This window comes from Melanotaenia boesemani, chromosome 19 (genome assembly GCF_017639745.1).
Source record: "Melanotaenia boesemani isolate fMelBoe1 chromosome 19, fMelBoe1.pri, whole genome shotgun sequence".
Lineage (NCBI taxonomy): Eukaryota > Metazoa > Chordata > Actinopteri > Atheriniformes > Melanotaeniidae > Melanotaenia > Melanotaenia boesemani.
Window position 1 is genome coordinate 9,840,440 of NC_055700.1, and position 120,691 is coordinate 9,961,130.

The window sequence follows — 120,691 nt, forward strand, 5'->3', positions numbered from 1 at the left end:
TCTCTTGAAGCCACATTAATTAAACATTTTACCCCATAAAGAAGGCTGATTTTAAGTTTGAGTGTCCCTGCTCTTTGAAAGCCATGATATCCATGACATAATGCCAAATATAAGATCATAAATCCAACCACAGACATCAAATATGTGAGGCCTGAAGTATCTGGGACAGTATTACAATTTTAAAAAAGTTAAAGTAAAGATAAGCAGCAGGGCAGCTAACTGCATAAATTATGAATTATTTATAAATAAAAATAGTTTTTCTAAAAAATTACTTTCATCCCAGTAATACTGGTAAAAGCCATAACACATAAAAAAAATACTGTTTTTTCACTTTTCTTTAAATCAGTTTTATATATATATATATATATATATATATATATATACATATATTTTTTTTTTTTTTTTTTTTTTTTTTTTTTTTGGCATTTTATATGGCATACAACTCCTGGCAAAAAATCATTTCAATTTTCACTCTTGGAGGATGTTTATTCAACATTTTTAGTTTTAGATTTTTTTTTCTTTTTTTCATTACAGAAAAATAACTCTGTTTTCACAGAAATTAACATTATAGCGTCATCAATATGCTTAAAAAGATCTTAAATATGTTCACTTTTATCCCTAAAAATGACCACAGTTCCAAGAAACCTACTTCATAATGGAATGAGAAAAGTGTCCAAAATTTCAAAACACGCTAATACGTTTACCTCACTTACTTCTTTCCCCGATAAACAATCCCAGATCAATCAGTGTGGTGATTCATTACAAAACATTACAATCATCCACTCATCTACAGCTCATGACTGCTGCTCTGTTATCTTGTTTTCTTCCGTTTAGCTTTTAGTGATGGTTTACGTTTGGCTTTTCTGGATGTAAATCCCACTTCCTTCAGTCATGCAGTTCACTTTTAAACATTAACTTCTGTTTCTGCTCCTTTACATTTCATCTCCTTTATTGAGCATTTCTTGTTTTTAAGACACACTGCTTTGAATTATTTTTCTTTTTGATACAGTAACATCTTCCTTGGTCAACCTTATATTTCTCTTTTATAACCTTCCCATTTTTAGTTGTACACAGCTGACTGTGTTCAGTTACTTTCATGACTGAAGTTTAGAATAATTTCCATTGTTGATGCTCTGTTGTTAGGGGCATGTTTCCTGCCAATCAATCAGGTTTAACAGCTCAGATCTGCAAGCACTCTCTTTTAAACTGCAGAATAATTTACCCATTCAAATGTATACAGCTATTTGTTGTAGAAATTAAAATTAAAAAGTGATCTTCAATTTCATTTCATTTCATTAAATGAAACAGCTGGCATCTTTCAAAAGTGATATTTCCATCATTTTTGCCAGGTGTTTTCTGGAAATGAGATTCTTTGTTGTAGGAAACCCTATAGTCCATAAAACTGGGTCACTGAAACCAATGCTCACTTATTCCAACGTCCACTCTTTTATATTTATTAAGCAAACTCTTTGTCACAAGTCTAAAGCTATAATCGTATCATATTGGAGTTATTGTAGTTGTTCACTTTCATTAGTGTAACAGTTTTCACCCAAACCTGCAAGCTCTAACTACAGCTGGGAATCTTCAGTATCCAAATCAACTAAGGCTTCATATTAGCCAAAAACAGACATTTACTTTGATTAGACTCAAAGACTATTTGAATTCCTAGAAAGAAATTATACAATGTAAATAATTCACACAGTCTGTTATTCATTCCATGGATGAAAATTTGGTAAAACCTTTAGGCATAAACAATATGTGTGTGTGTGCACCATCACCACACCACGTTTGGCTAAAACAAACCTAAAACAATAGTCCTAATACAAGCACTTTTTTTCTCTGTGGCATTGTTTCGTTTATGATGTAAGACTCAGTTCACTGTTCCATGCTTTGCTTGAGGTTATAATAAAAGATATGCTGTCCTGCTTGTGTCTTGGCAACAGGACAAATAATATACCCACAAATAACCCTAATCACATTATTTTCTCAAACTTCCTTGAGAACCACACATAACACTTTTATTTAAGTAGCTGGGAGTAAATTGCACAATTAAGCAAAATAGAGTTTTACTGTCTCTTAAGCTCTACTAGCTCAACAACTGCCCACCCCAGGTGATAACAATTATCTGCAATTATCTCTGGTAGTACAAAAAGACTGCAACATGCTGGGTCCTGATGAAAAAGCAGCAGCTCAGAGTTTTAGTTTCTACATTAAACAGATTTAAACAGTGCTGTATTTCTGTAGATGAAACACGGATTAAGTAAAATCAGCACCGGTAAAGATTAATGTGGAAAGCATCAAGAAACAAGTCTGGCTTCAAATTGGGAGTAGTTGGATGTTAATGCAGGTTTTGAGAGCGCCTCTATGTGGTGGTTTCACAACACAGCAGCCACCACAAACTGCACGAGTTCTCTATTGAACCCAAACCCCCTCATTTGCTGTTCCGCAGCATGAGTCCTTCCAACACTATAACATATCCTGAAAAAGGGAGGGAAATGAAGGAACATCGGGGGGGGGGGTCAGATACTCTGTGTCAGTGTTTATCTCTCTGAATGAGGGCGGGTGACTGGGAGAGCACTGCTTCTCCTGTTTATGTCTCTCCCTTTTTTCCTGCATTTCTGTTGAGCACCCTTGATTTCTACCTCCCCTTGGCATTTTTACTTGTTTTGTTTTTGTATTGGAATCTATATTTCTTGTTTAGATTGTTGCTGAATCTCTATGTGATATCAAAATTTAAAAAAAAAAAACAAACAAAAAAAAAACAAAAAACAAAAAAAACACCAAGTGTCTTAAAATATTGTATCGCCATTGTTTTTAAATGCCAAGTAATACTTGTAAATGTTTGTGTATCAAATGTGGCCTCAAAGGAAACTAAACTATATTATTATTATTATTATTATTATTATTATTATTATTATTATTATTATTGAGCAGTTATTTTAAACAAGTGCTGTAGACCACTGCTGTGAGAGTAGTTGATTCTGTTTATTGATATGTAATAAATATTTATGGAATTATAATTGTGCTGCTTGTTTGTCTGAGTTTAAGTATAGGTCAGTCTTTTATTATGCTTCAAAAGCAGGCTGTTAATAGTGATATTTGTAAAATTATTATATTAATAATTTTCTGTGTGTATGCATAAAATCAGGGGGAAGCAAAGAGGTAGTCTGTTACCATAGCTGTAAAAAATGTAACAGTTACTTATGGAGAATTGCTTACTTTATATTATATATTTGAATAATATATATTTATATTAGTATTCCCATACTACACCTATTTGAAGCCAAGCCTGCTGCAAAAAAACTGAACTCTTTACTCACTCGAGGCTTCTTTCTGTTAGATAAAAAAACAGATTCAAGACTTATGCAACAAATACAGAAGCTGTTCTTTTGCCATGTGTACCTTTAATTTAATTTAGTACTGTGTGGGTATTAACTGTTCTTAGTAAGATGTCTGCAGCTTGTTTAAAATTTTGCTGCCAAAGTTTGAACTAAATAAAAGAAACTTCTCTTCACCAGCTCACCAATAGATTCTAACTAATGAAAAAGTGAATTAATGTAAAGTCTCAAGTGTTTCTGCTTAACAAATTAAATATATCACAGTAAGTATAAATACTACTTTATACATCTTAATTCTTAATTTGAACATGTTGGAACGACCAGTGCTAATGTGGTCAGGTGTTATGTTTAGTAGTCATGTACCACAGTAAGTTATATATCAGGGGGAGTGAACAGATTTGTGATCATAGGTTTAGATTTGAAATTTTCTAGAAGGGCAGTAGTTGGACATTTGTCTGCAAAATCTCAGTGGAAAACTCATTAAACCTTTTTTCCACAGAATTAGTACTCTGGTTTGTCTAATACATAATACTGTTGACATGATTACTGCTGACTCCTATTAGCCTCAGAGTATTTGGATTTTGTATACAATATCTATGTTAACATCCAAACATAGATATTCAGATAATCTGCAAAAGATAGCATAAAATTAACGTAAGTCCCTTAGCGAGAAACTAATTGCTGCATTTGTAGAACAGGAACATTTTTTTCTTTAATAAAAGTAAATTCTTTTAAACCCTTTAAACTAAGTTTGAACTGTTTTTACAAAACAAGCCACATTTGCATCTTTCGAAGTGTTTTTAAAATTACATAACTGGCCAAGCTGTTTTACAAATGAATAGATCTTCACCTTTTTAACCAGGATATTAATATATTGTATAAACTATAATAACAATGTGTCACTTGAAGTGATTATTTATTTTCAAGGATTAGTATGAAAATAGGATTTCAGGAGAAAAAAAAATTCCAAATAAAATTCTGGTTGCCTCTGTAATCATACAAAAACAAACATGGAAATCGGAGGTCTGTGTGGTACCACCTGTGCTGCCACAGAGGCTAATTAGCAGCTCAGCAGCGATTATGGAGGAAGTCTTACAATCTGTTCACTCAGATGGAAAAAATTGGGAACACCTGACTTCATTTTTGCTGTTTGTGTTATGGCCACAAGGTGGGGGTAAACACTGACGTAGCTGCACTAAAATAGGGAGTCAAACTCCGGTTCTTGAGGACCGCTATCCTGTAGGTTTTTGTTGTTTCCCTGCTCCATCACACCTGATTTAAATCAAATCGACCCAACAGCCTTTTGTCAACTTCATTACAATGAACCATTCATTTCAGTCAGGTGTGTTGGAGCAGGAAACAACTAAAACCTGCAGGATAACGGCACACAAGGACTGGAGTTTGACACTTGTGGAACTATCAGAACATAGTTTAACCAATTTTCTCGTGTTAAACTTTCTCATAGTTGAGCCTGCAGGCAGTAAAAATAGACAAACTAGTCCAAGATGAGATCATCTCCTCACACAGAACAGCCGACCAATGAAAACAACACCATTCAGTTTTCACCTTATCTGGTGCCCAAACATTGTGCTCTGTGGAAAATGAGGGATGTTGGAGAGAGGTCATGAGCTTTATTTCCATTTACCTCTTTGAGGCTGAGGCAACCACAAAGCTTACACCTATTCAGCATATAGACACACCCTGCTCCTTGCATGTTTCACCCTGATCATTTGCATTCGTATGTCCTCCCACTCTATTGGTTTTTAATATTTCTTTTGAATAACAAAAAAATAGAAAATCTATGATCACAAAAGATTCCAGCTCTTTTTATGTTTGAGCTTAATCATCTTCACTAACTGGAAAATCACCTAAAGGGAGATTACTTGAATCAGATGGAAAAAAAAAAAGTTGCTTTAAGTTAAAAATAAGCTAGAAACAACTGTGTCAAACACAGATGAGAGATGGAAAGAAAACATTTCAGAATTGTTATACAAACTGTAATTATGTCTAAATGGGTGACTGAGCACTGCAGTGCCTCTGAGTATGTATATGGTTTCCTCATGCCCTCCCAGCCCCTCAGGGTACAACAGTGAACACAACACAGACCAAGGTCTTACGTAATATGTACAGGAATGCTGGAACATTGCCTCGGACTTCTGGATCATCTCACTCTAAAAGACCAAGTGGGGCCCCATCCCATCAAAAGCAGCCTCTGCAGGACCTGACAAATTCAACAATCATCTATTAACACATTTTCAAGCTTAGATCAGGCTTACTTGATTACAAAATGTTTTATTACCTAAAACAATTTTCTGTTGAGTGATAAACATGATTATACATTTTTGCAGAATAACAAATCAGCATTACAAAACTTCAAGACTTAAAATGTAGGTATTTCAGTCCTTTCTTCTTTTAAAATAGTTTGAGAACTGGTTTCAGTCAAAAAGGAAGCACATCAGGTGAAGATGTTAAAGCTTTCAGCACACTATCAGACAGTACATCAGGATCCATTAAGCTTTTATTAAACATAGCACCCAAACACATGTTAACACAACAGATGGAATATCCACACAGGAAACAAAGCCACAATGAGGATATGAAACCACATGAATGGTGGTCTGTGCTGTGTATAAACACAGAGGAGGTTAATGATCAACATACAGTGCAGCTCAGTTGGAAAATATTCCCAAAGTGGCTATAAGTTTACAACGGTCTGTCAGTGAGTTTCAGATTTCAACAGATGTCAAAAACCTTCATTTGCATCTTAAATACAAGAGTACAGTCTATGGTATCAAGCATCACACTTTAAATATATTAAGATTCTAATAATAACAATAAAAATACTGACAGATTTCCACAAAAAAAAAACCTCTGGTGTGCTCACACACCTCATATTGCACTCCCACTGTCTTTCCTGAAGGTCCCTCAGGAAGCCCTCTTGTTTTTGTTTTTTGTTTTTTTTTTTCTTCAAATGACACAAGTCACAAATCAAAGCCATGGCAGCAAACTTTTGCCACTCCATGTTCAACCCTTTAGTCCAGTATTCATGCATATGCTGCGACTGTCATTAGGATCTGCACGGCCATGGAAACACATGGTATCTGTGCAACAGTGTAGGCCACAGAGCGGGTGGGGGCTTGCAGGGCAAACAGGTATGCAATGCTGTGCAGCACACGACCCAAAAAGAAGACAAGAAAATGAAGGCGGGCCGCTGACAGCGAAGGTCCAGTCAGGGAGTACACAGCACCCAGGAAGAGAAAGGGAAAGATGTTTTCCATGTCGTTATTATGAGCCCTGAAAGACAGAAATATAGAATATGAATGAATTTTTGCAGCCAAGTAAATTTAAGGTCTTTATTGTTTCACCATGTCTGTTCTCTCGCTTTTTTGTGTGAGATTTGAGAATGTTTGGATTGGCACTCTTTTCTTTGGGGGGGTATAATGGCTTTAATGTAGCCATTACACCTTCATTGTCCATTTAATAACACAGATTTTACATTCGAAAGCTGCAGTTTACTTAAAGCAAAAAAGAGTAACTGGGTCAAGTTAACACTAGCAGGTTTCTGGGTGCAGCTGCAAACCAATTCCAGTCCCACTGGTTTTCCTGATTAAAAACAGTCTCCCCAGTGGCAGTGAGGGGATTTAACTCAATTGTTTTGTAGCTATTGTTGTTTGCATGTTTAACTGGAGCATTGTGCAGTCTGAAATTACGTTTGCTATCAGCCTTTTTCTTATCAAATGAAAATTAAATACAGGATTTGAAAAATTGTTCAAAAGACAAACAGAAATTGTAATTTCCCTAGACAACACATTAGAAAAAAAATAAATATAAAAAAAACTAAATATGATATGAGAAATGTTTTTGCTCCTATCACTGAAGGTGGACCTTACCCATAAATAAATTAATTAATAAAATTAGCTTAAATTATAAGTGATAAGACAAAAATATGAACTTGTAAACTTGGAGCTATACAGTTATGTAATCCTGAGGACACACTGATTTCAGCAATCTGTGACTCCGCTGTGTAGTAAAATGATGACAGTGTATTTCTTGATCATGTCATGAGTCATCACATTTTTGATTTTTTTTTCTTTCTTTTTATAAAAACAATCTAACCTTGGAAAATCTTTCTTTGAGCAATTCTATACGCTCTTTCATTTCTCCATAGCAACTTGATCCAGACCAATTCATCTCAAATGTTGCATCAAGAAAACAAAAATGCAAAGTTCTCATGTGCCAACCTGTTCAGACTACAATCAAAGCTCTTTCCTGTTTCCTCTCCACCCATTAAGCAAACCTTTTACTGCACTATTCTAGGAAACCTACTATCTTGGCTACTTTTCCAAAAGTGCACAAACAAATTTTAAGACCTGCAGACTTTATGAACCTCGTGAGCTAGCAATCCACAAACATGAGTGAATCTAGATTTACTGATTAAAGATGTTTGTAATTTTCTCCAGCTGCAAAGCTATTTTTCAGCAGAAGTTCACAACAGTTCAGGGAAGGTTTCTGTCCCAAATATGTGTTAGACTAATTAAATCAAAAGCAATTCACTGAAAGCTGAGTCTTGTTGGAAATGAAGGGATCAAAACACATGAATGCATGAAAAAAGTTCCATAAGAATGGGAATATGCCTCCAGAAAACAAATGTAAGGAAAATGGCTATAGAATAAAATTGCAGCAAATATTGAATCTCTGTTTGGTTTCGTTTTTTTAAATTTTTTATTTGAGTTGCATAATTCATGGAATTGCATAATAATTCATCAACGAATGAATGCAACTCCCATAAACCCATTCATGCTTACTGTTGTTTGGTTTGTTTGTCCTTAATTGTTTTGTTTTTTTTGTTGTTGTTTTTTTTAAATATCCCTAAGCTATAAGCATGTCCAAACAGAATCCTGTGCACTATTACCTTCGGCACCTTTCCACATACGGATCTTGTCTGTGAAACTGTAAACCTCCGTGTCTCAACGAGTCCTCAGGATTTGCAAAAGCCTTACGAAAAGGAGCAAATGGAAAGAGAAATGTTACACCAGTGAATATATATATATGTGTGTGTGTGTATATATATACATATATATATATATATATATATATCATGATTTATATCAAATTAAAGATGCTTACTTTGCTTTAAAAAATACAGATTAACGCGTTTAAGACACTCACCTTCTTACGCAGTCTCACTTGCCCCGTTATAATCGCTATAACATACATTTTAATCACCAGAAGAACGGCGTAGAAGACAAAACAGGAGAAAACTTCGTTGCTTATCATGACTGACGTTTTGAAACTCCAGTGAGCCACAGTGAAATCAAAGAGGAACTCCGAAGTTGCTTTCCTGCTGAAAGTGACAGTGAACCCGAACTGGGGGCTTTTTTAGTCTCCAGTCGGTGATGCCTCCTCCCACTAACCAAGATGATGATGACAGGTTGAACAAGCCGGAAATGTTTCATTCATGCGTCCAATGTGGATTTCCAGACTGAACGCAAGAAAGAAAATGCTCCCCGAGGCAACACTTCACGTGCGCAATGAAGGAAAAAACCAAATAGTACAGGATTAATCATTATTGCTGATGTTGTGTTAGCTGCATTTGTAATGTGTTTCCTGACATCCTTCATATTGGATGGAATAGAGTACAAATCGACTTTTTTTTCTACTTCTCTTCTTTTTTAAATCAAAGACTCATCCACAAACAAAAATGCAAAACGAGGTCAAAACTGCATTGCCCATGGCTTAACACAAGAATGTGATGTTTTTGTACTTTTCCGTATAAAAAAGACTGTTATTCTCTGTCCTCTGTACTGTTTAAAGTACACTTTCACCTATAGGACATATTAAATACAGTAGAGCAGAATGTAAAGCTGTTAACATGTGTGTAATGCAATATCCGGTTGCTCACTCTGACACTCTGATGTCTCATGCCAACACATTTACTCTGATGATCATACTGACAAAATGATTTCATGCGAGTCTGCTGGCAAAACATGAGTTGTGAGGTTGGTTACAAAACACAGAAAATTTCCGCTCCAGACTGGATTGTAGTGGATCTGGTAGCATAATTGCTCAACACTGTTGGTTCCACACAGGAAACCAACTGTATTTTAATTGTGAAATATGCAACCATATATTTTTCTGAGATGTAATTCAAGAAATGTAAACATTGCTTTAGTATAAACTACACAAAAATGTTGAAGGCAACTTAAAAAAAGGGAAAGGAAGCACATATTTGACATTTCCCTCAAATACATACATATTACAAAGTAGATGTGGAACTTAAATCTCTGAAAGTAGAAGCTGGAACACTGTAAAATGTAACTAGAAGTATAATCCAACTATTTGCAAATATTGTAAACCAACATTTTATATACAATCTGACATTCATTCATTCATTATCTTGACCGCTTATTCCATTACGGGTCGCGGGTGAGCCGGAGCCTATCCCAGCATTTTTAACAGGTGAGAGACAGGGTACACCCTGGACAGGTCACCAGTCTGTCGCAGGGCCAATACATATAGACAAACAACCATTCACACACACACACACACACTCACTCCAAGGGAGAATTTAGAATAACCACTTAACCTATCATGCATATCTTTGGACAGTGGGAGGAAGCTGGAGAACCCGGAGAGAACCCACGCATACACGGGGAGAACATGCAAACTCCACACAGAAAGGCCACCACCCCCCAGGTTCGAACCTCCCCCCAGCCGAGGCTCGAACCGGCGACCTGCTTGCTGTGAGGCTGCAGTGCTAACCACCACACCAACGTGCAGCCCTCTGACACTGAAAATGTAAAATGTTGAAAATGACAATTACTATTTAATGAAAAAATGTTTCCCAAATTAAATTTCATGCAAATTCAAGCCGGAGGGGCAGTACTGCATTCTACCACTGCACGATTCTGTTATCACAGCAAGGGATCAGGAACACTTCTAGAAATTGTCTGTGAACAGAAATCGTCATGATCCAGAAAAGTTGCAGTCTTTGAAAATGGACTGTGACAAAGTAAAAAAGAGTTCAGTGGTCAGAAGGAAAAGCTTGATATTTAGGAAACCAAAGAGGAGAGGGACCATCTGACTTGTAATTGTTTGCAGGCTCACTTCAAAGCTTGTATTTCTGATGGCAGATGAGAGAGCATCAGGGCAAAAGTCAATGCTGAGAGAGATACAGGTCTCCCTTCTTTTTCAGGCAAAGTGTTGCATATTTCATCAAGACCATGCTAAACCACATGCTGCATCTATTACAACATCATGGCTTTGTAGTAGAAGAGTGGAGGTGCTGATCTGCTAAGATTTGCAAAGAATGACATACCAGCATTCAACCCCTGATGGAAAATAATCCCTATGTGGTTATACACATATAATTATAAGTATGATTATAGCTGTTATTTTCTCTGAGATATTCTACCATTTGAACAGCACTTTAATATTGTAGTTTAATATTGTAGATGGTTATGAGTTTATCTTTGTGTACAGCTGTCTGATCAGTTAGCTTTTGAACACTTTAGCTTGTGCATTCTTGTTTCTTTTGTCTTGGGAAAATAACTTACATCAAATAAAACAGGACCCAAGTTAAAGATAAATAAGCAGCACCACCACATTTACTGTAAATACATGACATTTCCTGCATAAAGCATCGTGTTTACGTTTATGTTTGTATTATAACACCTATAGTCAGCCATCAGTCACTTGTGCTGCCAGTCCAATGTGAGCGAGCTGCTTGAGCTGGTGTCATCGCAGCAGTCCTCAGCATCAGAGAAGGAGGACGTGTAGTGGAGCCCTGTCACTCTGTGGTAGCCTTCCTGGATCATCTGTGGGTAGGTGGTGAGCTCCACAGCCCTGCGGCCTGTCCTTCTTACCCTCACAGTCCACATGTCAACCAGCTGGGAACACATGACACAGCCCATTGTGTGTACTCACAGATTATACAGGTATACAAGGAAAGTGTCAGAACACACTCATTCTCACTCAGGAATGAAGAGTAAGTAAAATTACACTATATTAAATAAGTAAGATCAGTATTACTGATACTTAACTAATCTTGAAAATGTATTAAATGCAACTGGTAATTAAAGTGCAATATTTGTGATACAGGATAAATTGAATATATTCAGTATGTTTTATAAGAGTGACATGCACAATTTTTTATTTTAAATACTTATTAAGAATATAACATGGTATTAATAAAGTTCTAGTGTTAATTATGTTTGAACATGTTCATTTTTGTGTTGAAAATAGAATCTAAAGACACTTAGCACTTGTAGCCCAGTGCCGGCAGGAACATAAATGCCTGAGAGTGAGTGCCTCCCTGGACAAATGTTTGGCAGTGTTTTTCTTATATAAAGGGCAGTAAACAAAAGCAGATGAGAAGAAAAGGGAGGCCAAAAACCAAGTTTCACAGACCAAGAGTTGCAGCAGAAGAATGATCTGTTTTCATTCATCAGAAAACCACTAGTGGTTTTAGACAGGAGAGCAACCATGGGAAGAAAAGGTCAAACAGTCATAAAGAGCCAGTCTCAAGGTGTCCTCTGTTTCAGATAGCTGTCAGACATGGCATGCAAATATTTACAGAGGGTGCTTTTGCAAAAAGGAAAAAAGAAAAACTCAGACAGTGTAGACGAAGTTGTGATTAGTCCAGCAAGTCTGCTTTCAGATGAGTCAACACTACCCCTCTAGGCTTTAAAGCCACAGCAGCAGCGTGTCATACAGCAGTTTCTGAGTGGATTCCTGTGTCATGCCGATCATCTCATAGCTTCACTGCAGTGCTGTTGTCACCAGATATCTAATAAATGTCTGAAAAGAAAGCAAGAAATTAATTAGCATTAGCATTATTTATCTATGAATGAATGAATGAATGAATGATATAGTAAATATTCAGGTATGATAAATATTTTTATACAAATAATTTTCTTTAATTTTAAGAAATCAGGATTGTGCTATAAAGTAAGTAAAATGAGGCTACGGCCTTATGAGTCAGATTATAATTTTAATGATTTCTACATTTTTAGCTGCTCAAAATTATTTTGTTTGCAACGTGCAACAGCTGAAACATTAATGCCAGAGGACCTAAGTGGACGTCCTGCCCTGTACATTGCAAACATGTCATGTGGCAAAGATGTACAGGGATATACAAAAAGGTGGTACCATGAAAATAAATAATAAGGTCCAAGAATCTATTTGAAAATCAAAAGACTGAAATGACACAAAAATCTGTTGTAACACATTTAGGAGAGTCTGACCTCTTTGCTTCAATACATGTTGCAGTTGTAGTACAAGAGTTGGAGACACAGCCAAAAATGGATGAGCACTCAAGTGTTTATAATTTGAAATATTAAAAATGTATATATAAACCAGGCAGAATCTTGTGTGTTTTAACAGCTGTGGCAGGGAAATGATCACCTCCACAGGGCTCATTTAAATTAATTAAAAAAAGAAAAGCCCCATCCCTTGTATCATGAGCCTGTGCACAGTAAATGCTTAGCTTCAGGTCTGTCAACATTTTCAAAGCAGCTACAGTGTTGTGGCAGGATCTGTTTAACAGATTTTTCCCCTTAGGATAGGGTGTTTTATTGAAAGTGCAAATATTCCCATGTACAGATCTCAACTTGTCCTCCTTGTCTGCTATCCAGCTTCATCATTCAAAGCTGATTGGTGAACAGAGAGCTACAGGCAAGGACGGAAATGACTGTGATAATGAAAAAGGGGACAAGTAATGTGCTGCTACATGCCACACCCATCCCATCCTAGAGAATGGACACTGTCCTGAACTGTCACTGTCTGGTCATTTGCTGCTTTAAAATGGGATCTTTAATTATTCATCAGCACATCTGATGACTCATGAAATGCATCCTAGTATCCCAGCTTTAGAGTAACTTCCATCTCACTAATCTTTAATGGTGTCAAAGCTGTGTGTGCTTGAGTGTGCATTCATGCTCAGACTCACACACACTGCAGAAAACATACTAATGTGTTGTGATAATATGACATGACAAATGCTGCAGCTGTGTGTCTGAAAATAATTTTGTTTGTGGCTCTTACCTGAGGACAGTGTGCAGTTTCTCAGCATCCATGCTTTTTATGTGCATCGTATCCTCTGAGCAGCCTGGTGTATATCCTTCTCAGTCTGCCTCCTTCTGTCTGGGCTCGACACAGCTCAGCATATGCGTGGGACTTGAGATGACATCACAGCTCCTCACTTAAAGTGTTGCTGTCTTTCAAAAATGAAGAGACATTCGCTCTCTCTTTCTCTTGCTAGATAAATCTTTGCTGTAATGCTAAAAAATTAAAAGAGATTGAAATGAAGGATTCCAGGGAATTTCTTTTTTAACTGCACCAATTTGAGAGCTCACGAGGGACATCTTTAAAAGTGACAGTGACCACCAGATTTTTGTACAGCCACTAGTCTGATTGTGTTGTATTTTCATACCAATTTGTTTAGGAAAAGTTAAGGTCTGAACTGGAGCTAGAAATCCTCTACAAGAAAAGTGAAGTTTTAGACTAAATAGAGTAGCAAATATGCTTTTACGTATGTTTTAATCATCTTTAGAAAGACCTATCACACTTATTAGTAGGAGTGAATTAAGCTAATGAAAATATGAAATATTGGTCAGATTCATTGAACAAGTAGCCTTATTTTTCAAGCTTTTGAAGCTGGATCCTTGTGAACATAATTATTATTGGACTTTACATCCATGTTGGTTTTATTTTTATCATTTATCCACAGTCTAAATAAACCAGAGCGTCTAGGCGCCAAGAAGATGTAGCCTTCTTTGGAAATCTTTAATCCTTTGTAGTCCCAAGACAGGATGTCTTTACTCACTACTTCTTATGAAGATTGAGATAAAAGTATAGATCCCATTCTCATGCCGTATACATATCAAATGGTTAAAGACTGAAAACAGAGGTTTTACGTGTTTACTTCTGTTCAAATTTAAAACAGACTTTGCTTGTGAGTAGATTTTCTTACTTTTGGACAAAACCACAACCGCCGTTTCTTCAATTCATTTGTCCCACATAAATCCATGATTAGAAGATAAAATATGAGGCTGTGACTGAACTTACCTGACTCAATGAGAATGTACACAACAGTCACGAAAATGTAAAAAAAAATAAATAAATAAATTGCAAACCCATTTATGCTGGTTTAAATGTGTCTGTAACTGTAAAAAAATTTTGCCACAGTATAGTCACTGCCACATTATGCGGCAGACATCTGATAATCCAGGCTATAACATAATGTTTGATCCATGCATACTAAACAATGATGATACCTGCTGAATGGTGGGCTGCAACTGTAAAGAGCACCACTGATTCTAAGCATTACACTGACGTTTTTTTTTTATAAACTTGTCCTGTCCAGTATCATAGCAGCAGAATGATGGTCTGGCTTCTGTGTTGTGCCAAACAAATTTGCTTTGCCAAGGGGAGCTTATTGGGTATAAGGCTCGTCTTGATATTCTACTTTATTTATTTATTTAGAATCAGGGGTGTTTCCTGGCCCTGTTCTTGAGCATTGCATCACCTTGTTTAAAGCCAAATACTGTAATATGTGCTTTGATATGTATTTATTTTCAATCTTAAACATGACAATGTAAACAAGATCTCTAAAATCAGTAGTAAACTTTTACTTTTCCAGACATCTGCTGTTTATCTCCACAACCTGTGCTTTAGTGCACATCTTCTGCAACAAAAGGATGAACGTGAACTGTTTTCAGTCACTTGCAATTTTCAGAATAAAGATCATGCTTTAGTATTTACTACCTCTCTATCATCTCATCTGTCTCTTCCTTCTTTTCCTACAGGCTTCATCACTTGTTTTCCTTCCATCATTTCTCTTCTTTCCTTCTTTCACTTGCTGTTTTCTATCTTTATAATTACTACTTTTTCAGTAGTATAGCTTAGTTTAAACTAGTGGTATACTCTGATTTTTCCTTCCCAGTCTCGAACACCCCTGTCCTGGAGCAAACACACACATTCAAGAACCACCAACCTCATTAATACATAAAGTAAACACCCACACAAAGGTGAAATCATAAAAGACTGGTTTTGTATTCCACATATAAATGTATTGTGAGCAACATAAAACGTAAAATACTCTTTAAAACGTTTTAACTACTGACCACTTTCCATCTACTACAACGCAAACGCGTGCGTGCGCGCGCGCACACACACACACACACACACACACACACACACTCTCTCACAGCAGCGGGTATGGCGAAATACGTAGACTTCACCACTGGATTTAATGCAAATGTGTATAACAGAAAAGGGCAAGGCTAACGGTTTAGTACAGCTAACTTCACCTCCGAAATACCAAGTACTGCCACGAATGATCTGCCTAATGTTCATTTAATTTTAAGACATACAGGGTTTAAATTATCTGTGGTTTACCTGTTTCGTGTGTTGGCCAGAGTCTTTCTGCCCATTGGCAGCGAACACAGCTGAAGAGTTTCTCTCTTCTCTAAATAAAAAACCGTCTGGTGTCCAGTTTTGACCGCTAATAATGACCGCTCGAAATAACACCAGAATTCAGATAAGGGATAAAACACCGGGCTGTCAGCCAACACGGAGGATCCCCGCTTCCATAAAACTCCTCTGTGATTGGTCATATTGTACCTGTGCATTCACTTAAGCAAGGAAATTACAAAACTACCATCTTCTTTAATGTCATAAGGCGGCTGAGAGAATGTAAACTTATTCCTTCTTGGATGAAAACACATTCGGGGCTTGATGTGAAATGTTCGAGCCGGAAATGCCCATGCCTGGACCTGACCGGAGGGGACAGAAAAAAAGGAGAATAATGGGAAGGAAAAAGGAAAGTATTAAAAAGGAAGAGGTAGAAGGCAATGACCCTTCAATCCAACCTAACACCAGACAACCAACCGCTACACCTGTACAGAAACACAACAGAGAATTTCCTACAACTTTTACAGGTAAACTAAGCTCATCAGGAGTTCCTAAAACAAATAACGAAGACAGGAACAACATCATGTATCACAACAACAACCAAAGTACCAGAAACACACGCACACACACACACAAAACTAAACAAACAAGGTAGCTCTTAGTGCAACCACCTCCCTCTGTCCACCCCCGGTAACGCCCAGGAAACGGGTGTGAGGGGACGCCATTGCCCTCACCTTCCCCACTCATGACTGTTTGTGAAGTGTGTGTTTGCAACTAAACTGAGGGGAAGTAACCCCTCAGTTTATGTTAATTAAATTCAACATATTACATTTAGTTTGTTTAGGTTCCATTTACGTTGTTCAGATGTTGCACCAGTGTTGTTTTGATCAACATCACTTCTTGCTGCATTACTATTGGTTAGCAGAAGCGTGTTGTGAGAAGCACACATTGAAAGGTCGTCATTGCCCCAAACTCCTGATGCTGTTAGAAAATGATCACAAGCTTTGGTTGCAAGACCATAACATCGGCCATCTTTGACTTTAGGTACAATTTAAGACAACCTTTTCAAAGCCATCGCCTTCTAATTTTCTACAATCAATGATCATCAGGGAAAAAATAAAAAGCTATTTAAAGCCTACAACATTAAAGAAAAACAGTACTTCTAAGAATACATTTCATTGAATAAAACATGCTTTTAATAAAAAGACAGAAAAAACAGAAAATTTAAAAGTTCAATGAGTTTCATAAAATGTAATAATTTAGAAAACCTCACAAAAGCAACAAATACATTTAACTCATATATTGTATTTCTTTTACACATGTACTTATTCAGAAATGCAATTATTCTTAAATGTTGTCATGCATGAGAATTTTTTTAGGGTTTTTTTTTGTTTGTTTTCTTTTCTGTTGCTATGTTTTGTGAATGGTAAAATGGACTGTACTTGCATAACACTATTTTTGCTTTGAATATTAAAGTCTTTAACACTACAACCCATACTGACCCATTCGCACACACTCAGAGCACTTTATAGAAATTATCTATGTAGTGCTTTTTTACCCCTCACATACATCACACCATTGAACACACCAGAGGCAGTATGAGGTATGTCCCGTTTCCACTGAGTGGTACTGTAGGCTATTTTGTGTGTCTCTATTATAAAAGGGGCCATAGAACCAAATGATTCCTGACAAAGCAATTATTGACTCACCAACCTTCCAACTGGCTGATTACCTTCCTCCTGAGTTACAGCCACCCAATGTTTTCTTTTCTTTTCGTCTATATCGTGATTAAACGTCATGCTGTGTTTTCCCAGGTTGAGCAGTCCCTCAATCAAGGTAGCCAAGCAATTTGTCACTGTCTGTTTTTCTTACAATTCCAATGTTTTCTGCCTCAATACATAAAGACAAATCAAGAGACTCAAATCAAATACCAGGAAATTTTAATTATTAAAACTGGTAATGAGCATTACATCAGTTATACAGACATTAAGACATCCCAGTGAACTGTGGTGACTCACAGTTCAGAGCATCATTTTGTCATGACCACAAAAGCCACACATTGGAAAATATAAGGAAAACATGAGTCATTTAAAACCTGCTGTGTGCCACGGCTTTTGTGAGACTCTTCAACCACAGTAGCACTTGTATTTCAAGTTAAATGAAATCTCACACGCATAGATATGTGCCATAACACAAGCAAACATCTTCACAGGTGGGAATATCTAAGTACCAGTAATTATCACTCAAGGCTTCTTAACACTGCACTATGATAGACTGCACCACCAAAAACTCTCCTGTCAGCTGTTCAGACTCTTACTATTTCATAGCAGTACAATATTTCTTAAAAAACTAAGATTGCACAAAGATTTTCTCTTACTTCATTGCACGTACTCCCCCAAAGTATTTAAACATAGGATGCTATCTCTTGTAGATAAAGACCAGAAATGTGTGAAAAGAGAAACTTACATTATAAAAAAAGTAGACTTGCCAGTTACCTTTCTTTATGAAAACATATAAAGAGATAAAGAAACAACACAGGGAGACACTGATTAATATGGGCCAAAGACCAAAATACATATTATGTCACTAGGCATAAATATTTTGATGTCATTAGTGAATATAATTGTAATTTATAATGGCTGCCAGAACATTGTTTTTTTTTTTACTGTTTTGGCCCTGCACAGATGTTGGTGGCAACCCCATTTTTTTAAAAGAAGTTTGAGTTGTTTCTTGTCAAGTATTTAGTCTGTGCTTCTGAAAAGGATAAAGAAAAGAGGATTTAATTGTCCATTGTTCTTCATGTTTAGAGTAGCCTATTGTACTCCCCATTTTGATATTCTGTTTACAGAAATGAACCACTCTTAAGTGTCAAGTGTCAAAAACCTTTTATGGACTGCTTACTATCTTATTTTTAATTTTACTATTTCAGAGAGAGACTGCTAAATTCTTTGGGGAAAATGACCTAAAGTCAACTTAAAGGTCGCTAATATTAAATTGAATAAATTAGTAGAAGGCTTAAAAATATGGATTTACGGTTGTCTTAAGCCAGTAGTTAGCTTGAGTTAGCATCAAGAAAACAGCTACCCACAAAGTATAGGCATTTAATTTAAATTTCTGTATAAATGATCAATTTTTAAAATATTTAAAGATTTACTATTTAGAATGCATTTTTGGAAGGTTTGGAACAATAGAGCACAAGTACAAGGATTTTGTGGGTAAGCAAGCATGCTAATTGCGCCTCAAGTCAACAAGCTAAATGCTTTAATGTAAAGACATGCAAATGTAGGTCTTTTTTAACTCTCTGCAAGATTACTTTCCAAGATATCAAACCATTCTTTCAGACCTGAGCTTGTATCTATTTACATCGTCTGAGTGGTTTTACCAGTTTTTGGCTGAATATTAATTACAGTCAATTTTCCTGATTAATTTTAATATTAAATTCAGCCGACAGGTTCAGGAATTACACTATATGTTAACGTTAAGGTGAGTGACTGTTTAAATTGCAGACATTCAAACAAAATTATGTCACTGATTATTAAGAGTTGTATGTAAGGACTACATTTAAAATCTTTTTGTTTAAAGACAGCAACAGAAGGGGAAATTGCAGAGTACTGTTTCCCCTGGTGAATGTGATTGCAAAATACATGACCTAGTTTGAGGAAGCCCTGGCTCAGGATGTAAAAGTCATTTTAAGACTTTTTTCATCAGGAAATGTTGACCCATTGCACTGCTATAACAGGGACACACAAGAAAATGTCCCATGTGAAACAGTATAAAAGGCTAAAAACTGTGTGAAAGTTAAACTACAACTCTTATTGTTCTCATTAATAGGCAAAAAAGACTACACACTGTAAGAGAGGCTCTACGTTGAGGTGATGGCTGTTTAAATCAATTCACAAAAGTAGACTTTTGACAGAATTTCTTGACTTTGTCCTTATTTTGTCCTTGACTGGCCTCATCTGCAGGACAAGTAAAAATCAGGATGCATGGATGTTCTAGTGTATAGATACATCTGCAGATCTTAAACAGATTACCGTGACACAAGCTTTTGCTTATATAATCCATGATTTTAAAGATGTATGTAATAAAAGTATCTTAAAAAAAACAAAAAACTGCATTATTTTAAACCACAGGTATCTCAATCAACAACTGATGTATGGACATTTACATTAATGCTCCAGACTAATTGCAAAGTTGCTCTTTAAACTTGAAATAGAAAGTTAGTTATATTTTGTTGCCCCTTATATGTGTACATCTCTCCTGCTCCTTTCTCTGTGAAACATGAAATGTTGACATTCAAATCTACATATGCCTTTATGCCTATTTCATGATAAGGCTTGCATAAACTAAACAGGACTAAAATTATCTGTTTTAACAAAAGAAAAGAAAAAAAGAAAACCTCAGCATCTAATACCATCAGTGAAATGCCCTACTTGCAGCTGCATGCACTGTGTGCCAAGAAGTGGTCTTTTATAACCTATGCGTGCATGTTTTGTAGATACAAACATACCCTTTATGGTTCTACTGAACAAAAAAAAAAGAAAAAAAAACTTCCATTCCTGAAGGCTCAGTTCAATTGAGATTGGAGGTGCAAAAGTTTGATTTATTTGAAATGTCTCACTTCTTTTCTGACCTTTTTGCTATGTAACTAGTAAACAGGCATAAAACAGAAAGTTTGCTAATGTATCTTAGTAGTTATTTCCTATGTAAAAGAAAAGTCCTTGCACTAAACATCAGTCTATAGTTATGTTCTCTGCAGCGTTCTGGACTGTGACACCGGCAGCTGTTCGCCTGCTACAGCCAAGTAAGCAGTACATGACATCTAGTCACTACAGCAGCCACTGAGACACCACAGCTACCAAAAAACAGCTCCAGAGATATTACACGCCTTTTTTTGTTTAGTTTTTTTCTGTTTTAAAACACCTTAACACTGAAGATCAGAGCTAGCCAATGTGTATACTATGTGATAATTCAGTGCTGTTTCCTCCTTTTGTGGCTTGGCATCATAATAATGCTCTGCTACATTTACAAAGTGCTCACGATGCGCCTTTTTCACCAAGGTGCAAATTCCTCAGCGTTCTGCGAGGGGCAGAGTGGAAAGAGAAATCTGAAGACCTGTGGAAAGGTAAAGAGAAAAAAAAAACAATTTGAGAATCAACCGACCCTGAACCCTCTGCATAGATGAGTTTTACAGCTGTTTGCTAGCTGTTTGCTACATTCTTGGCCACACATACAGATATTTTGCTCTCTGGTGGCCAGAAAGAATTTATGAGCTCATGTGAATACAAGAAGAGTGGAAGAGAAGATTTTATGTTTCAAAGCCTTGACTAAAAGATATTTTTTACACAAAGCATATGTGTAGATGAGCTGTTCTAAGAGTTTATTGTGGGTGAACAGTGTGTAAGTAGTAAATACTAAATGAACTAAGTCAGTAAAGTTTCCAACCTATTTATCTCAAAGTGCTCTTGTCTCTGCTTCAATTTTCCTCTCTCCATGAAGGCTGTCAGGGTCCACAGGGGCGACTGTCTGTCTCACTGCAATCTCAGGGCCTCCACCGTATATGCCCAACAAATACTGCCATGTCTCCTCTGAGATTTGTCCATAGTCTGCACCTGAGGTGTAAGAAAAAATAGAAAAGCAAGAAAATCTTGATTTTTTTGTCACTGCAATTCTACATCTTTCACAATCAGTAGGTTTACCTTGCTTCAGCTGTATGTGTCCTCCTTTCATAACACCAATTTTACTGTTGTCAATGGGACCGGGTGGCTCTGAGGGAACAAATAAAATATTTTGTAAAGGGGGAAAAATGAAAAACTAGAATGTATAGCTGTATATTTCTACTTGCAGAGCTATACCATTGTCTTTGCCCTTCACAAAGCTCTCCCACTCTCTGAACCATTGCATGCTGATGCACAGGATCACTGTTGGCGCCTCCTCAGCCTGAAACTCTTTGTTCAACTACAAAGAAGAGAAAAGTGCTCATTTAACATCTAGCACCAAGTGTGATGTAAAACTTACAAAAGATGAACCCATTCAGGATGAAGGAATCTTACCTTGATGAAAGTGTCTATTTCTGTTTTCCTGCGTTTAGCCAGAGCTTCAATCTCCACTTGACAAATGGCACACATGTACAGGTGGTTGACGGCTGGCCCGCCCCCAAAACTGAGAACAGAAATGCCAACTATTATGTTTTGGAAAGTTACTATAATATGCAGTAACAAGCACATGCTTGAAGATTTCTGTCACAGTTGAATGCTCAGTGTTTTTCTTCCTCCATCTTTGAAATCAAACAGTTTCTAGGTGAGCTTACAAACAATAAGCATCTGTCTGTCATCAGACTCAGACTGAGTACAAACAAAAACATTTAACTTGACTGACAGTAACTTCATTTTACCCACCTCTTCTCTGCTCTGCTCCACACATACAGACGTAGGACTGTTTAACGCATATGTGAAACCCAAGGCCCGCGGACCACATCTGGTCCGTGGATGAATTATCTTTGGTTCTGCATGATCATATCTAATCACTGGTAGAGCTGGCCCGCTGATAAGATTACATGCACCACAGGCCGAGCGCATACTTCCCTCATTCACTAGCAGCTTAATGACGCTACTAACTTGTGTCAACTTTCAACCCCGTCCCCAAAAGAAAAGTGGACTTTGAAAACAGAGTATATGTTGGTGAATCTAAATGGCAGCGATGTGTGGAGACAGTGTGGCTCTGATGAAGGAAGACACTTTGAAACAAAGCACCATGACAGATAGTACAAATATCTGGACAGCAAACAAAGGCTCCAATGAGTAGAAGAGTTATTAACCCTTTAGGCGACAGAGTTTTCTAAAGTTTTTAAGGCATAATGAAAATGAGAAAAGATGTTTAACATGAACCAGAACTTATGATGACAGTAAAATTACTCATCTAATTTCATATTGTGTCATATCATCCTGAGACTAGTGGGCAGTTTCATTTGTTGCATTTTTTTTTTTCTCATTCTATTACGGGACGTTACATTTTTCAAATGAGGGAATTATTTTAGCCGTTGTTTGCCTGTGGAAAATGTTTTCAATTGAAATTAGCTTGGAAAAAAAAATGCATGCAGCCGTAAGAAATAAATGTAACAGATTTAATTTATGTATTTATTTAATGATTAATATTGTTTTATAGGCAATAACTTATAGGATGTTATAAGGTTATTTTTATGAGTTTTTAATAAACATTAAACCAGTAAGGCCCTCAACTTTTTCCAAGTAGTTCCATTTTTGCCCAATGTGTATTTGAGTTTGACACCACTGGTATAATGCTTTAATCAACTGGAAGTTTATTTTATGTTTACCTGTTGTAAAGGTATTCCCAGACGTTCTGAGGAACAATCACAACCAGGTCATCTATGTAGTGGTACTTATTGGGAGGGATCCCTGTGCAAAGATCAAATATATAAAGGTTAATGTGGAAATATTTTGTGGCCAGTTAAAAAAAAAAAAAAAAATCTAACATTTTCCTCCTGTATAAAACCCACACCCTCATTTTCGCAGTCCCCTCATACACTGATGGACTACAACTCAAAACACTGTGATGCTTTCTTAACACATGTATGCGCAGAAATTATAGATATAAACTATAGAAACTGAATAAAATACTATCAATAATTATGATTCTGTTATTGTGTAAGAAACAATATGACTGGTACAGTTGCTGAAATTTCTACATAGTCAAATAAACTTGCCAATAATAATCACAAAGAAATGTAGTAAAACTTGTTAGCATAACAGTACCTAAATGCAACCCTAACCAATTTTCTCAGTAAAAAGGTAGTTTATTGTGATTATATTAGTCACTAATGCTAATAAAGTGCATTAACACAACCATTTTATGTTTGAGGAGGATGCTGGCTGTTAGTAAGAGAGGAGAAATACAGCTTTCCGGACTTTAAACTTTGTCTTAAATACATTTAAACTGTTCTTAGCTACCAGTCAGCCACCTGTACTGTAACATTTGATTGGTTAGCCTTTAGCTGAGGGTAGGATTTTTCTATTTAAAAATATAGGGTTTGAATTATTTGCAAATGATTGAATGTAGGCAAAGTGACTTTTATTACTTTTGGTAAATAATTAACCATATAATAAAAATTTTCTAGGTGGCAAATTTAAAAGTTTTGTTTGTAAAACATACATGAAAATTCTTCTTCAGGATCAATACTATAATTTCAATAAGATGAGTGGTAAATGACGGCAAAGACCACTAACCTTGTGAGTTCTCTTTAATCATGACTCAGACCACAGAAAAATCATCACTCACCTCCGTGCTGACAAAGAAAGGTGTGATTGCTGATGGGGCCTGGTTCGGCAAAGGTGTTGAACTTGTTCAGCCATTCTCTGGAGATGTAAAACTGCAGCAGGCTGGGCTCCTTCATACTGGCAAGAGCCACGACCTTCTGCCTCTCTCTCACTGACTCTTCACTACTTTTCCTGCAACAGTGCATGAAAAATCCAGTCAAAACTTCAAATATATCGGTGTGTATGTGATGAAAATTAGGACTTTTTAAACTCACCTATAGAACAACACGTATGCCTCTGCATTTTGCACCACTGTCTCATGGACTTCTGTAACATACTGGTCATCAAACTCATACCATTGGCCGTTAATCACATTCTGACAATAAGCTATGTAGTGTCCACCTGCATTATTAAAGTACGAAAATACAGATGAGAATAAAACATGTTTTAAGGAAAAAGATGATAAAATCAAAGGAACTTGTGCATGCCTTTTCTATATCAGGGATATATATCAAGCAAAAAGGAAAGCAATATCTTAATTGGTCTTATCTGAAGGAAATGAAGCTAGCTCATACTTCCTGCCGTGCCATGATGGCAAATGACTGACAGCAGATCGTAAGTAGTGACTTGAGATGGACTCTCTTTAGCCAGGAAAGGTCTCATGTCAAGGCCTTCCAACGGGAAGGACACATGGCTGCTAATCTTGAACGAGTACATGACCTCGTGCCGGAAACGTTTGAGGTGAATGCACAAAATCTATATGATCGATATGAGACCAGAAACAGAAGAAAAAGAAAACTGAAACCAAACTCTTCATATGAAGGAAGAAAGAGATCAGATAAATAAAATAAAAATACCTCTGGGAGTTTAAGCACTTTGCAGTATTTGACACCATTTCTCAACCTGTTGCAAACAAAAATAGTGCTTCAATTATTTATTTCAAATGTTTGCTTATTAAAGCAACCTGGATTTACTGCATGCACTCACTTTTTACATCTCTCGCAGCTATACATGTTGTCTCCTGGGGAAAAAAAAAGTTTTAAGAAGTGTAAATGCAGACATGTAACACTGTGCTTCGTATCAGTGTAAAGCAGCACACTCAGGACGTGTTTACCTTTGAGTTCATCAGCGGCAAAAAAGGCAGCAAGGCAGTCCTCTAATGTTACCATGGGTCCCCAAAACCAACTAGGGATACACGAGACTACAAACCTGTTCAGAATCACAACACAAACAGATGTAACCATAACAACAATAAACACCCAGGGGCCCTTGTTCACCATTTTAGCCTTACTGACAATGATCATCATGCGTTGATTTAATGACTCCAAATTCACTAATATGTGGAATAATACTGACTAAAGAGTAGACTAGAACTAGAAGTCAGTTCGGAAAAGTAATGTTCAGCCTCGGTGCCCTGTGACCTAAATGGTTTGCTTTCTGGATGTTGAAATCAAACCATCTCAGTACTTATTTCTTTCAGTTAAGACAAGACTGAGTGGTCTGAGGAAAGCAGGATGGGCCTGATGACAAGGAATGACACATCAAAGTCCTCACAGTCACTGTGTCAGCAAGCAGCTACACATTCAGCAGAGTCAGAACAAAATCAATTATACAAGGTTCAACATTTCCTCTCTTGCTGTAGCCCACACTAAATCTGAAAGGACACATGTTGTCGTTGTCGTCTGCCTGTGTGGCCTGTTATGTTTCAGGTGTAACTTGCCTCTTGTCTATTGACAGCTACAGGATCCAAACAACCATGAACAAGATAAAACTGAAATAACGCCTCTGCATCAAGATAATGTGCAGAGTATAAAGGAATCTAAAGTGTAGATTACTGGGGTAAATGACACATAACCTAAAAGGAGAAATGAGTCTACTTTCCTGTTTGAGAAGCAGTGTTCATGGTCCTTCTGTTACACATAAACTGAGGTGTGACAAACTTATAAACACACAATAAAGTGGCAAACACATATTCTCCCCTGTAGTGTCTTTACTTAAAACACAGCTGCACTCAAAATTTTACCTCCCTTTCATTGGAAGTCCTGATGTGGTTGATTTTCTTGGGGAAAAAAAGTGGATTTTCATGAGTGAACAACTCAAGATTCTACTTGCCTGCATTCTTGGTAAAACCTTACCATGAGGTCATACTCCACACTACATCACATCAGCGCTTCTTTCTATTTAATTCATCTGCTTGTGTTCACTTCCTCTTTAATTCTGCTTCAATGGGATTCACTGACCGACGTATGGAGTCCATGATGTAAGAGATCCAACCTTGCGAGCCATACGAGTCAGGACACACTCCGGTCTTAACTGGCAGGTTCTGGTGGATGGAGGAGTGGAGCTTTGCCAAGTCTTCTTTTCCGGGAATGGGGAGGGATAAGTCCTGGAATGTTTCTACTGTGGTGGAAACCTGTTGCCAAACACATTCAGAGAATTAAGTGAGAACAGAACTTTGAACATCTGAATCAAATAAATAAAACTTTTAACTTCAACCATTTTAAGTAATAATAGTAATAAGCAAGAATACTTGAGTGCTCAAATCATATATATCAACTTTTTAATATATTAATAGTACTAGTACATTTTAATTAGATTTGGAACATAAAAGTATTACTTAGCCAGTAAATATACTGAATGTATTTCTGGTATAGTATGCATGTAGCCTCCCCTGGTGTTTGAACATGTTAAGCACATCTCACCCTGTCACAAGTTAGACACTGAACCAGACTTAGGATGGAGCCGTCGAAGATATCAGAGATTACACTGCGATAGTGGGACTGCTTCTTCTTCCTGGAACTGAATAGTAGCTGAGCTGCAAGACACATAATGGCAGGGACAAATGTGGGCCAAATGAAAAAAAGGCAAGTAACACAGAGTCTCAGCTTACTGTTGTAGAAAATTATGATGGCCTTGGACATAACTGCAAAAGATTATGCATAAGAAAAAAAAAACACCCCCTTTTAATTCTACGATTTTACATATCAGAGACTTATTTAAAAAATGATCTAGTCTTTATCAGGGCTTAATACTGGGTAAAAACAACATTCGATGAAAAACAACTCATGGGATATTATGTTGTGTCATTATTCATTTTACAAAAAATAAAACAAAATGCATAAGCAGTTTGTGGAAAAGGTCCACCCTTACTGCCTTCACTGGAATAAGGAGATTAAATGTCAGCCTGGTGCTGCTAATCAAATGTATTTGATTGACTGATCATCATCAATTGTGAGCACTTCAGAAGTTTAGTCAGTTTGCTACAAACATGCTGAGCTTCAAAGACATCAGCAATGATCTTAGAGAAGCAACTGCTGCTGCCAATCAAATAGGAAAGGCTTCTAAGGCCATTCTGGAGTCCATCATTCGAAGGTGAGAAAGACTATTCTCAAGAAGAAAACATTCAAGGACAGTTGACAATCTTCTACAGAAGGGACGTCCTGGCAAGCTCATCACAGGGTCAGACCATGCAATGCTCAGAAATTCATCTCAGACCTTAGTAAGCATGTAAATGTTAAAGTTCATGAAATGGCACCACAGCTTTGGCTTTCAAAGTTGCATCTGGACTAATTAAGACTTATGGAAATATATCCTTAGACAAATGAGATCAAAGTGATGTTCTAAAACAGAGTGAGACAACAGAATGCTATGAGTTGTACATCTCACAAACACACATTTTATTCCCAACGCACATAAACATCAGACATTCAAACACAGACATTTTATCATTTTATGAAAATATTTGCTCGTCTTGACTTTGAAGGTAACAGCACATCTCAAAGAAGTTGGAACAGTTGCAGCAAATGGCTGGAAAAATAATTGGCATAAATCACAAACAGCTGGAGTAGTATTTAACAACTAGTTATGTTAATTGTCAACAGTCGTACTCATGACTGGGCGTAAAAGCTGCATTTCAGAGGTAAAGCTAGGCAGAAGTTCACCAGTCTGTGACAAACTGTGTCGAAACATTAAGGGAAAATTTCAAAACAATGTTCTTCAATGTAAAACTGTGAAGACTTTAAAGTTACCACCAATCTTTGGTGTATAATATTATAAAAGAGTCATAATCAGGAGAAATCTTTGTGTGCAAAAACAAGGCTCCAACTACTCCAACACATCTGATTCGGATTAATGAAGTTCTGTGAAAATGAGCGAGTTGTTTAATTCAGGTTTAATTCAGTCGTTAAATAAGGTTATTTATAATCTACTGGGAATAAAAAATATTTGTTTATGACTTCGGCAAATCAGTGCATTCATTTTTCTTTATATTCTATACAGCATCTGGACTTCATTTTTAAAACTGGGGTTGTAGTTATGAATTATATTACTGAACAAATTGTATTTTGACCTGTTCATTGTACTAAGTTTAAAGTTAAAGTCATGACAATTTATCATGAATGACCAACCAAGTTTCATGACAATCCATTTTACTAACAACCACAATGTCTTATTCATTACATTTAATTCCACCTTCACTTTCCAGTTAATTGGTATTTTAGCATGAACCAAAGATTTGCACAAACCATTTTGCCATCCCTGGTGCCATGTGGATAGGCAGCTTGGCTAATAAGTGAAAGACGGCCAAAAGAAAGGTCTTATTATTTGAACCGTAAACGGACTAAAATATATGTGACCCCATACTGAAAAAAAAATGGAAATATACCATGAATCTACTGAATGAGTGGTCTTAAAGGAGCAGTGAGACATCTTGACCATTTAATTCCAGACAGCGTTACCTTTTTTGAAGGAGTATGCGGGTCCTACAGAGCGAAGCGGGCTGGAGCGGGGTGGGCTGGAGGACAGTTTGGGATGCAGCTCCTGAAGAGTTCGTACAGGGCTGCAGGGGGTGGATTGAGGTTGAACCATTGATGCTTCATTGTCGGGCTCTATAAATAAAATATTATGAACACAAAGTTGACCATTTATAAATAAATTATCACACATAGAACGAATAAATTGACTTTTTATATCTTAATTCCTTGTGGTCATCTACCTGGGGTGTTGTTGCTCTGGACCTCCCCTTGGTCTGCATTAGATGTTTGGCTGTTGTCTAGACTTTGCACCTCAGTGTTTGGGCTTTGTGCTAACTCCTCTTCCTCCCCCCTCTCAGGAGCCCCTTCCTCAGCTGCTGTGTCCACATCTGCATCCTCATCCATTTCTTGTGAGCCTCCACGAAGAGGTGAGCCAGGCACCCTCTTTTCCTTCAATCTCTCCTTTTCTGAGATGATGGCTGCAGAATTAACGGCCATCGTACCCACAATTGGTGACCTCACCCCATCGCACTCATCCTGCAAGAGCAGCTCACTGTCTCCCACACCTCCCCCCTCTCCCCGATCACTGCTGGAGCCAGAGTCACAGGACAGGAATTCATCCTCAGATGGGGAGCGGTCTCCATCCCTTCTTTCCTCATTGTCACTTCCCTCAGCACTCATGCTGCACTCTGTCAGAGGCTCCTTCAGCTCCTCATGTAGCTGGTCCATCAGACAGCGCAGGAACTCTTGGGTGTCCTGGTGAAAGAAAAATGGACATTAACTCAAAACAGTCTTTATGATAAGGCCTTCATTAACAGAAGTAGGATTCTGCCGAGAAGTGAGATAAGCATAAATAAGATGTATATTAACTTGATTTGTTATTAGATTACAGAAAAAAAAACTCAGAAGAAATAATTTTGCATGTGTGCAACTACTTAAGTTTTGCCCAGTGTTGCTACCTACTAGATGCCTACCTGCTGAGCATAACCTCGAAACATGGGGTTTACCAGTTTGATCCCATGGGACAGGCTGGTAGGCACCACATAGCTGGGCCTGGAAGGGTAGAAGTCATGAAAGAGACTGAATATACGATAATCTGAATGATTAGTAATTTGCAGAGTAAGTTTATCCAAATTGTAAAGCTGCCGTTTGCTGTAAGAACTCTTACCGTTTCTTATGCCAGAGTTCTGAGATGAGTTTCTGGTAGCTCTTACACAGCGCAGGCTTCTTATCAGTCCGGACTAAACCACTGCAGTCCAAGAAGAACTGAGTGAGAGGAGGGCTAATGAAACAAAAGGAGAAAGGGAAACATATTAAATAAACAGAAATGATATAAAGGAAGATATAATAATAAAGACAGAATCACATCCCAGGTGTTTGGTCAGGAGTAAAGGGAGAAAGTAAACTCACCAGTTGGACAGGGCTTGAAGAGCAGCATTCATGTAACAGGAGTTTCCAATATTTTTCATTCCTGTCAAGCCTAAATGCAACAAGAACAACACATCATGCTCTTATATAATCTAAATATAAACTCATATCTAAAAGAAGTCAAAGATTAATTAACACTTCTGGTCTTGGTTTTAAAAAAGGCAAGTAAATTACTGTTATAGGTCTCATAAAAGCAGCTATGATGACTTCTTCGGACATGTGTGGACATTATATTTCACCTTATAGACTTTATAGCTGCATTGTTTGTAACAGCTGAATATGTTTTAAATGCTCTTTTTAGTGGTAAAAATGCTTTTTATACCTCTAGGTTTAAGCTCATCCTCTTCTGATTCGGAACCTTCTTCTTCTGCCACAGCAATTGGTACTGCTTTTAGTGGATGACCTGCTGACTGAGGAGCTGCATCCTATGGAAATTATGAACACGTAATATATGAGTTATACTGTATAATATTTCTAAATCATTAAGCAGACAGGCAGTGGAAGAAAATTAAGTTGCCTGATTTGTGCTTCTACCTGCTCTGCGGCTTTGCAGTGGTGAACTGCGACCGGCACAGGCACCAGGGCTGGCCTGTGATCCAGAAATACCTCCCGCTCACACACATAACACCAGATTCTGAAGGTTGTTAGGTTTACTGTCAGGTTGTGCTTCTTAGCCTAAAGAAAAAAAAGGGAAAAAAATCCTTATTTATGATTAATGGCTTGCTTTCAAAAGCCAAAAATGTGGGCTTATGATAAGAACTAGAACCCTTGCAGGTATGTTGAGCATGAGTGGCTTTTACCTGTGCATGCAGGGTGCTGTGATCAGAGAAAGACTCTCCACAGCCAACATATGGACAATCACTCTAAAGAGCACAAAACAAAGTGTGAGATTGATACTAACAAAACTAAATCTTTTCTTTAATCTTCTAAAGACATTTCAAAATCCATCTTTGTTGCAAGCTTTTTTAAGAACTGCTGTATTTATAATTACACTGATGTGCCATATTCATTAATAATTAAGCATTTACCTGACTACTAATCTAAGAGGATGCATAAGAGCAGCAGAAGCATCTAATGCAGTACTCGTCCTTTATGTAAAGTGTACCAAGCTAAACCGTTCAACCATGCGACATTTGACTCATTCAAAGCATTTAAAACAACATCTGAAGTCTGACCCTACCTGTAGACAGGCCCACAAGTTTGGACCCCCAGCTCCACATGACTGACAAGTACCCTGCAAACAAAGGTGCAGAACCAAATAAGAATTAATTATGTGCACACATATATCGACTAATTTACAATAAGCAGTATATCTTCTGAACAGCTTCATGCAAAATTTTTCCAGCACACATTGTTTACAACCTTGATTAAAACGAGTGATTACAGTGGCACGCGCAGCCTAAACAACAGTAAGCCATCAAATAGCTTGGTCATCGATAAAAGCCCACCTTAGATTTCTGGAGAAGTTCCTCCTTGGTCACCTCGCCTATTGAGTCTAGGTGAGGACAAACATCTTGGTCTGCCATAGGTAGTCGCTGTCTTCAGGGGACGTCAGGCCCAATGTTTACCAACGAAAGCTCATAAAAATACCCAGTCTACTAGAATGACAGCGAAATCAGTTGCTATAAACGGCTCGTATATAACATAGAAGGGCAGAAGAAGCCGGGACGTTAACCGTTATTTCTCATCTTCCTGTAAACGACCCATATTAACTGCGAGCAGGTGACAACATGCTAACAAGAGGAGCCGAGCGACGTAATAAAGCGACCCACCATCCTCAACAGCCCCCCCATCCCCATCCGCAGCGCAACCCGGTGAGGCACGGAACGACGCAGCGCTGGAGTAGGAACAACATCGGTCCCCCTTGAGGAACACAACTCACGCTCGAAACCTCGCGGTATTTACGTTACCCACAATCCTCTGGTCTTCCTTTCTGCCTGAACCGACATGGTGGGTACATAGCTTACTTTCCTGAGAAAATGTTGTGGCTGTAATATCGCTTTCCATCCTTGTCTGCATGTATGTAATTACTATCTAGAATGTTAATATGGAATGTTTTAAGCATTATGGTGGAGTCCTTGTCAATATTGATCCTTGATGTGGGGATTTTTTGGAGTAAAAGTGGATTTGAGTGGCTGAAGTGTAGCCGGTACGGTCAGGGCTAAATGCCTTCTAGAAGCTAAAGCTAATACTCATGAACACGTTGGAGTCAGTTCCGTTTCATTGACACGTATTCGGTTGTAACGTAAACTCCTTGTATTATTAACGTAACCATTTCAAATAAACCTGGGGTCATAAAGTAGGTCAGAATAGGAATATGGCTGGTTTTAATAAACAGAGTTGGGTGAATGGGCCTTAGCAATGACCAAGTTGCTAACGCTACATTTGGCAAACGTCAATTAAGCTACGTGTTTGGAGTTTGTTAGGGAATGCTTGTGAGTTATAATTTATCACTAGGACCAGTTGTAAGGGTTTCCGCAGATTAGATGCAGTCGCAGTGTAGTATAGGTTTAAGCCGTCGCTTCATGCGAGTTGCAGCTTTAGATTGATGCAGTGGCTTAGGATCTAATTTTATCTTTTGTTTAACCGTATTTTTTTTGTAATACCATTTTATTTCTCCACAGCCTAAGGGAAAGAAGGCTAAGGGGAAGAAGGTGGCACCTGCCCCTTCTGTGGCCAAAAAACATGAGGCCAAGAAAGTTGTTAACCCCCTCTTCGAGAAGAGGCCAAAGAACTTTGGCATCGGTAAGTACCGTTTAGTGGTATGTTGCATTAGTGGGTATTGTGCAGGTGATGTAAAGAATATTTGCTATCTTAATAACACTGCAGACAATCTTCCACCAAGATCGCTGATGCACTTTGTATAGAGGGGGGAAAGAAATGCATTCTGATGATGTTAGATTTCAAGTATATTTGTTTTATTTTGTTACCCAGGCCAGGATATTCAGCCAAAGCGTGATTTGACACGCTTTGTGAAATGGCCTCGCTATATCCGCCTGCAGAGGCAACGCTCCATCCTTTACAAGCGTCTGAAGGTTCCCCCTGCAATCAACCAGTTCACCCAGGCTCTGGACCGTCAGACTGGTAAGACTTAAAGTTCTGGGATCCTCAGAAATTAATTCTTTTTACATGGTAGTCCAAAGCAAAATTGAGTATTTTAGGGTTGCTTTGTTATCCTAAGTGGTACCACGACTACTTTGCAAATGATGTGAAAGAATATTTGCTATCTGATAAATTTTGCTGACCATTTCCACCAAGATCACTGATGCATTTGTGTAAAAAATTAACTTGCTTCACATTTGGTGGTGGAGTGTGTAATGTACTGTCTTCCTCCTTAGCCACCCAGCTGTTTAAGCTGGCCCACAAGTACAGGCCAGAGTCCAAGCAAGAGAAGAAGCAGAGGCTGCTGGCTCGTGCTGAGCAGAAGGCAGCTGGAAAGGGAGATGTCCCGACCAAGAGACCTCCCGTCCTCCGTGCAGGTGAGGAATGTTGGGAGAGAAAAAAAATGTGATTTTATTTAATGAAGCAGTTGTATTTTGAATGTCACCTGTTCCAAGTTGATGGACATTTGGACATTTCTGATTTGGCCTGGATGCAGTGATGACCTGAATTTCTTCACCTGAACTTTAACTTGATGTTTTATTGAGCTTTTTAACCCTGAGCATTGGCCATAATATGAAGAGATTTTCTGGCCAGTGCATTGTGGATCAGAATTTAATTTTCATTTCTTCTTTGCTTAAGGTGTGAACACTGTCACCTCTCTGGTGGAGAGCAAGAAGGCCCAGCTGGTCATCATTGCCCATGATGTGGATCCAATTGAGGTGAGAAGGGGGCTTGTTTAAGATTTGCAATGAGTCCAGCTTAGTGTAAAAGGTGGTCACTGGCAATGATGTCTGAATTTCTTCACCTGAATCCTCTGTGTGGATCAAAAATACGAGCTTTTTAACCCTGAGCAAAGACCACAAATTTACAAAGCTGTGAAAATGCACACAGCGGTCAGTTGTGCTGGAGTAACTTACAGTTGTAAAAATTAGCAGAACTAATACTTTTCACTTTATGTGCTTCCTTTTTTCTCCTCTAGCTTGTTGTATTCTTGCCTGCTCTGTGCCGCAAGATGGGCGTCCCATACTGTATTGTCAAGGGGAAGGCTAGACTGGGCAGACTGGTGCGCAGAAAGACGTGCACATCAGTTGCCTTCACACAGATTAATCCGTGAGTATTGTTGTAAAGACATCTCTGCTCTGACAGTGAGATTTAACCAGTTTTTTTTTTGTGCTTCATGTTTAACTTGTCAGTTCTGTTTTGTTTTTAACCTACATATACATTACAGTTAATATGTATTTAAACTTGAGTTGTCACAGATAAGTATCCTGTGTCACTGTGATGCACTGGTTTTTGTTGTCTCTGTCAACTACTGATTACTTTTTATTTTCTTTCGTAGTGAGGATAAAGGTGCACTTGCAAAACTTGTGGAAGCCATCAAGACCAACTACAATGACAGATATGAGGAGGTGAGTACTGGTTAACAGTGACATTCGTGTAATACTTGCCTCATAAAGCAAGTTCCAGGTTTTTAAACTGTTCTTGTCTTTTCAGATCCGTCGTCATTGGGGCGGTGGCATCATGGGACCCAAGTCCACAGCACGCATCACTAAGCTGGAGAAGGCTAAGGCCAAGGAACTGGCTACCAAGCTTGGTTAAAATGTTTGGAATAAAAAATGTAATCCCGAAGAATAGAGATTTTGTCTTTTAATTTAAACTAAAATGTTTTTTTTTAGAACCGGATCACAGCTGTTCATTATTTATTCAGTGTATTTAAGTATGTATCCAGAACTAAAACATTAGTTTTCCTTTTATCAAATCAATTTTATGTATGATTTTTGAGTTTCATCATAATGAAACATGTAGTTTAAGGAAGTACTGGGGCAGGAATTTCACTAAAATCAAAAATGGGAAAACAAAATCAAATGTTCTGTAGATTAAAATTAGCTGGTTTGGGCTAATCAAGGAAGTTATGTTGGGAGCAAAACATAGTTTTAAGAAAAACATCCTGTAACTCAGAGTTCATCAACTCTGGACCTCTTATGCTGGTGTTCTGCAGGTCTTAATTTTCTTGCTGCAACTCCTGCCTAAAATAAGTGGGTTCTTGGGAGGCTTCTGCCAAACTTATGCTGTTGGAAAACCATTTTATTTGAATTTGGTGTGTTGGAGCAGGGAAGCGTTGAAAACCTGCAGGACTGCAGCCCTTGTGGGACTGAATTGATGAGCTGTGTTGTAAAGTACTCCACACCCTGTAGATTGTCTGAATCCCAAACATGACTTCATAGGTAGACAAACCCCAGTATGTAATAAAGTAAACTCAGTAGACCAAATTTATTTAAATTTATAGGCTAAATGGTGTTTTAATTCAAGCTTCTGACAAGCAATTCATGAATTGCAGGATTTTGCAAGACAAATACAAGATTTTTAAAATGTATATATTTAGGTCACTGCCTTTAATTTCAAAGAAATTCCAACATTCAGAGAAGCTATTTACACTTGCATATATTAGTGAATATACTGGTGAACATAACACGCTGGTGCTGACAGTTTGAGGTTTGCTTTCCAAAGTCTTTGTGTAACTACAGTTTTAAGTAATCACAGCTTGATTTTCTTGATGAATTTGGCATACCACATGTAGGTTGTAGCTGCACACAAGCCGTACCTAAGAAAGAAATTTTAATGTCATTAATTTCTATAGCACATATAAAACAGGTTGACCAAAGTGCTTTACAAATAGATTTAACAAGATATGGCACAACAGAAGACGGAACAGTAGTTTAAATGACTAAAACAAGTTAGAGACATCACAAAATTATAACCTGATGGCACACTGAACTTGAATTAAAAGACAAGGTAAAAAAAAAAAAAGTTTTGACATTATTTGAAGACAAGGATGAGTGAAGAATTTAGTCTATTCAGGCAACAGTAGTTCATCTATAAGGAAAGTGCCCACCTACCATGTTATCACATATTGCATATGTTCATTCCTCAGTGTGATTCTGGTCTGCCCACCCACTGGTCCGCCAGGAATAGTGCTCCCTAAATCATATAGAACACTTAAACATTCGTATTGGTATAAAGGTTTGAGTTAGCTTTTCTGCCCTTCTTTGGGAATATTATTAGAGTTTATAAAATAGCAGTTTTAATCTGATTTTGACATCTGGGACTTTGAGTATGAGTTTTACCATAGTCAGCATCAATGAAGATGGGTTCAGCTCCAGTGACGCGAGACATCGCCTCAAGATCGCGGTAATGCCAACGGTTTCTCTCTACATCATTGTTTGGAACAAATGGTTTTCGAATCTCTGTCAGCCTAACGACTCCCACTACTTCCACCTCACCTTCCACCTGAATAAAAACAGTATAAATCTTAATATGCTGCAATGTGACTGAGGGATGAATATTGTCCAAATCAAACAAACACAAAGTGCAGTCCTCCCAATCAGATTTTTCACATTATCTGATACACTTACCTGCCCCTTCATTCTGGTCTCTGGTCTTACTTTCTGCTTTGGGACATATCCTCTGTTCACCAGGATTGTGATGCTGTATATGTATAGCATAGAACTCCACTGTATATACTGTAGCATCACTTACAAAATCATGTGATGAATTATCAGGCTTCTTACCCAAGGTCAGTGCAGTGGAATGGGGTGATGACATTAGCACCGATCTCTCCACTTGAAGACAAACTCCCTGCCTCTCTGGCCTCCTTCTCTGGGTCAACAGGTGAGCGGGGCATGATGTACAGCTCCTGTGAGTGGTCATAATGTCCACGTACTTTAACCCTTCTGTACTCCAGGTTATTTAGCTCATTAGGACTGGGATCAAGAGAGAAAAATGACAAGCAAGTTTGCACATTAATGAACTGAATATTTATAGACTCAGAAAACTCAAAAGCCTCGTCAAGAACAGGTGTGGGCTCATTCTTTATTAGTTCTTTGTTAATTAAGCAAGTAAACGGTGAAGTTGATTCTGTTTTCTAGTACTTCTGTGAAATAGCATCATGTGTCATGTATCACTTGTGGGACTGGCTATAGTTACATACAATGTCAGCATGATCTGTTTGATGCTTTGTGCATGTCTACCACTTACTCGAGAGGAAGAGGAATGGGTTCTGCTGTAGTGAGACGTTTCAGTTCATCAATTAGTCCCAATTTCCATTGCCGCCTTTTCACCTTCACAGATATACAGAATAATTTTATTAAACCAAACACGAAACCAAATATATATCTATATATCTATATATATATAGATATATATAAACTTTTTGGAATGCTTTATTAAATGGAACAAGAATAAAAGAAATAAGCTGTACCTGCCATGTACCAAGGCCAAACGTGGTGGCAGGGATAAGCAGCAGGAACCATTTCAGGAAAGAGTCTTCAGTTTTCTCTGCATTGGCTGCTGTAGAGCTGGACAGTCGACCAAATTTGATTAACCTGCCTGAAAATGTACAAATGCAAAGTGAATACTCCATAGAATCTGTATTTTAATATAGCCATGCACAATGCATGAATGAATATCTAATGTTGCTCAGAGGTATGATACAAGTATTATAAGACAATAATTCACAAATGTTATTTATATTTAATATACAATACTTTCTGTATGTAGGTACATATAATCTACATAATGATGTTTTGTTTTATTGTTGTACCATATTTTTGTGTCTGCATCTGTTAAAATTTATAAAGAAGTTGTTAAAAGCAGATGTATATCATCGAGAGAATAATTCATGTACCGTCTGTACGTTTTAAGAGTCTGGGCAGGAAGAAAGTCCTCTTGATGCAAACAACATGAATCTGTAACAACATATAACAAAACTCAGCCCAGATAACTGCAGGTCGTTTTTGTCACAGACGAAAATGACATTCACTCTTTTTCTTCGGAGTGTAAAGACACAATAACTTTAACAACTTGCCTGTTTTTTCAGTGTTGGAAGCAGCCTGTTGGAATACGCCAGCAGTGATTTCAGAGAGGCCATGCTGAATCAGTAGATTAATAAAAAATCGGGGTATTGTGGATGAGACAACCGGCTACATAACAGCTACATAACTGACATGTTTCTGGTCAGACACGGAGGGGGACAGATTTAGGTGTTACCACTTCCGGTTGACTAACGCCCCGCCCCGTTTTTGCCCATGTGCGGTCAAAAGATGCGTTGGAAAGCTTTTATCGGAAGATTTATTAATTCGCATGTTTAATTATTTCATGTAAAGTCAATCTTCGGTGTATTTATCAGCATGGATCTCGCCGCAAAGGATTCGTACATTCAAAAACTTGCAAGTAAAATTTTTTCCCAGCCAGAAAAGGAGCCAAAGAAGAGACCGTTTGGTAATATTGACATGTTGTATCTGCTAATTTGCACCATACTGTGCCATTTTCTTGGTTTTAAACAGAAATTACACTGTGCACTATTTTAACTCCCGTGTCAGTGGTTGAAAAATCATCTACTATTTAAAATGCCATTAATATCCGGTATATTACCTCGGTTCACCACCGTAGGCGCAATTTTAAATAAAATGATCCTGCTTTCATGTTTCTCCATTGAAGTTGGATGGATCATTATATTTCTTTTACTCATGAACTGTATGTTTTATAATTGTAGTTTTTAAAGTATTAAGATTTTGTGCTTCTGTTCTAATTTTCTGTGATTTAAGTGTGAGACTGTCAGATTAGAAGACGTATAAAGACATTGAACATTTTGAAGGGGAACTGTACATTTTTTAAAATTTAAAAGGGCATGTATGGCTAACCAAATACTACAAAGAAACAGCCAGCAAGAGATGCAAACTTACCTGAAAAAAATGAGTAAAAGAGGAACAAAAACAGCAAACTTGTGTAAAACTATCAACAAAAAACTTGTATCAGCATAGTTTGTGGTTGTTTTGTGCTCCTGCCACTAAGAGTCACAGATGTTTATAGGAAAGCTGAGGTTCTGTTAATTTGTTCTCAGGGGCCATTGTTTTGTAGTCCATACATACATACAGTCAGAATATTACATGTTAGACTAAACATCTCATATATTAAATTCATGTAACCTGTGATCAGGGAAAGGAAGGACAAAATGAGCTGATTTTTAAAAAGAAAAAAATAACTGTTAGTTCCACAGATAAATAATAAAGGAGAAAAAAGTGTCCATATCAGTTCCTACAGACAAATTGTGGTTGGCCTACCCTTGGCAACCAACCTTATAGAAAAGCAGAATCATTTCCAATAAGCCAGAGGTTGGAAACTCAGTCACAGCTGTTAGAAAATGAGGAAACAGGGAGGTCACGAGATTTTCCATTTTGCTGACAGTAAATCACCAGATCTGAACCAGCATGTTTCTTTTTACTTTGTTGGTATTTCCTAAGTATAATGTTGTTCCTAGTCTAGTAACTACTATTCACTACCAGGGGATTCCAATAATTATTCTTCATTTTATTTTATTAAAATGCTGCATGTGATTACAAATGTTTTTTTTATGTCTGTCTGTAGTTCATTTCAAGGGTAAAAGAGACACTGATCCACCAAAGAAGAAGAAAAAATGTAAAAAGAAGCATTCTAAAGACAAAAACACTGATGAGAAGATATCAAAACTCCAACAGAGGCCTTCAGCTTCTCCAGCAGCTCAAAAAAGCCTGACTGCAGCCAAACAAAATGGATCCAAAACTACTGAGACCATGAATGGAGCCAAAACGCAGATACTTAAAGGTGTGTTAAAAGAAAATTCAGTCATTTCTGGCATCAGGGTATTGATGCAGGATTTCTGTAACATCACTTAACGTAACTTTATTCTGTGTGTTTGTTTAAGGAGGAACTGTAGACTCCAGTTTATCCACCGTAGATGTGTTGCGCAAGAGGCTGCATGAAAAGATTGAGGAGTCCAGAGGGCAGGTATGTAGATTGTTAAATATCATGCAGAACATGACAAAGAAATCTTTTAACCTTCAAGTAATTACCTATCAAACGCAAGCCCTTTCTTAGTTATTTGTCATTTTTATTTTAGCTAAACCTGTTAGGATTTCCACCCATTAAGATGCTAACTGGGGCCAAACTACAGAACATAGTAGCACATGAACAAACATCAAACACAGGATATGTTTAATGCATAACATTATGTGCAAACCTCCTTCCAGGAGGAAGTTGGGACTGCCAAAAATGAATGAGTAAAACACAAAATGAGTTCTTTCAGCTTTGATACATTGGGCCAGGAGTACTGAAGATCCTAACTGACAGATCTCAGACCAGCTCAGATGAGCTGTACTGATGGAGTTCATTTAAACTGAGCTAAATCCTTAGATGTGAAGATATCAGTTGTTTACATAACAACATATATAAGTGTTAAATTGTGAAACTTATATTTTCATTGTGGGCATGTCCTGCCAAAGATTCAGCCAAAATATCTGTGCCAAATTTAGCATGCTGGAGGGTTAGGAAGGAATATCTGGTGGTCCCAGTAATGGATCGTTGTATCCATTATTCTCAGCTGACTACGATAAAAGTATTTTATTAAGCAATCAAATAGAAATTAGGGCGGGTGTTAGTGGTGATCCTCAACCCTTTTAACTGGATTTATGTTATTTACTCTTTTGAATTACATACCCTCTGCACAAGAAGACATTACTCTTACACAGAGGGGTGGGTAGTCTCCATACATTTATATTCACTAAGGGAAACTTGTGCTTTTAAAAGGGAAAAAAAGTAAACAAAGCACAGTTGATTAGTTTAACATGTGGGGGCTTGAATTCTTGTTGACACATTGTTTGTTAGCCTTTAATAATATTTAAACATCTTTTACCAGGGAGCGCCAAAGGATGCATTATCAGAGGCAGTCCAGGCAAAGCGTGCTAAGCGAAAGCTGGAGAGGGAGCGCAAGAAGAGGAAAAGGAAGGAATTTCTGAAGCAGAAACTGGCTGAAAAGAATGACCAAGAGCAGCCAGCAGAGATCAAAAAGGAAGTACCACAGCCTCCGCCCACAAACAAAAGAGATGAGACTGCTATTGTTTTTAACAAGGTAGAGACAGTGGAAGAGGTCTATGTCGATAAAATGCAGAAAAAGAAGGAAAAGAAACAAAGTGTAAAGGGTCAGATAACTCCACTGAAGGGAAAGAACTACAAGCAGCTGTTAAGTCGTATTGAGGCTCGCAAATCGAAGCTGGAAAAGCTGAGAGAGAAGGATGAGAATAAAGCACGCGAGATGGAGATGAAGATGAAATGGACGAACGTGCTTTATAAGGCAGAGGGCATCAAAATCAAAGATGACGAAGACATGCTGCGTGCCTCTTTAAAGAAGAAGGAGAAGCAGCGTGCACAGAGGAAGAAAAACTGGGAACAACGTAGCCAGAACGTTATAGAAAAGATGCAGCAAAGGCAAGACAAGAGGAAAAAGAACATCCAGAAACGAAAGCAAGTCAAAATAGAGAAGAAGAAGAACAGGGCACGGAAGAAGGGCAGAATTCTGCCAGAGGACTTGAAAAAAGCCGCAGTCTAGAGGAAGAAAATACTTATTTCTACATGAGCTGATAAGCCATTTTTTAACATACTGTATATGAAAGCAAATTGCATGTGCAAATATTGTTCCCTTTCTTCCCCTGCTGGAGTAATATAATGTGTGTCATGATTAATAAAGTATGATCTTTTATTACTCTGAAAATAGGTGCCAACTTCTGTGGTCAAGTTTCTTTAAATTTTACGAAAGGTGTAAGAATTAGCGATTGTTCAACCATATGACAGACTAATGATGCATTCAATGTTCACAAAAAAATAGGATTTCGACGCTCTGTAAATTTTGATTCAATGTCAAAGGCGGACAAAACGTATGAATGTCTGAAATTATGTTGTTGCTTATTGTTGAGAAAAATGTTTTCAGACATGCAATTCCAGTAAATGAAGATATCCAAGTTAGTGTGTGTCAGTTGTGGGTGGTACACATCGTCAGGTGTCGCTGTTTGTAATATCTTGGTCCGCCCAGACAGGAAGTACAGATGAAAACACAAGGAGGTCGAAGGGTAGCTGAGAGAACTTTTAACTCGTCCGTCACCGCTTCTTGTTTACTGTTTATTGATGTGACCTCCGGGTTCCTATAAATCCGAAGATTTATTGACAATTTAAAGTCCGAGGTTCTTATCTGAGATAATGATCGTCCATTGATGGGAATTTTCAGAAACCTGGCTTCTAATTTGACTGTAATTCGTCAGAGTTTAAACAGAAATCATCATAAAGTAAGTCCATTGCTGCACTGAGCCAGAGAGATACTAATGCAGGTGCACGTATGCATGTGGTGTGATTTAAAATTTTGCTTTTACCTCAGACAATCATGTCCAGACGACTTCATGCGAGCAGAACAGACGGCGTGGATAAAAACGTTTGGCAAGTAGAGAACTGAAGTCAGAGCTGCTTTATGCATAAGGACATTTCTGGGCAAATAATTTGGAAAACAAATGCATTGTTTACCTGGGGAGATAATGTTTTTACAAGATCCTATCTTGAGTCAAATATGTCATTTGTTTGGATTAATGGATTCAATCGCCTCCCTGTGTATGGTGCGTTCCAGTTGACCTCGGAATTCCGATAAATTTGTTCGTTAACCGTGTGATTGGTGAAGCAGGGGGTGGAACACACTCCTGAGACCAAAGTCCCTAAAATGACAACATCATATAACAATGTTAAATCGCTGCTATTATAGCAACAAAAAAAGAAACCAGTTTTGAGATTTTGTCATGCAAGTAGTTTTTATATAATTGATCAACCAGGGCGCTACACACAGTTGCAAAGAGTTAAGAATTTTATGGAATAAAGTCTGGAAATATTAGGAGTACATTTTTTTTTTACACCGCAGTTGTTGGAACATTTCATGTTTTAGTGAGAGAGAGAGACTTGGGGCCGGTGTACGGTAACCTTATGAGCTCATTTTTAACCATGTTGTGGAAAAGGAGGGTAATTCTGATCATAATAGGGATAAAGAATCAACTGATGAGGAGGATTCAGATTAATAAAATTAAGAAAATAATCATGAGGCGATAGATCCACCACAGAATAGATCTGACATTTAAATTTTGAAAGGTGTAAATAATAACATTGTAAAATGTAAATAAAACCAGAATGCACTGATTTGCAAATTTCCTAAACACATCTGTAAAAAGTAGTTCAGAGATGATGTTAGCATTTGGATCATTGCCTGGATTCAGGAATATATTTTAAAGGATTCTTTGCTATGAGGAGATAGGGATACATTTTCCTTTAGAGCTTCTAACTTAAATATAATGCCCACAATCATTGGCAAAAAGAAAAAAAGGGGGCTTTGCTCCCTGAGTGCTTCTAGTTACATAAATAGATAATTATCTATCAGTTAGATTTCCTAAACATCCTCTTTTCTGCATTATGTCTTCTAAAAATCCTTTCCTATTTCCAATATTGATATAATTTTATAGTTTTAATATTTGCTTGCTGGTATTATTAGTCTTGCACTAATTAATAATTTATTTAAGAATATGTTTTACTTAAGAGCAGATATAAAAAATAAGGTCACAAAAGAGCTTAAATGTATGATAATTAACTGCGTTGTCTGACCTGATTTGCACCAACAGGGTTGAATTCACGCAGCTAGCTGCAGATTACAAAGCAGTGAACCTCGGACAGGGATTTCCTGACTTCTCTCCTCCCCAGTTTGTCCAGGAAGCTTTTTGCAAAGCTGTGAGTGGAGGACCTTCAATGCACCAGTATACTCGAGCTTTTGTAAGTGGAAATATACACCAGGTCATATATATTTCTTTCTATGAACATGAAAAAAAGTGTATGATTGTAGAATAAACTTTAAACTTCTTCTGTCTCACCCTCTTTTCCCAGGGCCATCCTCGTCTTGTAAAAAGTCTGGCTACGTTTTTCAGCCGGATTGTGGGTCATGAGATTGATCCTCTTGAGGACATCCTGGTGACAGTCGGAGCTTATCAGGCTCTCTTCTGTGCGTTTCAGTCTCTGATTGACAAAGACGACGAGGTACAAAAATCAATAGTGATCTCAGGTTTAGATTAAGGAACAAAGATATTCAGGTTATGAGTGTGCGATTTATCCCAAAATTAAAATCTCTACATGCTGCTTAGCACACATGACCTGAATACTAAGAATTAATTGGATAAACTGCTTCTATTAACTAGTTCTGTATATTTTGAAAATACAAAAATAGATGATTGTTAATCATTTATTTTTCAGGTCATAATTATTGAACCATTTTTTGACTGCTACCAGCCGATGGTGATGATGGCTGGAGGGAAGGCAGTGTATGTTCCCCTGAGACCAGTGAGTCATTGACTCATATAATTTGACATTTTAAGATTTTTTTTTTCCATATTTGGACATTTTTATACAGATTTTGAGTATAAATATCCAAGCTATTTTTCTGTCTTTTGTTATTGGCAGAGGGAGGGCAGCACGGTTCTGTCAAGTGGAGACTGGGTTCTTTCTGCTGAGGAGCTGACCAGTAAAATCACTCCACGCACAAAAGCCATTGTAATTAACACTCCCAACAACCCATTAGGCAAGGTAAGATTTGTTATCCAGTCGTTACTATTTTCAGGATGTGCAAAAACATCAATTTGGAGGGGAACGTCTGTGACATTAATCTTTTGTCTTCTTTTCAAACCTTTGCTTTGATGTTTCACAGAACATAATGAGTGATGTTCATTGCAGGTTTACAAGATTGAAGAGCTCCAAATGATTGCTGATCTGTGCATAAAACATGATCTGCTGTGCTTCAGCGACGAGGTGTATGAGTGGCTCACCTATGATGGAGCCAAGCATGTTAAGATTGGTAAGAGACAGTCAAAGCTGAGCAGATTGTACACAGCAACCCACAGATAGTGGGAATATTTAATAAATGATGTCTTTCAGCCAGCCTTCCTGGCATGTGGGAACGAACTGTCACAGTCGGCAGTGCTGGAAAGACCTTTAGTGCTACTGGCTGGAAGGTAACGTACAGATATGAATATATACCTTTTAATCATACACTATAACTATGATCTAATTGTTGTTATGAATATTGTTTCAGGTCGGCTGGGCCATCAGCTCTGGACATTTAATCAAACACATGAAAATTGTCCACCAGAACTCTGTTTATCACTGTGCAACAGCAGCTCAGGTAATTTAATGACCAAACATCAATCATTGTTGTTTATCAGAGAGTTTCCAGTCACATCAATGTACTTAATGTCCTGAACCGCTTCCCAGATGGTAGCAGTTCAGACAGTAGATGTCCTGGGTGGGTTGTGTGTCTACTGATGCTGTAGGCTTTCATCCTCAGTCTACTGGTGCATATTGAGTGGAGTTATGGAAGTTCTAGCCAAAGAATATGCAGGCCGACCTCGCCATTTGTTGCAGTTAGCATAACACACAGTGGTGAAGCCAGTGAGGATGCTTTCAGTGGTACTTCTGTAAAAGTTTAGCATCAACCTCTGCTGGAGCCGGCCCTTTTCAGCTTCCTGAGGAAGGTGCTTTGGGAATGATGTTTGAGGTGTTGGTAGTCCATGTCAGCTTATTGGACACGTTGACTCCAAGGAAGGTGACATCCTCCACACCCTTCACTGTCTCACCAAGTATGTGGAGGGGCTTGTCATCATTCCTCTTTATTCTTCTGAGGTTAGTTACCACCTACTATGTTTTGGTGGTGTTCAACACCAGATTATTGCTCCCACATCACTCAGTGAGATGTCCCACCTTGTACCTATAAGCTACCTCATCATTGTCAGAGCCCTACAACTGTAGTCTCTGTAGTTTCATTGATGAGCCGCCTGTTTTGTCTGTGTTGTACAGTGGTTAATAAAGAAACAAAAACTAACTTGTGTGGGAATTGCCTGTTCTGTACTAATACAGAAACATAGCAATGCATCATTGCGCACCCCAAAAAAGATAGAACCTGTGTTTCTGTAGATATGACATGTAGATATGAGTGTTTTAATGAGATGTGACTCTATGAGGACAACACAGAAAGTCTTCTGTAAGGATGTAATTGTAAAAGAAATGTGCTCAGCTGTCTACATTTTGTACTTGTTATAAATCTTCTTCTTTATTTACATATGTAAATTGAACGTTTATGTCTTTTATGTCTTTTCGTCCATGCTTCTTGTACTTAGGAGGCAGTTGCTTGTGGATTTGAGAGAGAGTACGACCTTTTCGGGACTCCAGAGAGCTACTTCCAGCAGCTGCCCGCCATGCTTCACCACAAGAGACAGAAGTTGGCCTCATGTCTGCAGAGTGTGGGTCTGCAGCCCATCATGCCAGAGGGAGGGTATTTTATGATCACAGACATCTCCTCTGTCAGTGAGTGAGAAGAAGAAATCTGAAGTGGATGTTTTGAAATTCCATCATCATCTTCATATGTGTTGATTGAAGTTGTAACATTTATGCTCACCTCACCTTCATTTTTGTTTTTTCTTCCTTTTAACAGAGGTGGAACTCAATGATCAGAGCACCAAGGGGGAATCCCATGACTTCAGATTTGTTAAATGGCTAATTAAAGAGAAGGTACATATCAAATAATGATTGCATATATATGTATTTTTTATGTTATGTAAATATATGAAAAAAGCCACTCATTTAATTTCCTTTGTTTATCTTTTTTACTTGTGTACCAACTCTCTGCAGGGTTTAGCAACAATCCCTGTTTCTGCTTTCTTCAGTCCCGAACACAGCAAGGAGTTTGACAAATACATCCGCTTCTGTTTTGTAAAGGTGAGTCATGCATCATGCATTTAAAACAAATGTCCCTCAGTGCTATTCTTTGTGTATCCTTCTTAACCACACATTTTTTTAACAGGAGGATTCCACTCTGGATGCAGCAGAGGACATCTTGAGAAAGTGGAGTCAAAAAAAGTAAACTCACCAGTCCATCCTGTTTTTACCAGGCTGCTTCAAGCGCTTTAATCTGCCTCCTCAGGAAAACTGTCCATAATTGTTTTTTTTTTTTGCATGTTTGTCCTCACGGTTGGAATAAGCACTGAAACACACTTCCATCCACTAAAAGAAACACTGACAATAACCTGTATTTCTCATTAAATCTTAGTTAAAGATTTACATGTGATTTTGTTTTTTAAAAAAGTATTATTAAAGATTATTTTTCTGGAATCGAACTATGAAAAAGTTTATTAAAGGTTTGAGTAAATCTTCTGTGTTTTTTAGCTTAATCAGCACAGTGTTTGCCTCATGGCTGCTGAGAGAACACAATTACAACAATAGACCCAAGCTCAAATTTTACTTACCAATATAATGTCTTCATTAAAAAACATTAAAACCTTGCAGGGTGGTCATATCAAGTTTGTGGCTCAGTATAAGTATTTAGGTATTTTAACTGATGAACATTTAACTTTTAGATTACATATCGAAAACTGTGTTAGGAAACTTATGCCAGAGTTCAGTGGCCTTCCTTATCCATACCCAGACTTGTTGGTATTATTTTATCCAGAATTTAGTGTGAACGATTACGTTTTGGACTGTGGGAGAAAGCTGGAGAACACAGAGAGAACCCACACATACACATGCAAACGCCACACAGAAAGGTCCAGATATGAATGAATGAATGAATGAATGAATGAATGAATGAATGACATATCTCAACAACTTTTAGATAGATTGATTAAATATTAAGCTCATTAAGTCCCAACGTGAATTTTGATGATACTCAGATTCTTTAGGTGTTTTTAAAAACTATGAAATAGTAGATAATTAATAAATAATCCTTTATTACTCACTCATGTGGGAAATAAGCAGCGTTTAGGAATTAACCAAATACAAAAGAAATCTAGAAAAACATAAAATGACAAATATATAAAGACAAGGTTAGCATTATGTACAGAAGAATCAAAATAATAAAAAAAATGTTCAACACAGCAGCAGGGTTGAAAGAACATGAGATGCACGACTAAAAAGCCCTGTTAACCAGTAATCTGACCTAAACAAGGTACAATTTTGCTTTCAGAAATATTTTAGTTTATGATCCAATAAATGTTTAACCAAAAGTTTACGTGATGTCAATAATGCTAACATGCTAAACTTGTGCTTCATGCTAACACAGAACTTCACAAAATCTACTTACAAAACTTTTAATCTGATTTGACTGCAACACCCGATTTTGCTTGAAATGCATCGAAGTACATATTAATTCAGAGAGGGCACCACAACAATTCAAGTTCTTTTGCTTGTGCTGAAGAAAAAAAATCTGTGAAAAGACATGTATCATTTTTCCAACTAAAGCTCACCAAATCTGAACAAGTAAAGAATCACATCAAATCTCCAAAACGCAAGTGAGAACTGAAACGTTGTTCGGTGTTGAAAATTTTCTCCTACTGGAGAAAACGACACCTGAACACAAAAGACACCAGAGTAAGAAGAACAACTCTGAGGCGAAAACGTGCAAAGTTTCTAAGAAACGCAAGAAGGTCCAGCAAAAAATGCAGGAAAAATATCATTTTGGCACCTGTCTGGCATCGACCACTGGAATCCACAGACAAAAACAATGAGGATTATCTTAAGGAATTCCCTAAGTTACCAAATCTGGTTAAACATCCATCAAATGTTCAGGGTAAAAGCCAGTCTTACTCTGGTGCATTGTTAAACACTCAGACAGAGAGTCAAACATATGATCATGACATAGCCAGAACTCAGAAAGACATCTGCAAGATTTCTGAAAACCCGGGGAATCTCCAAATAACATCTGGAAACCCAGGTTCAGAAATCCCTGTTGGGGTCCCTTGTGGTTCTAATACAATCAACAGAACCACAGCCTGAATCGATCCCTTCAGTGTCAACACCTCCAGCCGAGGAGCCACATCCAGTCCTAAAACTTCTGCTGGCTAACAAACCAACAAACAAACAGCCTGTCAACATGAACCATGTTGATGAAAAGAACATCCCTCACAGCTCAGGTCTGCTGATGATTCCAGAACTCCAGTTTCATCAGACCTTGACTGTAAAAGATGAAAAGATCTCAGAGCTACAGAAACAACACAAGGACTTGCTGAATCAACTAAAGGAACTGCAGTATGAAGTCCACAAACGTAAGATCACGCAGTCATTAGAGTCTAAGCAGATGCAGAAACTGGAGGCAGAACTCCAAGAGGAGAAAATGAGAAGAGAATCGACTGAAACTTCTTTATCTGAGCTGCAACATGAAACAGACAAAGCCAAAACCAAACCGAGCCAGATATACATTCAACTCCAGGATCACCAACAGGACATCAGTGATGAGAAAACAGCTGTCATGGCTGAGGTGGAGAAGCTGAAACAAAAATTGAAATCTCAGAAATCCGTGACTGAGAAGGAGACAGCTATTCTGTACGCTGAACTGAGAAAAAAACATCAGCGGCAAGCAGACGTCTCCAGCAGAGTCATCCAGATGGAAGCAGCTCTCACTGCTGAGAAATCAAGAGCATCGAGAGCTGAGAGCTGCTTGGCCCAGGCGGAGGAGGAAAGCTCCAGAATAAAGTCTGCTCTGGTGAAAACCCAGGAAGAACTCGATGAACAGAAACACCAATGGGAGCAGCACAAGAACCTTCTACTGGTTGAGCGGGAAGAAGCTAAAACCTCCACAGAAAGATCCGTGATGGAGTCGGAGAGAGAACTGGAGGACCTGGAGACGCAGCAGCAAAATGAAAAATCAGAACTAAATAGCCGCTTTAGAGAGAGCTTACTGAGAAGAGTTCAGAACCTAGAAGCTCTGATGTTAACAGAAGAAGAAGCCCAAAAGACATCAGTGAGACAGAAATCTCTCCACACTGGACGCTGAGGAATTTCTGGGATGATAACCCTAACCTTATTCTTTTATATTAGCCTTATTATTATTATATTAGCCTTAAGTCTGTTGACTTTCTCCCTCTATCCCTTTCCTTTCACCCCCCACTGAGAACGTTTTGACTGAAAAGAAGTCAAAGACATCTAAACTGATTTTAAGATCTCTGTCATTGTTTCTGCTTTCAGAAAATAAATACCTAATTGTACCTTCAGGGGTAAAATGGATTATCACTGGAGTGGTACCTTTAAAGGTGCTGCTGTTGTTACCTCAACTATGCAGTTTGTACCTTATTAAGACCAGATGGCCCCTAGAGGAACAGTATTGGTCTTTTTGAGGTATAAGCTGTGCTGTTAAGGGTACAACAGCTATACCTTTTAAGGGTTCTACCCCAGTGGTAATCCTTTGTACCACTAATGGTATAATTAGGTATTAATTTCCTGAAAGTATAGCTGTATAGTTCAACAGAAATTTTCAGCCACACAACGACAGAGATGATTGCAGCTGAGATATAGCCACAGTCTTCCCCTTGGACATGGATTTTTTCATTCAGACTGCAAAATCAGTATATTTTCAACCAAAAATCAGTGTCTCGTGCTCAGTGGGTCTTTCTCCTTTTTCCTTTACTCTTAATCCTTTAACCACACATCTTATCTCACTTTCCTCCTTTTCTATCCCCTCTAAAAAAAAAAAAAGATAAAAAACAACCCAAAACAAAACTATGATTTATGTTTAATATTTTTTTTCCTAAGAGTCTAAAAATGTAAAACATGACATAAAGACAGCAGAAAAGCAGCTTTTGTTGGGAGAAATTGAAGTTAGAGATTTGACTATTTTAACCAAAGGAATGAAAAACAAATCATCATTTATTGGTTATTGATTATTTTTATAAAAATATTTCTATAAAACATGACAAGAGGTGAAAGCAGCCACGGAAAGACTTGTGTCTTGTTTAGATGGTCATCTACTTTAATTCTGCTCTGGTTTGAAGTGACTGGCTCACTTGGTTTAGAAGCTATTGAAGAAAATAGGCTCCATGTGGCAATTACTGATTATTTTTTAAAAATATTCTTATAAAATATGACAAGAGGTGAAATAAAAATCAGGAAGAGTTGTGTCTTGTCTGGAAGCTGTTGGAATTTATTTTCTTCTCAGAAATGACCCCAAATTGCACCTGATGGGTCATGGTCAGTGCCTTGCATGGCAGCTATCGCCATCTGTGTTTGAATGTGTGTGTGAATGGGCTGTATGATGTAAAGCGCTTTGGGTATCATATACTGTTATTATTACACTGTTGCTTTTACTATTGGATCTATCTATTTATCTATAACTTTATGGCAGTGGTTCCCAAAACTTTTTCTTCTTCTGTGATTTGAGAAATGTGTGATGACTTTTCTCATGACTTTGCACACCTTTGTCTTTTCAGATTGTTCCGTGTTGCCAATGTTATAAAAAAAATGTCCCATTTACAATAAATAAGTAAATAGTGTTGCAGTGCAAAGAAAAAAAATGCTATGATGTCACTGAACGTCCCCAGTGTGCAAAGTTGAATTTGCATGACTAGAGAATTTCAAGCAGGTTTACTTCACAATTAAAAACCATCATCAGTCGGGCTCCGGGGATTTAATTTCTTGAATAGCTTTTCAACAAAGTGACCCGGTCACTTTAAACCAGAGGTGAATTGCAGCACATGCCAGCCAAATAAGACACGTGTTTCTGTTTCTGTTTTTTTTTTTTTTTTTCTTGTTTTGTTTGTTTGTTTTTTCACCTCTTGTCATATTTTATATACATTTATTTTTTAATATTTTTTATTTTTAGAAATTATTATTATGTCGTTCTTTCTTGACCGACTGTTCGTTTGATACCCGGATGTTGACCCGGAAGTAAATAGACTTCACGTGTGTTAAAGAATGTCGACCGATAGAGCAGTTAAAAAACACAAACTTGTATCTCAGGTATTGTTACAGTGTTGTATAAAATTCTAGTGTCCGAGTACCTGTATCCATACTCGCTGTCATGTGTTTCTTATTGTTTACAGGCGGAGGAGAAGGTCAACTGGAAGAAAAGGAAAACAGACTGTGAGTACAGGCTAATCTAGTTTAACTAAGCTAACAGACCTGCTTGCCCCTAACATTATACGTATAAATACATTATGTGTATGTGCATTCCTACCAGCTTACCTTGTCATTAATACATTCTTTTCATGCATTACATGCATGCATTGTTTTTCTTTAAGGAAAAAGCCAAGCTAATGTATTTTGTGTGGCTTTTGTTTGTGCAATTCCTTTTCTTTTTCTTTTAAACTGATATAAAAATTATTAGTGCCTTTAGCTGTAGTACAAAAGGTGTGGAGACCCAAGTTTTTAAGTGTTGATGTTTTATTGAATCTGTGGTTTATATGGTTTTAATATACTCATTTCACTATAAGGCAGTGATTACCAAACCTTTTCTGCAGGGCCCCCTTTTCATCAACAAAAATAATGTTAAGCCCCCCAAATCCCACTATCACATGCACCCCAATGCTTACAAAGAAATGTGCCACAAAATTGTCTTTAGTTTACTGGTTGCTACTTAATTATAGTTAAAACCATGTCAGTGGCAGGGGGAATTATCAAATCCTCTGCTATAGTGTGAGGCGTTTTGAACCAGGAAACTCCAAACTGCTTCAGGAAAGTTGAGCTTTTGACAACACAGTTGCTCCTTTAGTAAAACAAGTCTTGTATTTACAACAGCTAAGTCATTTATTTCAAAAGTTATCAACAAGCTTTTCTTTATGTTCAGGATGGGAAGGACACAAGTGGGGTTGTAACTTGTTTGGCTTCATACCATCAGATGCTGATATTATGAGACATAATACACACACTGGTCTCCCTTCATTACCCACCATTGACCATCCCCATTACTTGACCATTACCTGGTCAAGCCTAGTGCAAGATATGCAGGCCGTTTACTTTAGATCATCAGCTGATCCCTTCAGTATACTTTTGCTAGCCTGTCATTGTTGTCCAGGTTGATTTTGGTTTCATCTGGATATTTAACTTTTTTAAGATATATTGTGATTCTTTTTCTTATAAATGTGAGGTTTATGAATTATTTGCATCTCGTGGTACAGTCTTCTGCTTAAGGTTAGCCTTTAATAATGCCTTCCTCTTGGGGAGTATTTTTTTTTTACATGGAATCTCCCCCAATATCTTTGATCTGTTTTAACTGATGAAAAAGTAAGAATAGACAGCCCATTGCTGTTCATAAAGAGCTTTTTAATAAACTGTCCGATTACTTTTGGTTCCATGAATAGGAGGGTTTTCACGATTTTGAATACTCAAATCCCTTCTTCAAGGTTCTATATTTATTATGGTTTTTGTTTGATTGTAACTTGAATATACTTTAAAAAACTATATAAAATAGAAGTAAAACAAATACAATATATTGTTATATGAACTGAGTGTAAATAAAGTTTATCAGACAACTGCAGATCTGTATGTAGAGCAAATTACAGTGTAAGAATTACTGCTAAGGAACATTTATATAAATGATGTATAATATTGTACAACACCAGTCTTTTTACATGTTCTGTTAAGTCATTGCTTTCTTTTTAATAGTAAAGCAGAACACTAAACAATGGAAAAAGGCCAAAGTCCTCAAAAAATTGGAAAAGCAGAAACGGCAAGAAGCAGCAGCAGAGAAAACAAAACCTGAGGAGAACCAGAAAAAACAAGGTAATATCATTTTGTGGTTTGTTGTTGGCTTACATTACTGTGAATGGAGTGCTGTAAAGAGCGACTTGTTTCTCAGGTCGGGCTTACACAGTGAGCATAGCGCTGCCAGGCTCTGTCCTGGACAACGCTCAGTCTCCTGAACTGCGTACATACCTGGCGGGACAAATTGCGCGAGCCTGCGTCGTCTTCTGCGTTGATGAGATCATTGTGTTTGACGAACAAGGGGAAGATGTCAAGTGGGTGATTAGATATATAAAGCGGATTAGTAAATAAACCACTTGAAACCTAAGAGCTTTGTTCCACAGGAGCGTTGAAGGAGAGTTTAAAGGTGTTGGGAAGAAGGGCCATGCTTGCATTCAGCTTGCACGAATACTTCAGTACATGGAATGTCCGCAGTGAGTACAGTTAGCCAGATAGTGCGATCAGTGTCATCTGTGCTTTTTAACAAATTATGACTACAGCCTTTCTTCACCAGATATCTCCGCAAATGGTTTTTCCCAGTGCATAAAGATTTACAGTATGCAGGTAAGTTATGTGGAAGAAATTTTACTTATATGCTTTATATATATTATAATCACACACATAATTACTTCCCTTATTATATACATTTATTCATTCAATATTCACACTGATTGTTCCTATATTACACAGATTTTTCAACATTTTATCCATTGTGCACTGTTCATTGTGTTCTGTGCTGCTAAAAGTTCACTTAAAGGACAAAGTGACCTCCAATCTCCTCAGATCTGTAATGGTGGGTACAGGCTGGTACTTGTGAAGACGCAGATCTGGAACATAGCTTAACTTTTTGAAGATAAGATTGGTGTCGTAAACAACCTATCTACAGATTTATGCACCCACTCCAGATTCTGAGAATAGAGGGATTTACTCTGTCTTGAACCTATCTGGTCAGAGTGACCCCAAATTATCAACAGAAAGTTATAAAACTTTTTTTTTTACACTTTTACTCATTCCAGACTCTTGGTAATTAATTTTTCTACAGCAGTTGATAAAATGCACATTTAATTGATGCATATTTATCTCTTTACCACATCAGTTTTAAAAGTCTGACACTACTGATCCAGCTCACAAAGATTTTGACTTGCTTAGCTATAATTCTGAGAACAAGTAAGTTAAATGCCTCAGTGAGCTGCACTTCATAGCAGCTGCTGCAGCTCCAGCTTTCGATTGTGTTGTTAAATGTGCAAAAACTAAAATCCTAAACTTCCTGTTGCTTTGAAACAACTGGACACCCCTGCTCCCTTCACTTAATCCAGGGTCCTTGCTTTCTATAATTTCCATTTACCCCACTGAACACACCTTTGGCAAAATTTGTGTTTACTCTGTTGTCCTTGATCTATATGTCGTTATGTCTTCAGACAAACCTGCTGTTTTCATTAAATCCATGATTATACTGCTAGGTTTGCTCAACCCTCTGGACAGTCCTCACCACATGAGGATAGATGAAGATTCTGAATACCGGGAAGGAATAGTCCTCAACAAGCCACCCAAACAAGGAAAAGGCTCATTAGTCAACTGTGGAATGAGGAAGGTGGGCACAACTCCAGAGATGGCATCACTATTGTGGCTATGTTATTCATTTGTATAAGAATAAATACTTCTGCCTCCACAGGATGTCCGGATTGATAAGCAACTGCAGTCAGGTCTGCGAGTCACAGTGCAGCTCAACAAGACACAGAATCAGGGTAGTTTTCTCCATCAGACATTTTATTATTTTATTTTCTAAAATGTTTTTATATCACAGTAGTTCACTTTGAGTCCATTTGTCTACAGAATGCAGGTTATATAAAGGCGTCGTCGTGGCTCCTCACGTGCCGAGAACTGAAGGAGGTCTTTACTGGGGATACACTGTCCGCCTGGCATCTTGTCTCAGTAGGTTTCCCGATCTCTTGATCCGCCCACACAATCCTCAACTTCCTCCTGTGACTGTATATCCACACTGCTGTTGCTTTTTGTTGATGCAGGCTCAGTTTTCACAGAAAGTCCATATAAAGAAGGATATGATCTGACAATTGGTACGTCTGAGAGAGGCAGCAGCCTGGACCAAGCTAAACTGTCACCATTCAAGTAAGTTTAGAGCCAATTAGAAAAAAAAGGCCAATATTTCATATATGTCAGTCCATTAAAATGCCTTTAAATCTTAGCATGCTTACATGCTAAATTAAAAGGTTGAGCATGTGAAGGTATTACCATGCTGGCATTAGTAGTTAATTTAGTCGTTCATAACTAAAGGGAATTTTTCCTCCTCTTCAGGCATCTCTTGGTGGTTTTTGGAGGTCTTCAAGGTTTGGAAGCCAGTTTAGATGCTGACCAAAACCTGGATGTCACTGACCCCAGTGTTTTATTTGACCTTTATCTCAACACATGCCCCGGTCAGGGGAGCAGGACCATTCGAACTGAGGTGAGAACCCATATATAAATGTATGAAAAGCAGTCTGTGACTAGATAAACTGATGGCATCTGTACTGGAAAAGTGTTATGGAATGTCTGCTCAGGTGAGGCACAATGGTGTTTTAATGTAATCATTTCCTTTCTCAACAGGAGGCCATCCTAATTTCTATGGCAGGGCTCAGATCGAGGATCACAGCTGCTTTTTCAGATGTTTCCTGTGTTTCATTAAATAATTAGACATGTGTGAAAGTAAACAAATACTGGCAAATAAATCATGTGACTGGTGTTTATCATCATAAAGCTGTTTATTATTCATAAATTTAGATTTTTGTATCACTTCCTGTAAAAATGTATAAGTGCTGGTGTTGCAATTTTTTTTACATACTTGGTCTTAATTCTGACTTTGTTCCTAAACAATGCAACATGTAAATTTTTAAATACAGATCCACATGCTTAACCCATATTGTTGCTTTTTTAAGTAAATTCCAAATGATTTATTTTGATCAAACGAATATATCTTTAAAAAATACAAAAAAAGAAACACCAGAAAGCAACAAAGACAAACAAAACTCACTTCTGTATTTTCGGTTTCAAGTTTCTACACAAGTAGCTAAAATATCTGCCGTACCACTTGAGATATTTTTTAGTAAAAGATTACCTCAGATGTCTTCATGGTGCAATGACATTACAGTTGCAATGAATTTATTACTTAATGTCATTTTCTCGGTTTGCAGTTAAACAGGGTCTGCAGTATTCTTTTTGTCTGGGTGAAAACCACATGTTTGAGAATTGGTACAGTTAGTGAAAGTAAATGCCATTGAATGAGCAGTCAGCATTAGAAAGTGAATATTTCATGCACAGACTTAGTTCAATTTTTGTTTAAACTGTTGAATGTATTTCACTTCTGATCTTGTACTAAGAGTTGCCAGTTCTTGAGTGCAGGATAATGAATGTGTTGTTTACGGTTCTCGCTTATAAGAATTTGCATTACAAAATTGTTGCTTCATCAGGCTGTGATCTCCCCAGATACAGCAAGTAATTCATTGTAAAGTAGTACAAAAGTCAGCTCAGTTGATGGACTTTATTCCTATTCATTATTGGCATGATTTCACATAAATAAATGGTTCAGGCTACCATCCTATTCAATGGAGCACAGTGTGCAGAGCATGAAAGCCTCTCCTGAGGACAGATAATGTTAACAGTTTTGTAAGGACATTAATTATTTTAAAAGGCAACACAGTCTCCCAAAAGGAGAAAAAAAAAACACACACACTCTTCTGCTCCGGCTGAACTTCATTAAAGTACTGATGCATAATGTGAACTCAAGCCACCCTGTGGATGATTTTAACTGCATGCACTGAAATAAAACTGAGGTAAAGGTGTTTAATATCACATTACAAAGGCATAATGAAGTAATAGTACCTTCCAATATTTATATTCAATCAGCTGTGTTTATATTTGTTCAGATGTAAATCTGTCGAACTCAAAATGTCCCTGCATACACAGCAGTATGCGCTCACCACACACTGCATACTGCTTTCCTATTTTTATAAGGCTCTAGTATGGACCACTTATAGGTGGGATTAGTGGTGTATTTCCTCTGCCTGCTGTAACTGTACAATATTATCTTTAATAGACAAAAAGACCTAACTAATCTGTATTTTATAGGTCACTTGATTATTTCAGATTAAATGTGTTTGCTGATATAATCTCAGCATGGGGAAATATATTTTAATATATAATAAAATATAAAGATGTAGGAAACTCTTAAAATCTTTTTCTGTATTTACAAAAACATTTGTCACACAGCTCCCACAGGTCAACATGACTATACACACTATTTCATAAACCTCAAAACCAAGTACCTGCACTCTTAGGCTCCATGTTTCCAAATGCTTCTTCACTCTCATGGCAAGCCTTGAAAATTAGCCACCAATCATTTATAAAGTTTCACTTTGGGAAGATAGAACTCGAGTACAGTGCTCATTCAGGCAATTGTGAGCCCAGATACGTCTCTGTAGACTTCACATCTGTCTTCTCACCATTTGGGGTGTGTGAATGTGATGTTGTACTGCTTTGCCCAGCGTGCAAACACCTGCTTCTCTGTTATAAAGCGATGATGGTTTCCTCTCCAGCCGCTCTCATTCTGTATGTACATTATACATTCATCAGGACCTCTGGGTTTGTAGTAGTGGTATGGCATCTTCTTGGATACAGGTTTTCTTCTGGATAGCGAAACACTGTAATATTATTGGTTAGAAGTTAGCTGGAGAAGTTCTGTGTGACTTGTAATTATGGATTTGTGTGTTTTGAGGAATCATTTTTATACTCACCTACAGTAACTTGGTGAAACCATCCCATATACTTTAATGTTATCACACATCTCAATGGCTATGACCATTGTGAACCAGCCTGTGCTCAGCCATGAATGAGATTTTTGTCTAAACAGGAAAAAAAAAACACACAAACCAAACAGGAAAGCAGTTTGTGAATGAACTAGCAAAGATTAGGGTTTTACACAGTGTGATTACACCAGCTTTGTAAATACTTGCCTATCTCGTCCTGTCTCTCTGTGAAACAGATTATCAAATCTGCGCATATTGTTCGGTGTGATGCTGAAAAACGACAAGTTGCCGTAGGTCATGCTGACTCTCTGGATCAATCTGTACAAAGTTCCTTTAGCATCCTTCCCAATCTTATTCGGGGGGCCCCAGAAGATGATGGTAGAGTTGCTGTCTGTTTGGTGGAGGAACTCATTAGGCCTTCGCACCACCCTGAACACACTAGCGTGGGCTACGACCCTTAGTGTGGTCCTGTTCCCAACATCAGACTCGAAACCCAAGGTGGGCGCATCATTCATTCGAATCACACACTCCGTGTGATCGATCTCGTTTCCTGCTCGACTTCCCAGGACGTGGCTGGAGCTCGTCACCAGTGCACACTGATGACAGTGTTGAGTCATACTCTGAGAAGGAAACACATCAAGTATTTAAGTATATTCAACAGTAAGACATTGAAAAAAGCGTGTCTCTTCTTCTATCAATATATGAGTACATTTTACAAAATAAAACAAGGAATTGATAAGAACAGATATTGATATTAAAATTATTTTTAAGTCCTAGAAGTGGTGTACCCACATATCTATGGATATTATAGATATTAATGAAGTATTTGCTTAATTTTGATGTAATAGGTTGACTTAAATATTAAAGTTGTACTTTTCGTACCAGAAGAGCAGCACAAAGTGCTTTACAAATAAGGCTTAAAAAAAGCCTTTATTTATGTAAGTATATTACTTAACCCAATTAAAAACACACCTAATCTTTCATACTCTCTCACACACTTATACACCACACAAAGCCCCCCTTCCCCAATCCCATTTTAAGAAAAACATCTAGCTTGATGCTGCTGTGAAAAAGTCATATCTTGGGGATCCTTCCACACCAGGAGCCACCACACCCACGACCACAGAGGTCACCACCACAGGAACAGCCCAGTTCACTGCTGGTCGGGGCACACACCATGACCATTAAGCTGCAGAGCAGGACCCCACCCGCACCAACCTCCCAGACAAGTGTAATCACTGTGGCAGCAACCCTGCAGACTGAGCAGGCATTGCCCCGGGCATGCAGGATGCCCATGAGGAAAAACACTGGAGGAAAAAAATTGAAAGTGAAATGTAAAAACAAATAAAAAAGGTTAAATAAACCTAAAAACAATGAAAAAAAATAAGAGCAACAAGTAAAAAAGGATATATGAGGGAGTTTATAAAAACAATGTACTTAGGTAAAACAAAACAAAAGCAGAAAAAGCTAAATAAATAGGTTGTGTTTAAAATAAGGACATATTTAAATAAGTTAAAAAAAATTACCATTAAGATTTTTTTAAACCAGTAAAAGAACATTAAAGTCAAGGAAAAAATTTAAGTTACCACTGCTGGGAAATTAAAGTTTCCCAATTTCAGAATCACAACAGACCACTTAATAATGCTAACATTATCAAGGTATGATATTCTAGTGGTCCCAGGATCCTATCTTATTCAGATTTAAATAACAAATACCTCTAACAACAAACGTCATACAACCTGAAATACGTTTCCAAGTGCTTTATTAAAAAAAGACAAACGATGCAGATTAGGTTAACGGATATAAGAGAGCAAATAAAGATGAACAGATATTTAAGCTGGAAAAATCATTGTAGAAGTAGACTTACCACAAGATGAATCTCTATATCATTCCAATGCTTTCTTTCATATTAAAGTCTATAAACGGTTGCATGACTCCAGCTGAGTCATTCCCTCATTCGTTTTTATAATGATAGTGGTCGTAAATTCAATTTAGTTCAGTTCCTCTTAATTTGTATAGCGCCAATTCACAACCATGTCATCTCAGAGCATATTTGTGAGCAGAATGCTGTCAGATATGTTTGAAAATCTCCCAGAAGTGTTCAGCTTGAGAAATCTAGAGATTTAATGCAATAACATGATTCCCATCATTAAAGTTCTTATCAAAGTATTTGGATGTTAGTACTGTCATCATAGAAGAGACCACATCTACCAGGACAGAACTATCTCCTCACAGTATTATCATTAGAAAAATTTAGAGTTGAGTTACACATCACTACCAGGGGGGTAAGTGGATCCATACTTTTCTACCAGGATGCATCGCTGCAGCCTATCCGAGCCAGTCACTGACAGGGATAAAACTTCAGGCTTTTCACATTTTTTTTTTGTCACATCTGCAAAGAGGTTAAAGAATTCATATTCCTGTGAGGACAATTTTTTCATAGCTAATTATGTCTGTACAGACACATAGATTACTGAGCATTAATGCAACTCCACCAAGCAAAGTCCAGCAGCTGTTCATCACCAAAGGGTGTGTTAATCCTCGCCTCAGTCTTTTCACAGAAAGTAATTAGTTAATGAAGCATGCAAATAATAACATGCTCACAACAAGAGGAATAGTGACAAGGGCTTGGATGGCTGCTCATGGCTCATCACTAACTGCACTCATTAATATTCAGTTTAAACCAGTGTTTAATAATAAATAAGATAACGAGGGGGTTTAAGCGTCATCTGGTTCATTTGGCTAGAGTGTCCTCTTTTTACTTTCCAGCATGTGTAACTGAGCTGTGTGTGATTAACTGTCATCAGAGTCCTGAACTGAATTTCTGCCAACATGTTTTATTTGCTCACTGCAACAGTTGCAGAGTCACCTCACCTCTGCTTCATCTCATCTTTTACTTGCTTCCATATTTTTACTCCTTTTGCTTGAAAAGATGTATTAAATGAATTAGTTCATCTTGTATATTTAGACATCTGTCTTTATCTTTCAAAGCCCCCAGAATATACTCATTTAACAGAAATTTATACTCAAACATAAACAGATAATATACTTGATTTCAAAATAAAAATATCAGAGAAATAAATATTTAAGTAACATATATATTTTCAGTTAGAAACAATTTGAAGACACGTCTTCATCCATCTGTTTGTAAAACGGCGACTAAAGTCCTGGTGATGTCACGTGCACATTCCTAATTTATAACTGGTCCTTAAATAAAACCTTGTCTTAACCCACTTTAAGTAGTTCTCTTAATATAGTTAATAATAGTTGTAATGTTTGCTGTGCGACTTACTTTGTTCCCGTAAACTGGAACATAGCCGTCCTTCATAGACCACTTCTTAAGGTCTGTCGTCTTGGCAGCGTGATTTATTACCACGTGAAATGGGATGTAGGAGCTTTCAGTGACATTGTTGGAGCCATAGAGGATGAGGAGTGTCATCAGGATGAAGAGGGCGAGGAAGATCACCATCCTGTGGCTCTGCTGACTCTGCAGTGTAAGCAACAGTGGTGGGTGCTTATTTTTAATACAAATATGGGATACTTGCAAAGTAAATGTGTAGAATATGTCAAGTTTGAGACATTTTGTATTTTCATTTCAGTACATTTTAAGGGTATGCTATGAGTATGAATTATTTTATCATATGTACCAATGTGTATTTATTTTATATTAAACAGTTATTTTATATTAATAGTGTGTAAAATTAGAGCTGAAAAAACAATTTGTTGCAACAAATATACTCAAAGATTTGATCATTTTTTAATGAACACTTCTTGTGATATTTTGAAGCCAAATTTATATTAAATTTTCCTTGGAAAATAACAACTGATAAATCAGTAATGATGATAAAAAATAGGATGCAGTTTTTACTTTCCCTTTACTGCAGGAGAAGTAATTATCTAAAGGTGTAATACAGTCACATGGTCCTATACCTGTGTTTAGTTTTGAAAACTTTTAATACTTTACATTTTCAGAGAAAGACCAGTAACTACCAGGCTTATTATGAAACCCTTGGGTGTATATTTAATTAGCTGTGTCCACACTCTCTCATGCTATGTTTCTGATGTTGTGTTTATCATTGGGTTAGTCCTGCTTCACTTGTGTTCACTGTTTTTTTTTTTTTTGCAAGCTTGATTTGTGTTTTAGGCGGTGTTTGCTTTATCCTTTCTATATAACATTTAGTCTGTAGATTTGCTTTTGAATTAAGTTGAGTCTCGTTTATAGATTCTGTTTATTAATTATTATTAATATTATTATTATTATTGTTGTTGTCATTTTTTCATCTGCCCCAGATTTCCTCAGTCGTACTTACCTGGTCTACAGATTACTATCTGTTCTGTTCCTCATTTGCTCACCTGCATCTTGTCACCATATATATAGGGCTGTGTGGGGGCCATGCCCTCACTTCCAGGACTTCTTGTTCTTCTTTATGCTGAAGATAGCTCTTAATGACCTGGCTATATGTTTGGGGTCATTCTTCTGCAGCAGAAAAAATTTGGGGCGCCTCCCTGATGGTACTGTATGATGGATAGGTATCTGCCTGTATATCTCCAACCAAATTTTGCAGAAATTCAGCCCCAAACTTGCAAGGAACCTCCACCATACTTCACTGTTGTCTGCAGACACTCATTATTGTACCGCCCTCCAGCCTTTTGTGAACAAACTGCCTTCTGCAGCCAAATATTTCAAATGTTGACTCATCAGTCCCGAGTGCCTATTGGCATTTTTCTGCACCCCGATTCCTATTTTTTTGTGCATAGTTGAGTCGTTTGGCCTATATATATATATATATATATATATATGTGTGTGTGTGTGTGTGTGTGTAGTCCTGCAGCTCAGTTTTTCTTCGTTCAGACATTTATATTTGAATTTTCGGCTTCTCTTCCTCCTCCCGACAACTTGATCCCATCCCTCCATTTTCCATATATAAAGCATCCCTTTTCCTTTGGAAACAGGCGATAGTCATTTAGCACTCCAAAAGGCCCCCAAATAATCAGACTAAAGGCCCAAGAATAAGAATGGTGATTGGATCTTAATTAATTAATTTAGTAAGTTATTAAAGGGCTGTGGAGATGGAAGTCATGCTTCATATGGATTTTTATAAGAAAATATAAGTCTATTAATGATTTATATCATATAATCTAATTACAATTAGACGTGATGATAATTTAAGAGTTTATTGCTGTATGTAACTACATTATTTCTATTGTTACTGTGTTTAACACTCATAACTTGCCTATTCAGCAGGCACCACCCAAGTTGTGTATGAATGTTAAATGTGGGGGTGTGATGATGATGGTGAAGATACAAAGAGGTCTCAGAGCCACACCCTTCCCTGCTTTGGTGTCTCTTACCTTACCGTTGAGCCTGAGCCCCATACTTTCCGATCAGATCCAACGCACGGCCCGTTACTGTCTGTCATCATACCTGACAGGAAGAGACGCTCATTAATATCAACTCATTTAATAGCGCTTCCTATTCAAACAATGTCAAATAATTACTTTATTACGCCTTTTTGCTATAAAATACAAAGAAACCCCTATTATAACGGCGTGTTATTTCTGGCATCACATATCCAAACGTCGTGAGCATTCGAAGCAGTGAAATGTAAACATTTTGAAAGAAACACCATCTTGCGCAGCCATCTGTCTTCCGCCGTTATCGTTTCTTTCTTCTTCACTGGCCGGTTTTCAAGCGCACATCCTGCAGGCGCGGCGTTAACTAAACTCCACATCTGAGAGTGTTAACGGCCCCGTTGTTGATCCGGGCTTACCTTGTCATGGTCTTGGTGGTCTCCGTGTGATGTGTTCCTCATCCTTCTTGTTCCCCATTTTGATGCGCCACATGCTGACGTCATCGCCGCGTCCTTCACTGCAGCACGCGCGAGTGTTCAGCAGCCCAACTTTCCCCTGCTGAAGATGTGAAAGGTTTCTAGATTTCTCACTCCATTCAATTTCCTTAATACAAAACAAATATACTACCAACACCACTACTACTACTACTACTACTACTACTAATAATAATAATAATAATAAAGGAAATTTTGTTTAAAGGACGTCTGAAGAAAACTGAAGTAAATTGGAGGATGGTGTTCAAAACAAGATCCCCTAAGGAAAATCTTTTGAAAACATAATTGTTGCTGAATGTAAACCCCCAGACAATCCTTCAATTTCCATTCAGTTAATTTAGATTATTATACTCTGTAAATATTGCTTTGTCATATCTCAAATAATTTTGGTTCTGCATAAAGCAAAATAATAACTAGTGTTAGTAACGGTTTGTCTTTGCACAAATTCTTCTAATCATTTATTACAACTATTATGTGTTATTAAATACTGTGAATGTACACTAATGGCCAAAAGTTTGAGAACACTGCTCTTTTCTGTGCTTTATTGAAATACAAAGTTGGGACACCAGTGGGAATTGGTTGCACTACCTGTCAAGGCTTGATTAACCTTGATTTTATTATTATTAAATTTTCTACCTCTGGCAGTTCACCACTTACCTTTGTACCTTTATTTGATTTTAACAGCTTTAATTTTTAAACCCCCCTTTTTTGAAAAGGGGAAAAATTGGGGTGTTCCAAAACGTTTGACTGGTAGTGTATTTGTCCCCTTAATTATCTCTTTATTCAAATCCTGCACTCTGACTTTTATAAAGAAAATATACGAATCTTAACTGCAAATGCTCCAATGTTCTGTGTTTCCTCTAATGTAAATCACATCCCAAACACTGAATCCCACTGTGCAGCTCAGAATAGAAATTGATAGTTCTTTGATATCAAGAAGAGATAATCCTGACTACATCCTTTGACATTACCATGCATTTATTCTGATTCCTCCAACACATACAAGCTGTTTGATAACGGTACAATGTTTATTACAGCAAAATAATTAAGTAAGGAAGAAGATTCATTTCAGTCACCTGAGCACCTGAATTCAAAGCTGGGACGTGCCCCTTCAGATTCAGGCGTCTCTTCACAAACAGAAAATTGCTTGCAAAAGATTTTACCAAAAGATGAAAAAACAGTTTTTTAGAAGCCCTTCAGATGCAGCCAGTCAATCTGATTTTGTTCCTACTAAAAGTTATGTTAGGTACAGATGAAAATGCTATTTTTCCTTGTTTTATCAAAAAAAAAAGAAAAAGAGAAAAAGGACTAATAAGAAGGACGTTTGGCCACATCAACAATGTGGTGAGAAGCTAATCACAGTGTAAACATCCATGTGGGTTGACTGAGAATGTGACAAGCCTCTAACTGAATTTACATGAGCTGATAAGACTCGTGATCTAAGAAGGCCTGACACAAGGACTGTTTATCTACGATTTCAAAGTCACACAAACACACATTCCCACATATTTTACAGCAGATTTATTCATACTGACACATCACTCTAGCACTGGACATTGTTCAAGTTTACATTCAAGTTCTTTGCAGTGTGTATCCTACTGTAATTACAAACGCATGATGAGTAATACACTTTTATTACAAGTCATACTTGAGAATTACTTTAAAGCAAAATTTTAGCTCAGAAGTGCAAATACTGTTGCAGTCTTTGGAATTAGTCACAAAATAAGCATTATATAACTGACAAGGCAGGGCTATGTCAAAACAGGCAGAAACATAAACTGTAAACACTTTTAAAGAGGGTGTATGAAGATAAGCAATGTCGGTTTGTGTTAATTTAATTAAGCCATTACATTTAGAGTAAAAGCAAGACATCAAGATTCGTTCTACACAAAACTGTCAGATATTCATTTAGCTTCAGTTACTGTGTTCTCTGGTTGTCATTATATACGGTCAATCTTATCTTATTAAAATCTTGGTCATTATGATTGCCAGCCAAATCATGATAGAGGGGGAGAAAACCTTCAACCCAGAGGAGCAAGAGCTTCTGAGTGCTTTGTCAAAGTTTGCAAGATGATTGACAACAAAGATCACTGAGCATTTCCATCAAGACCACATCTAAAAAGCAGGATTGCCACTAGTAACAATGCACCACAGACTTTTTTCCTAACTGTAGACATGGAACAATATTCTTCTCATTATGATGTTCTGGAAGCTTCTTGTTGGCAGCACACAGCTTAAATAATTACATATTTACACAAACTATTAAACAAGTTACTTAATGATAAAGACCAAATTAGGTGAAATGACTGTGGAGAAAATATTTATATTAAGTCATATCATAGAGTGAGTAGAATTGACTTGACATTACAACCAGTGTAGCTGTTTCAACTGGTTTAAGCTTCCTTTAAAACTAAAACTTAGACCTCTCTTGTAGAACGAGGCCATGTTGGGCTTCCTTTACTCTCACCACTAGCACATATTATGCACATTAACCACGGATAATTGTTGGCTGTCTTGGTATTCTTTTGCCATTCTCATTGTATTTAATGTTCGCATTTTTTGACAGTTATCAGTGTTAAAGCTGCAGAGCTGTAAATCACCCTGCTGCTGTCACTGATGCTTAAAGTGCTGCAGAGAGAGGACATCTGAAGTTATGTGCCTGCTCGGATACAAACATTCCTCACAGATCAAAGTCATGTTTGTGTTGACGGACATGGTTTGAGGCTATATGAGCTGACAACCAAAATGCTAACCAGTGTACCTACCACAACCACATGTAAAAGCTGTCTGATGGCACGCACATGAAAATATCTGGACGCTGTTCACGTTAACATGTACATAATTTTAAATAAACTGCACAAATAAGGCAAAACATAACCCATTCATATCAAACTTTACAAAATTACAGTAAGAGCTTTAGGGGAGCATCACCTGAATCTGCAAAAAGCTTTAAAAAAGCTAAAAAAAACAAACAAAAAGTTTTGGTTTTTCCATGGAAAAAGCATTCCTATTTTCAGTATACACAACGCGACTTTTGCTATTCAAAATATTAAATGCCACTTTGACCAGCATTTGTTAGTCACAGCCCTACAAACTTGCAGGTTGAAAGAGGAAAGGTGCATGCAGTATTGTGGCTATTATTTACACAGGCAGACTGCAGCTTAAAGGAAAGCATTGTGCAGAATAATACTGAAAGTCAAGGCACAGGTACTAAGAAAGTTGGAAGCTTTGGTCTAAACTATATATGTTTAGTTTTGTGTCTTAATTTGTTTTTTATCAGTATCCATACTGATATATGGCTATCCATGATTAGAAATATTCAATAATACTGAAAGGGACACTATGTTAGCAGTTAAATGCTTTAAATCTTAATTGAAAGGAACAATATGTATGAGCTGAAATCTGAGGCTGAGATGAAATGAGCAAATGTAGCTCTTTTTTAGAGAAAGCTTTTTGTTTCACAGTTTTTACAAAACTGATAGAGATCCAATGTAGGCAACACTAACATCTTCTGCGTGCAAGACTTAAATCCAGGAGAGGAGCATCTTCTTAGTTTTAGGATGTCATTCCTCAGAGGTCCCAAGAGGGGTGTTTAAACTCTATCTTGTTGCGTGTTGCCCATTTAGCATAAATGGCTTTCTCAGTGATGAAGCGGTGACCTCCGCGTTGGGTGTTTTCGTGAACCTTGTACATCCTGCACTCAGCGATTCTGCTTTGCTCGTAGTAATGGTAAGGAACAGCACTGTGATTGGCTCGGCTGTCAAGAGGAGGAAAGCACCAGAGATTAGGGTTTTTCATCATATGTAATATGTATATATAATAGCTTGTACTTAACCAGAGAGGTCTCACCTGCAATAGTTATTGTCAATCATTCCATAAACACTGATGCTCTCACACATTTCTATAGCCAGAATCATTGTGAAGAATCCAGTGCTGAGAAACGCTCCTGTTTTCATTCTGAAGGAGAGATCCAATTTTCTTTTTATCAAGATGGATAGGAATAAATAAATAAATTTGGTAAATTAAATCCCAAAAACTATTATCTGTCATAAACGCTGTATTACAGTATACTTACTGTAAGCTCAATGCGAACTTAATCAGAAAAACATCCACTACAATGTGCAAGATGTGTATTATATCACACTTCTACAAAGCAGATATTCATATTTTAACATGATGCTACTATGTTTTTTTTTATTAACTTAATATTTATTTTTGAGAATGTCTTCTGATGGCAGTAACACCAAAAGAAAACTCATTATGTAAATTCAATTATCATTGCATAATCTATTGTGCAAAATTAGGTGTTACGAAAAAGCATTAAAAAGGATTTAGTGGATGATTAGACAAAGGCGAGCCAACCTTATCCAATCATATTTTCGGAATTGAGCCAGCTGGTAGAATCCATCTCCTGCCCCAAAAAAACATCTTTTCCAACCAGAAAAGTCATCAGTTTTTCCCTTTGCTTACCTTTCAGTGAATAAATACTGAGAAAAAAAAAGTGATTCTGTTTTGTGTTTGACTTTTCTGCAGGTGCTACAAGTTATTGTACCTTGAGGCTGTGGTTGGTCAATTTGACTGTTATGCAATGGATTTAAAATCCACTGCTGTGTGTGTGAAATAATGAAAAATAGTGGTATGGGGGTATCTTTGTCCTTATAATATGGTTATAATAGAATTTTCAAACAGTGATGTGGTTAAACTGATTGGTTCTGACATTCTAAAACAAATCCACTCCCTGAGATGCATTTAAATTACATGGGCAGTTATTTGAGGTTCCTCTCTCCATGGTGTATGGCTTTTAGAGGCAGGCTGCAGTGTCATTGGGTAGGAGGAACCTGTTTAAATTCCCATAAATCTTCCCGTGGCGATGCAACACCCAGGAGTATCTTCCTGCCATCCCTACACATAGCCAACTAGTATACTGCCCTAAACTTGATCTCTTTGAGCCAAAAACCTTAGGCTTTCCTTTTTATTTTCCTGTGATATCCCATTTTCCTTGCATGAGCTGACTTCAATTAATCCTTTAATGGAATGATCAGCAGGACCAGCATCCTCCGTCCTCCACTCCTTTTAAACTATGAGGACGTTGGATGTTGGCCTCTTGCTGACGGTGCCTGACATCTCACCCTCCCTCATGACATGGATCTCTTGTGGGATATAGTGTATAATGCATTATCATGGCTGCTCTCTAGAAGTGAAAGAGCAGGCACACACCCTAACAGGATACCATTGAGTCTGGCAGTCATTTTCCTAAAAAGTTCCCAAGTTCAGTGTGTGCTGAACCCCTTATTTGTTATTTTTTAAATCTCTATTTATGCCCCTAAAACCCCCTGATAGACATTTTGGGGGCAGAGCATTATGCATTGGTTTGTCTTAGCATCAACCTAGATACTTACTTGGGTCCCATGTTGTCCACGTGGCCCCATTACATATACTTTCTTTATATCTGCTTTTCTATTCGGCCATTTCACTGCACATAATACATAAATTAACACTTTTTATTTACTCAACTGACATCAAAATTACCTGTTTTTTCCAGTTTCATTCTGAAACACACTGTCACAGTTCTGAATCTTGTCTCTGGTCACGGCGTATATTTTCACTTTTGGATACTTTATCGCCATCTTTAGGAGAAGATTGAAGATTTGTCCTTTCCCATCTTGTCTCATGTTCCTCTCAGGACCCCAGAACACATATGTTGTGTCTGCCGACTGCTGGAAATAAAACTTCTCATGTTTTACCAAAAGGGGGACACTGGTGTGAGACACAACCCGAACACTGGTCCTGCTCCCGACATCTTTCTCGTACCCTCTGGTGGGCGCATTGTTCATCCGGATCACGCATCCAGTTTTGTCAATCTCCTCTCCAGCACTAGCTCCAAGCATCTGACCAGAGCTGGAGACTAAGGCACAGTGGTTGCAGTGAATGTTCAAAAGCTGTTGGGAAAAAAAATGAGACAGTTTTAGTTACTGTACAGTAATTACACCATTATATCGCTGTTATATCCTGAAGACAATCTTCTAATATAGCTGATGATTGAATAAACCTGCTACTTTAATTAAAACAGGACTCATTTCATGAAAGTGTTAAAGACTGAGACAAATAGCATTAGAAACAGATATATTGCTGTGGCAATTACTGCTTGGCCTCAGAAATATTGCTGCCTTCTTTGGATCTGAGCTCATTCAAGATTAATTAAATAGAAATTCAAAAATAACTTCAGTGAAAAACTTTAAGTGAATTAATTTAATTTTCTAATATTAGCACTCGTCTGAAATAATATGCATTTAGTTCTGCAGTACATCACAGGACAGTATTGGACATGCACATGGATCAAATCAACATCATAAATTTATTTATGAAGTGCTTTAACACAAACCACAGCTGAACAAAGTGTTATACAAAAGATAAGTAAAATAAAAGCATAAAAAGCATAAACATAAAAAGTGAATGTCAATTTACATTATCATTATGACTCAGTGAACTAATGGACCCAGACCTCTTGTGTGATCCTCGCTTGGTTCCTGGATCTCACCTGATCCGTCCTACTGGGGCTGATCCTCGTGTAGCCCTTCAGTTCCGAGTTCAGTGCATTTGCCGATGCATCGTTCCGTGTGATCACAAGTGCGAACCAAACTAGCGGAGGAAGGCTCAGGATGAGCAGGCAAAACCATCGTCGGAGCACCTGCATGGGCCGCAAAAGGAAGAGAGTCAGGCGCACCCAGGTTTTTACTCATGTAAAATAAGTAAAAATAAGTAAATATATTGCATCAAATACCTTAAGTCATTCTTACCTGCGCTTTCATGTCAAAACTTCTGGAAAAGCACAACTCCACATGAACGTCTCTATTTTCATTTTTCCAACCGCTTAACGTGTGGCAGAAAGGGTTAAAGGTCTAACATTCGAGTCATGAAGATTTCAAATCAATATCCTTTCCTTTCCTTTTCGGGTTACATTGGTTTTTATCACCTAGAAGACCGGAGATCCACTATGCTTGTCTATACCTACATGTTTAGATATGCTAGTCTGCATCTCCTCAAGCAGCAACATTGTTGACACAGTAGTCTTTTCAGAAAAATGTTTTAAACAGTTTTTCTCTAAACAAACAGGATATCCGGTTCACCCTTTCACGTCAAAGACGCAAGAGCGCCAGTCTGGTGTCTCATCAAGATTGTCAACCAACAGACATTTTTAATTAAAATAGAACTGTCTGTAAACACTCTAGAGGAATGTAAAATGTGGCCTTTTTAAAACAAAAAACATAATGTGCCCTGACATTGACAAATTTATTTATTTAGAGTAAAAATTGCATGTCTACCCTAGTAGCCCTTTGCACAATGAGAATTAGGCTGATTATAGTCAATGTAAAAACATATAATTAGAAAATCAAGAAATACTATTAATAACTAATATTTATCAAATAACTAGTCAAGGACTGAATCTTGCATAAAAGTATAAATACATACAAAAACAGTTCCTGGAATAGGAAAGGTGATTCTCCATTATTCTGAAAGATAGATGTCATAACCGGAAGTTCCTGTCTTGTCTTTTTTAATCGAGCTCAAATGCTGCATTCAAATGCCATTGATAAAATTATTATTCAGAAACACATAATCGAAGAAACGATTTAGTAAGTTGTGTAGGCTACATTTGTTTTTTCCATTGTTCACACAAGCTGTTGTTGAGAGATTTTTTGGGTAACTCTGCAATAAGAAAATAAAGATCTCACAAAAATGTACAAATACTGGCAAAACTACTCGGCCAGAAGCCAGATTTATTTGACAAACCACGCTTTAATTGTTCTGGTTCTAAGGCCAGTAAAAACTATTGTTAATTTGATTATCTGACATATTCAAGAAATTTCTATTAATTTATGGTGCTTTGTCTTATTTTTAATAATATTTTCGTGGTCTCCGAAACTTTTGGCAGAGGTTATCTTCTGATTTTTTCAGTGTGGGGAGGGGCATTAATCTAAAATCTATAAGCTGATTGGATTTTTAGAAGTATTGTGTTTCCTCCTTTCCTCTCATTCTATTGGCCGAACAAATAAAACCCCCTTTACTGCTTCTACAATTGGCTGGTGTCCCTGTCGGTATTCTTGCGTTCACAAAATACGGACGGCCCTGATTTAAAATGTACTGGTGCTGCTTTCAGTGACGGTGACATAGGAATGTCCTTCTCTGACGTCTTGGATGCTGAGGGTATCTACCTTGGTGAGGGATTATGTTATTAGTTGTGCGTTCGGTGAGCTTTACACTGATCCGCTGCTGACGCCTATGAGGTGTCATTTCAAAGCTCCACAGTCAATGTCCGACTGAACGTGTGATGCTGTGATGTGAACTGACAAGTCGTGCTGGTCTAAGCTAGCTAAATGAGCTAGCTTACGTTAGCATGCTTGGCTATGTGGTCTGTTTGTTGGTGCTGATTTTGGCCTGTTTTTAACCTGGCTTTTAAAGACAAAGCTAAGACTTGATATGAATTTTACATAAAAGTTCCAAGAAATTATGGCAAGGTTGATTCTTGTCATCTGCCTCCCTGCTAAGCTAACAGCCTTAGCTTTCTTTTCTCTTCACATTCAATTCCATCTCAGGTAGCTGATTCTGTATCATCTGATTTTTGCCCCTTTTGGTTTAAGTGGGACACGATTATGCTATATTTACAAGTGTCTAGTTGTAGACAGTTATGCTTGAAAGACAGAGAACAGGCGAACTTGCTTGTCTCGTATAAGCCGCACCTGCTGTTTTACAAATGGTGTTGGTGCTAGGCAGTCTGGTCCTCTGTCTTATCAGCAGTGTGGACAGAGGGTAGGTATTTGGCTGCATGTCAAATGACTGTGCTGTTTAACAGTTAATGAGAGGTTGATTTCCGCAGGTTGAACCCATACAGGACAGTTCTTTATATTTATTTTCACAGTTGTCTAGAAGTGAAGAACAGTCCCAGTGAGTGGGTATGGAAAAATCTCGTGGAGGGTGGGAGAAAAAAATAGAAAAAAAAGCAAATTTTTTCTGGCACTTTGATTCATGAGGACATGGAGGTCACTTTAATGTCAGCTCAAAGCAATGATTGTTACGCTGTCCAAAAACATTTAATTAAAACGTGTTTGAATACCTGCAGTGCTAAAGTTTCAGTGTGAAGTCTTGGGCCACCGCTTATTTTGCAGGGGTTTATTGAATCATGAGCAACCACCACTTCACAAGATTTGTAACTATTTTTTTGTCCAGTTCCTAACCCTATCATTCAGAGACTATTTTAAACGAATTATCTAAACTCTGTTCTGTATAAACATAACACTGTTTCATCCTTTGAGTTTTGCTTGTTTTGTTTCCTTGAACAGTTCATGGGTCAGTATAAAGTGGCTTAACAAACGAATAAATCCCTGAACATGGTCAGATACAAGGGCTGGACAGGAAATGAGTTTTAGAAAAAACAACCAATGTTCAAAAGCTCAGTTTTGTAAGACGTCCACTTTAAAAGATTACCAAAAAGTTAGCTTCCTTGGATTTAAAATATAAAGAAATAATGTGCTGCTCAAAACTGCAGCACAGTTATCATGCATGGCTCAAGACTATCTCTGGGATCATTTCAGCCATTCTGAACTACTGTAATTCTCCTATAACATTGATTCACTCTAAAAGCCAAACACCAGTCTCATTGCAATATGAATCAAGATTATGTTTAAAGCCACGTATTTTTATAGTTTTTCTATATTTTCAAATTATATTGTGGCAGCTGGACTGACCAGCTTCATTTGTAAGATAAGTGTGGAGCAGCTGCTGTAGAGTAGTATCACTGCTGCATTTAAATAATTTTAAATACTTTTGTCTTATCTGTCGCAGGGTCCTGTGTTAAGTCCAAGGCCAAGAGTGGATGTCAGCAAAAGGTTTATCAGCAAGCCGTATATTGGCTGATCTGAGAGCAGAGAGGAAATTTCATTTGCAGTGAATGTGAGGGAGGTTTGCAGAGCTCTGGCCTGGAGGCTTTTTGATTCTTGAGATGTCACTGAAACGAGCAGACGGGATGTCCATTGCCCAGGCTTTAGCCATGACTGTAGCAGAGATACCTGTCTTTCTCTATTCCACATTTGGGCAGGTAAGAACTATTATTTGTAATGAAATGGCTACAATCAGTCATGTGTAGATGCCTTTTCAATCATGCAATCATGGATCAAATTTGATATAATCATCACTGACCCCTTTTCTGCTTCCAGTCCATATTTTCTCAGCTAAAGCTTTCCCCAAGCCTGAAGAAGGTGCTATTTGCTACAGCACTCGGTAGTGTTGCACTGGCTCTCACCGCTCATCAGCTCAAAAGGCGAGGCAGAAAGAGGAAGCAGTTAACACAATCAAAGGAGGGCCAGAAAACAGTAGGAATACCTGAGGCGCTCTTGAAGACGGGAAGACCTTCAACACTGAAGAAAGGTGTGCATTACTGAAAGCTGCTACTGTTGAAATTAGTACTTGAATTCGTGGTTTGAAGTGTCTTTTAGTAATTTTTTCTTTTTCGTTGTAGGTCCACTCAGTGGTCGACAGATCATGAGCCCCAGCTCTCGGAGCAATGACACCATGAGTGGAATTTCCTCCCTGGCTCCCAGTAAACACTCGAGTTCCTCACACAGCCTGGCCTCTGTTAGTTTCATCCTTTCGTTACAATTGCATGCCTTTTCATTTTCAAACATACTCTCATATTATATCTTGTGTGTGTGTGTGTGTGTGTGTGTGTGTGTGTGTGTGTGTTTCTGGCATAGACACGAGTCCCAAGCTCCCCAAATCAGTCTGCTAATCCCTCTACCCCCTGGGAGACAGAGCCTGTGGTTGAAGAGGTTGGGACAATAGAGGATGCCAATGCAGAAAATCTGTATTTAATAGGTAAGTTCTTACAGTTACCTGTGTTTTTGTGGTAATGCATGATTCTAGGGTCTCAAAAAAACATCTTTACTTTTCTGAAGTACTAAACTGAAAATAGCAGATTGTTCAGAAAGGTTGGAAAGTCATCCTAAGAAATGCAAACTGGATGCAGTAGTGACTGTTAGCTGTGTAGAGTAGTTTTGACCCTGAAACTAAAATGCCCGTGTTCATTTAATTCCTACAGTAATTATGGCTTTAGTGCTCTAACTAATAAGCCCTTGTATGGATTTCTTACACTGAACAGAACAACTTGTAAGACCCACTAACTTTTAGTTACAGACATTGAGTTAAATGAGACTGAAGTAAAACAATAAAAACGGAAAACATTGGCACCAGCCTCTGCTGTTTTTCACTGTTTACGCTCTTTTTTTCTGGCAAATTTTGTGGCATCACGTAAAACACTCTGCATAAAAGGGGAAAATGCTTATTTGTCAGGTCATAATTATTTGGGGTGTTTATTAGAAGAGGTTAACAAACTGTAATGTTAAAAGATAAAATACCCTATTATTTCTTCCTCAAACTACATTTCTATGGAATCTCTTTTTGCCTTCTACTTGAAACTCCCATCTTGTAAAGCATCTCATCTGAAAGTCCCAGTCCTCTCTAATTGTTCCATAATAAAGTACAAAACAGCTGATTTTTTTTTTTTTTTTTTTTACCAATCTAGCCAATAAGCAGGCAATATTCAAATATTCACCACATCATTGTTATTAAGTATAGGAATTAAAAATGGACTGCAACCAAAGTAAATATGGCTGTCTTCTGAAGGAAAGAATGCCTCCCTTTTATTGTGAGCTTTGGGTAACTTGGCACATATTTCACTTGCATAATTAAGATCTATAATACACTAAAGGTAAGAGAAACTCCCCAAAAGTATGTGTTACTCTTAAAAGAATCCATATAGCTGCATTTTTTTACCTAAAAAAAGTAACTTTTATCTTAACATTTAGATTTTTCCACCACAAAATTATAATTTCCCTGCAAGTACTTGTAAAGTATTTAAATTGTATTTCCCTTTTCCTTTTCTTTCAGGAATGGAGCTGTTTGAGGAAGCGCTACGAAAATGGGAACAAGCTCTGAATATTCGTCATCACACATACTCGACCTCCAGTAACAACAGCCTTGCTCTGCAAGGGGCAGCGTGTGGAGATTCCCCCACAGTAAATATCAAACCATCACCACCAGTTAACCATGCCATGGTTGGATTATTTCAGAATCAATACCTGACCCGGACTACTGTATAATGTTGTTGGATTTCACCCACTTTACCTGCGCTGTGTTTGGTTTGAGTTTAGTATTAGTTCTGTGATCATGAGCCTAAACAATTTATAACATGATATAAAAGTAATTTATTTTGCCTTTTACATACAATTTCCCTTTGGTTTCAGGGCGAAGTTCGTAATAAAGTATTTGCTGAGAAGTTAGAGACACTACTGCACAGGGCGTACCATCTACAAGAGGATTTTGGCAGCACTATCCCGACAGACAGTGTATTGGCAGACTTTGGTACGAGTCAACTTAAACTTGTATGTCTTTAAAAGACTCCGGTCAGGGATAAGAATGTGAATTTTTCATTGAAGTTATCAAGAGCAAATACAAACAGTGACTTAATGACATTGACAACATTGATAAGGGTTGAAGAGTTTAGTTCTCCATCAGAACATATAGTTTGTGTTTTTCCTTTGCCAGAGAGTGAAGGAACACTTATCTTGCCTCAAGTGGAGAGTTTCCACAGACTGCAAGATGATGACGCGACTACTGTTACCTCTGATGACTCCTTTTTCTCAGCTGCAGAGGTGAGGTTCTCTCCTCTGCTCCTGTAAAGACTGAGAGACAATTATAGCAGTCATTCGTATCAAGCGCATGTACACGACTGAGTTTTGATAACCTTGAAATGCGTTCACATCTGCTGCTTTTCCATATATAGTATGCCTGCACTGGTACACTGAGGTATGTGTGTTTTTATATGTGCAGCTGCTTGATAACATGACTCTTGAAGAGGTCTATCAGCCAATGAAGCCAGCAGCTCTCTATGAAGAAGCCCTGTCTCTTGTCCAGGAGGGTAGAGTGAACTATAGGTCCTTGAGGTAATTTTGACACTGATTTCCATTTAAATATTTGCAAACTAAATGTAAAATGCCTTTTTATTTATTGTTGTGTTGAATGAGTATGTATCGGGGTAAAGTAGTGGCATGTAGTAACAAATCCACAGAGAATTATAATCCATCTGTGTTTTCTAGCTTAGGACAGAGGGCAGCTTAAACGGCTTGTTTAGCTGCAGCTGACAAATGCAGGTATCCACTGCCCGGAGAAAACAGAGGAGCATTTTTGCAACGAAAGAGCCAGACATATTTTTCAGGAATTAGCTGAGATCAAAAACAAATCTGAAAATGTGAACATTGTATTTTTGTTTGCCAGCTGGGCAGAAACTTCTCTCCCAATGAATGCTAATGTTAATCAGTGATTGTTCCTAATCTACAATTTAAATTTATTACTGTTCCTGTTTGTAATTGTAATAAAGGATATATTCTGCTGCCACCTAGTGGTAAAAAAAATAAATAAACAAACTGGTGCTTCTTCCAGTGGTCAGTTCTCAAGATAAAACTAATTAGTTTCATACTTGTTTTCTCCCTTTACCAGGACTGAATTACTTGAATGTTATGGTGACCAAGACTTCCTTGCCAAGCTTCACTGTGTGAGACAAGCATTCCAGGTCTGTTCCAGCTCACACGACTTTCCTGTAGATCATTCTTTTATGATTAACCCTTCAAAGCCATTTTAAATTATTTGAAATTTGCACTCTGTATTGTAACTTCAGATTTTTCTCCTTCTCCTCCCACTGCTGGACTAACATTCTGTAAGGTGCAACTCAGTATAAACAAATGTCATCACCACATACCTGGCAAGTGCTCAAAAGCTCTACAGAAAAGCTTGTTTTGGCAGTCTGTCAGGTTATAAACAAGCCCGAACTGCTTTTGCTTTAGCAGATTTTGTAGTTCTTCCAACATGACCTCTGAAGCAGGTGGAATAACCGCTTTAGTCTAATGTTCACTCCAGGAGGAAATCTGTCTTATTCATTTATGATTATCAGGTTGCCAACTTTCAACTTTGAAAAGGTTGAAGATCGTATTTTAGATTCTGGATCTTGCAGTGATGGCTGGTGAATGGAGATGATACAAGAAAGTAAATGTTTATACTTTTTTTGGTAATTCAGGTGTAAATTAGTTATCCAGGCTGCACATGTTATCACGCTTGTAGCTACAGCCACAGTCTCTGATCCTACACAGTACATGTAATAATCATCATTAGAAGCTCATTAAAGAAGCATTCAGTTGCATTTTAGAAAACCTGACTGCCTTTGTGTTGCTTTCGGGGTTAGCACTCACAGTTTATTAGACTTTTCCTCAGCAACATCCAAACAAAAGCTGTTTCAGGACACGAATCATGATGTGCCTTAAATCTTTAAAAGAAAAGTATGATGCTGTGAGTCTTTGTCTCTACAGCTTTGATTATCTCATGTTATCCCTCAGGCTCTGATAAGCTGTTTATTTCTGAATTTAAAGTTAACTGTCACATCACATCTGGACAATGGCACAGCTGCAGTTAAAGGCTGCAGTTGAAGATGATGTGGTGTCATGTTATCTATTGAGCTGACTATGGTTTTGATGTATGTCAAAGACTACACTTTATAAAAAAAACACTGTAGAAATCAATAAAAGTATTATAGAAAGTGTTATGTATGAAAAGGTAATACTTTTCTTTGTCCAGGTCCTGTTGTTAGATGAAACTCACCGCACATTTTTTATGGAGACTGGGAAGCAGATGATAACAGGACTAATGGTTAAAGCAAACAAGGTAAAACTAACATTTAGGTCCTGCTGTTAATGGATAAACGTAGCAAAGTTCTGGTGTCACGCTTTTATTTAACCAAATTATTACTTTTAGGGTCCCAAAGCCTTCCTGGAGAGCTATGAAGACATGCTGCTTTACACTCAGAGAGAGGAAACATGGCCCGTCACTAAGATGGAGCTGGAAGGACGAGGGGTGAGTGGTCTTTTCATTCAAATCATGTCATCAAATGCTCCTTTTGTTTTGTTTTTGCCTGCAACTGTCACCATAGCTGCATCTAGGTGTGTTTGTCAGACCTATCTTGTGCTGCTGTGAGTGTTTATGTTTTCAATCTAACCTGCTTATTCCCATGAGACCTGTTTGTATTCAGTCACGTGATCGGGAACAGGCTAAGCCAACCTCTTGTTATATTTCCTTTTTGAAGGGAAAACATTTCTCATCCTAGTTGCCTTTTTGTATAAAATCAAATAAATTTCTATGTTGACATCCACTGATCACGAAGTTGTGATTATGGATGTGTGCAGTAGGCATAAATATGACAAGTTAATCAAGTCAGTAGTCATGGGAGATGTTTTGTTTTTCTAGTTGCCTTTATTTGCATACTGCTACATGTCTTGATGTATTGCCACCACAAATTGTTGATCAGTGGTATGGTGTGAAAGCTTTTGTAGGATCTGTACTAACAAGTTCTTCTGTGCATTCGCTCTGAAAAGCCTCCATTGCTCTCAACATTATCCTGCAGGTGGTCTGTATGAACTTTTTTGACATAGTGTTGGACTTCATTCTGATGGATGCTTTTGAAGACCTGGAGAGCCCTCCGTCCTCTGTGGTAGCTGTGTTAAGGAATCGCTGGCTCTCTGACAGCTTTAAAGAGACGGTTAGTTATACACCTGCACACACACACACACACCATCAATATACAATTACAACAATTTCTCTATTAACAGAGTTGTGTTTCCATGCTAGGCTCTGGCTACTGCCTGCTGGTCTGTCTTGAAAGCCAAAAGGCGGCTTCTTATGGTGAGTTTGAGCCAGTTTAGAAGTTCACTGCTTCTTACTGTTTTTTATTTCTCTTTCATTTAAAGAATGAATGCTTATTTCATGTGCTCTCCCAAAGGTTCCTGATGGATTTATCTCACACTTCTACGCCATATCAGAACATGTGAGCCCAGTCTTAGCTTTTGGGTTTTTGGGACCCAGGCAGCATCTGAGTGAAGTTTGCACAATTTTCAAGGTGAGAGCCTAAACACATTCGGAAAGTAAGTTTGTGAAAAGATATGATTTAAAGGGACAGTTTGCAGATTTGATGACAAGTAATTTAATAACAGCTTACATACTATTCTTAAATAAAAATGTGTGTTCTTGACAGAAAACTTTGATAAATTCTGAAACTGTACATTAAATACTTTTTCATTCAGAATAATTTTGTCTGTGTTCAGTATAATGTTTTGCAATATAAGCTACAAATATTCAGAAGATCCCATGAACTTAAAGGGTATTTTCACATGTATAAAATGTGTTACATAAGCTTATGGTTTGGTAAGTTGGTATGGGAGGACCCAGTTTACTTGCTTATTAAAGTAGTTCTATACAGTCTTAATTACTCTACAACTACCATGCTGCCTTTATAAAAAGGAAGATTTAGTGGAAACTAAGAAAATAGCACCAGTCATGTAGTTAGGTTTATCTCCACTTGATTTTAAGGAGTATTCTGAGATGCAATGTAGGATGTGTTTGGGATGTGATTCAGATTAGAGGCAACAAAGCAGGATATTGGCGCCTCTGCCACTAGAACTTTAGATATTTTTTTCTCTTAAGTTCATGTTTGTATTGACAGAAATTTAATATTCACACTATGTGTTATTAATGTAGACACACCTAAACATACAAGCCATTGTGTTTACATTATTTTAAAGTGACTTTTTCAAAATATTCCACCACATTGTGCTACTAAGTAGACCAGAATGGATAAAAACAAACCAAACACAGGCTGTCAGTCATTGTAGTTTCCCCTACATATTTGGAAGGAGGGGGTGAGGCAAAGTTGTAAGTCTGTAAAAGTTCTTTACTAATTTCTTCAAAGCAGAGTGCTTTGCAAACTCCCATTTCGAACTGTATTAGCATAAACACACCCCAGCTGGTAATGCTGCAGCCTTTATTCTTAGGTTTAAAGTCTCCAAATCCATCACCATATATTTATAGACTTCACATGCATCTACTCCAAAGCAACAGGAAACATAATGTAAGTAGTTTTTATAGGTGTATTAGTAATAATAGTTAGTAGCAATTATGGCAAATATTTTTACATAAAAAAATAGGGATGTACTGTTATACAATCATTTATATTATTTCTCTCATTTCACCTGCAGCAACAAATCGTGCAGTACCTTAAGGATATGTTTGATCATGACAAGGTCCGCTTCACCACTGCTCAGTGCTTGGCTGAGGACATCCTGAAACTTTCCCATCGCAGGAGTGAGATCTTATTGGGTTATCTGGGAATCGATAGCATTTTGGACCTCAATGGTGCCCTGCCCAGAGACACAGAAGGCTCCTCAGTGACCAGCTAGGGTCGCTAAGGGCTGACAATTTGGAACAGAAGGAATTGCAACCCAACACTTAATCCCTCTTTCCATTAATATTGGACGGAATCCTGCTTCTGTGATACACCGAGAACCAGCATTATTCATTAATCTGCCCTCATTAAACCAAACTACTGTAACAGGATATATTTCACCATATCTGAAGTGTCACTACTCCTTGTTCTAATCAGGGAGACCATTTGGATCGCATGATTCAACTTCTTCCTGTGTTGCTGCGCTGTTGCGTATCCAGAAAGCCGGCTATAACCACAGACATGTAAGGACTTGTTTCTGCCTTGTTGGGTGACATGAATACTTGTTAAAAACACAGCTGACAAACACACTTCCCACACATGAGGACTGCGCCGTCTGCATAAATACTCCACATGGACCAAATCTCCTCTGAGAGCTGTGTTCATCACCAGTGGGATGGAGCTTAATATCATAATCTTCACTTGTATGTGAAAAGAGAATGAGTCGGTATTGTGTGCTTCTACATTTTATATTAAAAATGGAAGGATATTTGTGAAAACCATGACATTTCATTAGAACCTTGGTCATCCAAAGACTATAAATGCAGTTGTTTTGTTGTTTTCCTTGTCCTTAAACCCATTTAATTTCCAGGTTATCACTTCAGTTCAATTGAGCAGGCTGACGGGTGACATATCTAGACGTGTGTTTGTAATATTGGTCTAGAAAGCAAACAAAAATAGAGGTTGATCTATCCTGAAAGGCATCTTTTTTTTCTTAAAATTACAATATTCTCTGATTGACATAGAATGTTAATCACAATTTAAAATATGTTACAGAAAGCAGATGGTGTGACACTTTGGTTTACTTTTGGGGAGTAATATGAGACTTAAAATCATTATCAATTGGATTTGCTTATCAAATTTCATAAACAGCAGGTTAAATTAGCTTTAATTACTTTCAGATATAGTCTTAAAGTGTACAACTAAAGACGTTTTAAATCAGATTATGAATGAATGGAAGCAAAGGTATCCAAACACAAATAGTGTCACAAAGTCTGTTTTCAATGTTGCATTTTGAACAATACCACCTCATTTTTTGTAGTCTTCTTTTTGTTTGCCTGTTCATTCACTCACATGGCTTTCTGGAATGATACAATCACCAATCTCTATTTTTCCTCTAGCAATTGGACCCTCAGGCTATTGGTCTTGCTTTTTACTCTGTTTGAAAACATATTGTCCATTACTTCTGTGGTGAAAGCGTTGTGTGTCTCTAAGATTACCTCCTAATCCGCCCAGCAGTTTTAAAAAGATGACGTGACCTGTAAATGAAACAGTGCCATCTGGTAGTCTTATCCAGGTTATTCAGGATTTCATAACGATATGCAGTGAAGAACAGGGCATTGTACAGTTGAGCTGTAACTTAAATAAGTGCACTGATTATAACCTCTTAGCGCTCTCCATGTGATTTCTTGGAGCACAGAGACTTTGAAGGGGCACCGAGATGCCAAGTTACTGTGAAGTTTCTTCTGCAGTCCAATAGAAAGCACCACTGCTCAGTTAGGTGTGGTGTCTAGTTTGTTTAAGAAACTATGCTGTACTAAATTATTTTCATTAAATATGATTTTAAATAAAATATTTATTATAGATGACATTGGAAGCACAGTATAGATGCTCATGGCTACCAGTGTGTGTAGAAGGCTCATTTAACTTTTTTTAATATATCAGTAATTTATCATAAAAAGATTAACAGCTTTATGATCATTACCTTCATAGGCATGTGTTTTGTGGCACTGATAATCCAAATCATGCTGACCTCAGAAATATGTTTTTACCTAGCTGAGTTGTACTGGCTGTGTGGAAACATCAGTATTGTTGGCTTAGCTGAAGCTGCAAATGGAGCATTTACAGAAAATGACTTGGCTCTTTGTTTTAATCGGTGTGCAGCTTTGTGTTTTAAGCATTTTGCACTTTAGCAGAAAAATGTGGGAATGTCTGTCCAGTCTATTTAATCATAGTTTCAGACTTCAAGGGGTGTTTTCAGAGACGGGGCTTAAGGCTAGTCCCAGACTAAAATGCCTGTTATAGCTGACTTGACTCAGTCCCTTGCAAAGACTTGGCTTAAATACGTCCCAGTTTTATCTCATTCTAGATTAAACTATACCAGTTGCAAGAGTGATGATTAGACTCCAAAGTCTCAGACTATTTAAAATGCCCTTAAAACAAGATTAAATTTAAATCAGCTGATTTAACTAGTACAGATTAAAGCCTAGTCCTGGTTTACTCTAAACCCTGTCTCTGAAACTCGCCCCAGATGTACAAACCATTAAATTATTTATGACCTCACACAACAGATTTATTATTAATTAGACAAATGAATATTGTACAGTGAAGAAATTATATTTCCCAGAAAACCATACTATAGAAATAGTAAATTATTTCTGTGATCATAAGGTTTTGTTGAAGTGTCCATCTTTAAATTATTTAGTTTCTCCACATTTAGCGTGTGTGGTCTGATCCCTGATGAGCTGCTTTTAAAAAACATGTTCTCCTGTCATTTAATGATATTGTAGAGTATCAATAACATATAATGGAGGTAAACAGTTAAGGGGGAAAAAAGCTTCCATTAGTCGTAGAGGATTCTGCTTTTCTGTGGTCTCAGAGTTTGCATGTTAACTGTAGGTTTTCTGCATCAGTGCAACATGTAGACACAGGCCAAGCCTGAGTTGTCGTGCATTTTTAAAAATTACCAATTAGAAATAAGCTAAAGAAAATATTTAGAAAGTTGACATTAGAAAGCTTAAATTTAAGCATGAACTCTTACTTGGTGCATAATTTGAATAATTTTAGAGTTTTATGAGGATTTCAGGTGGCCAAAATGTGTGTTTTTTTTTTCACAAATGTACATTACAAGTGTCCTACCCATGCCTTTAGTCTTTTCTAATGTGATACTGCGACAACAGCACAATCTGTAAATTGATTTACATTATCCATATTAAATGTTATTTTTGGTTATTAAAACCCTGTTTGTTCTGCTTTATCCTTACTGATGATTTCCCGTTAAATTTCCGGTTCCAGCAGGAATCAGACTTCATTATGCTCATAATAATTTGGCCACACAGTGAAATTAATATGTTAATACTTAATCTGCAAACTAATTAGGAGAGTAGAAAGATGATCGTCCAGCAGATGGCAGAGACAATACAGTGTTTTAGTGTTAAACTAAAATAACATGCACACTGATACAGTCTTTGAAACACCACATTACACGGTAGCTTTGATTCTACATTTAGACTTTGCAGTTTGTCTTTGTTATTTTTGATCCACACAATTTCCAAAATTCTTATGTGGATTTCCATGTCATTCCACTTCCAGAAGCTAAATTTTAAGAATCCATATAGGCCCTTTATATTGTTAGACATTTGTCTCATAAAATCCTATTTGTAAAAACAAAATAATAAAAATAAGCTATAGTGTATAAATGTAAATAGAAAATGATTCAAAGATCTAATAGAAAAAGGAAAAAAAAACTATAGCAATTATAATTATAAGAAATTTGTTCAAACAGAAAGCCAGTCGGACTGCTTGCTGTGAGCACTCTATTACACTCTTTATTTTCTTGTATCCATTTCTTTTTTTTTTTTTTTTGTATATTTTTGTTTTTGCAGGTTGCAGCTTGTGGCACTAAAACAACTTTCTGTTCCCACAGCTGGGCATGGGTTGCCACATTCACCTTTAGGTGAAATGTCAGTTTAAGAGCAGTTGCATCTGTTAAAAAAAAAAAAAAAAACTTGGAACTTCTCTCACCTAAGCTACCATGCATCAGGGCAATAACATGACTAGGTATAAAAAATCAATTTAAAAAGAGGTGTGTATCAGCCTATGGAAGACATGTGAATTTGCTTTCTGAACAATTAATTTAAGGATTTAATTTCTCCACAATTCTTAGAAAAATCCTCATCTGATAGGAAAAAACAGGAATTGACACAATTCTCTACTGGAAATCATTGCATGTGCTTAGACAAAAATTTAATTATTCTCCGGACCTGAGCTCATTTAATATGAGCTGAAGCAAAGCAGATAAAGGATCATTATGGGTTCGTATTTAGTGATAATGAACTTGCATAATAGCACGCTAATCTAACATTGTAACTACAGCCAACATAATAGACGTCTGTATCTTTGCAAGCTCAAACGCTGCACCTTACCACAGCATCATGCAGCAGTTTGCATAACTGTTTTTGCATGCTGAGGTAAATTAAGCATGAAATCAGGCCTATGGGGGGAGCACACCTCATAGCGTAATTTATTTTGCCAAACAAGTTGAGCAATTTTCTTTTTAGGTGTTTCAATGCGATGAAATAAACTTTCACCTAATTCAGATGTTTTAAACATTACTGCTCTATCAAAGTTTTATTCTTCAAGTTCTTGAAAAAATTATTTTATCACACTTTCCTTGGAAAATGTGTATCAGATTCAGACTGTCAGTGCTGATGTTACAGTTAGTTCATACTGTCTCTGCTGCATCAGATAATCTTTAGTCCAATGCCTCTGATACATTTGGAAGGTTGTACACAATTCAATAATGGATACATAGCTAGCCATCATGTCTGTGCTCTTATAATTTTGTTTTTTCTTTTACTATTTTATTCATGGAAGCTTGCATTCTTTGTTGTTTAGCTTTGGTACACAGGGAATTTTAGTCATTCTGCTTTGTATTTGAAGAGGTTCTCACATTTGTGCATCATGTTACACTAAGCTCATGTCTGACTATGTGAAATGTAAGAAGCCTTTATGTCTGATTTATGTATCTATTCTATCTCTCCCTCTGTGCAACTATCAGGTGACTTCTTTTGTATCCACTGGTTTATGTTGTATTTATCTTGAGGTCATTAACAGATAAACAACTTACAGTCTGTATTAAAAATGAACACTGTATCACTGGAATATAAGATGTTATTTTCCCTGCATAAAAAGTCACCATTTGGAGTGTGAGTGTGTTATTCATTACACAGGGTAAGGTGCTTCCAATCTTTCTATCCATTTTCTTATTCCAGTTCAGGGTCAAGGGGGCTGGAGTCTAGAGTCTATCCCAGCAGTTACCCTAGACAGGTCCACTCCATCATTCTGTTTTTTTTTTTTTTTTTTTTTTTTTTTGTTGTTGTTGTTTTAAGTCTAGTTAAAGAGACGTTTTGTGGTTCCCAGGTTTGTTAAGAGGATTTAGTTTGTGTTGTAAAACTGTCATACGGGTGTTTCCACCATTGCGTTCCACAAAATGGCTTTATCTTTTAATGCAAACTGTGCTTTTAATGCACATTTATATAATAAAAAATGTGAAACTGTTAGTCTCAATCTAAAACCAAATTATTTCATCAGGACGAATTGCTGATTTGGGTGATTAGTAATTTGGCAATCTAGACTCCCATTGATAAACCTTATTTAGTAATGGCATGTACACATAGCATCTTTTTATCTTTAATTTCTATTTATAATGGGTTGTATTAACTGTTTTAATACGGACTGGCGGACTTTTGTGTTTTTTCTTCATTCAATAATTCTTGTCTATGGACTAAAAAGCTCCTCTGCAGAGAGCGGCTGGGATTGGACGGCTCCTCCGCTGCCGGGACCCGTTTGAACACACAGCTCCCTTCACCATTGGTGGGACACGTGTCTGGGGCGTTCCACTGAGGCTGCCCCGGTTGTGTCCGGGTAAGATGGCGTTGGAAGAGCAGTGCTCGGCACCACCTCAATGGCGGGCCATATCAGTGACACACGTAGAGTTTCCCGAGGGTACGTAAACTCAACATTGTTGTCTACTTACTGAAGTTCTAACGATCACCCGCCGCTTTTTAATTTTCGAGCAGTGTGTATGTTTTGTTGTTAGTGAATGGACACGGCCGTCAGTGCCTGTCAAATTGTGAGCCTATGCTAAACCCTAAGCTCAACGGTCAATGCAAAATTGTGAGACAGCTCCGCATGCGCAGTTCGCGACAATGTTCACAATGAAGGCTAGCTAGCCTGCTAGGTGTCTTTAATATTGACTTTGTTATTTACTCCACGGAATTTACGAATATGTAATATCCTATATAAATATTTGACTAAATTCAAACATTCTAAAACCCAAGATATTTATAGCTGTCTGAAAGTAATTAGATATTTCCATATATATCATTGTATTCAGCTAACGTACTCCAAGTCTAACTAGCATGAATCACATTACACTGAGTTGTCTCACTATCAAACATTAAATAATGTGTATTGGTTTGACGATGACTTCGATATTCTACCATACCAGCTCCATGCCGGTACTCTTAGTATTAAAATATGCAAACCATTCGGGTTCACAGGGAGTCTCCCACCAGCGCTAAGATGACTTATTTGCGTGTCTTAACATCAGTACTGTGACACTGTTCTAGGTGATCTGACGGGAGAGGTGCTGGCCTATATCAGTCTTCTACCCGTCGCTATTCTTGTGGGTTTTGTCACACTCATTGTGTTTAAACGGGAACTGCACACGGTAAGTGGTGCTCATATTATTGTGTTGTACAGAATTGTGCTCTCATAAAGTGCATCACATTTTAAATGTTCTGTAAAATATTTTAAATGTCTCATGTACAATAAGCAGTTCAGATGTGTGTGAAGGCTCATGTGTTTGCATCTTTTTGTTTGTAAACAGATTTCTTTCTTCGGTGGAGTTCTCCTGAATGAAGGAGTGAACTGGCTGCTGAAGCACATTCTCCGAGAGCCGCGCCCTTGTGCAGGTGAGGGGAGGAACAGATTGTTGACTCTTGTAGGGTTGGGAAACTTCACAACAACATGATAGATGTAATACTCTTCTGATCCCAGTGAAGCATCACTACTCTGGCTTTCTTTATTTATATCTCACTGGATTGCCTTGTGATCAGAAGCTGACATTTCTGTATGCTTCAAATTACATAAAAATAGAAAAAAAAAGCATTTTCACTTCTACTCTTGAAGGAGTGTTGCTTTGTTAGTGATAAAACTTACAATGGATACACAAAGCTGCAGATTATTAGCAAATCATTGAAATTAGTAGGGGAATAAACAACACATTTGCTACATTTGAACTGCGTTATAGTGAGTAATTTTGGAAGAAGCCACTGTTTAGTCACAAAAACATTAGTGTCTATCCATAAATATATAGATCTCTCTACAAATGGGTTCTGTCTCTTCCTGGCATTGATATTTATGCTATATTTAACTGTGTTTATTAATAAAGTGTCTCTGAATTCAAGTAAAATTACTTTAGATAAACTTCATATTGTGTATGAATGTTTGAGGCTCTGTTGTCTTTCTGCAGGAGCTCACACAACCCTGTATTCAGAATATGGGATGCCTTCCAACCATTCCCAGCTTATCTGGTTCTTTGTTGTTTACTTCTTTCTCTTCCTTTATTTAAGGTGAGTTTGTTCTGTCTTGTAGTTTTTTGAGGTGTATGGGTAAAAAGATGGAGCCTTGAGACTGGTATAACTGTTAGCTCATTAAAGTTTCATGTGCACTAAGTTAGATAACAACTTCCTGATTATATGAGTTTTATTTGTTGTTGTCACTTGTCCATTCACCTTTACATTAGATAGATGTTGTGGTGTGAACTCTGCTGATTTCTTTCAGAATGCATCAAACGAACAATGCTCGATGTCTGGACCTGCTCTGGAGACACATACTGTCCATTATCCTTTTGGGCACGGCCTTGTCAGTTTCATTCAGCAGGTAAGTTTCTGAGCCCTGTTAAATCTGATGTTAATATATGCAATGAATGCAGGTATTAAAATAAATGTATTTCTTAGAAAAGTGGTTTAAAAAAATGGAGGTTCTGAGGGTGAACATTGACCATCCAGAAGTTGTCTAAGCTTAAGTTTGGACTCATCCAGTATGTAAATATACCCATGTTGATTATTGATCATAGAAATGACAGAGCCATACTGATGTGAAACATCATATTTTTATTTTTCTGGTTAAGAATTACAAAGTTAATCATGAGACACACTATGTACATTTTCAAACATTGCTATAGAAGCTAAAATGTAAATTTCCTTTCCACCAACAGAATTTTCCTGTTTTAAACACACCTATAGTTAATTCTTCCTTAGTACGTTAATGCTGATGCACTTAGTTTAGGAGTTGTAGGACTTTTAATATTGACATTTATTGACCCATATGTCATTCTCAGGGTCTACCTACTGTATCACACTTGGAGCCAGGTTTTCTATGGGGGAGTGGCAGGCAGTACGATTGCTATAATCTGGTTCTTTTTCACACAAGAGGTGCTGACACCATTATTCCCCAAAATAGCAGCATGGTAAGTAGCTCTTTCATTTCACTGATTCCTTTTGGTATCACAGTGGAGGACCACTCATCCTCACCCTGAATAAGTTGATGAAAATCATTCATTATGTTTTTGCTAATGTTCTGTCCTTTTTCTTTGCTTTTTACTCTGAATAGGCCAATATCAGAATACTTCCTGGTGCGGGACACAAGCCTGATTCCCAACATTTTATGGTTTGAGTATACAGTGACCAGATCAGAGGCAAGGTAAGAGGGCATCATGCTGTATAATTCATAATAGCACATCTACACTGTTATGGCTTGGAGCATCTGCCAAAAAGCTGGATTCAGGTTTAAGCTTGGGAATCTTTTTTTAAGGATGGCAATAGTGGTTTGTTTCTTACTGGAGCATATATAAAAGCATGTTGTACTGACCAGAGGGCTCTTAATGGAAAATGGTGATAGTGCTGTGGAGCTTAGTGTGTGGATAATGAAGGTATTTTCACTCAATATGTTTTGACACTAAAATAAAGGAATAACTGTTAAGCAATATCTGAGTTTTAAAAGGCATGTTGACATGTTACTCTGACTGAAATCATTCCAAACTAAGCTTCTCTCAACGGGACTAACACTCAGTTAATACAGTTTGGGATTAAATGGCTCGTTAACTAGATTAGGTGTAAAAACAACAAGGATATATTTGCATGTCTAAATTCCCCAATAAAGATTCGGTTTCTTTCTTCTGGCCACACTTTGTGACTGAAAAGTGGTTCATTTAGACTGTCAGCTCACAGTCACTTAAAGTCACATGATTTTTTTATAACCATGGAGTCATCTCACAAATGACAGTTCACGTCTCTGCAGTGATTTCAGCTATTCCTACGTGTATGATGATCTACAGCGAGTTAGGAGCTGCAGACTGTGTTTTCTCACAGTTTTCTCACGTCATGGACATACTAATGTGAATCACGACACATGCATGTATACTTGTCCAGTAAACTAGTAAGAAAGAGCTCTGTTTGTGGCTGGACTCAACTGTGCAGGCTATATGCATACTGAGTAAACTGGCTACAATTTTAAAAAGAGTAAATCTGCTGGAAAAAAGGATGATTGACTCATTTGTCATTGCCATTAGACAAATATTCATTTTAGTTTTCTGCAATATTGCATTTACCATCACAAAGTTGTAAGAAAACATTGGTAAATAGCCAGAAGGCATCATTGTAGCCCTGGGACCTTCTTTATTCACAGTGGAGGGACCAGTTTATCTAAACCTGATGTGTTAAGCCATTAATATTTCTACATGTTTAATTGATAAAATCTGGCTTTATGGTTTTTATTTTTATATTTTTCCACATACTGCAAACAGGTAAAGTGTCAGGAAAAAGCTGAAAATGTTAAATAGCGTTACAAGCAATATAAAAGAGCATCAATTTAATGGCATGAATATAATTATAGTCAGTGGTAAATTAGCATTTAGCTTTCTTTTACATGTGCACACATTTGGTAAACAAGGGTTGAGCCGAAGAGTTGATGCTATTGTTACTGAGCTTCGTAAGATTGTGATAAAGTAAAAATCTAACTTGGTTGAAAGCCTGGGATGTGTTTAAGCAGGCAGAATAACCTCATGACTTTCATCCTTTGTCATTTTTTTTAATTATGTAGAGTTTAACTTTGTGACTGACTATGGAAAAAGCTTTCCAAGCTACTTAAGTTGCTTGCTGTCCTTTAACTGTATATTTAGTTTGAGCTGGTGAGCTGCGTTAACTTCCTCTGCTTTTGACTTTCCATTGCATCAACCTCAGCACTCCTAAGATGACTTACTGAATTCATGAGGGTAGTATTGCTTTACCCCAAAAGGTTCATGTGGCTTGTCTTTGTTAGCTAATTTACTCATCTCAAAGTTTAAATTTTGATGCCTGAAATGTGATTGTTGCATTTTGTTCATTTATTTCTTTAGGAACAGACAACGAAAGCTTGGAACAAAACTTCAGTGATCTGCACAGCCCTTTTTTGAAACTGAGTTTAGGACCACACACACACTCACACATTCTCATCCAAAACGCAGACAGATGCTCATTCGACAAAACACACTGGAGAACCATCTTTCGGACCGACATGGTGTAGGGCAGAAACCGTTTACAGGTGGTGAAAGAGTGCCTGGACCTGGCCTGGAGCCCACAGCCTGAGCAAGTCCGTCCACACGCCTTTCCTTCTTGTACAGCTTGCCCAAAATGCTCTTCAGTGCATGCAAGACTGTGCAAGAGGCATACTATTTAATGATAGATTAATATATATATTTTAACTATAAATGCACGCTGACAGTAACAGTTTACTGTAAGAGATTTCAGGAGTTAGAAAGGAGGCTTTGGTCAAGTTACAAACAAATTAGTGGCCGTCATTACAGCATGTATTTAGTGATTCTCCCCTCACCCCCCTTTTTTTTTTTCTTTTCCTTGAAAACTCTGATAGGTAGCTGGTAAGAATGGGTTGGGAGGGTGGGTTGGTTATGGTTTTGTTGGCAATATATGGAATTAAGCATTTTTCATTGTTATATAATAGAAAACGAACAATTTCTAAAATTGTTTTATGATGTAATAAACATGAAAATTTGCACTTTGTAAAATTTAAAGTTAAAAAAAAAAAGACTAACACTAGTTTAATGTTAAGATTCTTCTCCTTTTTTCCCCCCTTTATCGGTCTTTGCTTTGTTTCTTTGACTGTCAGTCCTAATTTTAGACTCCAGAGCTGATCTGCAAGCAGTGTAAATTCAATGTACCTTCTGTACTATTGATTATTATTATCAAGGTTGGGGTTTCTGTTCATATCCATGTTTGAGGGTTATGAGACTGAATGACAGTGTCTGGTTTGACTTATTTTTTATTGTTAAGCTCAGTTTTGACTAAGAAGGTGTTTTCTAAATGCCTCACATACAGTAGCAGCCTGGGAACATAATTCTGGGAATCAGTTTTCTTTTTTTATTCAGTTTATCTTGATTTCTGCTGTTGCAGAGAATGGTTTCCTTCTTACCTACGTTTCCGAGCTAACATTCCTTATCATTTAGTGATGAAAACATAATGACTTCTGAGGGGAAATGTTTTCTTTTTGTATTATTTTTTTTGAAGAAAGATTGAAAAACAGCCTCAGGTCAGTCGTAGCATGTGATTAGGCTTATTCCTCGCAGCCTACGGCAGCTGGTGTTAAAAGCTGCCAAATGGGGATCTGAAGCTGATTTAAAACAGTCATATCATTAGCTCCACAAAGGGAAGTAGTTCTCTTAGAAATTGATTTTTTTTTCTTCTTTTTTCATGTGTAACCTATATCAGGCTGAATAAAAATGTGTTTATGTACAAAAGATGGTCCCAGTGTAATATTTTAAAACATAATGGCATCTTTTTTAGTATCTTAAAAGCACCATTTTAGCTTGTTGCTGAATGGTAAAATGGTTTCAAAAGTGGCTGAACTGTTTATATAGTGCCTCAGTGTGTTTGTGTAAATAAGGAATCAGATGTAAAAAATTTATATAAAGCAAAGACATTGTTTTCTTGTAGGAATTTTAGGAAGAAAACCAGGCACTTGTAGGTTATAAAGTAGTTATAATGTACATCAGCCCTGCATGCTGATGTGCAGAAGCCCTTATTGTGTATTGAGCAACCCATATACACAGTACATGGGTTAAATGCACAAAAGCCAAAATATTAGAACGCTACAACCTGAAGGTCACTAGATAAACTGGCCGTTATATAGCCTCCATATGTGTGTAATATTAGGCTTTTTTTTCTTTTTTTTTAACCCAACTTGAGTAATTGAGACAGAGCCACATGTTCTCGATGGGATACAAGTCAGGTCTAGCCAGCCAATGGGAGTGCTTCATTACATGTGATAGATCGTTGTCCTGGATATCTTCCAAGAACTGACAGTAGGTTTGGGAGATGAGATTCAGTTCATTTTCAACCCTGGCATCCCACTCCAGTGCCCCCATTTCACCTTGCTGTTACCTTGAAATGGTGCCCCAAGTTCATTAGTGATCCAGTAGAAGTCATGTTAGCAGTGTATTTGATTTGTGCATAAACAATAGATTAAACTATCATCTTCTTGATAACTGCTGTTATTTATCATGTATATGGGTTTTCAACTCAAATAACTGAACGAAATCCCCCTTTTTTTCTTCAAGGGGTTTAAATAATCACAAGACCAGTCGTTGGAAAATTAACCAAAATATTGTTAAAGTATGCTCAATGCCACTATCGTACAGTTATTTAAAAATGATTCATTCAGGAAAAGTTGGATGCATTGCTCTGTCCTGAAAACTTGAAGTGGATATTTATCGAACATTGCCCAGTGGTTTATAGAAGATTGTTTGCTTTGTGAAACATTCTGCCTGGCAATTTAAGCTGGAGGACAATCTCAGGCTTCTTCTTTTTTCTGCCACGACGTTCGGGATAAATGAAAATGCCTCTTTAAGCTGAACTCCTTAAATGTAGTGATATTCTTATGGCATATCATACATTACATTTAGATGTCAGCTCTTGATTATAAAAGACAAAGCATTCATCCCAAGCCTGGTTCTGCCATCACTACTGTGCCACCGGACTGCGAACAAGTCTCTGCTAGAACCCCAAATGATTACAATACAGGAGGAAGATATTTTTGCTCCTGTTGCATAAAATTTCTGCTTCTGTTGAACTTTTATCCTGCCATGGGTCCTTATATGATTTACTTGCTGCCTTATTCAAATTAGTTAAAATGTCCACTTGTGGAAATGTATATTATTTCGAGTGTTTGAAGCTTATGTGGACTTGTTGACTGTGCACTGCTTTAAAGAAAATATTTCTATCATCTTCACTTGCACAGTGCCAAAGACAAATTTGCCCTATTTAAACAAGCCACTCCATTTTTGATTCCATTTTCAGGTCTCCTCAAGCTATCCCCAAACACCTGTCACATAGCCTAGATAAAAACTATGAAGCCTTCAACCTATTTCTGATTCTCTAAGCTATTCTCTATGTTCTGCACTGTTTGGATGAGAAGTGAGCATTTCTGCAGAAACATTTTTGATGTGAATTGGAGGGATTTCTCAGAGTCTCTCATCTGTTCAGATATATCAGATGTTTACCTCTGATCTGCTGCTGCTCGTTTTATTAAAAGGTTGTGGTCTTTATGTTGAACTCAAACTACACAAGTTGCTATTTGGGTGCACCAAGGTGGCGGGAGCTCAGAGGAATGTAAAACGAAGGAGGACTGACATCCACTGGTTGATGGCTGTTATTGCAATACAAGAGGGCTGAAACGGTCAACTTAGAAGGAAAAATAAACCAGTCAAGGTTTAAGTGCTGCGCAGGAAGTGGGAGATAAAGTGAAAGCGAAATGAAGGCTTATTATGGTGCTCAATACAGTATTGTTTTACATAAAGAAAAAATACACAAGTGTTAAAGTTCCTATGATCTCTATTCAATATCAACATAGTGACTATTAAAACCCACTCCATAAAATAAACACATCACAATGTATTTGAAGGCAATAAATTCAAATTACATTAATAAATTCATCAGCTCTTGCACTTAGTGGTATGCTTCAGTTATTTCCAGAAAGGTGTATCTTCTCTCTCCATTTGTTTTTCTACACATCTTTCCTTTCGGCTGGCTAACAAGGCAACAGTGGTTGTAAATATAAGTAACTGGAAAGTATTTCCTATAAGGTGACGCTACATGTCGACATGCCATGTTGCTCACTTTTTCAGGGCCAATCTAAAATGTACAGAATTACATGCAAATCTGTTTTTATAATTGAACTATTTTTGCTAATAATTAGCATTTTTGGAGCACTTAATCTTTTCTTCTGCTGGGCCAACTTTGTTTTAGTTCCTGTCCCCTCTTAAAAGTCATGTTCTGCTCTAAATGCAAGTTTGGCATAGTGATGTACATATGAGTTGTTTTGGGTAGTTCAGAGGCATTGTATTCTGAGATAGGAAACAACTTTGATGTGGATTTAACATAAAAAAAGCTTTATAAGACATTAATGGAAAGGAACGTTTCTAAACACATGGTATGACATATTGAACAAAAACAGTATTTGAATACTTTTAGTGGAAAACATTAATTGTAAATGTCATAAATTGCATCTGTGATTAGTGATTACTGTGTAAGTGGCTTCACAAAGCCTTTTGAAGTAACCTGAAATCAGCTGCAAAAATCACAAAACCAAAGAGATGTCAGCTCAGCGAAAAGGTCAAACACTTTAATTCTAACAGAAAAAGCTGCTTTATTCCTCAGACCAGCAACAAAAGCTCCCATCCTCCAAAGCTGAGGTTGTTTTAAAAAAACAAAACAAAGAAAACAAGCAAAGTTCAAGAGTTAAAGAATAACTATTCTCCCACTGACAGGGTAAACATGGAAGTGACAAAGTCTGCCATTTATTATTTTTTTCTTCTTCTATGATTTATAAAACTTTGTCTGAACTCTGAAGTGTGGACAAAAAACTAGGGTGTATGGAATAAGCTGCAACAATACAAACAACACAAGCAGATCACCTACTGGGACAATGACTCAAAGCATATTGTTTCAAGGAAATTTTGTTTTAAAAAAATCCAAAGTGTTATTGCACTCATCTGGTCAAGATAATCATGGTAGAGCACCTGTCAAGTTACCAGAGCCAAGCATGCTCCTTTGCCTTCATACTAAACAGTTTATTACCAAACAACCACACAAACTCATCATATTATTTATTTAGTAATTTTATGCTTTCACTGCATGCTTTGCAATAAATAAGTTAATGTCAAATGCAGTGAGTTTTATACCTAATGAAATGATAATCATTTGTTTTTAAATGATTAAATGTTTCTTTGATCCCTATTCAACATGCAATCTTTTAGTCTCCATTCCAAAACATTTTTATTCTGAGCAGTTAAATGAATAAAGAATGAATTGATCGCTAAGAAGCATTAAAAGTTAAATATGCAATGTTATTTTCAGCAACTTTTGCAAGGTGAATGTATTATTTTTGAATAACACTATTCTTAAGTGCAAAGATGATACGGGACAACATGTAAAAGTTTGATCTGCCCAAGAAATATGAGATGATGAGGGAAGTAAATGCTAAAGCTTTATTAGTACTCTTACTGGTCAAACAGAATATTCAGCAGTCATTCTCCTCTACGGAAATCCTAACACTGTTAAATGTGAAGTAAATGGAAAGTCTCTGGATAGACCTGTAACATCAGTGATTCAAAAATCCCACAGCTCTACAAATCATTTGCAGAAAGATTGGGTGAACCTGATGTTTTTCAAACATATTTTGCTTAACCTTTCACTCCCCCACCCACATCCCTTTCCTTTTTCTTCAATAAAACTGTAGCCTATAAGAATTGAAAACTAGAATTACCTTAAAAATATAATAAATATATCATATTTAAGTATTTTGTATATTAAGTTATCTTTTGCTTAAGAATAACAAAGAATACATCAATTCAGACTTGATTATGCCATATAATTGTACTAATCCTTTTATACCACTAGATGGCGCCCAACTTACATTTGCACTTATAGGTCTGTACCGCAATTAAAGCTGAAATGGTAATTCATCACCCTACAGTAATACTGTTGCATCTTTGTCAGCTTCATCAGGTAAACAAATTTTAAACATCTTTTCTTTTTCATTTATTTATATATCTTGCATACCTAAGCCGAATGAGATTTTCTTGGGTTGCAATTTTTAGCATCTTGCACATGAAAAATCCCCAAGGTGCAGCGTGGGAACCTAACACCTGGCCTTGATGAGCTTTAACTAAAGGTTTTAGCTGAAGAGATTAATGACTTGCAATCATTTTAAAAGCAGAGATTTCCATACCACTGTTTAGTGATGTTTATGGTGCGCTGGCTTCCAAACAAGATAAAACACAAAATAACTTTAACATTAAACCTAAAATGGAAAGTGTCTAGCCCAAGTGTAAAATGCTGTAATATTTCTTTCAAATATTAAACTAAAGGCACAATAATGTGAAGAAAACTTTGAGTTGAGATGGACTTAAAGGAGAGTAGAAACATACATCTCATAATTGGGATTAAAATAAATTGGAAGGGATGCTTTAAGTATATTTAATGAAGACATTCATGCTTTCTCTGCCAGCATTATCCCGAGATGCTGACAAGTGTGTTATAATTAGTGGCTGAGGAGCGATCATACTGACCCCAAACAAAATGTTTGCACAGATTGCCACTCAAACAAAAGTATGAGCACTGCCATAAGATGTACTCAAATTGACGCCTTCACATTTCTTTTTTTGTCCTTTGAAAATTCAAATATCACCACTAACAACTTTCAGTATATGAAATGTGACTACACGGGTCCTTTGATAAATATTTTAGCACACTTATTACCTTTTCCATAGAGGTTTTCTTATATTTTTAAGACTTCAAGGACATAGAGTGGTGTATGATATGATATATCCCTATTCCTGTTGCTTAGCTTGAGTTTATGTTGAATATATAAAAAAAATGAACATCAGTTTAGTTTTCATATATGTATAGGGGACAGAAAGCTCATCAGAGATCCCAACAGGAGGCATTTATGTGGACTCCTACACAGTGGTCCATATGTTAAACTTTGAAGGAAAGACGTCAGTACAGGAATAGTTTCCTGCAGGATCTAACAGATTCGAAAACCACAGGCAGCAATAACACATTTGTATGGTTGTGGCAAATAAGAGAAAAAACGTTTTTCTGTTCACACTTGTTTGACTGATAGAATTGAACAATTTACTGATTTATAATTCTATATTCTATATACAAATTTAAATAATTGAAGCAGCTAAATATATATATATTTTTCCATAATCGTGTATTTGGCAATGTTAAAGAGGCTGCTCACAGTTTATTAGATTTTAAGCCAAGTTTCAGTTTATTATTTACATCCTGTAACATTTACGGCCTTTAGATTTGAGCTCTATCCCAGTGTATTATCAAGACATATGAGAAACGACACAATCAGATTGTTTAATTCACCTAAGCCAGCAGCTCTCATTTAAAGTTAATGATTAACTTATTTTGGATGTCCAAAAATAAATAAATATATCTCCAGTACAGCAAACATCATGCATTCTGTGTGAATTAGGTCACCATGCCAGGGATTAATGAGCCTTAAACATGTCCATTGAATGAAAGCTTGTATGGTAGACATGGCTTTCTCATGTCTCAAGTTTGAGTGAACTTGCTTTATTAGGATGATAAACAATGTTATTTCAGTTATTTGACCAAAATTCCAAGTACACTTCTTCTCATTTGACAATTTAATTGTGAAGAAATAACAAACTAGAAAGAAATACCAAATAAGAACAAACACGTAACTAGAAACACTCTGAGAGCCTCTAAACCTTTGTTGTAATTTTCCCCCTAATGTCTGTTATCTCCTCCTATAGTAAAGAATCCTTTTAAAAAATTAGACAGTGATCCAGATCACCCACAAAATTTAATCACTTGTTTCTTACTCCATTGTGAGGTTTCCTGAAAGTTTCATCCAAGTCTGTTAATTACCTTACAACTAAAGAGACATAAAGACAGATAGACAGATAAACCAATGCCACCAAATACATGACCTCCACCTTGGTGAATATAGCACTTAAGTAAATGGGCTTAATTACTTATCACCACTGAATGTACCAATAAATAGAGCGAACCACACTGAATTTTCATGTCTACACTTGTCTTTCCACTTTGTTTCCACTTGGGGGCACACCTAGCTGTTATCACAGGTAACATGGGCAAGTTCAAGGACAGAGCTGCAATATAAAGGTCAAAACTTATGAGAGTCAGCATAGAAGGATATTTTTGTTTTTATATGACTGTATTTTCTATGAGCCAGTAGGGGATCTATTCTCTATCTTTACTGTTGGCATTTTTAAAGTTTTTTTCTCAGACATTCTCCTAAACGGGTGCTGATCCTGAAAATCAAGTCCTTAAAGCTTATTTATTTATTTATTTTATCAAACAAAGAACTTGCAGACTTTGAAGCTTTGATAGCTGTGATTGTTTCCTGCTGTCCTTTCAGCTCCGGTAGTTTTAGTCTTTATTTAGATGCACACACAGATTAATGATGCAAACAGAAAAGACTCTCTCTCAGGTCCTGATCCTAAAGCAGCTGGTGAACATGTGGTTCTATTTTTACATAACATGGAGCTCATGCTGCACTAATTTTAATATTGCAGAGGATAAAACAAACAGAGCTTTAATATAGTTCTCTGGCTGTGGTCTAGGTCCAGTTGTAACAAATACTTAGTGTTAACTATAACTTCTGCTTCTGTGCACCTGATTTGTGAAGTCCCTGCAGCTTCAGAAAGGATCTAATTGCCCCAAGTTGTCCTCTAATTTTTCACATATAAGTGAGATACACATCTACAAACATCATCTAAAAGAAAGAATAGAAAATCTACAGCTAAAATTGCAATATGCATTGAAGAATGTGTCTAAAATTGGACTCTTCTTTCATTTCTGTGATGTTTTGAGCTAATATTTTCTAAGAGCAAATTTTACTATTATTCACATCACCAACTGTAATAACATATTGTTACTGGGAATATATAATTTACATAATATTTCTTTTCAAAGCCAGTGTTATGAATATGAAAACAGCTGCTTATTTGCACACTTAGCCATTGTGGTGCAGCATTACTAATCAAGAGTTGTGTATGGAGCTCTCAATAATTGAAATAAACTATGTGGAGAAGTTTTAGTCTTGTATACACCTTAACAGCGTTATTACACACCTTTGAAGTTTTTGCAGCCTTTTGAGATACACAAATTACCTGCTGCTTTATGCGAAGTGTCTGAGGTTCAGTCTGTAGAAAACAGGAGTTTTGCTGTGTGTAAAAACAATAGATAATACCCAGATGGGTGGATTAATGATGATGATGCTTTAATTTAAGAGTGGCCATGGTCAGGATTGTTAAAGATTATGCAAGGTTGTATTTTAACCACAGCTTTTTTTTTTTTTTTTTTTTTTAAATAATTGATTTCTTTTTTCAATCATGATTATTACAGAATTGTTTGGGTATCTGGCCAACGGTGTGGTGGTTAGCATCTTGCCTTTGAGCAAGTGGTTCCAGTTTGAACAGTCCAAAAACATGGTTGACCCTAGGAGATAAGTGTGAATGGTTATTTGTTCTGTTTTTCTCTGGGTTGGTCCAGTGATAGACTGATAACCAATTCAGGATGTACCCTACCTCTCACCTGGTTTCAGTTGGGATAGGCCTTAGGCTCTATGAGGGATGGGTGGATGTCTGAGTAGCCGACCCAAATCAAATATCTAGTGAGAATGAAAGAAATCTTGTCCTTCAAAATGATTACACCACAACTTCTTCCATCACCATCCAGCTAACCTCCTAATTCAGGCTTTGATGCTTCATAGATGATAAACAACATTTTTGTGAACACTGCTTAAGACAAGACACGACACGATCAAATCAGATACGATACGATACGATATGATACGGCACGACACGACACGACATGACACGACATGACACGATCAGATTAGATACGATATGATAAGATATGGTAAAATAAGATTCGTTAAATTAAGATAAATGTTATCATCTGGGACAGGTGACAGAAATTTCTCTTTGACAGACTTCAGATAAAAACACATAAAACATGATCAACACAAAAATTATGAGTACAAAAAACGAAGAAAGAAATGGAAGTGTTTCACTTTACTGACAGGGTTGGTGTCTCTACTAAATAAAGTCACCAACTAAGTAAGATCATAATAGTGAAATTCATTCAGGAAGGTTGTGTATGAAATACAAAATCTTTTCCTTCTTCAAATAATTGAACTCAGCTCAAGTATTTGTCCTCTATGAGGTCGCTCACAGTAAAAAAAAAAAAAAAAAAAAAAAAAATCAGGGGGACATCAGGCTCAGGATTACTGTCTGCTGTTTGGTAGGGTTCCTCCCTTTACCTTCATAATCCTCCCACTTTGAATGAATATCTTGTAAGCCTCCTTAATGTTTGTGTTCTGTCACCTGTTCATTCGTCTGTTGAGTCTCAACAGAGATGCTAATGACTCCCACAATGGCTTCATCACTGTACTGAAGGAAGGGCTTCCACAGTTTTGTCTTCCTCTAATGCAAAAAAACCAGAAAACTTGGGTTATCGCCTCATATGACTATACATCAAAATGATTGGGTAGCAGGGTAAAACAGACACTTGCCTCTTCCTGTTTGGTTACTCTATGTATGAGCTAGTGAAAGCAGTACAAAAATGGACATTTGGAGCATGTGTCTGAACAACAGACAAACAGTAGGCATATGAACACAAGAAGTTGCCCGATAACAAGACTGTCTGCAAAAACTGCTCTGTATATGCCACAGACTTCCAAATATGGATGTAGAAGCTGTTTATTTTACTTTTAAGTTATCCTGTCTGGGAGTCTCTCAGCAGCAAACTACTTTCACATGCTGTTGTGAATGTACCTCTCCCTCTTTGCAAAGATTATTAAACTACACTTGTGGTTCAGAGTTTTCACTGAATCCCCATCATCATCAGAGGGTGAATTGCTTTACATGAGTCTGTCACCTGCATGTCAATGTATACAAACTTCCTAATGTGATTAATGACAGCTCTTATTAAGCCCAGATGGCAAAAATCATCTGGCCCATATCCAGACTACACAAGTTCTGGCCTAGATCCACATAACAGATCTAGGCTGGTGTTTTTTCTTGACACAATGGGCCAATACCAGTGCAGATCTGCACTGGTATTGGCCCATTATGTTGGCCAAAGCCTATATTGGCCAAATCTTATCTTATCTGATGTGTCCTTCTGGGTCAGATATGGACTCTCAAATGGTGATATGGCCCCAGTCAGGCCCAGATCTGCTCTGGCAGGAGCACTTACAGTGCTGACTTTTTAATTTTTTTTTAAAATCTTTTACACTGTTATCCTGTCAGTACAATTTTGGTTTAGTGTCTTACTAGTTCCCCTAATACTGGACTCATTGTAAATTTACTAGATGTGTGAATATAAGCAAGTGTTGCAAGTCTAAGGTGGAGATAAATCATACTAGTATTTGCCTTGCCTTTAAAAGCTAACTGGATTTTTTTTTCTTTTCAAGGATTTTCCATATTTAGTTTACTTACATGCTGTCATTTTTCAAATAGAAAACTCTATAGCAGCTAAAATTGGCAATTATTTTGGTTTATCATTGGTACCAGTGTTATTTCAGGTCAACATGCTGGAAGGATGCTGCATAATAATGCTACATTTCAAGAGTGATGATGCCTTAAAAAAAACAAAACACACACACACACACACACACACACACACACACACACACACACACACACACACACACACACACACACACACACACACACACACACACACACACACAAAAAAAAAAAAATTCAGATTGCTTTTCAGCTCCATAACATTTATTTAATCACATTCTTTTCCACCATGCACTTAGTCTTTTAGTGCCTTTTTGCAAACTCCAGGCTGCTGTCTTCTGCCATCTGGCCATTCTCCCACACAGTCCAGATCTGTGAAGTGCAGCATGGACTGTAGTCTTTCCAGAAAAAAAACCAAACCCTTGTTATAGCCAAAGAATATTGTAGTTCAGTTTGTCAGGTTCTTTTATCTCTGTCACCTCTGCAACCAGGATGTTCAAGGAAAGACTTTAAACTCTGGCTGTTTTCACTTTGCAGTCCTTTCAGAAATCCATAAATCTTCCCAGTTATTTACTTTTCAATTCAGCAAAATAAAGTGAAACATGTAGCAATGCACCATACAGGCACAGCATGTGTCTTTTGTGATTGCTGGCACAGTTTCTTCTTATTTTGTGCGGCACTTGTGAACGCTGCACTGAGTTAAGCACTAAGTTATTTCTGAGGAGCTCCTTGTCATGCTTTGTGTTTAGCTGATGGAACATGTTGCAAAGTGTGCAGTGATGGACAGCAGTGATCCATCTGAGAGCAGCAGGGAGCTTAGTCCACATGCTTTTGTGATTTCTTGAGCTTTCTGACAGCATCATGAATATTTGCTTGTACTGACACACATCACTACTGTGACTTTTATATAATTATTTATTAATCTCATTGATTTCTGAAACCACACAGGATGTGTACACAAGATATATATATATATATTTTTACCAACAAAGGGACAGCAATTAATTAATTCTAGATGGTGATAAGAACATTAATAAATCTGCATGGTCTCAACTTTGTTTATTAGTAATCTTTTCCTCCAGCTTTTTAAATTGTTTCCCAGTTTAAGGCCGAATAAAAGGATTGGTACAACAAACTGCTCAGGGGCTTGTCTCTGGAAACTTGAACTCACAAACCGTGGTCTATATTTGTGAAAAATACTTGTAAACCTTACAATAAATAGCTGAAGCAATAATAAGAACAGCACAGGAGGAATAAATGGCATTAGCTAACTTTTTTTTTTTTGTTGTTGTTGTGCAAGAACTAAAAAGGATCACAAAAGAAAAGAAATGCAGTCATTAAAATGGGTTATTAGCTTAGACTGAGATGTCACATTTTCACCCTTTAAGTAACAGTTTTACTTTACTACCCACGCGCATTGCTTTTTCTGTTATCTGCAAAAATAAAAGAAGAATATTTTGTTTTTATGGTGGGACACATGGGTGGACACAAATGCAACCCTGATCCTGCAGTTTGAAATTCTATCCCCAAGCAAATTATGCTCTTTCTTAAACCCAACCAAGAACTGACAAAGTGTTTCATTTGCCTCTAGTGTTGTCTTTCTTGTGAACAAAACCTAGAAGTGAAAAAAAAAAAACACTTGTTATTGGTCGTGCTGAACTTGTGTCACATGGTTAAAAGCAATGCACACAACTGTGCCATCTGCTCTTCTCCTTCTACCTCAAGAGGAGTTTGTGGATTGTTAAAAGAAACACTTGAGATTGACATTTGCTTTGATGTGGAAATGCCGATTCCAGTCCTATTTTCTCTCCTGCCATCTGTAGGAGAGATAATTCCGGGAAACACTATTGGAACATATTTGGTTGTTTTGATAGGAAGCCTTGTTGGATATGAATAAGTTGTGGTGAATAATGTTTCAAAACAATTTAGGGAAATTTACACATTGATACGGCAATGTACATATTCGATAAATTAAATTTTTTGCATCATATCTTGATACATAACTTTATTAACTTGCATTATTTGTCAGAGTGAGGAAAAATGCTGAAGGACTATAAGATCCTTCCTGTGGCTTGCACATGTCGATCTGTTTTGTTACTTTTATTAAGAAATTATTACATGTTTATGAAAGGAAACCAAGGAAAAAAATCAGTAGATTATTCTGCAATGAAATTAAACTATTCAAAGCTGATGGTAAACAGATTCTGTTAGTTTAGCTGTGCCTTAGTTCCTGATGTCTGTGATTATGATAAACTGAAGAAAGAAAAACAAATGACGCTGCTTCCTGTTGGCTCCTAACTGCTGCTCTCTGGCAGTGAAAGCACACGTCATGTGCTCCAACACATCCTCATCATTGGTGGCAGTGGTACAGGGTATGATAGCATGGCAGACCTGGTCACAGATGGTACACTTAAGCGCCCCAGAGGCTGCCTGCTGGCAGGACACACACGTTACACAAGAAACACTGTTATCCACTGCTCCCGCTTTAAACACATTGACCAAACACTTCCATTAGGTCCTCTCCCATGGAAATATGACTGAAGTGCTCTTTTGATATCTGGTAGACTCCTCGTATATATCTAAATATTTTGATTTTCTTTTGTCCTAAACAAATGACTTATTGTGGATGGAAGCTTAAAGGAGTTACAAAGGATGTGTGTTTGCAGTGCACTGGCGTTGGTTTGAGTGTGATGATGTCACATCTGTAAAGAGACCAAAGAATTTGTTCACTAAAAAAAATAAAACAAAACACTTACAGCATAAATTTTGTTTTGTGGCAAACAGAAAAGTATATCTAAAAGTTAAAAGTACATGCAATGTCTATCTTAAAAAACAGACTTGTGTGACATCTAAAAATGTCGATAACCTTTTGCGCGACAGATAATTGTACTTTCTGGTGTTAGTTGTGAGTCTCTGTTCTGGGGTCTGCCGGGAGATACCGAACAGGCTCACTTTCCTGCTCTGTCAATACTGACCTTACTGACTCTATTTCTATCTCTTTCTTGTGATAAAGTGCTTTTGGCAGATCTAATTAAAGCTGGACATTACATCTAAAGGAGGCTTACAGCAGATCTCCCTGAGGCCTTGCATCGCTTTAACAACATTGAAAAGTTCTTGAATCTATCTGAAATATTCAAGCCCACACTTTTTTCTTGTCCCGAGTCTTAGGATATCTTCAGTCTTAATATTTGCTGAGTATAATGATGATATAAGCTCCAAGAAGTCAAATAAATTAAAATGTAAATGAAAGTCTGCACTAAAAGTCAGAATGTTAGCATGGGAAAATGAGATTTTTTTAGTTTGTTTATTGTGTTAAATTTTTGATGGGCTCCACATATCATGTTTCTGATACACAGTCAACCACTTTGGGCCAGAAAAATAACTAAACAACAATTTAGAGGGAAAAGTGGGACAAACCCTCTTCTGCGATTGGCTGCCACGGTCCCCTTAGGATAAAGCCGAACTACTGAGGTGATGCTCCGACTTGTGTGATTACTGCCAGTTCTAGCGTATATACTATATACAGTATATATCTGAATAGCTTCTTACATTATTTTATTGTTAGTTTTTACCTTTTTATTTATTTATTTATTTGTTTATTTTTTTTTACTAGAAGAAGTTTGCCTCTTGATGCACTGACAGTTTCTTTTAACATGATGCTGAGAAGGATCTGTGACATCTTCTAAGCAAAATTCTCAGTCTCTTGGTACTGGAACTGCCGGCTGCCAGAGACAGTGTTTACTACAGATCCATGCATTTCCTAAATGTCTGCTCTTCTTTGTTAGTTAACCAAGCTTCTTTCCCTTGTTTCACTTAGCTGCCAAGTGTTCCTTTGAGTCTCATTTTTTTCCTTTTTAATATCTCTTGCTCAAATTTGTATTGACCTCCACGTTAACTGAGTGGTCTGTCTCGCTCAGATCTCATTTTTAATCGGCTCAGTCAGGCAAGAAAAAGGTTAAATCTAACTTATTTTCTGTAATGTCAGAATGCTTCCTATATGTGAGTAATGTCTTTAATAAGAATATCCACCCTTTTCTTCAGTTATATCTTTCAGGCTCTCTTTGTGACAAGTAAACTTTAAAGTCAAATTTGTTTTTAGGCAAAGCCATCTGGAGGACATGGACCGACTGGTCCCTGGTGTCCTTCATTGACTGAAGTTTTCTCCTGTATAAAACTTTCCAGCCTGCAGATGGATGCAACCTGCACCTGTGGGTTTGGCATATCATTGCCAAATATGCACCAGATGTATCAGAGATAAGAATGCAAAAATATTCATGCACAACCTGTCATGCAAAGACTGATTTCACACTGTAGAGGTTTAAACAAAACTCTAATAAAAGTTATTGGTTTATTTTAGTATGCATGCTATTTTTTAAGAATGCTCATATTTATTAATATATCTCGCACAGTTTGTAATAGTATTGAGCACATTGGTTTCCACAGTCAAATTAAAAAACAGGAAATGCCAATTATTGCAGTGTGAAAACTGTCACATTCATCATATAAGATTCAGATCCTATGACAAAGTAGCAATTCAGCCTATGAATTATGCATGCACTTTAAAGCCCCAATGTGTAAGAATTACTCCCATCTTGTGGTATGCTAATATAATGCAAGCAACCGAGTAGTGCTTTCTGGAATCTCACCATTTAATCGTGTTATTACAACTACAGAAGCCGTAGAGTCATAAATGTGAAAATTAGTGCTGGGCAACGATTAAAATTTTCAATTGTGATTAATCACAAGACATACTGCGATTAATCGCGATTAATCGCATTGTTACACACAAAATGTCTCTTTCCTTTAAAAGAAGGTGTACAAACACAACATCAGGGGTCTCTAACCTGCGACTCTGGAGCCACAAGTGGCTCTCTGGACCTTCCACAATGCCTCTAAATACGTGCTAAAAATTTTTTTTTTAATCTATCTTTCTAGTCATTACATTGGAAACCAGGGACTTTTTTTTTCCTTTTACATTATTTTCCACAAATATCTACATCCATTAGAAGAAAGTCTGTTTATCCTCTTTTTTATAAAGGTTTCATTTTAAAACCTAAAAATGGAAATAAAAATGTGGTTCTTCAAAAATAACAAATATCCTTTGGTGGCTCTTCATTAAAAAATATATATTAAGTTGACTTTTCTGAAAGGGTCTCGTAACATCTGCATGTCTAAACGAGTTTTATTTAGCTGGCTTAGGGAAAAATGGCTCTTTGGATTGGAAAGGCTGTAGACCCCTGAACTAAACACATAAACAGGTTTAGCAGCAGTTTTCTCTTTAAACATTCATTTATTCATGTCTTTGGATGGTGGGAGGAAGCCGGAGTACCCGGAGAGAACCCGCGCATACACGTGGAGAACATGGAAACTCCACACAGAAAGGCCACCAACCCTCAAGGTTCGAACCTCCCCCCCAGCTGAGATTTGAACCAGCAACCTTCTTGCTGTGAGGCTGCGGTGCAACAGTTAAAATATTTCTTCATATATATTTATGAAATCAAATATTTATGAGAAAGGTTTTACTAACTAAAAAGTAAAAAGTCAGCAGGATGAATTTAAAGCTGTGAAGCTGCTTCCTTCTAAACACAGAAGGAACAATATATGGTGAATATCAGCATCAGGTGAACAGACAGAAAGCAGTATTAGCGGGGATTCGCAGATTAAATGCGTATGACTAACAAGTTTGTCCCCTTTTGGCTACCGTATTCAAAGATGGCGATGCAACATGGCAGCCTCCAGTTGGGTGCGCCAACACCTATGTATTTATAAACAACTCATTCTAAGCTAAGAGATTGCTTTCATTTGGATGTAATTGTGATTAGACTTTGGTAAAATATGTATTTATGAAAGCAGTATTTGATTTTTGTTAACAATAAGCCAAATAAGTTACACACTGGGGCTTTAAGTTTTCACTGACAGCAGAAGCTGAAATTTGTAAATGAATTAACTCAAAAAGACAGAAAAAAAAACAAAAGATGACTGATCCATGATAAATTTATCTTACCAGCAAAAGAAATTGAATATATAAAATAAAAAAAAAACCAAACAAACAAAAAAACAAAACAAAACAAACAAACAAACAAAAAAACAACAACATCAACAACAAAAAAACCAAACAAAATTAAGGCTGGATAATATAAAAGGATATTACTGACATTGTGTCCTGTTCTGTCTGTTTCCAACCACTTGTTACTAGGAGGGGAACTGTTTAGTCTCAGCCCCGAGAGCCCTCTAAAGAGGAGCTTAATATATTAGCTTGGAGTGTGAGCTCTGGCATGGTGAGGCTAAAAGTGGCAGAACAAGGATAAGTTGAACTAACTTGATTTAGTTGTAGGAACTGCTACAAAGCAGTTCATCCATCGATGTCACTGGAGTTTGACATCAATCTGCTTGATGATGTAAGGGGGTACTGGTGACATCAGACATCAACTTGTTTACCTTTGGCAAACATCCCAAGCCTCCCCCAGTAAACTTTATGAAATGTAGTGTGTTTCCCCACTGGAACTGTAAAAGTGTGTGTGTGTATAGTGGTTTAGAAGACTAGAAATGTGCAACATAAATGAAGTCCATTACTGTTTATTAGGTATACCTCAATACAATTTCACCCAAAAGCTCTATAAAGAGGTCTAAAGACTTTTTGCCTGTATATTTTTTTTTATGTTCAATAAACCAAAAATAAAATCTAACCAGTAACACTACCATTAAAAAAAAAGAAAAAAAATGTAAAACATTAAGTGAATACAAAGTATAGATTAATAACAGTTTTATTAACAGGAAATTTAATCCACAACAAAATAAAGAATACTGAAGGTGAGATGATTCTTGAGATACAAAAAGCAGGCGGGTTCTCGGCTCTGATTTTTCAACATTTTGTAAGTCAAACAGAAGATCCCGCCAGGTGTTACCAATCTTTCACTAACGAGGACCTCTGCTTTAAGCAGATGCTGCTGCTCTGAAAAAGTTTTAAGTTTTCCAGACAAGAAAAAAAAGACGCTAATTTTCTGATGAGGCAAAAATCCCAGTCAGGTTGTGTTATTAATTTATAGTGACACTAAGCAAAAAGCACAAGTTCTCCTTTCTTATTTATTAATTTTTAATCTAAGAGAATTAAAAAAAAGATAAAAAAGAAATGCACACAAAGGGTATACACTTGGACTGAATAAGGTGAGTGAAATACACATTTCTCTTGTGTGTGTGTGTGTGTGTTTTTTTTCTTTAGTAAAGTTTAATTTCCTGCCACAATTTAATCCCTACAAATTCTGTATAGAGTTGCATTCATAGGTAGCTCAATCATTTTTTGATTCTGCTGACAGAAACCTGCATAAAGAGTTGTTTCAATCTCTGTTATTTTTGTCTCATGAGAGCTGTGCTGCAGTAACGTAAAGAAGTACAACCCCTATTCCAAAAACGTTGGGGCACAGATGTTTAAACTGAGACATTTTACCATTTTACAGAAAATTTTTGCATTTTGAATTTGATGGCAGCAACACATCTATAAAAATTAAAGGGGACACTAAAGGTTGTAAAAGTAATTGGAACATATCAAAAACAGCTGAAGTAGCATTTAACAACTAATTAAATTAAATGGCAACAAGCCAACAGCACGACTGGATGTAAAATGAGCATCTCAGAGAGGCAGAGCCTCTCAAATCTAGAAGTTCATCAATCTGTAACAAACTGCTTCTAAAAATTATGGAACATTTTCAGAAAAATGCTTGCTAATGTATGATTGTAAAGACTTTGTTAGACCAATCTACTGCAGGGGTGTCCAAAGTCGGTCCTCAAGGGCCACTGACCTGCAGGTTTTCAATGTTTCCTGCTTCAACACACCTGACTCAAATGAAATGGATCCAACAGCTTATTAAGTTCTGCACAATTACTCATTAATTTGAGTCAGGTGGTTTTGGAGCAGGGACACATCGAAAACCTCCAGGATTGTGGCCCTCAAGGACTGGAGCTGGACACCCCTGATCTACTGTTTATAATATCATCATAAGATTCAGAGACTCAGGTGGAATCTGTGTTTAAAGGGGCAAGACTGGCCCTCAGATGGCACTGCATTAAAATTGGCAGAGTTCTCTACTTGGAATTAGTGAATGAGCTCAAGAACATTTCCAGAAATCAGTGTCTGTGAACACAGTTTGCCATGTTATCCACACATGCAGGTTAAAGATCTACCATGCAAAAAAGAAGCCAGATTGTGAAGACAATCCAGAAATGCTGCTGTTTTCTCTGGGCTAAAGCTTATTTAAAATCTTTATGCTCTATCGGGAATAAAATATGTTCAGATGAGATTTGCAAATTGATGGAATTGAAATTGTAGTTAAGGTACAGTGGGTGCCTCAGAAATATCTTTGTTTTTGCATAAATGTGATCTAACACAACATGTGAGACTTAAATGTAGTTAACGCTCATTCCAAGTCCTTCATACAGGCCAGTTTTACCCCCCCCCCCCCTTTTAGAAAAAGCTAGTATACTTAATATCTCTTTGTTCCAGACATCCTGTCTCAGATGCAGTAACACTGGTCCAAACCATATTACTAGCATCATCATGTTTCAATGATGGGATAAGTTCCCCATGCTGGACTGATGTGTTTTTCCTTGGGTTTCTTTAACAGGGTACCTGCTAACCACAGGACTTGAATTTCAGTAAAGAAAAGAATTGTGGGTATTGTGCATACTTTTATGGGAATTTCTGCACACATTCACAATAAAATTATTAGATAAATTGCAGCCAACAATGGGAGCAGAATACAAGAAGAAAGCACGGAAACAATGAGAAAATTATGATGTCCATCCATCACAGTATGCTTGGCTTGCCTGCTATCCCTCTCAGTAAAAGGCTTCAAGTTCCTGCTGATATTGCAGTAACATATGGAGATTTTATTATTATGACCTTTAATAGGTTTAATTTGGTCAGGATGTCCAGGGTAGCAGTTCCATAGCAAGACGGCTATGTTTTGTTTTCTGTTTCACACAAGCAGCAGACTTTTCACTTCTTGGCGCTAGAGACTGCCTTTGCCTAAGAAACCATAATTTAGTGAATTACAACAGGGAGAGTTCTCCAGGTTGGTTGTGTAGCTCAAGATAGCTAAAAGGTGCAATGTAGGCTTGATGAGGTGGAGGAACAGCTTCTTCCTGTTGCTGTAGCACCAGATGAACTATGTCTTCATCTACAAGCTCTGGTTAGTTAAGAAAAGGGCTATTTTTTAATCCAGCTTGCTGTGGTTAAATGTTTGTCACAATGCAGACCAATTACAAAAACACCTTTTGTAAGCTATAAGATGGACTATTTATCTAAAATTGGGGAGTTCTTGTGCTACAGCAGGTGGAAAATACAAAGTAAAAACTGTGAAAATACAGTGAGTTCTAATATAATTAAAAAAAATAATTTAGCATAATTAATGAGGGAAGCTGAGCCAACAGATGACAAACTATTAATAAGGCTAATAAGAAGTGAGAATAAAAGAACAGGCTGATGCATCTCAGAGCTGACCGCGAAGACAGGAGAGGAAGAGTAACAGCTAATTAATTCAGTGTATTGCACAGAGAAATGTTCAAGTTATAGGAAAGTTTGAAAATGCGTACTAAAATAAGAACAGGATGGTGCAAGACCTGTAGATCTGGTCACATGTAGTATCCCAGTATCCCATATATCCTTCTTAAATTCACCTATGTGAAATAGATGAGAGAATTTTCCCACTTGTTGAATGCTTTTTTATTTATTTACAAATATGTGGCTTTCTTCAGAGCATTTATTAGTTTGACCTCACTGTTTTGTTTGCAAGTTTATTTGGTCTCAAGTCCTGACAAACCACTGTAGCAGGAAGTGATGCTGTGGCTTCATTCTCACACTGTGCAGTCATACTGGAATGCTAAAATACAATAATTTGTTTTACCCAAAAGAATGTGTTGCTTTCCTTGCCTTCTCTTTGTAGTTGACAAGCTTGTTATGCTGAAAAATTCAGATTAGATGGCAGAGACACCACTCTAAAACAGAGTCCTTGCATCACTTAAGACTATGCAGAAATGTACCCAAATACAGTATTTACCTTATTAAGACCAACCAACTAGATAAGACTCATTTCTTTTAATATACAAAAAGACAGTGAGAATACCCCCCCCCCCCAAAAAAAATAATCTGTTAAAAATCACTTTAGATATTTACACATTGTGTCAAGCAGCATTTGTAACAAAAAAAAAAAATCATATCTCCACACTTCTATATGTGTGCAGGAGTATCGGAGAGGGCAGCTTTCCCAGTCCTCTGATATCACTCTCACTGCCACACTGTGCTCGACTGCCTTGTAAATTGACTTGGATTTTATTTTCTTGCCTGGACCAAAGGCATTTTGAGGATTACATACTGCACAGTGACAGCCATTTTTCAGACACATGCCAACATGTTTGAAATATGGTATACTGATACTTCAGAAGTGTGAGTTTTTTTAGTAAGGGACACTGCAAGTCAAGAGGAAATGGCAATGGAAGACGGCCAAACAAAGGCCCCTTGTAAGCATTTTCCACTTGCTTATTCAACAAACAACCTACAAACTTTGCAGTAATAAAACTTTCACCTTGAATGCTCCAACAGCATGTAACAACACTGTGGAAACATGCATATTATGTGATGAAGGCTTTTTAGAGCTAGTATAATATGTAGCTAAAAATGTAGCACATTGTAATGTGCCAGTGGGTACACATGAATATTTATTGGATGCATTGAAAGAGACAGTTATGGTTGTAAGTTTGCAACTTTTGCAGGCTTTAAAGATCAGAGTGACTCCTGCTCAAACTCCTCCTGCGGTGCTCAGTATTTGACTGAGATAAATATTCTTCATAACTGAATGATACCCTCAGTCTGCTGAAATGATGTCTTAGTGAGGAACCTTGGAAAGTCAGATGATATAAACATCATGATGACTGCTTGAATTAGCAGAAGTTAAACTTTGTCAGTACACACAAGTGTCTGCTTTGTAGCTTTTTCTGTTATCTTCTTCTTCTTTGTCTTTTTGTTTACATTACAAGAGGTTCTGCACATGCTCCATGTCTAATTCTTTCACATTTTTTTCATTTTTCATTTCAAATGAAGAAACAAAAGTCCTAAATGTGTTTGGTTTGGTTTTCTTTTATGCAGGGTTTATTTAGCATATGCTTGGTTGGGATAACTGGTTTTGTTTGTTGTTTTAGCCTTGGTTCACCCTGACGACCTTGCTTTACTGGCTTATTTGATGCTTATTTGATGAGCGGCTGACTGTAAATAAATCTGTGTTAACCCGTACAGTTGTTTGATCATAATTTGAGGGCTGGGATGGGAAATCCTTTTGTGTTGCGCGCGAAGATCTATAAACCGGGCGTAACACTGTTGTTGTTTAAATGACTGAGGACAAAAGAGTCACTCATGTCTGTTTCTTACCAGCCCCACGTTATCCATTAGAAAAAAACTAGCAAGACAACTGTGTGGAAGTGCCAACACAAGGAAACAAGAAGGCCGTTAGACTCTCTTTTGTTCAAAGTCATGCACACAGATTTCCACAGATCACCCATTTAACAAAACTGTATAGAAAAGATATAGAAAAGATAGTTGGAAGATAAAGTCTCTAGGCACAAACTTAACCCGTTAAGGCCCGACCCGTAAAAAATGGTAAGAAAAGTCCAATTTTTAAAAAATATGAGGTCTTTATTTGGCCCTTTAACAAAATGTAACAAAAAAATTGACATTTTTGGGGGGATTATTCACAAAATGTGTTATATTAAAAATATTATAATATGGTTTTCTGCTTCTGGGTACTTATTAGGGGACAGGAGACAAGTACCACATTGTGTTCAACAGGATTTTGAGCAAAGTTTATACCACAAATTGAAGCAAAATGTCTCAGAAACTGTAAGTGACAAATATGTCACATCGGGCTCTTATGGGTTAAAGTTACAAAAAGTGCCATCTAAACTGGATTTGCAGAATCTGTGAGGATTCCTAAGCAAATTGTGGAAAAACCCACTGACTGTCTGCATCAGCCCTCATCATATAGAGACAAAGACATTCCTAAGTTCACATCTCAATCTAATAATAAGACTTTCACATGGGGACACATGATGCTGTATGTGCAGTTTATGTGATACTTACAGAAACAGACAAGTATAAATTGGTTTAGGACTTCTAAATGTGATTATACTGCCTATATAATGTTAATGATCTGACTCTACACTGTCTTCACTTAGTAATGTTTATTGCAATCCCACTTATCTGCAATAAAGGCCTTCAAGTCAGGCTTTTATAGCAGCCTCTGTTCGTCATCCCATTTCCTAATTTGCAAAAACTCAGCTTCTGTTCCTGCTTTTAAAATGCCTCCCATCAAAGATGCTACAGACATGGAGGGCAGACACGAGGAGAGAGTAGGGAAGTGAAAGACATTGAACAAAATGAGACCTCCTTCCTTCTGAGCCATAATCTTAAACCGTCAAATAAATGACATGTAACACAACTGCATAATCAGTTTTGTTTTAGCTCATCAATGTGTGTCTGTAGATAAACTCTAATTTTGTTTATTAGTACATGTTTGATTTTTATTTATTTTCAATTTTTAATTAATGTATGACTCCCATTTTCAAATGAAACGAAACCAAAAACCTATTGGTGAACTTCAGGGATTGAGACATCCTTTAAAATATTTAGCTGTGACTTTTTTAATTTGAATAAATTTTCAACACAATGTTAAAAAAATCCAGTCACTTCTTTTTAATTTGGCTTAGTTTTCTTTTTATGGGGTTTAGATCCGTTTTTATTAGCTAAAGTTCTATGTACTCATAACTCATAAGGAATATCCACTCAAATTCTCTGTATTTAAACATCTTCCTTATGGAGGTGTAGTCTGCTTTTCTTTATGTCAATCGGTGTCTACAGATTTTCTTACATCAGAATCATGCTAGACTCTTAAGGTAGCTGGGGAGAAATGATGTGTGTACTACACACCAATTTATAGCAAGTGTGTAATTCCAAATGTTGCATTCACAGGAGGCAATGGCCTGGAGATGCAGAAATTGGTATTGCAGTTTTATGCAGTGATTTTCACAGGTTCACAGTCTCTGCCCCCACGCTGAGGTGGTAGCAAGTGCAGTTTTCAAAGAAAACAGTCTCAGTGCACATAAAGTACCAGTCAAAGGTTTAGAGACACTTTATAGCAAAGTGTGTCCAAACTTTTGACTGGCAGTGTAATTCTCCCCAACTTGTTTCAGTTATGATTTAAAACAAATGTGATTTTTGAGGGTTTTACTGTTTGTTACCCATTTCCTTTCCTTTTTTATTAATGTAACAGATTGAATGGACAGTTTAATACCTTTGCTCCAAACTGACATCTGGTGGTATCTGTATATCAATTAATACTTAAATTAATATTAATAAGAAGATTGCAAGATGCTAGTACTTTTAGATGAAGTATTCAGGATGCTGATTATTGCAATTTCCTAATGAATTCCTTCAGTACTATTTTTAATAATTTATTTTGACCCTTTTAATATAATTACTTTTAAGCAGCACACAAGTCTGTAAACCTGTCCTAAAACTTTTTTTTAATAAAATGCATATCTAAATTTATCAAACGCTTGAATGTTTGACTACACTGTTATTTGTGATACTTCAGAAATTCAACCAGTTTGCTTCTTATGTCTTTTCAAATCCTTTTTTAAAGGCTAGTTAAATTTGCAGGAGAAGAGTTGCAGCAAAGATTTTGTTAATTAGTGGAAAAATACATGTGTCTGTAAGACCCCAGTTGTGGTATCACAACATCATAACTAAGTTATTTGTTGACATGTTCTAAATTAGTTTGCAAGGAAGGAGGGAAAAATGGAATAGTGACAACAATGGTAAGCCACATTCACAAAAGTCCCACAGTACTAAAATTATGTAGAAAGTTTGGTGCATGTGAGAGAGCAATACTTGTGTCAGAACAACCAGACTTTCTGCAGAATTTATCTGTCTAGCTTGTGCACACTAAGTGCATAGTCTCAGCTCAAACTTGCGTAAAGAGCAAGTAATTCTCCAGAGAAGTCGTAGCAAGCAAATGCTTGCTGGTAACAGGAGCAGCTTCATTTGTTCTCACGCTTCCTGTACACTACCTTCCTCTTATGTATTTAGGTTTGATTTGTGGCTATTAGTAGTAGTGGTAGCAGCAGAAATGAAAGGCATCCTGGTACTCTCTCTTTTATGTTGTTAACGATATCAGCAACATACTTTTTTGCATCATATTCTCTTTACACATCTACCTCTATCACCAATGTATCACTGGGGTATTTTCATCATAGGATTTCTCAGGATTCTCTTGCTGTATGGTGCATTTGTGGAAGAGCAGCTATGGATTAAGTCTACTCACCGTTCTCTTGACACTCCTGTGTTTGTGTGAATTGATTGTCTGTTTAGAGTTGGTTAAAAAGCTGCAGAAACATTTCATTAAGCAGAACACCCCAATTATCCAACACACATCTCATTACACTATTGGCATGTTGCATCATGGTTCAGTACAGTTTGTAAGCATGAAACATCTGTAATCCTGCAGCACAAACTGCATGTTTTAGGAAAGCTGACTGCACCAGCTCAAATGATATTTAAAGAGTTGCAATGTTTTATGGGCAATAAGTGTGGTGTTTGTATTGGATAAGTACATGTTTGCCTGATCTGAATTCTTGTAACAAACGGGATGTACTGACTGATGTGGGGAGATGTCATTAAACAAAGCGTAACCTCATATGGTGAACATATCGGGCTCATGCTCCGCTGCCAATAACATGAAATACTGTCAAGCTTCTTCCAGAGGGATTGTGTCTTGCAAGAGTTTGCTGTACCCTGCATGTTTTTGAAAAAAGATGATGAAACATGAGACCGATTCCAGTAAAGGCCCAAAGAAACACCCACCCTTAGAAAAATCAGGTCATGTTCAAGAAATACTAGGCTGTACCAAGTTTAACCGGCTGAGGCCCCTCGGCACAACATGGAGAAGGTAAATGTTGTGCGCATTTTGAAAACAAATGATGTCTGCAAAAGGAAATTTTGGGGCAATCAGATGTGAAGGTCTCATGGACCCATGTGAAATCCACAAATAATTCATACAGAAGGCAGCGGCACAGCTGGGGAAACGGTACAGAGATGACGTGGACAAATAGAGACATTATTTTTTTTCCAAACTGAGTCACATTTAAGCAGCTGCTGGAGGAGAAAAGAGAAAACCTAAGCTGCTGCTCTCTTATTTTACTCATTCATTTCAAAAGCGGCAGCTTCTTTTAGTAGATATGTATTAAGTTAATAGTGTTATTATTATATGAGTTACTGCAAGAAATCAAAACATTAAATAATTCTGCCTTTATAGAGACATTATTTGGCTGTTCCAACCTTTTCTGCCAGTGTTAAAGAAGAAATGCATATGATTTTGTCCAAATTAATAATGTATTAACAGAATGTTTAATTTACTGAATGTCAGAGTATTTTTTTTGTACACGAATCTCCTTAATTGATCAGTGTCTATCCTTTGTTGCTGTCAGTTATTTTACAGAAGTGTTTTGTGTAGTTTTCTCGGTTGAGAAAGTGTTGGTAGCTTTAGAACCACAGGTAACAAACACAAGCAAAATAGTAATGCATATGTGCAAACAGAGAAATGCTGCAAGTTGCACAGCACCAAGGAATAAGGTAAAAACAGAAGTTTCAGAGACATAAAAAAAATCTGCAAAACGTTGCCTTGTTTATGAGTATTTGTCATCTTCACCAGTTTTTTCTCATGCCCTGGAAATGTCTGTTGCGTCATTAGAATTTCTCAAGTGTTCTTCATTTGTGCTGCGGTCACTGGTTTTCCCACATCTATTTTTTTTTATTTTATGGTCGTTGTTCTTCACAAGATTGTTTTAAAACAAACAACACACATGAATTTAATCAAACCATTTTTTTTAATGGAATAAATTTGAACATTGGTTTTCTCACACTGCCTCTCTATGTCCAACTCCCAATTTTGATTGATTGCACTGCAGTTGCTGTCTGTATTTACCGGCCAAGAGAGGTTTCTTTTGTGTTGAACTCCTTGACATTTTACATTTAAAGCTGGATTGTCAGGCCTTTATCTATAAAAAGACATCTGTCAGTCCCTGTTTAAACTCTGTATTTCTTAGCGTACCAGTTTTAAATCTGGTTCCTGTAACAACATTCCTGTGCTGGCACACTTTTAGGAATGCATTTTAAACTCGTGATCGAGAGGAGAACAGCTCTAGAGCACTAGGGACAGAGTAGGTTTTTTTTGTCGGGGATTAGGTTGAAATAAAGCTAGGATGTATCAGTTTCTGATGTTATGGATACAAAGGAAAATGGCTGGTTATTGCTTATATTTTTAGAGTACAAACCGTATTAAGTAGCTTACATGAGGTCTAATATTTCTTTCACTGCCATGGCTCATGAGGTGAAGTACACATTAATACTTTTGGAAGGTCAGAGGTTTGACCTCTGACTTCTGCAGTCCATGTGTTGGAGTGTCTTTGGGCAAGATACTAAAACTCCATGTTTCCCTTTTGTGCATTTAATATGTGAGAGTGGTTCATAAAGAATTACTGCATACATTTAAAGTGTACAGGCTAAAACATTTGTGGATGTCTCTTTTGGTGTGACAAGAGTTGTAAATGAGACTAGAAAACTAATGTATCAGTGTAGTCCATCTAAAGTTTATATAATTCTGTTAAAAAAGGGTTTCTTTGCAAAAGTTTTAACAAGTTTATTAGTAATGCATCTTAACTGTTCTTCTGGCATTAAGTATTACCTGCTGTTTGATCCACTGGGAAGTGTGGGTGTACATTATTTCACAGTATTCTACATTAATAAAGCGTTCCTTCCCAAGTCTCACTTCTTAAAACAGTTCAGGCTCCGAGTGGATGAGTCCTACACACAGAATGGCTAATAAGGCTACCATCAGCTCAGAAAAAGGGGAGTAATACCAGAATCTCTGTCCTGCCGTTTCTCACAGGCTTAGTCTGGCTTTTATCTTTGATGTAAGCTGTATCCTGATGTAACGCAGCATTTGTCTCTTTTATCCCCTGTGTACCTACCACTGACTCAGCAGTGGAAAATGTTTTCTTTGTGAAATAATGGAGTTTTGCTGAGGGAAAACCTACATGCAAAACATGTGCCTTACCAAACGGTGATGGCATATTAGTCTGGACACAGGGTTTTGTTTCTCATCAACACTGTGAATCACCAAAGCAAAGATGTGAAACTGTAAAGAATATATATATATATATATATATATATATATATATATATGTATGTATCTTTTCATTTGTTTGAAGACATGACTTTTGGTCTCATTATGATTTGAGTATTATAAGAAGACCATGTTGTGACTACATTTCATGAAACAGTCACAAATGAACTGTTATATTAAACAGGAGGGAAATTCCACGTTTGAAGGTCGGAGGCGTTGGATAGTGGAGCTACAGAGGAGGACTTCTATCCCAACCACCAATGTTTTAAGAAAGTTTTGGAAATGCACATTTCAGATTACGTCACAGTTTCCTTGAGCTTTAAGTTGTTGTTTTCATACATTACAAACAAAATTATTAAAATCAGGAAAACATTACTTCTTGTGTT

General features: G+C 37.2%; 11 protein-coding genes and 4 non-coding genes across 17 annotated transcripts; 10 read left to right on the forward strand and 5 right to left on the reverse strand.

The window, feature by feature from the left end:
• Positions 1 to 5,838: 5,838 nt before the first annotated feature.
• Positions 5,839 to 9,769, reverse strand: ptges (prostaglandin E synthase). The gene is made up of 3 exons (XM_041971002.1): positions 8,508 to 9,769; positions 8,251 to 8,333; positions 5,839 to 6,632 (listed from the first exon to the last, which is right to left on the reverse strand). Exons 1-3 carry the CDS (start codon positions 8,613 to 8,615, stop codon positions 6,383 to 6,385), a joined length of 441 nt encoding a protein of 146 aa, XP_041826936.1. The 5' UTR covers positions 8,616 to 9,769; the 3' UTR covers positions 5,839 to 6,382.
• Positions 9,770 to 17,675: 7,906 nt separating this feature from the next.
• On the reverse strand, positions 17,676 to 32,029 carry usp20 (ubiquitin specific peptidase 20). Its single transcript, XM_041970829.1, has 24 exons — positions 31,653 to 32,029; positions 31,385 to 31,438; positions 31,005 to 31,067; positions 30,739 to 30,879; positions 30,527 to 30,629; positions 30,187 to 30,256; positions 29,945 to 30,058; positions 29,751 to 29,829; positions 29,019 to 29,532; positions 28,762 to 28,911; positions 26,728 to 26,840; positions 26,266 to 26,438; positions 25,140 to 25,234; positions 25,013 to 25,046; positions 24,883 to 24,928; positions 24,601 to 24,781; positions 24,301 to 24,427; positions 24,048 to 24,217; positions 23,086 to 23,167; positions 21,806 to 21,914; positions 21,608 to 21,710; positions 21,452 to 21,520; positions 21,198 to 21,364; positions 17,676 to 20,867 (listed from the first exon to the last, which is right to left on the reverse strand). Exons 1-23 carry the CDS (start codon positions 31,728 to 31,730, stop codon positions 21,207 to 21,209), a joined length of 2,826 nt encoding a protein of 941 aa, XP_041826763.1. The 5' UTR covers positions 31,731 to 32,029; the 3' UTR covers positions 17,676 to 20,867; positions 21,198 to 21,206.
• Positions 32,030 to 32,129: 100 nt separating this feature from the next.
• Positions 32,130 to 34,935, forward strand: rpl7a (ribosomal protein L7a). The gene is made up of 8 exons (XM_041970833.1): positions 32,130 to 32,154; positions 32,829 to 32,949; positions 33,139 to 33,288; positions 33,543 to 33,683; positions 33,946 to 34,025; positions 34,286 to 34,416; positions 34,646 to 34,715; positions 34,801 to 34,935. Exons 1-8 carry the CDS (start codon positions 32,152 to 32,154, stop codon positions 34,903 to 34,905), a joined length of 801 nt encoding a protein of 266 aa, XP_041826767.1. The 5' UTR covers positions 32,130 to 32,151; the 3' UTR covers positions 34,906 to 34,935.
• On the forward strand, positions 32,990 to 33,061 carry LOC121630637. The gene has a single exon (XR_006008561.1). It is a non-coding gene; the product is annotated as a small nucleolar RNA SNORD24 (small nucleolar RNA).
• Positions 33,403 to 33,474, forward strand: LOC121630627. Its single transcript, XR_006008553.1, has one exon. It is a non-coding gene; the product is annotated as a small nucleolar RNA SNORD24 (small nucleolar RNA).
• On the forward strand, positions 33,797 to 33,870 carry LOC121630635. The gene has a single exon (XR_006008560.1). It is a non-coding gene; the product is annotated as a small nucleolar RNA SNORD36 (small nucleolar RNA).
• LOC121630634 lies at positions 34,086 to 34,161 on the forward strand. The gene has a single exon (XR_006008559.1). It is a non-coding gene; the product is annotated as a small nucleolar RNA SNORD36 (small nucleolar RNA).
• Positions 34,936 to 35,682: 747 nt separating the features above from the next.
• On the reverse strand, positions 35,683 to 38,323 carry LOC121630515 (surfeit locus protein 1). Its single transcript, XM_041970832.1, has 9 exons — positions 38,171 to 38,323; positions 37,991 to 38,051; positions 37,565 to 37,692; positions 37,342 to 37,424; positions 36,876 to 37,067; positions 36,720 to 36,792; positions 36,432 to 36,594; positions 36,204 to 36,285; positions 35,683 to 35,908 (listed from the first exon to the last, which is right to left on the reverse strand). The coding sequence occupies exons 1-9, from the start codon at positions 38,231 to 38,233 to the stop codon at positions 35,842 to 35,844; spliced, it is 912 nt and encodes a 303-aa protein (XP_041826766.1). The 5' UTR covers positions 38,234 to 38,323; the 3' UTR covers positions 35,683 to 35,841.
• A 49-nt stretch (positions 38,324 to 38,372) lies between these two features.
• On the forward strand, positions 38,373 to 41,887 carry surf6 (surfeit 6). Its single transcript, XM_041970831.1, has 4 exons — positions 38,373 to 38,583; positions 39,730 to 39,945; positions 40,046 to 40,128; positions 41,036 to 41,887. The coding sequence occupies exons 1-4, from the start codon at positions 38,493 to 38,495 to the stop codon at positions 41,723 to 41,725; spliced, it is 1,080 nt and encodes a 359-aa protein (XP_041826765.1). The 5' UTR covers positions 38,373 to 38,492; the 3' UTR covers positions 41,726 to 41,887.
• Positions 41,888 to 42,012: 125 nt separating this feature from the next.
• On the forward strand, positions 42,013 to 47,520 carry kyat1 (kynurenine aminotransferase 1). Its single transcript, XM_041970830.1, has 13 exons — positions 42,013 to 42,455; positions 42,545 to 42,603; positions 43,821 to 43,968; positions 44,080 to 44,229; positions 44,443 to 44,529; positions 44,650 to 44,772; positions 44,920 to 45,040; positions 45,121 to 45,197; positions 45,278 to 45,367; positions 46,359 to 46,545; positions 46,673 to 46,749; positions 46,870 to 46,956; positions 47,042 to 47,520. Exons 1-13 carry the CDS (start codon positions 42,384 to 42,386, stop codon positions 47,099 to 47,101), a joined length of 1,338 nt encoding a protein of 445 aa, XP_041826764.1. The 5' UTR covers positions 42,013 to 42,383; the 3' UTR covers positions 47,102 to 47,520.
• A 4,347-nt stretch (positions 47,521 to 51,867) lies between these two features.
• On the forward strand, positions 51,868 to 56,593 carry spout1 (SPOUT domain containing methyltransferase 1). The gene is made up of 12 exons (XM_041970424.1): positions 51,868 to 51,963; positions 52,047 to 52,086; positions 53,608 to 53,724; positions 53,801 to 53,960; positions 54,030 to 54,119; positions 54,200 to 54,249; positions 55,146 to 55,276; positions 55,358 to 55,430; positions 55,519 to 55,617; positions 55,710 to 55,812; positions 55,999 to 56,146; positions 56,287 to 56,593. Exons 1-12 carry the CDS (start codon positions 51,919 to 51,921, stop codon positions 56,371 to 56,373), a joined length of 1,143 nt encoding a protein of 380 aa, XP_041826358.1. The 5' UTR covers positions 51,868 to 51,918; the 3' UTR covers positions 56,374 to 56,593.
• Positions 56,594 to 57,205: 612 nt separating this feature from the next.
• On the reverse strand, positions 57,206 to 64,352 carry st6galnac6 (ST6 (alpha-N-acetyl-neuraminyl-2,3-beta-galactosyl-1,3)-N-acetylgalactosaminide alpha-2,6-sialyltransferase 6). Of its 2 annotated transcripts, none has more exons than XM_041970425.1 (6): positions 64,253 to 64,352; positions 63,834 to 63,906; positions 61,774 to 61,968; positions 58,689 to 59,101; positions 58,470 to 58,577; positions 57,206 to 58,376 (listed from the first exon to the last, which is right to left on the reverse strand). In XM_041970425.1, exons 2-6 carry the CDS (start codon positions 63,855 to 63,857, stop codon positions 58,175 to 58,177), a joined length of 942 nt encoding a protein of 313 aa, XP_041826359.1. In that variant the 5' UTR covers positions 63,858 to 63,906; positions 64,253 to 64,352; the 3' UTR covers positions 57,206 to 58,174. The 2 variants fall into 2 exon arrangements, with proteins under 2 accessions (XP_041826359.1, XP_041826360.1); XM_041970426.1 differs by lacking the exon at positions 64,253 to 64,352 and adding an exon at positions 64,109 to 64,178.
• A 1,479-nt stretch (positions 64,353 to 65,831) lies between these two features.
• st6galnac4 (ST6 (alpha-N-acetyl-neuraminyl-2,3-beta-galactosyl-1,3)-N-acetylgalactosaminide alpha-2,6-sialyltransferase 4) lies at positions 65,832 to 71,426 on the reverse strand. Of its 2 annotated transcripts, none has more exons than XM_041970630.1 (5): positions 71,125 to 71,426; positions 70,866 to 71,015; positions 69,857 to 70,266; positions 68,177 to 68,284; positions 65,832 to 68,084 (listed from the first exon to the last, which is right to left on the reverse strand). In XM_041970630.1, exons 1-5 carry the CDS (start codon positions 71,134 to 71,136, stop codon positions 67,898 to 67,900), a joined length of 867 nt encoding a protein of 288 aa, XP_041826564.1. In that variant the 5' UTR covers positions 71,137 to 71,426; the 3' UTR covers positions 65,832 to 67,897. The 2 variants fall into 2 exon arrangements, with proteins under 2 accessions (XP_041826564.1, XP_041826563.1); XM_041970629.1 differs by having other exon boundaries at positions 70,830 to 71,015.
• Positions 71,427 to 72,442: 1,016 nt separating this feature from the next.
• miga2 (mitoguardin 2) lies at positions 72,443 to 84,656 on the forward strand. Its single transcript, XM_041969483.1, has 16 exons — positions 72,443 to 72,544; positions 74,168 to 74,420; positions 74,539 to 74,749; positions 74,841 to 74,956; positions 75,076 to 75,196; positions 76,268 to 76,395; positions 76,624 to 76,741; positions 76,925 to 77,031; positions 77,210 to 77,322; positions 77,876 to 77,948; positions 79,004 to 79,090; positions 79,181 to 79,279; positions 79,827 to 79,961; positions 80,051 to 80,104; positions 80,202 to 80,318; positions 81,454 to 84,656. The coding sequence occupies exons 2-16, from the start codon at positions 74,325 to 74,327 to the stop codon at positions 81,652 to 81,654; spliced, it is 1,776 nt and encodes a 591-aa protein (XP_041825417.1). The 5' UTR covers positions 72,443 to 72,544; positions 74,168 to 74,324; the 3' UTR covers positions 81,655 to 84,656.
• Positions 84,657 to 86,706: 2,050 nt separating this feature from the next.
• On the forward strand, positions 86,707 to 93,276 carry dolpp1 (dolichyldiphosphatase 1). The gene is made up of 8 exons (XM_041969484.1): positions 86,707 to 87,425; positions 88,052 to 88,152; positions 88,312 to 88,396; positions 88,957 to 89,056; positions 89,268 to 89,366; positions 89,827 to 89,955; positions 90,099 to 90,188; positions 91,882 to 93,276. The coding sequence occupies exons 1-8, from the start codon at positions 87,350 to 87,352 to the stop codon at positions 91,916 to 91,918; spliced, it is 717 nt and encodes a 238-aa protein (XP_041825418.1). The 5' UTR covers positions 86,707 to 87,349; the 3' UTR covers positions 91,919 to 93,276.
• The last annotated feature ends 27,415 nt before the right edge of the window (positions 93,277 to 120,691 follow it).

What these genes read in the sequence shown, in the direction of transcription:
- LOC121630515 (XM_041970832.1), bottom strand. Translation starts at nt 38,233, where the DNA reads ATGGCCTCTCTGAAATCACTGCTGGCGTATTCCAACAGGCTGCTTCCA. An exon ending in TTGGCCTTGGTACATGGCAG is followed by an intron (nt 37,425 to 37,564) that starts GTACAGCTTATT and finishes ATATCTGTGAAG; the next exon opens with GTGAAAAGGCGGCAATGGAA. An exon ending in CTTCATTGATGCTGACTATG is followed by an intron (nt 36,286 to 36,431) that starts GTAAAACTCATA and finishes TATATGATTTAG; the next exon opens with GGAGCACTATTCCTGGCGGA.
- kyat1 (XM_041970830.1), top strand. Translation starts at nt 42,384, where the DNA reads ATGGGAATTTTCAGAAACCTGGCTTCTAATTTGACTGTAATTCGTCAG. An exon ending in GGCGTGGATAAAAACGTTTG is followed by an intron (nt 42,604 to 43,820) that starts GCAAGTAGAGAA and finishes TTGCACCAACAG; the next exon opens with GGTTGAATTCACGCAGCTAG. An exon ending in TGATTGACAAAGACGACGAG is followed by an intron (nt 44,230 to 44,442) that starts GTACAAAAATCA and finishes TTTATTTTTCAG; the next exon opens with GTCATAATTATTGAACCATT.
- ptges (XM_041971002.1), bottom strand. Translation starts at nt 8,615, where the DNA reads ATGATAAGCAACGAAGTTTTCTCCTGTTTTGTCTTCTACGCCGTTCTT. An exon ending in AAGTGAGACTGCGTAAGAAG is followed by an intron (nt 8,334 to 8,507) that starts GTGAGTGTCTTA and finishes CCTTTTCGTAAG; the next exon opens with GCTTTTGCAAATCCTGAGGA. An exon ending in TATGTGGAAAGGTGCCGAAG is followed by an intron (nt 6,633 to 8,250) that starts GTAATAGTGCAC and finishes TCTGTCTTTCAG; the next exon opens with GGCTCATAATAACGACATGG.
- st6galnac6 (XM_041970425.1), bottom strand. Translation starts at nt 63,857, where the DNA reads ATGGGGCTCAGGCTCAACGGTAAG. An exon ending in TTCCAGTTTACGGGAACAAA is followed by an intron (nt 59,102 to 61,773) that starts GTAAGTCGCACA and finishes TTTCCTTCTCAG; the next exon opens with AGTATGACTCAACACTGTCA. An exon ending in GTTTCACCAAGTTACTGTAG is followed by an intron (nt 58,377 to 58,469) that starts GTGAGTATAAAA and finishes ATAATATTACAG; the next exon opens with TGTTTCGCTATCCAGAAGAA.
- miga2 (XM_041969483.1), top strand. Translation starts at nt 74,325, where the DNA reads ATGTCACTGAAACGAGCAGACGGGATGTCCATTGCCCAGGCTTTAGCC. An exon ending in AGAAAATCTGTATTTAATAG is followed by an intron (nt 75,197 to 76,267) that starts GTAAGTTCTTAC and finishes CTTTTCTTTCAG; the next exon opens with GAATGGAGCTGTTTGAGGAA. An exon ending in CTGACAGCTTTAAAGAGACG is followed by an intron (nt 79,962 to 80,050) that starts GTTAGTTATACA and finishes TTTCCATGCTAG; the next exon opens with GCTCTGGCTACTGCCTGCTG.
- rpl7a (XM_041970833.1), top strand. An exon ending in GGCTCTGGACCGTCAGACTG is followed by an intron (nt 33,289 to 33,542) that starts GTAAGACTTAAA and finishes CTTCCTCCTTAG; the next exon opens with CCACCCAGCTGTTTAAGCTG. An exon ending in GCCTTCACACAGATTAATCC is followed by an intron (nt 34,417 to 34,645) that starts GTGAGTATTGTT and finishes TTTCTTTCGTAG; the next exon opens with TGAGGATAAAGGTGCACTTG.
- st6galnac4 (XM_041970629.1), bottom strand. An exon ending in AATGAAACTGGAAAAAACAG is followed by an intron (nt 68,285 to 69,856) that starts GTAATTTTGATG and finishes TCTCTCCTTCAG; the next exon opens with AATGAAAACAGGAGCGTTTC. An exon ending in ATTGACAATAACTATTGCAG is followed by an intron (nt 68,085 to 68,176) that starts GTGAGACCTCTC and finishes TCCTCTTGACAG; the next exon opens with CCGAGCCAATCACAGTGCTG.
- surf6 (XM_041970831.1), top strand. Translation starts at nt 38,493, where the DNA reads ATGGATCTCGCCGCAAAGGATTCGTACATTCAAAAACTTGCAAGTAAA. An exon ending in GCCAAAGAAGAGACCGTTTG is followed by an intron (nt 38,584 to 39,729) that starts GTAATATTGACA and finishes GTCTGTCTGTAG; the next exon opens with TTCATTTCAAGGGTAAAAGA. An exon ending in TTGAGGAGTCCAGAGGGCAG is followed by an intron (nt 40,129 to 41,035) that starts GTATGTAGATTG and finishes ATCTTTTACCAG; the next exon opens with GGAGCGCCAAAGGATGCATT.
- usp20 (XM_041970829.1), bottom strand. Translation starts at nt 31,730, where the DNA reads ATGGCAGACCAAGATGTTTGTCCTCACCTAGACTCAATAGGCGAGGTG. An exon ending in CTTCAAGCCCTGTCCAACTG is followed by an intron (nt 30,059 to 30,186) that starts GTGAGTTTACTT and finishes TTGTTTCATTAG; the next exon opens with CCCTCCTCTCACTCAGTTCT. An exon ending in TGCCGCTGATGAACTCAAAG is followed by an intron (nt 25,047 to 25,139) that starts GTAAACACGTCC and finishes TTTTTTCCCCAG; the next exon opens with GAGACAACATGTATAGCTGC.
- spout1 (XM_041970424.1), top strand. Translation starts at nt 51,919, where the DNA reads ATGTCGACCGATAGAGCAGTTAAAAAACACAAACTTGTATCTCAG. An exon ending in TAAAGATTTACAGTATGCAG is followed by an intron (nt 54,250 to 55,145) that starts GTAAGTTATGTG and finishes TTATACTGCTAG; the next exon opens with GTTTGCTCAACCCTCTGGAC. An exon ending in CCGCCTGGCATCTTGTCTCA is followed by an intron (nt 55,618 to 55,709) that starts GTAGGTTTCCCG and finishes TTGTTGATGCAG; the next exon opens with GCTCAGTTTTCACAGAAAGT.
- dolpp1 (XM_041969484.1), top strand. Translation starts at nt 87,350, where the DNA reads ATGGCGTTGGAAGAGCAGTGCTCGGCACCACCTCAATGGCGGGCCATA. An exon ending in AGAGCCGCGCCCTTGTGCAG is followed by an intron (nt 88,397 to 88,956) that starts GTGAGGGGAGGA and finishes GTCTTTCTGCAG; the next exon opens with GAGCTCACACAACCCTGTAT. An exon ending in TTGTCAGTTTCATTCAGCAG is followed by an intron (nt 89,367 to 89,826) that starts GTAAGTTTCTGA and finishes TGTCATTCTCAG; the next exon opens with GGTCTACCTACTGTATCACA.